The following is a 144179-nucleotide window of genomic DNA, read 5'->3' on the forward strand; positions in this document are numbered from 1 at the left end:
CATCCTCACCCTCGATGTGCGTTTGCACGTTTGCGCAAGAGCACGTGAGCAGCAAGTCAGAGGAGCAAAGACACAGCGTTCCGTGGTGGCCCCGGAGGGGCCGCCGGGCAGGGGGCTGAGTGAGGAAAGGGAGCAGCAAAAGTAAGAACAGGTGCAGAGGACAAGGTCACATACGTGATGCAATATTGTTTCTGTAAAATTAAACACATCCACACACGCCCCTAAGAAGATGTACGGGAACATATTTGCCAAATAGTACTGTATCGAATTCAAGGTGCAAATACTCGTGATGTTTCTTTCTTTTTGTACTTTTCTATATTTTCAAAATGAGTATACATTATGTATTAAAAAACAGGTTTATTTCATAGTGATAAAAGTAATCAGTATAATAAATATTCTTTTTAGCAAAACTCTGCTGAGTGGGCATCTTTATAAATGCAATAATGCATGATCAAATATGTAAAAATTTTAAAAAATCACCCTATAGCCAAAAACTCCACATTTTTAGTACGAATATGCAGAAGTCTTCAAAATGTTATAGCGCAGGGGCTTTCCCGAGAAATGTACCTGAAGTATATGCTTAATGTCTGATTATTTTGGTCATTAAGAGACGGTCAAACTGCTGTTTATAACAAAACCAGTATATGTAAGATGACACAGGCGTTTGTGCCTGTACCTGGTTTTCTGTAAAGGAAGCTGTAAAATGCACGCAGGCACAGATATGCACCCACACGTGTATTACTACAAACAGGCACGCATGCGTACCCGGAGACATGCGTGTACATTTATGGGCACACCTGTGCGTGTGCATAGGCAGACACACGTGCACACACATGCACAGAGACAGCCATGCAGGCATCTATTCCTGCACTCGTATGAGGAAAGTCACATACATACACACACACCTGCAGGCATATGTGTGGTCCAGGAAAAGCTGGTCCAGAGACCAGGCCCACAGGACTCTAAATCCTCACTTCTTGGATGTGTTTCTGAGCTTTCACAGACCTCAGTTTCCTTACGTGTAAACCACAGGTAGGAAAGAGGTCAGTGATTTTCAAACCCAGGCTTTTCATACAAGTGCTTAAGGGGTTTTACAAAGATGGCATCTTAACAAAGTCACTGTTTTCAAAAATGAAAAAATAAAAATAATATATACAAAAAAGTTCTGTTTCTTATCATTTGACACAATGAAGGCCACCAATACAGCACCTTGCGTTGGCCAATTAACTCAGTTTTTATAGAGATCGGGAATACAGTTTTTCCAAATATTTACCTGTAAATATATTTGAAGTTCTTGTAATTGTGTAACTGTTAGGAAGCCTATAGCCCCACACTCATTCTTTTTTTCCTCTTTGCTATTTCAGTCTTCAAACAGAAATGCAGGGAAAGGCACCGCGTCTCCCACGGGTGCCAGGCACTGTTGATGGTGGGCTCTGGTCCACACTCACCAAGATGCACCAAGGAAATGGTAAAACTAGCAAACAGAATACATGTACCACGTTCAAAATTTTCAAACTTAGAGTAAATGTGGATGCTTCAAACATGAGTTTTAATAAACTAAATAGCAGACATTCAACTTATGAAATTATTAGCACACTTGACAATTCAGCTCAAGAGTTAGTAATGAGCCTACAACTTAAGTTGCATAACAAACCACATAAACGTGAATGATTTCAACTTTCAATGCATATTGAAACATAGACATCTGTGACTTAAAAAACAAGATCACTAAGCATCTCAAAATGTGGTAGCTTCCTTGAAGGCTCTTTTCTACCAAGTACCGGAATGTGTTAACTGGTGAAAGAATGTGGCTTTTGACTTTCTCCAACTTGAACACTTTCCAGTGAAGGAATGCAAACAGTTTTCAGATGCATTTCATCATCTACGATACACTTTCCTTTTTCATGGTGAAGACTGCCGCCCCCAGGGTGGGTTGCACCCCGGATGGCATTGCCCCACAGCAGTCGACCTGACATGGGTCGCGAGGGCTTCCACTGCCTGGACGTACCCCGTCCCGCTGCTGGGACTTCACAGGTGCTCACCTCTGGCTCTAGCTGTCCTTGCTTCCCTGGACACATGGAACAATTCAACGTAACCATTCCTTTGAAAGCAGGGGTGGCTATGAGACTTACTTCATCCAGGGGGATGTGAAGAGAAGGATGACATGCCGGCTTCAGCTAGAAGCACATTTTCATGCTTTTTTTTAACACAAACTTCATTTGCTCAGTAGCTAGCATCACCTATGCAGAGGAGATGCACTGTGTCTGAGCAACTTTTGAAGAGAGAATGACTTCATGTGATAACCAAATCCTAGAATTCACTCTCTGTAAAGCTTCTGGGTTAACCCACTGGGCATATAGTTTCAGAACTAGTTAATTTTACTGCCTTATTAAAGTCAATAATCAGACAAATATGGCTGTCTTGGAAGGAGAGGAAAAGGAAAAGAAAAAAGGGATAATGGAAAAAACCTCAGTCTTCCAGAGCAAACTTAAGTATTGAAGCCATGGCATACTATTTCCCCGGAGTTTCAGCTTTAACAAATGCCATCTCACATTCAACGGGTATTTGTTAAGTTCCCTCTGTGTGTTAGGCATTGGATGGGTTCTAGGACTATGGTGGTGAGAAAAATAGACACAGTGGGTTTCCTTACAGAGCAGAGAGCTTATCAGGAAAGATGTGGAGAATCACACATGGACCCACCTGCTGGGAAGGGGGTTCCGTAAGATGAGTTCTAGGGGAGGAAAAAATTAGGCAGAGACCTGGAGCAAGAGTGCTTGGATATTAAAGGGGAATAGAGAGATTATTTTCATCAGTAGGAACTAGACATATGAATGCCCAGGAAAAGAACATGGCACATTTAGCCACCAGGCTGCTGGTAGGAAGACACAGGAGGATGCTAAGTGGCTCAGCTGTGCGGAGAGAAATCTGGTTTAGATGCAAATGACTCAGGTGCATTTACGTTACACTTTTTAAAACTACCTTGAGTTCCAGATTTCAGAGGGAAAAGTTTGTGAACCACATCTTAAAAGGAGAAAAATGTATCACTCTAGGGAATTTCTCAAAGACTAGTGAGAAAGTAAGTTTTAAAGTTTCCTGTAATCTACGAAAAATGAAAGCATAGAGCTTCCAAAGCTGAAGATGGTAGGGTTTCTTAGTAACTCGCAATCAAAGGTATGTCAGGCTGAAGCAGCATCCTTCTACCCACCTTCATGCCAATTAGCTTAGATTTCAGAAACACTTGGGTGCAATAATTCTAGGAAACTTTTTAAAAATAAGATATAGTAACTGTGTAACAGAACCACAGTTTCTAAGACTGATTAAGACACGTAGCAACTGCTGCATGGTCGGAAATACGCCCTGGATAGTTGTGAGTTAATTACTGCAAATGCATACCTCCTGTATATTAATAAATGAATATTCCAGAATCTGTACTGCATCACTTAAAGAATAAGAACTGTAAGTTCTGCTCTATATCTTCTGTGTCACTGTCAGAATTTTCTTAAAGTCGTACACTTCTAGAAAGTGTGAACCCACTCTGCCTAATTCTTCGTATAAATTTTGACATGATATTAAACACTTAATGATTACTTTTTGAGAGCAGACGATGAAATTAAGTGCTGAAATCATAACAAATGTGAGTCACAGCTACTCAAAATGAGCCGCCTTCAGCAAATAATAGTAAGTGTGAAAGGGCTCAGTAGATCAGCAGGAAGCTGGCTCACGACGTAATTAACAACTAATATAGACCATTGTCAGTTTTAAACTTTAGCCAGAAGTATTTCTGCACATATTCCACAAAGTGGACATCAGCTCAACAAACATTCAGAGTAACCCTAACTTCTTTATTTATTTTTTCATATACTTACATTTTAAAAGAGATCATATCTGTCCTTTAATGCAGTCAAATAGATTAACAGGTCTCAAAACCAGAAGTCCATCCGAACACTTGAAAAATTCATTTCAAGTGAGACTTCTGGGATTTCAATTCAAAATGGCACTTACGTCTCTTTTTCATATGTTTTCCTGATAGAATATGCACAGATTGTCAAAAAAGGGAAATATTAAAATCCTTCTAAGAGTGAAGTATGCCAATCTTGACCAGAAACTTGGGGTACTTTCAGGATTGTTCATGAAGAAACTCTATCCCCTTCTATACCCTCCCTTCCTGTGTAAACTGAATAGTTGATTTCAGCAGATTTTGACATAAGCACCAAAAGCTACTGTATAAAGAAAGCTGTCTCTGTTGTGGGGAGGCGGTGGCCCCAAGGCCTGAGAGAGACAAAGAGCAGAGTTTGAGATAGAGCAGAGTTTGAGATAGAGCAATGCTGCGCCAGAGCCTCCTCGCACTGGAGAGTTTGGGGTTCGTTGGATGGAATTCCACCCAGAGGAGCGGAACTTGGAAGCCAAAATTCGAGTTCTTGCAACCACTCTAAAGGAAAGACAAGAAAGCAAACACCAGGCACCACATTGCGAATTTAAAATAAAATTATAAATATCCCCGAAGGCATAAAGGAAAACAGGTGTATTATAAAGCAGAAACAATAGACCACATGGGACAATAATTGGTATGAAAAAGTATAACAATTTAGATAAAGAACACATTCATGGGGGAGGTTGTAGATGGATAGAACCAAGGATGAAATAGCTGGAAATTCAGATGGAGAACTATTCCAGGATGCAGAAGGACAGAACAGAATAGACACCACAGAGCAAAGCTAAGACGCGTGGAGGGTGAATAGATTTGCCAAATCGAGATCATAGGGGCTTGAGGAGGAGAAAAAATAAAGGAAAGAAATAGATGAGGGAATAATGATAAAAGCTTCTCCCAGAATTAAAAATAAAATTTCAGATTTCAAGTCTTCTCAAGTTGCAAACAGGATAGATAAGGAAGGCTCACATTTGGATATCACAGTCAAATTTAGGAGCAACAAAGTTTTAAAACTCTGAGCGTATCCAGAGGAAAAGTAGATAGATAGATAGATAGATGGATAGATACATACATACACACATACATGCGTATACACACACACACATATACACACACGTATACACACATGTATACATACATACACACATGCATACTATACACACATGCATGTGTATACGTATACACACTTACAAAAGAACTGAAGCCTGTTTGACACCAAACTGCCCTCAGCCACACTAGATGCAAGACGACCATGCAACAGTATTTTTTTTAATTTCAAGAGAAAAAAAGATGGAAACTACTTTGAACATCATGAAGACACATCCTGTCCGTCAAGGTCTTACACTGTCCTTCACCCCCACATCCAATCCCATGTCAAATCTCCTGATTCTGCCTCCAGGCATACCTCAGATGCATTCCCCTCTTCTATTTCCAGTGCTGGGACCCTATTCACAGCCCGATAAGGAATCCTCTGACCAATGGGTTGCAAAGACTCCAGCTGATTTTCTTGAGTCCAGACTCTCCAGGTCAATGCTGAGCAAAGTTGACCTTGTCATACCTGATTCCCAACTAGATTGCAGACCCCGAGTGAGCAAAATTACACTTAATTAATTTTTTTGATGTGTTAAAATGAATGGAAATGCTTTTGAATAGCAATGCCTTCAAGACAGATGCCCAGAATCTCCCCACTGAGGCACCCATCTCCATTAAGTCCTCAGCAAAGATAAGCGCATTTCTGTAATACGCGCGGCCCAGCACAGTGGAAACAGGGAGATCTGCTGGGTGGTCACTCATCTGCATGCAGGGGACAAGAGAGCGTGGCAAAGGAGACGTTGTAAATCACCCGAGAGCTCTGTGACCGCGCCTCTCGGAAGGCCTGGCTCAGAATTATTAATTAAAGCTTCCTCAAGGCCGGTTTGTTTGCACATCAGTTGCGCTAAGCCACACTGGTATCCCTGTAAATAATAAGACAGCCCGATTAGGCCTAGTCATTAATTAAGTGTCTTTGCTGTGAATAAACAGTGAAATCTTTCAGTCTGCGCGGGCCTATGGCATGCTGATAAATGTGCAGCTGTTGACACGCAGAGCACGGCTTGACATCTTCATCCGTAAACCGGAGCTGCCTCCCCAGGAACGGGCGGCTCCTGTCACAGGGAAGATGCCACTTCTGCTGCACTTGGCCTCCAAACTTACATCATATGCAAGTTTACAAACAATCTGCATTGGGAATAAACAACGGGGATAATGGCCCAAACCCTTAAGTGTGACCCACCACTGTCACATTTAATTGTCTGAGGCACTGGCAGTGCTTGCGGTACACAGATTTGGACAAAAAAATAAAATCTAGTGCATTTTATGAAAATCATTTTATGAAAATGTCCAAGTCTGTTATTTAAAAAAAAAAAAAAATCATTTGGGGCCCAATTGCAGACTCTTTCAAAACTGTTAGCTGCTTTTTAACTTTTTTTTAAATAGTTGCTGTTAATGCCCTTAAACTAATGAAGGAAACTAAGAAGCATCGTGTTTATAGCGTTTGAAAAATAGTCCTCTCTACAGCAAACACACATAAATTTTCTCTTACTCTTCTGCCTCTGGAAATGCCTCGTAAACGATAAAATACTTGTATAACACAGGAGGAATTGATTCTTTTTCATTGTAATTTTTCTCCATGAAGCAGTAGTTGCTAATAGGGGTTAGGTTACAGTGCAGGTGAACCTAGCCAGCCTTCTAGAACTGAGAAATCTCAAATTCTCCCAATAATCACCTCTCCTAAGATGGCCAAGGAAGTTGTGAGGCAGCGCAATGGGGGAGAAGCACCACTGTGTTAGTAGGTGCTCAAGGCCGGTTGCTGCAGGCGGGTCCGCTGACAGCATCAACTAGCAGGGTGACCAGCACAGCATGGTCTTCCTCTCCCCAGGACCCAGAGCCTAAATCTCGCCATCTCTGGACTGCAGTGTAGAGAAAGTGAGTGAGGAAGATGGGAGGTGCAAAGACCACCCACCCCATTACTTAGGAGGAAGTAGATGGAGAGAAGAGGAGGGGAGGTCCAGCCATCCAGGCTTCTGAGGGTTTGTCCAGCAGAAGGGCCAGCGTAGGAAGTCCAAGCACAGAAGATCTGACCCTCTCTGAGTCTCCCGCCCTTGGACTTGGTACCACCTGCATCAAAGGGTCTGCCTGACCAGATGAGCAGTGATTCCTCCCTTGGTGAAGAGACCATTATGAGGGGTAAGCTGGGCCTGATGCAGCCGACTCAGCTGGGAGTTACCACCTTCGTCTTTTCTCGCCCCCACCAAACGGGATGATCCCCGAGAGTCGACCCCACATCGCATTCATCCTGCACCCACTGTAGACTGTGGCATGAGCTTCACCCTTTCTGGTGGTCAGTGCTTGCAGCCTGAGTGGATGCAGCCAGAACGGGCCAATAGCATCCTTTGTGTGTGGGAACACTGAGCAGTTAGCTGGCCACAGGGACAGCTGAAGGGAATTTTCTCCGGATCACCAAAAACTACCTTCTAGGGTCACCTAACGTGGCATTACGAGAATCCTTGGTTCTAATCTGAAGCACCTAGTAAGTAAGAGTAAAGTGCATTGGACTCCTGAGGGCCAGGAGACTATTTAGTACTAAACAGTTGTATAAACGTGGGAGAGGATTTTGCTGTCCTGGAGAAGAGCTCGGGGCAGTGAACAAGGCCCCGTCACAAGTCAGAAACTCAGCCAGTTCCTGATGAAAATGCAGCCACAGAGCACACTTCTGCTCTCCAGGGGCTCAGGGTTTAGACAGGAGACGCTTCTACAATACGACAACCCAAAAGTTCATTGCAGAGCACGTCCAGGGACAGTTAGAGCAGGGCCAGCACTTTTTTGGGGACTGAAGTGGCCTGCGATGTTTATGGTGTTACTAGTTGGATATTTAAGGATTCTGTCACATTGAGAAGGGACGGGGTGAAATTCTAATTGGGATGAGAAGCAATACAAATAGTGAATAGACTTTGAATGTCACGTGAGAGCAAGAGAAAGGAAAAAAAAAAAAAAAAAACAGCCTGGATTAGTGCAGAATAAAGGACCAGATAAAGGTGTAAAAAGTCAAAACTGAGGTCAATTGAAGATGCCCTTGGATGCCAGGCCAAGCATGTGGGTTTATAATGTAGTAATAAAAAGCCACCATTGAAGGGTTTGATATGAAGGCATTGATTTGAGTCAAGTTGGCCAGAGTGCCTAAGCTGAGCCAGAGGGAGAGAGTGGAGCTAAGGAGATGGTACAAAGTCGTTACAATAATCCAAAGGTGGGTTGGTTACAGCAAATACCAAGTTCATTGTCATAAGGCTTAAAGGAAATTGTGATCTCGGAGATGTTCAGAGGAAAGGTGCCACCACACCTGGGAGACTGAGGCACAAAGCCTGGACAGACAGGGCTCACATCAGCTGGTTCAGGAAGGCAAGCTCCCCTGAGCTAAGGTCAGATGTGCTCACAGTTTGCACTTCTGAAGCATCCTCTGGGGAGCCCACTAAGACGCCTGTTCCTGGGACTATTCCCTGCAGATACACATTTGGGGGATTTGGGATGGAGCCCAAAAATATGCATTTTAACAAATCTTTCTGAGTGGCACTCGGACTACGCTTGGAGAAATGTTAGCGTAAATTGTAAGAAGTAAAAAAAATAAATCATATCCTCAAGAGCCTTAACACTGCCTCTGCCTGACACAGAGTCTCCAGGCTGGGACTTGAACGTCAGACGTTTCTGTCTTCCCCATCCGAATCAAACGTCGGTGCATCTTGATCGGGGCCAGCCTTTCTGTGGTTTCAGAGCGGCCACCCAGGGCTAGTCTCTCCTCACAAGCTTTTGTGTTTTCACCCGCATAAAGAATCACGCTTTGTTTTTCCTGCCAGATGTCCTTATCTTACGGGCAAGGAAACTGAGGACTAGAGAAGGATTTTGACTTCAAATCCCTTACACTTTCCACTAGAATGGGTTGGCTAAAAGAGTACCAATTTTGACGGGGCCTTTCTAAAGAAAATAGCCCTGTTTCCTGGCCCATGGGTGCTCCACCCACGATACCAGATACCAGGGGTTGTGGAGCCTGTGACATTCTTTATACTTTGCTGGGCACCCACAAGGCCATCACATCTGACCTGTTAGCTGCAAACAATGGTTCACCGCAACTATCTAAAGCAAAGACAGCAGCTGGGAGAGTTCAATTTTCAAAGGGTCCACATTAACTGAATTTTTAAGAGAAGAAGTATGAAACAAATAAACAAAAACGGATGAAGAAATACCAGCCAACAGCAGTGGACCAAAGACGTTTGTGGGGTGGAGGGCATGACCTGTCAGCCTCTCTCATCTCTTCTCTCAAGGACTCACTTTAAAACCTGACCTTTACCCCACCTTGCAGCCTAATCCTGCAGGACGTTGGCGGGAGCCTACCCCAGCTTCAGTGAGACTCAAGGTGTTCACTGGTGACCACATTATCCTAATGATAATAAAAACAACAGAGATACTAGCTCTTATTTATTGAGCATTTAATATTGTCCAGGCCATTTGTGAAGCACTTGTAATCCTTAGGGGGGGAACCAAAAGTGAAAAAAGGCAAGGTTGGTAGTTTATCCTTTTTATAAGTGAATAAACTCAGAGAGGTTACAAATGCCTTAATTTCAAGAGCAGAATTTGAGTCCAGGCCTGTCTGACTTCAAAGCCTGCCTACTTACCCTTTACCTGGAAACAGGCATGAAGTGGGCAAGTGGAATACCTTTATTTTTATTTTAATGGACGATAGAGGTGAATTAGAAGCATGCCTGCTTTACATGAATTTTGTACTTGACCAAAAAAAAGGCAATTCAATTGTGTATGGAAACTTTACTCATACTTTATTTTTGTCAAGAACTCTTTATAATAACCCAATATTTTACTACCACTTTAGTGTAATTAAGCACGGAAAGTGCCATTTTATATGCTGTATCTCATTCTGCTGCAATGACAGTTGCCCCTTGACCCTGGGCTGCCAGTATGAGCCCTTGCCTACCCCCGCCCCGCCCCCCAGGTACAGGGGGAGCCTCAGGAAGGATGTAGCACCCCCACCTTGCTAACCAGGTAAAATTTCCTTTGCTAAATACTTTAGGACAGCCGTGCTATATTTTTCCATAAGACCTCCTCACTGGTAGGATCAAGGAAGGTAAGACCAAAATTTCCATGACCATCCAAGACATCAGAGTATATCCCATCTGCAAATTCTTCTTGGCGCACCTCCTTCTAGGCGACTTCAGCTGTACTCCACTCTTTTGCATTTTGCCCATTTTGTGGTTAGGTAACAGCCTCTCAGCAGTCTTCTATAATGACAAGAATCTGAAAAAGTACTTTTCACCGTGCTAAACCCATACGAGAGGGTGACATTCCTTTTCCTTAAAGCTGAACTTCTCCACTGTAGAGGTGCCTGAAGTCTCTGTCTGAAGATGCGACCTGAGATTTCAAGCACCATGTGATGTTAGCAGAAAAAAAAAAATATATCACCATCACCAGCTTTTTTTAAAAATTTGGATTTTCCCCATTTTTTTCCCAGGCACTCATCTGTGCACTGTCCGTGTCCCACATCTGAAAGGGAAGCTCGAACCAGTAGAATCCTCACAGGGGAAGGCCACACACTTTCAGAGAAAACAAAGACTGACCCCAAGATGCTCTCATTTGTTTGCACTAATAGGTTTCTCCTTCACGCTTCCCTCTAATGGCCAGTAGTCCCAGACACTAACGATATCTACCCTTCCTGAACACCGAGAGTCCCAGATTTTCTTCTTCACGCAGCATCACGGCATGTAACCAGCAGTCTGTTACAGCCGACAGTACTTAATCTGCAGAGTTTTCCATTCACAGGATGGATATTGGAAGGAATTGAATATCACAGCAAAGTCAGACAGTTTATGAACTCTTCTTTTTGAGAGACAAAATTTCTTCCCAAGGAACATATAGAGCATAGAATAAGAGGTAGGCTTCCTTTACCTTTTAGTTTGGGTTCACATTTCACATCTCAAAACGCAGGAAGAAAGGGGTTCCAATGTTATTTGACCCAATCCTTACTTCAATTCTCCTGGCATTTATCTCTCTTGTGTATGAAAAGCTTCTTTTGAAGTCAGAACTCCAGGCGTGGAGGAAAGGAATTCGTCAAGAGAATTGAATTCGCAAAGATTAAAATGTAGAGTTTTAATATAGCTGTAGCTGACACATGTCAAGAAGATAAAAGGAAGCTTTTGGATTCCAAGAACAGTGCCAGAACTATGAAATGCCACTTTAAAAATAATATTTTTTGATTGAAATTTGTAGAGAAAAGAATCAATATAATCAATCACTCCAGTAAATGGATGCATTGAGAGAATGTACTTGGCCCTACAGTGTTCATTTTTTAAATCGAAAACCAACGACAACAATCACAACAAGTTTTTCTGCACACATTTCTGATATGTTTTCTAACAGGCAATATTTCTAAGTGTACTTAACCTAGAGAGAATCTTCTCTCTCCAATTTTATCTGAAGCTGTTCTCACACAAACAATTTTATTAACTCTAAATGAAAGTTGGTAAGTTACACCCATTTACCAACACAGTTACCATAAGATACCAGAATCGAAGAGGTTTGAATGAATAACAATTTGGAAATGATCAGTTAATGTCTCTCCAAAAAAGAACAATTATATTAAAAATTCATCCTTTTGTAAGGGACTTCCAGTGGTCCAGTGGTTGAGACTTCGCCTTCCAATGCAGCAGGTCCTGGCTCAATCCCTGGTCGTGGAGCTAAGATCCCACATGCCTAGTGGCCAAAAAACCAAAAGAGTAAACAAACAAACAAACAAACAAAAAGCAATATTGTAACAAATCCAATACAGACTTTTAAAATTGTCCACATCAAAAAAATCTTTTAAAAAACACTCACCCTTATGGAGAAAAGAAAGATGAAATTCTGAGAGATTCATTTCAACACTTAAACCTTCTCATTAGCATCACCTCTCACACGCTGGTCTCTAAACAACAGGAAGCATTTGTGAGGGTGTTGCCATTAAACAAAAGTTCTTTTATATACATTCCAGAAAACCATAGCCGACACCACCAGCTTGTGTTTCCCAAATCGAAGGTAATCCTGAGATGTTTTCAGGACAGGTTTTCCCTGAATTTTCTGATTTGTGTAATTATAAGGAAAGTTCAAATTCTAGAAAGAAAAATTTCAGAATTGCAAGTAATATATTTATTATTATTATTATTACTATTAACCATGAAATAGTCATCGGAAGAATGAACTTCTAGCTCAATAAATATTTTTGTTACTTCAATTTGCTGCTTCATAAATTATGATTGCCAGATTGAAAACCTAATGTTGATATTCTCCTTGATTTATCTCAGGATAAAAAAGAAAAAGAGAGATTAAGTCACTCTCTCCCTTGCTCTTTATATATGTATATAAAGGACAACAGCAGAGAAATATTTTTAGGGGAAGGTGATGGGTTCTATTTTGCCTGGCAAAGTTTGGGATGCCTCTGAGAAATTCAGGTACACTCAGGCACTTGCAATCTGCTGGTCAAGGTGGAAGCTCGGAAGAGCAGTGCAGGGTAGATACGTCAGCTCCTGATTCCTGGGCAGTGATGGTGACTGAATCCGTAAGAGTAGATGGGATCACCCAGCCAACAAGTATAAACAGGAAAGACATGAGGATCTGAATACATTCAGAGATGGTCAGAGGGGAGAAGTCAGGGAAGGAGAGAGAGGAAGAAACAGCTGTGTCATGGTGCTGAGGAAGAGGAGGGTATCAGGAAGGACTGTCCCATTGTGTCTAAAGCTTCTGGGAAGTCAAATTAGATGAACAGTGAAGACCATTGAACTAAAGATTGACCACTGCAATTTATAAAAAGACCATTTGTGGCAAGTGACTTGGTGAAAGCAAAACCACAGTCTCTGGCTTAGGTAGAGATTAGGAAGGGAAGAAATGGAAACAGGAAGTTTTAACTGCTTTTTTGAGATTCTTGGCTGTGAAGGGGAAGAGAGAGAGAGAGCAGATGTTTGAGGGGATGTGGTGACCAAGGTAGGTTCAACGCTGTTTGTTATGAAGGTCAAGGAACCTAAGGCTGATCCAGAGACTGAGATCCTTTAAGAAGAAACAAGAGGTGGGGATTCAGAGGTGGAATGTCTGGCCATGCACTTTGCAAAATGGGAGCACAGTTATCATCCCTGCTTTACAGGAAAGCAAACAAAGAACGAAAGAATCTATTGCTCTAGAGAGAGTCAAATATGCGTTCAATTCCTAGTTCCACCTCCCACTAGCTGTGTCCCTGGGCAAACTTCTTTCTTAGGGTGGAGATACTTCTGTCTACTGTAAGGAGATGGGATGGCATGTGTCTGGGGCAAGTATGAAGTGCCGCAGCACAGTGCCTGGCACACAGTGAACACGCTAGATGTTGTCGTGCTGCCAGTGGGACAGTGGTTTGGGTTGTGTGGTTGTCATGGTTGTGGTTGTGGAGGGGGCTACAGAGTTAGCAAGTCACAGAGCCAACATTGACACCTACCTCATGACTCCAGATTCAGCATTTAACACCACGCTGCATGCAAGAGAAATTGAAAGCTATTTTGAAATAAATTAAAATGAAAATGCATCATTTCAATATTTGCAAGATGCAACAATAACAGTGCTTAGAGAGACATTAAGAGCATTGAATGCATATATTAGAAAAGAAAAAACATCTAAAATCAGTAATGTGCATGTCCACCTTAGGAAACCAAAAAAAAGGAGAGTAAATTAAATTCAAAATAAGCAAAATAAAGTAAATAATGAAATTTTATTATGGAAATGGAAATCAATGAAATTGAAAACAGGAAAACAGTAGAGAAAATTAATGAAAACAAAAATTGTTATTTTGAAAAGATCAATAAAATTATAAACTTCTCTACCCAGGCTAACAATGGAAAGAAAAGAAGACACAAATTACCAGTAGCAGAAGTGGAAGATGGGCCATCACTACAGACCCAATGGACATAAACTAGATGATAAAAGGATATTAAGAACAACTCTATACCCACAGATTTGATAACTTATATGAATTTGACCAACATCTTGAAAAATACCACACTTCACCTGTTACAGTGATACCATAGTTGTGTCTGTTCCTCTCTGGTTTTTCTCTAACTTCTGTGCTTCTTCTTCTTCCTTACCCTCCATTTAGAAAGGTATATTTTTCTGATGCTTGGTTTAGTACCAACCAGTTAGTGAGGTATGTTTTCATGTTTCTCCAATGAATGAGTTTCTTCAAGTTTCCATCCTCAGACCTTTCTTTTTGTCTGTAAAATCAGGCCTCACTTATCTCACTAACAGAATTATAGCTCTCAGCTCTAAGGAGAGAATGTGTCTTCATATATCTATGTCTCCAGTAACCAAAGCTCCAGGTTCAGATTTCCAACTGTCTGAAGGATACATCTACCAAAATGACCCACCACTGTCTCAACTTAAGACTCTATAAATTAAACTCATCTTTCTTCTATTCAGTTCCCAAGGACACTCTCGGGATGCCCAAATTCTGTTTAATGGGCTGTTATTCACCAACATGAAAGCCTAAAATTTCAAATAAAATCATTCTTCCTTTCAAAACTCTCCTTAGTTTTAAAGTCCTGGACGTTGTTTCTTTTTTTTTTTTTTTCTTATGATTTTGGACTCTATCTCATTTTGATTCAATTGCTTCTGGCTCAGGATTTCATCTTTATTGGACTAATGCAACAGTATCCTAAAATGTCTTCCTGCTTTCTGGTTCTCCTTGCACAAATTCACCCAGCACCCAAGTCCCAGAGCTAGAGAGGAGACGTTTTCAGAAGCTGAAGTTAGTTTGGCGTGGCCAGGTTGTATCATCCAGCCTTCTTTTTCTCTAGGTCATGCTCATATCCTAGCATCTGGTTTCTGCATTCTCATTTTTGTTAACATGGAATGAGCTTCAGAGTTTACTTTCAATACCCAATTTTCTACGGTTCTCCTATATAACGGAAGTCAGTAATAGGTATAGTAAGAGAAATCAGTTCTCTCCAATAAATTGATCTGGGTAGGAAGAATTTGTCACAATTCTAGTGACAAATCCACTGTCAGTAATATCCACTGAATTGAATGCACCAATGCCTTTCACTCTAGTGATCCAGCAGGCAGCTAATTTTATCTTTACTTTGAGTCTTTGTTTTTTCTTCACACATGAGGGCACCTGCCAGAGACTTTTATGTGTGCCCAGTGAATTTCACTGATCTCCTCTTCCTCCATCACAGCTCTGAAGGGCCAGATCTTTTTCATTTCCTTAAAAGTCATAAGGAGAACTTAAAATTTTATTTTTTTCAACTGAATCCCAAATAATATCTGTACCCTTGGCTTTCATTGAGCATTATCAGTTAGAGATCTGCTGGAGGGAGGAGAAAGCAGTAATGGTTTTATTCCTCCAGGTCCTTACAGGGTGACAGGGCTGCCCATGATCTGGTTACATCCCTCTTCTGAATGGATGCTCCTCTCCTGGTGTCACATTCCCTCAGCATCTCCATCCCCTCGGATTCCAGTAACGACTTCCTCTCTTTGCTCTTCTGACCTGGGGCAATCAAAAGTGGTTCTGCCCACTGTTACTGGTCCTGGGGAACTACACCACTCCTTCTGATCTTACAACACTCTATAGCTTTGAAAATACTCCCTTTATTACACGCCCCTCAAATAGCAAATTTGACTGTGTCATATGCTTCCTTTGGGGACCCAGATGGATTTAAGCACTTATTGCATGACCTCGTGCCGTTTACCTAACTTCTATCAACCTCAGGTTCATCATTAGTAGCATAGGAGTCATATTAACCTAACTTTCAGAATTTTTGTGAAAAACAAAAGGGATAACAATCCGATCTAAAAGCAGGAAAATCAAACTCCTTATAATTAAAGTATAAGTGTAGTATCATAAAAGTAAATACCTGCCTAGACAAAATGGAAAATATGAAAGGCAACCTGAAGAACATGTTTGCCATATAAATAATAAACAAAATTTTAAATATATAAAGAGCTCTTATAAGTCAATGTAAAAAACTAGAAAATGAATCCAATAGAAAAATGGCTAAATGTAGTTGATAAGGGAGAAGAAAATACAAATGGATTTAAAATTATTAAAAGATGCTCCACTACACATCAAGTAAAAAGAAATGCAAATTAAAATCACACTGAGAATTTTTTAACCCATCGAAATGAAAAAGATGAAAAAGTAGGATAATACATTCCACTGATGAGGGTGTTGGGAAATCTGAACTCTCATAACATCATTGACAGGAATGTAAATTGGTACAACCTCTTTGGAGTGAAATTTAACGATATCTAATAAAATTAAAAAGTGCACACATCCTCTGGGCCAACAATTCCACTTTCAGAAATTAATTTTCTAGGTGTGCTTGCACAAATGAACAAAGATGCAAGTATAGAGCTACTCATTACAACATCACTTACTCAAAAGATGAGAAACACCCTCAGTTGCCATTAATGTGGGGCTAGTGTAGAGCTTTGACTCCAGAGCCCAGCTAAGCAGGGACTAGTTTTGCCAACCCCTTCCTTGCCTGGTTTCTGGGTCAGGGCCCACCAAGAGAAATGTGTGAGGTGAGCAGAGCAGAAGAGCAGCCCGTGCCGAGTTTGAGGGTACCCCACGCCCCCTGCGCACGCTGTTCACTTACAGCCTCCGCAGCCGTCCCGGGGCAGCTCCTGCGCATCCCTTCGCTTTGCCCCAGGCAGGTTCTGGCGTCCTGGCCAGGCGTGAGTTTGGCTCCGTGGTAAAGGGCAGCAGCTTAGCCTGCAGTTCCCCCTGAATGGTCATTGATAGAGGTGGTGAGAGAAAGGCATGGCTTTGCTCTATCTTCATCGCTTCTAGATTGTTCCCGGGCACCCTTGAAACTTTATGTCCAACTGCCAACCCTCCCAACCTCAGAGCAAGTACCACTGATGGCGTCCACAGACTTCATAGGCTGCCTAACTGGCCCCCAGGTCTCATTCTTCCGGATCACTTAGAATGACCCTGCTTCTCTCTTCAGCCCCAACTGAGGCAATTTGTTAAGTAGATCATGTGGATTCTGTAACCATCAGAAATAATGAGGTGGTTCTATATTTGAACATAAAACAATGTCCAAGATATTATTAAATAAAAAGAATGAGGCTCAGAAAAATGTTTATTGTGTGTTACTTTTTAGGTTTTTAAAATGAGAAAATACACACACACTCAACACTAATACACACATATGCTTGCCAAGCATGGACTGTCACAGGAAAGACATAAAAAAATAGCAACTCTCCTCTGGGGAAAATAACTGACAGTGACAGGGAGGGTGAGATTTCACTGTATATCTTTTGTTTGATTTTTTTTCCCATGAACTTGTGTTAATTCTTTAAATAATAATAATGACATTCAAAATATGAAATAACTTACTGAAATCTCACTGCATAAATCCCCTGAGCATAAGAGGTGCTCAGTAAACATCGACTTCCTGCCCTCCTCTGGGCATATCTCTCACCTCACCAACTTTGGAGACTCATCCCGTGTTTCTTTCCTCAGTAAGACAAGGTGATGCTGTGAGCAGTGTTACGGACATAATGAACAGATGGGAAAATGAGCAGCTGTCCATGTACGTTAGTCAATCTGAGAGCCAATGGCACAGCTAAAAATAAGGGCATTGCTGCACGTGAGTTTAATTATTGGGACAGACAGGAAAGAGAGACTCAATAGCTTATTCTTGGAGAAGGAAAGAAAGGGAGGACCTCATTAAGTATAACAAGGCTGCAGGGTGGAGAGAAATATTCCCTCTGGCTGTCAGCTTTCTGTATTTTACTTCTGTTTCCCTGAAAAGAGGAAGCATGGACACACTATGTGAAAATTTGAAATGCCTCTAATGGAATAAAAATCTCAAATGCTGAACTGTGCTTTCTTCATAGCTAAAACGTTTAAGAAATATCAATATGTATATGTAGTGTGTGTGTATGTTTTGTGTGTGTTTTGTATACACTAGAGCCTTAGGAATACATTTTTAAAAATAAAAATAAAAAGGGTTTCCTCCGAAGTCACAGTGAGGAGGATAGGCAATCTGGTTTAAAGTATACTGGCAAAAAATATTTACGGCAGATTATAAATTATGTGAAATATTCACACACAAATATATAACACTCTGGTAAAAATATAACTTAGAAAACTCATTACTTTGAACAAGGCATATTTTTGGCTAACTGGGTGTAGGAATAAAAGTCATATATTATGGGCTACAGGCAGAGAAAACTAAACTGTCCTCCTACACTCTTACAGCCTCGGAAACTCGCCCTATCTTTCCAAATCACTCCCTCTGAGTTATTCCAATGAGATTTCAGCAACACGATCCTAGTTCACCAGAGCCGTTCCTCCTCCTCCCTCCACTGTGATGTTCTCACCCCTACAAACAGAGCGGGATTACGTTTGAGGGGAAATAGTAGAGTAGATGGACTCCGGAAATTGCGCTGGGAAGAAGTAAGGACAAATATACGAGAGGAAGACTTTAGCCACAGAAGCAGATTAACCATTAGCAAAATTACCAGCGATCAGAAAAAGCCACTGCATTGCCTTTCTACCTGCTGCCAAGGCTTCTGCTCCACCCTGGTCTTGACTCACAGCTGCAAAGTGAGTAACAGAAGAGTGACGTTTTAGAAACGAAGCAAAATCCTTTAAACTGCCTATAATACCGTAATTGTTCTCTGTAAGAGCAAAGTGCACGGTGGTCTTTCGCTCCAGAGCACCTAAATAGAACAGGATGGCATATTTAGGATGGAATCAGGATATGCCAAACACATCCATAGACACTGAAACAACTACTACTTTAAAGCAAACAAGCACACCAATACGTAACGGTAATGCCTTTTAGACCAATGTTTTTCCTACGCTGCTGACTCCTGGCAAATTAGACATAGAGCTTTCTAGGGGGAGTTTTCCTTTTTAAATGTCAATTGGTCAGAGAGCATTTGAGAAAACAACAAAAGCATTTGTCCTGCTGGGATGCCTCCTTCTCTCTCATCACTCATGGCATCACACTCATTACTATTGCCAGGCATCTACAGACCGCCTCTCCTCCCCAGTCAGCGTATAAATGCCTTTACAAATGGATTAGAAACAGCATATATAAGGATCACTTCACACAGCACCAAAGTACAGTCACCTCAAGGGGAAACGCGGGAACATCTATATAAATCAGGATAACATTAGGCGAAGGTTTAAGATCAACCATGAAGAATGGCTTATTTGCTTGAAGCCATAGGGAATATTAGGCAAGCAGAGGACGTTTCCTTCCTTTGGCTACAAGGTCAATGTGGCCTCATTGGTTGAGGTCCGAGGTTAATGCATCTCTCTTGCAGATGGCAGTGCTGCCGTAGAACTAACACACAGCGTTTTACCTTCCGGGGAGAGCCTAATCAAGTCAGGGCAGGGGTTTCCCAGCATCTCTGCATCTGGCCAGCCATGAAGCACAGACCAGGGAGAGGGATCCTGGGCTCGGATGACACGACTAAAGGACCTTCTGATGCTCACAGAGTCATCAGAACCCAGACATCTGCATTCTGGTTTCCTCTTCTGCAAAGGCAACATGGGTATTTTCCTACAGGATCCAAAAACATGAACTGCTTTGTTCTTGTACAGAACCCTGTCGGGCTCAATAGCCAGGGATGCCTCACATGGGCACCACCAGTGTAACTTGGAAAGTATTTGCTGTTCAAATGAAAATTGCCTCTTGAGATGCTGTCAAGAGATGCTCTAGGGCTTCCTAGGTGGCGCAGTGGTTGAGAATCCGCCTGCCAATGCAGCGGACATGGGTTCGATCCCTGCTCCGGGAAGATCCCACATGCTGCGGAGCAACTAAGCCCCTGCGCCACAACTACTGAGCCTGCACTCTAGAGCCTGTGAGCCACAACTATTGAGCCCATGTGCTGCAACTACTGAAGCCCATGCGCCTAGAGCCCGTGCTTCGCAACAAGAGAAGCCATGGCAACAAGGAGCCCGCACACCACAACAAAGAGTAGCCCCCACTCACCACAACTAAAGAAAGCCCGCGCACAACAACAAAAAAAAAGACCCAAAACAGCCAATAAAATTAATTAATTAATTAATTATTTTTTAAAAAAAGATGTTCTACTGAGTTTCCCCATCTCCTGCTAGTCCCACCAATGCCCTGAAAGCAGTGTTTGAGAACTAAGAATCTCCTGTCAGTCTTGCTTTGCAGAGACAGAGAATCAATCTACTTTACCTTGTTCGTGGCTATTAGAAGTGAATTTCCTCAGGGCAGTTATGAGAGATGCCAATTTTTAATGAGACTTCTACTTGGTACTATATTTAGATGTAGACCATCCTCGCTGGGATTTTTGCTGGCAAATCTCAGTGTTTCTCAGCACATTTATGATGATGGTAAGGACTAGTAGCACACACACAGAGTAAACATGTATTTTAGAAAATATTCTGGAAGTTCTAAAGGAAGCTGTGTCTGTACCCAGCTACTAGTGAAAGGTAGCTCAATGCTTGTCAAATTCAACGTGCATACATTCTTGTTAACACTCGGATTCTGATGCAGTCTGTCCAGGATAAGGCCCAAGGTTCTGCGTTTCTAATACGTCAAGGGGAGTCCTGCAGCAGGTTGGTGAATCACTCTTGCAATAGGAAAAAACTAGGTTACCTGTACCTTGCAGTCCCTGAATCCAAAGGACTTTTCCCAGCCAACACACTTGCATGGAAATTCTCCTGACAAGAATTCCCCATGGTTCGTGATCGGAAGTAATTAGAGCAGAGCTACTGCATGACAGCTCCACCGCTCAGGCAGCACCTGGGGTAAAAGTTTTGCACTAGAGAAGTGAAATTTGTGAGAACATAGGTGTCGAGCAGCAAGAGGCCCACGTAGCCTTTCCTCCACACCCTGCATTCTGCACTGGCCCTTCGTCCTGGCTCTAAACAGAGAGCAAAGTTGGAGTTTGTTTTAAAGCCCGAAAGCTAATTCTCCCGATTTTAGTGACTATGAAGTAGAAGCAAAGGTAGCGGGGCACCTTGCAGGGCAGAGAACGGGGATGGGCTTCACACACATCATCCTCATGAAGAGGGCACACACCGAGATGCCACACAGGGGCCAGGGCCCTGGAGCACACGCCGACACGAGGAGGTGCAGGTGTTCCGGGTCTCCGAGTCTCCGGGGAGAGGAGAGGTACACTGCAAGGAAAGGGCAGGCAAGCTCTAGTCCATCTGAGAAATGAGCGCCTCTGAAGTAGCAGTAAGTCAGGTTTCGTATTGAAAGCACAGAAGAAGAAACAGAAGCAGCCACAAACCAGAAGGACTCCGAGTCCCAGCATAGGGGTCCAGAGTTCTTTGTTTAATAGTTCGTTCACAGCTCCCAATTGCCTGACTACCTTCTATGTCAGTGGAAGAAAGAGCCCTGGATTTGAATCTGGGATAAACTACGTCAGCCCTGATCAAGTTATTCAGGCGGGATGCGGAGGTCTCCAGGGATGCACCCGAAACACGCTGTCTTGGGCTCAGCCTGGCATGTCAAAGTGAGTGACAGCCATTAATGCATTTCTTCACTTAGCATTTTACGTATCTTCCAGGAGTGGAATGCTGTGCTCCATGCTGTGGGAGAAATAAAGATATGAGCTCTTCAAAGGCGTCCACGTGACTTTTCTCTCTGTTTCTCCAGTGTGTAGTATAATCTGTAGACAGCAGCAGGATCAAAGCTCACTCACCAAATGAAGAAAAAAAAAAAAAAAAAGCAATGCACGTGAAGTGTTTACTATGTACCAGGTGCTACAATACGTGAGGTGGGGAAGAGAGGTTAGTGGAGAAGACACAGCTCTTCCTCTGGGGATTCTTCACTGATGGGTCAGTGTCCATTATGAATCTCCTACACATGTTTCTTCGGCAATCTGAGAGCATGGGAGACAGTACAGGGGAAGGAACTAGATTTCCCATTAAATCTGGTGTCTCCAGAACCCCAGAGTTGGCCCGTCTCTCAGTTCCTGCTCTGAGGATGTTGACTGGGTGTTTGATCCGAGGTGCCAGCATATCACCCCTCCGCCCCCACCCCCAGAAGCCAGGTAAATGAAGAGCTGTAGTGTGGGTTCTGGAATTTGAAGACATTCTTCCTTCTGGGAATGACATGACTAAGAATTGGAAGTGACAGAATTGTACCTAACTTGCATTTCTGATAAAGCCTATGTATTTTGAGAAGTTACCATGACTTCCTCTCCATAAAAATGCCCGTATGTTCAAGCATGGATGTTAAGAACACTTAAATCAGAGGCTGAGTCTTGCAAATGGAATCCAGAAATAACGGCTGAGATTCATTTCATCTGAAGCTGAAGTTTTAGAGTACGGCTGGTTAAGCTCTTCTTCCTCGGCTCTCCAGTCTCATTGCAAGAGCTTTTTATTGATGTGCACCATCAAGAACAGTCAGAAACAGTCTTGTTTACTGCCTCAGAAGCTCCTAACACGGCTTTCATCTGGGAACTCAAAGAGAGAACTAAACGGCCATGTAGTTTATGTGTAAGAATGAAATTAGCCTTCATTATTTTCTTAATGGGGAAGAAACAGGAAAGTTAAAGCCCTTTCCTGCTGTAGCAAACCAAAGTGTGGGCTGATAAACTGTCTCCCACAATTTACTTTGCTTACATTCAAAGTTGTTTTGTTATCACCCAAGATTTCCCCAGAGGAATTCTGTAGTTTTGCAGCAAATACCATTTGCATTTGCTCACTGAATCACTCTCAAGTTTCCTGCAGGAGAGCTTCAAAAGATCCTCGCGTGGTACAGGAGCTAATGACTGCACTCCCTGGGAGTCTGCTCAGAAAATATTTTCCCTACAATGACTTGCAAAAGCTCACAGCCTACCACTTGGAAAAGTCTCAAATGTGATAATTAGGGCAATAGGCATTTTTACATAACAAGGAGGTGTACCTTGGTGACGGGTGTTCAAACTTCTCGGATTTTGGTATGCAAAATACAGTGTCTTCACGGGAAAACACTTATCTGCATATCACACGGCCAAACTGGAACTTCCCGGGGAAATCAAACAGCTTTCTGGAGTAACCATACCAACTTTAGAACTTAGGTCTTTCAGTCCAAAAGCTCATGTTTTGGTAGAACAGCACAATACAACAGAATGAGTATTTTCTATTGCAGAGACCAGAGTTGAAAGTTCTTCTATGCTCTATAGTTTTCTAGCATTGTGTTCTCACAGAAGTCATCTAACCTTGCTCTGTCTCTGTAAGTTCATCTGTAAAATGGGGATAATATCTATAATAACCTATTTCACTGAGAGGATTAAATGAGATACAAAATAAAAGTTTCTTAAACAGTGTAGTCTCAGAGGAAGTTCCCTTTGCTCTCCATTCCTGGACTTCTTCATAATTATTTTAAACTCTTAGATAAAAACAGGAAAGTGAGACAGAAGTGAAGCAATGTGATTATATTAATCTAAAGGCCAATGTAAGCATGCGAGGAAAAAATAATCCACTTTTGCCTAGTGATATAAACGATGGAGAGTTCTAGAGAAACACCAGATGTGACTCTCCTGGAGAGCTTGCTGTTTGCCTATCGTGTTTTAGTTTGACCTTCTTAGAGCTGGAAATTACCGTAAGGTAATTTATATCTAGTGCAAATGTGTCATCTACCAAAGTGAAAACTTAAATTCTGCAAGATTAACCCTAAGCAGTCAGACACCTTAATAGTAGCAGAACATGGAATAGAGTCCAGTTTTTCTGATCCACATGTAGTGTTATTTCTATTAAAACTTTTCGTGCTCACTGACTCCCCCAGGATATGGCTTTGGGAATACACGATCCTATCAGTCCCATGAAGCTCTGGACAGATTTTTGTCCTTACTTTTTACTGCTAACTTAGATGACATTTTGCAAAAAAAATTGTAATGTTTCTGGATCGCATCACTTTCCTCTTTAGATCATCCAGTCCCATAAATGAATCCAAAATAAAAGACCTTGGATTAGATGACAGACATTGCTAACTCTTCACGGCGCGATACTGTTGCAATCAGACCTGACATCAGGATCCCTTTCTAGCACAGAAGTCAACAGACCTGATCAGTGAGTAGTTGTACAAAATGAAACCTAGTTGCCATTCGTAGATTAAGTGAGCTGGAAGTCTCCATTCCTATGGCTGATACTGGAGAATTAACTACTGTTGCTTTTCCATTCCCTGTTACCTGTTTCTAATCACAGTTTCCTTATAGGGCTAGCCCTACACTGATGGTCATGACTGGATTAATATGGTAAGCAAACCTGAGCCAAGTTCTCCTAAGTCTGTGTTTTCATCTGTGATACATTTGTTCCCACATTAAAAAACCCTTTCCTGTTGATATAGTCCCAAGACTTACATAATCTTCTTTTGGGTAGATATATGATTTCCATCAAGATTTTTGAATGTTGTTAGTGGCTTGAAGTTCTTCCAGTAGGTTGTCATAATTTCTCAAGGATCTTGTCACCCAGGTTTGGAATATGCATCCTTAGAAAGGGCTCTAGAAAAGTGCCACATGGAAGACTTTCAGGAAAGGAGAGCTCTCTCTGGATCTGGTGACAGAAATGAGTGTAGAATTAGGAAGTAAAATCAGAGATGGCCACAGTGCGGATCAGTATGTGAAACAGAGTCAAGTCCTACTGAGGAGAGTCCTACAAAACGGTTGTGTCCCAAGAGGCCTGCAAACCCAAGTAAACAGCGTCTCTTTGTAGCTGAGTTGCACTTTACCAGATAAATGCTGCAAGGGAGATGCACCAAAAGATAAAGAAGGTGACTTCTGATCCCCAGATTCCAGCTTTGGATCTCGTGTCATCACCCACTTCTGTGGCAGCATCTATCATACCCCAGGGACTCTCTCCTCTTGCTTAAAAGCTCCTGACTCTTCATTCCCTGAGCATCCGTTCAGCCTTGATTCTTGGTGACTTTCATATCCACCTGGAAGATCCTTTCAATAGCCCAGCATCTTAGTTCTATGACCTCTTCTCCGACGATCTTCGTTACTGCACTACAGCCAACTCACTCCCGTTGCCAAATCCCAGATATTGTCATGACAGCAACAGCAATCATTCTACCCTCTAAATACCAAGCATCGTGCTCCCCAGCATCCCCCCATTTTAAAAATCAGTCTCTGCTCTAGAGGGCGCACTAGCTGGTATGTTCATTTTTTCCAACCAGGACCCACAATACACCCTTTCCATCTTTCCTCTGCCTCTCAGCCCCTTTGCATCCTTTCTTTCTTACACAGCTTTAATTCCATGAGCAATTATTATAACCACTTGTTGAATTCACCCCCAATCCGCTTCTCCTCTAGGTTAAAGCAAACCATGGTTAAGCCCAACTTGTGCCCTATTGTACCAGCACATCTGAATTCGAACACAGTTGGAGGAAAATACATTTCTATGCTAATATTTTAAAACGATAATCACTGACCTCAGGTGGGCTCCTAATAAAAGCTGGCTACAACATTCTATTTCTTATCTATTCCCTCTTCCAAATTAATATTTCATATCTTATTGCCTCTCCTCAAACTTCACTCACCTGCTCTCACACCCTCTGTCTTATCCAATTGATCTTAATTCTTATTTCAGTGAAAAAATTGACTACAGGAAGACTTCCACCGGCTCCACTATCACATGGACACACTTCTTTTTTCTTCCCAGTACTTATTTATTTATTTATTTTGAGAAATTTTATTGAGATACAGTTGACATACAATAAACTGAATATATTTAAAGTGCACAATTTGATATTTTTTTCTTATTAGTAACGTATGTATGGCAATCCCAATCTCCCAATTCATTCCCCTCAACCCCCTCCCACTTTCCCTACTTGGTGCCCATATGTTTGTTCTCTACATCTGTGTCTCTATTTCTGCCTTGCAAACCAGTTGATTTGTACCATTTTTCCATATTCCACGTATATGTGTTAATATACGATATTTGTTTTTCTCTTTCTGACTCACTTCACTCTGTATGACAGTCTCTAGGTCCATCTATGTCTCTACAAATGTCCCAGTTTTGTTCCTTTTTACAGCTGAGTAATATTCCATTGTATATATGTGCCACATCTTCTTTATCCATTCATCTCTTGATGGACATTTAGGTTGCTTCCATGTCCTGGCTATTGTAAATAGTGCTACAATGAACACTGGACTGCATGTGTCTTTTTGAATGTTGGTGTTCTCTGGGTATATGCCCAGCAGTGGGATTGCTGGGTCATATGGTAGTTCTATTTTTAGTTTTGCAAGGAACCTCCATACTGTTCTCCATAGTGGCTGTATCAATTTACATTCCCACCAACAGTGCAAGAGCGTTCCCTTTTCTCCACACCCTCTCCAGCATTTACTGTTTGTAGATTTTCTGATGAAGCCCATTCTAATTGGTGTGAGGGGATACCTCATTGTAGTTTTGATTTGCCTTTCTCTAATAATTAGTGATGTTGAGCAGCTTTTCATGTGCCTCTTGGCCACCCGTATGTCTTCTTTGGAGAAATGTCTATTTAGGTCTTCTGTCCATTTTTTGATTGGGTTGTTTTTTTTATTTTTTGATATTGAGCTGGATGAAACTTTTATGTATTTTGGAGATTAATCCTTTGTCTGTTGGTTTGTTTGCAAATATTTTCTCCCATTCTGAGAGTTGTCTTTTCATCTTGCTTATAGTTTCCTTTGCTGTGCAAAAGCTTTGAAGTTTCACTAGGTCCCACTTTTTATTTTTCGGACACACCTCTCTCCACAGGTGTCATGCTATGTTGGTTTAGGGGTCTAGACTCAAGCTAAACTGCCTACTTCAATCCTGCCCACTAGATGGGGGATTCTTGCTCTTTACCTAACCACTCTGTGCCTAACTTCTCATTTGTAAAATAGGGATAATAGTATCATCTATTTTGGGGTAGATGTTGAGAATTACAGGAGTTAATATATGTAACGCACATAAATAGTGCTTGGCACAGAGCACACACCATGTGTATTTGCTGTGGGTCTATTTCCTGCCCAGATATACTCTGTCTCTGCCCCTGTTCTTGTGGATGAGCATTCGCCTTGCTCTTGGCAAAAGGTAACCCCTCCCACTACACACTGGCTTTTCTCCCCTCTCACCTACCAAGGACATTGTTCCAACAGTTCACCTCTTCCCACTGAGTCTTCCCCCTAAATGTGTAAAATGCTGTTATTTTCGTACCTCCAAAAACCTCTCTTGACCCTTACAGCTCCAGCTGCTCTATTGTTTTCTCCTTCCACTTACAGCCAGACTATTGTTTAAAGAGGTGTCTATCTCTTGTCTTTGATTTCTCCTCCTAGCAATACCCCCCTCAAGTAGACTTTAGCCATTAACACTGCACCAAACTGCTTTGTCAAGGGCATCAGAGTCCCTTGAAATACTTTCTTCCCTTGGCTTTCGGGACACCACAGCCTCCTGCATCCTCCCTACCATTCTGGCTACTCTTTCTCGGACCTCTTTGCTAGTTCATCTCATTTCCTTGAACTGGAAATATGGGGCCTCGGGGATCACCTCCTGGTGCTCTTGTATATATACTCACTCCCTGGCTGATCTCTGCCAGTCTTGTGCCTTCAAGTATCTACACGATGTTCCCCTGTGTTGATGTCTCCAGTCTGGACTTCCTTCCAGTCCCCTCAATTCCAACCCTCTCCTACCACCCATCCCCACTCCACCCTAACCAGCCCGGAACAGAGCTCCTCACTGTCCCCTGCAAACCCACTTCTCCATCCCATTCCTTGGGATCAGCACATGGAAATCCTTTCTTCCAGCTTCTCAAGCTGCAAATATTGGAGCTAACTTTGATTTCTCTCTTTCTCTCATATCCCCCCATCTTATCCATCAGAAAATCGTGTCAGTTTTACATTCGATGTACATTCGGAATCTGGCCGATTTTCGCCCCCTCCACTTCGTCCTCTTGTCTGCAATGTCCTGCTGGGTTCACCAGGGCTCCCTGTCACTTTATTTTCAACAGAGTGCCAAAGGGGTCATGATGCCTTGTAGTTTGGAGTGTGTTCCTTTTTTTTTTTTTTTCCTTTTTTATATTGGAGTACATTCAATTTATAATGTTGTGTTAGTTTCAGTTGTGCAACAGTGATTCAGTTATACATATACATACATCTATTCTTTTTCAGATTTGTTTCCCATATAGGCCATTACAGAGTATTGAGTAGAGTTCCCTGTGCTGTACAATAGGTCTTTATTTACTACCTATTTTATGTATAGTAGTGTGTATGTGTGAATCCCAAACTCCTCATTTATCCCTCCCCACCACCTTTCCCCTTTAGTAACCACAAACCCCATTAGTTTGTGTTCTAAGTCTGTGAGTCAGCTTCTGTTTTGTAAATAAGTTTATTTGTATCATTTTTTCAGATTCCACATATAAGTGATAACCTATGATATTCGTCTTTCTCTGTCTGGCTTACTTCACTTACTGTGATCAGCTCTAAGTCCATCCACGTCTCTACAAATGTCCCAGTTTCATTCCTTTTTACAGCTGAGTAATATTCCATTGTATATATGTGTCACATCTTCTTTATCCATTCCTCTGTTGGTGGACATCTAGGTTGCTTCCATGTCCTTGCTGTTGTAAATAGTGCTGCAATGAACATTGGGGTGCATGTGTCTTGGAATGTGTCACTTGTTAAAGCCCTCTGGTGGTTTCCTACATCACTTGGACCAAAAGACAAATGACCGTGGCACATGAGACCCCACAAAGTCTGTTTCCACAGTCTGACACCGTTTCCTAGACCTTCCTCCTCGCTCACCCCGTTTCTGGAACACAGCAGGCACCTTTCTGACTCAGTGCCTTTGCACGCTGTCCTTTGCCTGGAGTGTCCTTCCCCTGGTGTCTGATGTCCACCTGGCTCCTCCCTCACCCCCTTCAGGTATGTGTTTAGATGTCACCTTCTCACTGAGGCCTGCCTTGGATCTAAAATGTCACCACTCACCACCTCAATATTCTCTACCTCCTCTCCCTTCTCTATTTCCCCTTTACCCACTAATACACCCAGAGGTACAATACATTTTTCCTCTTTGATTTACTCATCATGTGTCTCCAGGCCAGAGCAGGCACCCCACGTGGGCTGGGACTTTCACTGTTTACTGCTGTCTCTCCAGCTGTGTGGGAAGGACGTTGGCCCAAAGAAAGGCCAGGTCTCACTACCTAGTGCCTTGGAAATAACCTCTAATCCTTTCTAATTTCTTGAGTGTTAGAAGTGTCTTAGTCATTCACGGGGTCCTCTTGGCCCACATCTGACATTTTATGCTAATGTGGTGGCTATTGCTGGCCCCTCAGACCACCTCCAAGGAGGAAAGATGCTGGAGACTGAGTGTAACCATATAGGCCATCAATCAGTCTATCAGTCAATCATGCCCACATGAGGAAGCCCCACTAAAAATCCTGGACTCCAAAACTCAGGGGGTCTTCCTGGTTGGCAATACTCCATGCATATCATCACGAGTCCATGCAAGGACAGTCATGTGTCCTGAGGACAATGGAAGCGTTGCATTTGGAGCCTCGGTGACGCTGCACCATATAGCCCTTCCTTGGGCCGATTTGAACATATCTAACCCTATGAGACACGTAGCCACGAGTACCACATATTCCAGTGGGTTCTGTGAGTCTTTTAGCAAATTATTGAATGTGAAGGTGTTTTGGGGACACCCCCAACCTTGCTGTTGTTGTCAGAAGTGAGGGTGACTTTCTGTCTAACTTTGCAGTTGAACCCTAACTTCTTGCAGTGGGGCCAGACGTTCTGGGCAGTCTTGGCCATCCAAGGCTGGCCCTTAACCTTGCATGTTGGCTAATTCTGGGTACCAGCACTGAGACCCGGTCTTGGCACCCCACAGGCATCCATAAACAGGTGTGGGATGAAGAAGTGAACAGAAGAATGAAAAGATGAGCTATAACCAAGGTTCAAATTTGGAACACTCAAAAAATAAATTATTAAGCTTATCCCACATTCAGCACATTTTTCTTCCTGGTTTCATTTGCTTCTCACCCCCCATGGACTTGCAGGACCTGTAAGGCAAAGGCCTAATCTTTACTCTTGTATGAGCCATTTCAGAATTTAGCCTAAAAGGTCATTTGCTAAAATGTGATATATAAAATTAAAAAACTACAACCTTTTTATTCAAAATTGTCATGTGGTTAATGGCAACTTACACAGTAAGCAGTTTCAGGTATAAAAGCATTAATGTGTGCTGAGTGTGGAATAGAATAGACCCAAGAATTTTAGTAGTGTTTTATTGCATAACAGATATACGAGGGTGAGTCAAAAATGATCCGCACTCTAGTTATATTAAAACTTCTGGCTTCTTGGCTTGCATGCTTAGGTGAAGCAAGCTGTCATGTTAGAGAGGTTTGAGTGGAAAGGAACTTAGGATGGTCTCCAGCCAACAGCCAATGAAGAATTTCACCTTTCAACTCTTCAGCTCATGAAGAACTCAGAACTTCAATCTTACAACCCATGAGGAAGTAAAGGCTACCAAAATTCATCAAAATCCCTGAGAGCCAACATAAGACTACTATTTTATTGATTCTTCCTTGACTGCAGATTCCGTGGACGAGGATTTGGTTGTGGTTAAGCTGTATGAGTTTAGTATAAATCCCCAGTTCACTGATGTTTGTATGAATCAGAATCTTAATACCACATTGAGAGCCAGGGTCTGCAGAGAACCATCCTTCTCACTACGGCCATTGTGAAGAAAACAATCTTGAATTTCCCCAGGAAAATCAGAGTTTGTGCCCAACACATGCTAGGCCTCTCAAATCTCAGAATTCAGTAAATTGGAGAAAAAGATGGCGGCGAAGTAGAGAGACGTGGAGTGCATCCCTCTCCACAGATGCATTGGGAATGCACGGAAGGATGCAGTCATTCCCACAGAGAACCAGCTGAACACCAGCAGACGGCCTCGGACACCGGAAAGGGCTGCGGAGAACCTGACATAGCCGACTGAATATTCGTCTAATCCAATACTTGGACATTAGTCTGAGGCTTGGACAGTCTTCTATAAACACCTCTATCACCAGGACAAGCAACCCCAAAAGCTTGGACAACCATGAGGAAACAAAGAAACCCCATGCAGGCAAAGGAGCAGGAAAAAACCCCACAAGACCAAATAAATGAGGAGGAAATAGGAAAAATGCCTGAAAAAGAATTTAGAGTCATGATAGTAAAAATGATACAAAATCTCGATAACAAATTAGAGAAAGTACAAGAAACAGTTCATAAGAACTCAGAAAAACAAACAGCAATGGATAACAAAATAACTGAAATTAAAAATACTCTAGATGCTCTAACCAGCAGAATGACTGAGGCAGAAGAACGAATAAGTGAGTTGGAAGATAGAATGGGAGAAATAAATGCCACAGAGCAGGAAAAAGATAAAAAAATAAAAAGACTAGAAGACAGCCTCAGAGACCTCAGTGATAACCTTAAACGTACCAACATTCGAATTATAGGCATCCCAGAAGAAGAAGAAAACAAGAAAGGGTCTGTGAAAATATTTGAAGAGGTTCTAGTGGAAAACTTCCCCAACATGGGAAAGGAAATAATGAACCAAGTCCAAGAAGCACAGAGAGTCCCATACAGAATAAACCCAAGGAGAAATACACCAAGACACATATTAATCAAACTAACGACAATTCAACACAAAGAAAAAATATTAAAAGCAGCAAGAGAAAAGCAACAAACAACATATAAGGGAAAACCCATCAGGATAACAGCTGACCTTTCTACAGAAACTCTGCAGGCCAGAAGGGAATGGCAGGATATACTGAAAGTCCTGAAAGAGAGAAACCTACAGCCAAGAATACTTTACCCAGCAAGAATCTCATTCAGATTTGAGGGAGAAATCAAAAGCTTTCCAGACAAGCAAAAGTTCAGAGAATTCAGCACCACCAAACCAGCCTTACAACAAGTGCTAAAGGAACTTCTCTAAGTAGGAAACACAAGAAAAGGAAAACACCTACAAATACAAACCCAAAACAATTAAGAAAATGGTAATTGGAACACACATGTCAATAATCACTTTAAATGTAAATGGATTAAATGATCCAACCAAAAGACACAGACTGGCTGAATGGATACAAAAACAAGACCCTTCTATATGCTGCCTACAAGAAACCCACTTCAGACCAAGGGATACATATAGACTGAAAGTGAAGGGATGGAAAAAGATATTCCATGCAAATGGAAGTCAAAAGAAAGCTGGAGTAGCAATACTCATATCAGACAAATTAGACTTGAAAGTAAAGTCTATTAAAAGAGACAAGGAAGGGCACTACATAATGATCAAGGGATCCATCCAAGAAGAACATATCACAATGGTAAATATCTATGCCCCCAATATAGGAGCACCTCAATACATAAGGCAAATGCTAACAGCTATAAAAGGGGACATCGACAGTAACACAATTATAGTGGGAGACTTGAACACCCCACTTACATCAATGGACAGATCATCCAAACAGAAAATAAATAAAGACACACAAGCTTTAAATGACACATTAGACCATCTTGACTTCATTGATATTTATAGGACATTCCATCCAAAAACGACAGACTACACTTTCTTCTCAAGTGCACACGGAACATTTTCCAGGATAGATCACATCTTGGGTCACAAATCAAACCTCAGCAAATTCAAGAAAATTGAAATCATATCAAGCATCTTCTCAGACCACAACGCCATGAGACTAGATATCAATTACAGGAAAAAAACTGCAAAAAATACAAACACATGGAGGCTAAACAATTCACTATTAAACAACCAAGGAATCACTACAGAAATCAAAGAGGAAATCAAAAAGTATCTAGAAACAAATGACAACGAAAACACAACAACCCAAAACCTATGGGACGCAGCAAAAGCAGTTCTAAGAGGGAAGTTTATAGCAATACAGTCCTACCTTAAGAAACAAGAAAATGATCGAATAAACAACCTAACCTTACACCTCAAACAACTAGAGAAAGAAGAACAAAGAAACCCCAAAGTGAGCAGAAGGAAAGAAATCATAAAGATCAGAGCAGAAATAAATGAAAAAGAAAGGAAGGAAAGCATAAGAAAAATAAATAAAACTAAAAGCTGGTTCTTTGAGAAGATTAACAAAATTGATAAACCATTAGCCAGACTCATCAAGAAAAAGAGGGAGAAGATGCAAATCAACAGAATTAGAAATGAAAAAGGAGAAGTCACAACGGACACCTCAGAAATACAAAACATCATGAGAGACTACTACAAGCAACTATATGCCAATCAATTGGATAACCTGGAAGAAATGGATACATTCTTAGAAAAATACAATCTTCCAAGACTGAACCAGGAAGAAATAGAAACCATGAACAGACCAATCACAAGTACAGAAATTGAGGCAGTGATTAAAAATCTCCCAACACACAAAAGCCCAGGACCAGATGGATTCACAGGCGAATTCTATCAAACATTTCGAGAAGAGTTAACACCTATCCTTCTCAAACTCTTCCAAAATATTGCAGAAGGCGGAGCACTCCCAAACTCATTCTATGAGGCTACCATCACCCTGGTACCAAAACCAGGCAAAGATGTCACAAAAAAAGAAAACTACAGACCAATATCACTGATGAATATAGATGCAAAAATCCTCAACAAAATACTAGCTAACAGACTGCAACAGCACATTAAAAAAATCATACACCACGATCAAGTGGGGTTTATCCCTGGGATGCAAGGATTCTTCAATATACGCAAATCAATCAACGTGATACATCATATCAACAAATTGAAGGATAAAAACCATATGATCATTTCAATAGATGCAGAAAAAGCTTTTGACAAAGTTCAACATCCATTTATGATAAAAGCTCTCCAGAAAATGAGCATAGAAGGAAATTACCTCAACATCATAAAAGCCATATATGACAAACCAAAAGCCAACATTGTTCTCAATGGAGAAAAACTGGAAGAATTCCCTCTAAGAACAGGAACAAGACAAGGGTGTCCACTCTCACCACTGTTATTCAACATAGTTTTGGAAGTGTTAGCCACAGCAATCAGAGAAGAAAAAGAAATCAAAGGAATCCAAATTGGAAAAGAAGAAGTCAAATTGTCACTCTTTGCAGATGACATGATACTATATATAGAAAACCCTAAAGACTCTACCAGAAAACTGCTAGCACTCATTGATGAGTTTAGTAAAGTAGCAGGATACAAAATTAATGCACAGAAATCTCTTGCATTCCTATACACTAACAACGGAAGAGCAGAAAGAGAAATTAAGGAAACTCTCCCATTCACCATTGCAACCAAAAGAATAAAATACCTAGGAATAAACCTGCCTAAGGAGGCAAAAGATCTGTATGCAGAAAACTTTAAGACATTGATGAAAGAAATCAAAGATGACATAAACAGATGGAGGGATATTCCATGTTCCTGGATTGGAAGAATCAACATCGTGAAAATGACTGTACTACCCAAAGCAATTTACAGATTTAATGCAATCCCGATCAGATTACCAATGGCATTTTTCACAGAACTAGAGCAAGAAATCTTACGATTTGTATGGAAACGCAAAAGACCCCGAATAGCCAAAGCAATCTTGAGAAGGAAAAATGGAGTTGGTGGAATCAGGCTTCTTGACTTCAAACTATACTACAAGGCCATAGTGATCAAGACAGTATGGTACTGGCACAAAAATAGAAAGGAAGATCAATGGAACAGAATAGAGAACTCAGAAGTAAGCCCAAACACATATGGGCACCTTATCTTTGACAAAGGAGGCACGAGTATACAATGGAAAAAAGACAGCCTCTTCAATAAGTGGTGCTGGGAAAATTGGACAGCAACATGTAAAAGAATGAAATTAGAACACTTCCTAACACCATACACAAAAATAAACTCCAAATGGATTAAAGACCTACATATAAGGCCAGACACTATCAAACTCCTAGAGGAAAACATAGGCAGAACACTCTTTGACATACATCAAAGCAACATCCTTTTTGACCCACCTCCTAGAATCATGGAAATAAAATCAAGAATAAACAAATGGGACCTCATGAAACTTAAAAGCTTTTGCACAGCAAAAGAAACCATAAACAAGACTAAAAGGCAACCCTCAGAGTGGGAAAAAATAATTGCCTATGAAACAATGGACAAAGGATTAACCTCCAAAATATACAAGCAGCTCATGCAGCTTCATACCAAAAAAGCAAATAACCCAATCCACAAATGGGCAGAAGACCTAAATAGACACTTCTCCAAAGAAGACATACAGATGGCCAACAAACACATGAAAAGATGCTCAACATCACTCATCATCAGAGAAATGCAAGTCAAAGCCACAATGAGGTATCACCTCACACCAATCAGAATGGCCATCATCACAAAGTCTGGAAACCACAAATGTTGGAGAGCGTGTGGAGAAAAGGGAACTCTCCTGCACTGTTGGTGGGACTGTAAGTTGCTACAGCCACTATGGAAAACAATTTGGAGGTTCCTTAAAAAACTACAAATAGAACTACCATATGATCCAGTAATCCCACTCCTGGGCATATACCCAAAGAAAACCATAATCCCAAAAGAAACTTGTACCATAATGTTTATTGCAGCACTCTTTACAATAGCCAGGACATGGAAGCAACCGAAATGCCCATCAACAAATGAATGGATACAGAAGATGTGGCATATATATACAATGGAATATTACTCAGCTATAAAAAGGGATGAGATGGAGCTATATGTAATGAGGTGGATAGAACTACAATCTGTCATACAGAGTGAAGTAAGTCAGAAAGAGAAAGACAAATATTGTATGCTAACTCACATATACGGAATCTAAAAATGATACTGATGAACTCAGTGACAAGAACAGGGAAGCAGATACAGGGAATGGACTGGAGAACTCGAGGCATGGGAGGGGGCGGGGGGTGAAGGGGAAACTGAGAAGAAGCGGGAGAGTAGTACAGACATATATATACTACCAACTGTAAAATAGTCAGTGGGAAGTTGTTGTATAACAAAGGGAGTCCAACTCGAGGATGGAAGATGGCTTAGAGGACTGGGGCAGGGAGGGTGGGGGGGAATCGAGGGGGGGGCGTCAAGGAAGGGAGGGAATATGGGGATATGTGTATAAAAACAGTTGATTGAACCTGGTGTACCCCCCAAAAAAATAAAATAAAATAAAAAAAAATAAATAAAAAAAAAAAAAAAACAAAAACAAAAAAAAACTTCTGTAAATTCTACAGTCAGAGTGAGGTTCATTTTTAACTCACCGCCATACGTAATGAAACAGATGTACGTGTAGCTTAAGACACTACTAACGCTAATATTAAAATATCAGTTCTAATTTTTAACTTTCTTTTTAAACCCAAATTATTGTTATCCCTTTGGACTAAAATTTAAACTTATTTTTAAAAATACCACCCTTCATTTTTATCTGCTAGACCATTTTTATTCTTAGAGAATGTAAACCTTAACCTCATACAGAGAGGAACATAAGAGGCTGACAATTAACGCACTCATAATAAACCCTCTGTTCAAGCATGGAGGGCCTGTAAGAATTGCATGAGACCTTCCAGTGAGAAGATAGCCTTTGCATTTTTAAAAGGGCTGCAAAATGCTTATCTGCTGATGAAAAAAGTGGAGTGGACTTCCTTTCAAATTAATGGCAAATAAAGGCTTCCTACTTCCATACAGATCTGACTTCTCCTTGACAGTCCACAGCCAACCAGCAAGCAGAAAAGGGGAGGGAATTACGGACCACCCAATTGGAGATGCAGTGCAAGTCAAGATTTGCAGGAATTTCTGGCAGAACCTTGAAACACCATTTATACCCTGTGGGACACAAGCACCAGTTTCACTGAAACTGGAATGCCAGTAATCAACAGTGAAATAGTAAATTATGGCTTGGGCTGAACAGAGACTCTTTATCAGTTTTATTACTTTGGGAAATGTACACACACATTCATATATTTTTCACGTCCTTTTCCAAAACTGCCCAGCAATGAGAAATACATAAGATCAAAAATAGCTTTGACACAGGATATTTTTGGGTGACAGAACCAACAGGATCTTTTTTAATTTGCCATTCAGCATGGGTCATTTGTCTACACTAGAAATATGAGTTGGGATAATGAGATATTCCCACAATGATATGTGAACTGAGTAAATCGCATTCAAGATGTAATCTGAATTTAATGCCTGGTTCGTATAATAAACAAAGCATCGTAAAAAGTTCAACGGTACACAGTGAATCAAGCAAATGCAAAAAAAGGCCGAAAAACCATGTAAAGCCAACAAGAGCCTTCCTCTATCTAGTGCAGCGTGGTATCAGCGGAGCTGAGCTCACCACGGTATCTCCGTGTATCATCACAGCATGGACTTTCTCTGAACTTGCTGCGCTGCTTCAGATTGCTTTTTCTTGTCAGTTTTTAAATCATTTTACCAAGTATCCGTGCTTCGAAGTTGACACTTCCATGTTTAAAAGGGATCTATCCACTGGGGACCAAAGTCTGGGATTTCAAAAGAAGGAGCTTTCTTACTGAAAGAGATTCCTGAAGAACAGTTCTTGTGCCACCATTTGGAGAGAAAAAAACCCCTCATTCCTCCCTGTTTGCTTAGGTGAACTGCATGGCCTGTTGGATTCCTTAATCATGGTGCAGGAATTGCGCTCTTGAACCAAGCTAGAGATGCATCGTTTTTTGTTGCAGGAAAGAAACAAAATATATTATGGGCTTTTAAAATTGTGCCTACCTTCATGGTAGGCAAGCCATGCAAACACTGGATACAAATGAGGTAGAGGGATTTTCACTGTGCCCACCGAATCACGAGCAAGGGGGCAAGCTCTGGATTCTGAGAATTCAACCACACACCCACTACATACTATAAGGACATGAGTAGGGTATAAAAATTTTAGGGCTTCAATTTTCTTACCTGTAAAATGAGGATTATAATACCTGCCTCCTAGGAAGGCTATAGAGACGAAAGAACATGATATTTAAAGGAGCTAGTACTGTGCCTAAAATATAATTCTCAATAAGCGGTGAACAACTATTAGTATTAAAAGACACACAGGACAAATTTACATATATTCAGTCATAACTTGGAAGCCAATCGTGTGTGTGTATCAACCCATCTTTTAGAATTCAGAGATCGTAAGACATTTTGACAGATATTTCTAGCTTTGCAAGTAGGAAGTGTTTGCCAGATAGAAAACCTGAAGCTCAAAGAAGTGACTTTTCCAATATCACAAAAGAAAGCTTTCTTTTAAAGGTTTTCCTCATACAATGAGGTCTGAGGTTGACGCTGGCGAAACTGTAACTTCTATCACAACAGAGCAGACGCCCTGGGGTTGCTGCTTCCTTCTGTAGGGTCGGTGGGTCTCCTCTTTGGATGACAAGTCATCCTGATTTGCCGAGATCCAGAACCTGTCAAGCTCCTTCCTGAAAGAAAATACGGCAGTCGGCAGATTGTGAAGATGGGAAGAAAAGTCACGGGGAGCCAGCCTAAGTGGATGGTACTATAAATGCACAATCCTTAGCTGTTAGTTGAGAAAATGGGGTTTCTCCTCACAGATGAATTAACATGCCTGTTCAATTGCGGTCTATTTTTCTATAAATACAAGAAGCTGTGGAGGATGTCTTCGGTGCTGGCAGCAGGGCCTTCTGTGCGTCCCTGTTCTCTCCCTGGCTTCCTCCCTGGCTGGGCGCCCAGGGCGCTGGGAGGGGTGTCCTGGCCGCCTCCCACTTCCCCTCCCCCCTGACGCTTCAGTATTTCTGCTGAAATCCCTCTATTTAAAGGTAAGATAATCAGCTTTTGTTCCATTGGCTTGGATCAAAGACAATCTCTGAGGGAAAAAAACAAAGCCTCGCTACGCTGGGGGCGGCCAGCCTCTGCGCTGGCTGGCAAAGAAAAGGACTGGGGTTTATTCCTTTTCCAGGACTGGAAATTCTCATGCCCTGGAAACCCCAGCAGCAGAACGTAAAGTGTTTCCCAAAGACAAACATCCCTATTATGCAGGGGACAGGGCCTTGGCAGGCACCTCCGAACCGCGGCGGGCAGTTTGGCACCGGCCCCTCCGAGGGGGAGCAGACAGTCCCCTCGTCCCATCCGTGGGGCCGGACTGGGCGCCGCATCAGGAAGTGCTCCTTCAGCCCCGGCCCCTCCGTCAAAGCCTTCTTTCTCAATTTAGAGCTTTCCTCATTGTATCATCTGACTGGTCTAGAGACACGGCCTGCCTGCCTGGTCCACGGCACTGCGGAGCGCCAAGCTGGGCTCTGTCGGCCTCGTGCAGAAGGGGCGGACGCAGGGCATCACCCCTGATGGTGCGTGGGTGCAGGAGGCGCCTTGGCTGAAAGCAGCACTAGGAGGTGCACGTACAGGTAGTGAGACTAGCAAAAGTGGAGTTAACGTTACACGAAGCCACTGCAAATGCGTGCTCAGAATATCTCCGTAGATTTTACGTATTCCCTAAAAATATAAAATGAGAAAGCTGGTGAGATGACTTGGAGGCCTCAAGCTTTCCAGACCAGCTCTGGTTTGTCAACTCCGTCCTTCAAAGAGAACTGAGTTACATCCCTCCCTTTTGAGTTAAAAGGAACGTGACAGCCCCACCCCCCAACCCCTTTAGCTCCCAGAGACACCTGGTAGCCACGCCCACTAGTCAGGTACCCTGCGCTTCCCCTGGAAAGATGGCCTGCAAATGTGCAGGGCCGGGTTCCGTGACTTCCCTTCTCCTCGGTCAAAGGGAAAGAGGCAGAAAGGTCTACAAAATTTCTTGAGAAAAGGAGCTTCTAAATATTTTCATGTCTAAACGGTTTTCCCCAAATCCACTCACTGCTGATTAGCGCTGGAGGTGAGACTTTCTAAAATCGTTTCTGGCACCAAATCTTCCTTATGGGGGAAGCCTGATCACCAAACACGCTAAAGACCCTCATTAAGATCCTCCGCAATCACCAGCTCCCCTGGAGCTCCCCATCCTTACTGGCCCTCCCCTGCCACTGCAGGCTCTGATTTTCTTAGAGAAAACAAGTGCCCCATTCTGTGCTGTGCCTCATTTAAAAATAAGATTTAAAGGCTTCCTCTTCCGTTCAGCCCTGTGCGCCTCATTCAGCCCCTGGCATCTGCTCCTTAGTTCAAGCTGGGAACACAAAGATTCTCCTTTGCTTCTGAGAATCCTTTCACATTTTTCCAATTCCATTGAAAACATCCAAACATATACCACAGACAGACAGACAGAGACAGAGACAGTGAGAGCCCACTGACACGGTATCCAATTCTATACAAAATAACGATCCTATTTCTAATAGCTTAACCTTCTTGCTTTACCAAATGCTCATTGTATTTACCAAATGATCATAAATGTTATATCTAATTATACCTAAGCAACAGCCCACAGGCTGTAAGAATCCTATGGCTTTAGTGTTTTTTAATAAACATAAATCAATTTATTAAAATGTCACTCTAAAGCCGTATAAAGTAGACTCATTAGAATTGTATACACTCTCAATGAGTACTATGTTCTAAACTTCATAGAGAAATTTCTGCACTTTCTCCTCAGTAATTTCTGCTTGATTTTTAGTCAAACCAAGCAGATGCAAGCAGTACCTTCACCAGGGTCATTAAGATGAACATTTTGGAGGAAATTTTTAACAGTCTGTAAAAAACTTTCATGGACTCTTAGAGTGCCCCGAAAGATATACGGTTAGGAAATCAACTCAGATCTTTTGATTTCACTGCCTTCTTTTTCCCCCTGCAGCAAACACAGGACCTAGCTGTTCTGTTTTTGACTTCCCTGCTGTAATCAAGGTTGAAATACATTTGCTAAAATTTAACCAGAGCATGTGTTCTTTTGGTCACTGCTACCCATCAGTTAGATGAATGAGAACATCTAAGTACCTGAGGCTATGAGAAGAAGTCGATGTAATCTGAGGACAAGTTATACTCATCACCCAAGCAATACCAGTTATCTTCCCAAAATAAATGTGCAGACAGACAAACAGATACACCCCTCTGTCCTGGCTCTTTTTTGTCAGTTATGACCTTGTCATCAGATTCTCTGGAGGTAAAATTAGGAACATTCCTCAAAACTGAAATATTACCATTTTCTCAGAATAGTCAAAGTACCTCCAATAGACCTCAAATTCAATTCCATTTCTTCTCATTTACAGAAAATTCCTCTCTCTCCACAACCTTGTATTTGTGCAATGAATGGAGCAACAACAAAAAGAAATTCATTTTTCATTTAGAAAGTTCAGGATAGACAAATTGACCAAGGAAACAGACCATGCACAGGTGCCTGATTTAAAACAAAGGCACTTCTGTAGTGCAGTGAGGTGAGGGAAGGTCTCTCCAGCAAACAGCGCTGGGTCCACGAGCTACTTGTGCAGGAGACGAAATGGATTTGAACACCATCCACAAAACTCAATTCCTGATAGATTTCAGATCTAATTGGGAGCAGCAAATAATAAACCTTCTAGGGGAAAATACAAAAGGAGATTTTTGTGACATTGAACTAGGAAAAGATTCTTTAAACAGTACACAAGTAATGACAATAGAAGAAAAGTTGATAAATTCTTTCATGTTAAAATTAAGAAGCTCTGTTCTTCAAAAGACATGATTATGAGAGGGAAAAGGCAAGGCACATTCACAATACAAATGTCTCACGAAGGATTTGCATCTAAAATACATAAAGAGCTCCTGCGAATCAATTTAAAAAAAAAATACTGGCAGCCCAATAGAAGAAAATGAGTAAAAGAAGTGAACACATTCTTCACAAAAGAGAACATCCAAATGGCCAATAAGCAAGTGAAAAGGTGGGCAAATTTATGTGTCCACAAAAAAAATTAATCAATCGTCAACCTAAGAAAGAATCGGAAATTTTTATTTTTGCCAACCTGAGGATTATAATAATATTATAACAATGTTATTAATTATTTTACATTATACATTATACTATATATAATTATATAATCCTGAGATTATATAATATTATAATTGCAGAACTCTAACCCTGAGAGAGCTCTGCCACTGTTCCAAAGAGGTTAGGAGAGGCCAGTATAGATGTGATTTTGGTGAAGGGGGTACATACGTGCAACCTAGCACACGTCTCAGCAGAAGGCTCTGCTGCTCACAAGGAACAGACATCTTAGTGAATGGTTTCAGTGCTTTTGTAACTATAGAAAGATGCAAGAATCCAGGTTCATAAAAACTTTCTCCTGAAAATATCTAACGCTCTGATGGCCAGTTCTGCCAGTTTTCCCAGAGCACAGAGCGCCTCATCCTGATCTTCATCTTGAATTCCTTTCGGGGTGTCCCGTGGGACAGCGACTGCAGTGGCCAAAGACTTGATTCTCGTAGAACTTGATGGTGGGCAACAGTCTTTATTTTACTATCTCCTCCCGTTTGGTTTTCATTTTGACCAAGGTTTGGGAGACATTTGTGACCAATTTGCCCCAAGGCGCTAGGTGTGCTCCTCCCCAGGTCAGGGGAGGATTGTGGGGAGAGGTCACTCCACGTGCTGTTACTAGAATAGGCCCTGTTAACAGCGGCCAAAAGCCCGTGGATCACTTGTCTGACTAGTCTGTTACGGTCCAGGAAACGGTTCCCTCTTGCTGCTTCTTCCCAAATCTAGAGTTACACTAGTACAATCCTTGATTTTACAGGACTATATATTTGGTCAATCCCTTTCAAGAAACCTAATTATCATTAATTTTGTCTGAGTCTCAGTCACACATTTGGTAATGCAACAAGCGATAATCTTGTAAAAGAGGCAGAATACAAGTAATATAGCTAGTAACACTAATAAGTAAGTATTTAGTAATAAGTCATAAGTAAGTATTTAAGCTGAGAACTTCCGTTAGGTGCAACCCAGTGTCTCCCTAGGTTGTCTGACCAGTCTGCTCTGCACCAGCCACTCTCTTTAAAGGAAGCGATGTATTGGCATTGGACATAACGTCCACCAGAGATGTCTGCACGTGCAAGGCTAGGGGTGGGTGATTGTGACCCCTTACAGGACTGAGAAAGGAGTGTTATCTTCTAAGGAGCGATATGGTTGGTGCCAGAAAGACAAAAACTGATCCCTGTGGCTGAGCAGGTATTTCTGCAATGGGGAAGTCTGGTTAATGCAAAATGCAGATGCACAAGGCAAACTAGAGGGGAAGGAGGAGGCTTAAGTGAGCAAAGAAAAAATTTATGTTTACATTTTTCTTGTCTTTCCTTAATAGGTGAATTTTTATTTCATCATCGGGCAGCATGGAAATGTAAATTAAAGCCACAATGCCATAGGGCTGCATACCCAACAGAATGGCTAAAATAAACAGGTGTCAATACCAGTCCTGGCAAAGATGTGGAGTGACTGGAACTCTCATATACCGCCCACATGAGGGTGAAGTGACACAACCACTTTGGAAAAGTCTAGCAGTTTTATGTAAACTAAACTTACAACCACTCTAATCCAGCAATTGTACTCTTAGGTCTTTGTATCCAACAGAAATGCACAAATACCTTCACAAAAGCCATGAAGTTGAATTTTCACAGCAGAATTTCTCATAATAGGTCAAAACTGGCAATTATCCAGGTAGTCGTCAACCATAGAACAGGTCAAGAAATTGTGCTACATACACTTATTGGAACATTATGCAGGACTGGAAACAAACAAGATTCAACTACATGCAACTCTATGAATAAAACATAACATTACAGAAAGAAGCCAGACACTAAAGACTACACACTGTGTTACTATTTGTATAAAGTAATAAATCAATCCCACTCCTCTATGTTGACAGGAGTAAGAATGAGGCTAGTTGCCCTTGGAAGGAGGTCAGGTAGAGTCTGGAAGGGAGGACAGGGAAGTTTCTGGAATGAAGTTGACAGTTGGTTTTCTTATCTGGATGCTAGTTACTGAGGTGTGTCTAATTTATGGACGTTCTCTGGAATGTATACTTTATACATGATGCTTTTTCTTTTTTAAACTGTTTTTAACTTTTCATTTTATATTGGAGTATAGTCAACTAGCAATGTTGTGATAGTTTCAGGTGTACAGCAAAGTGATTCAGTTATACATATACGTGTATCCATTCTTTTTCAAATTTTTCCCCATTTGGGTTGTTACATAATACTGAGCTAAGTTCCCTGTGTGATGTTTTTTAAAAGTAGAACACGTCCATTTGCAGTAAAGTAAAAGGAAAGAGTCAGTCACAAAACCAGCAATGAACCCCATTATCACGCAAGTTTAAAAAATAGCTATAACCCCATTTCACTGTACTTTTTTTAATGTTTTTTTATTGTGGTAAAAATCACGTAATATAAAACATATTATTTTAACCCTATTTAATTGCACAGTTCAGTGGCACTAAGTACCTTTACACTGTCGTGCAACTCGCACCATCATCCATCTCCCTAATTTTTCACCTTCTTAAACCGAAACTCTGTCCCCATTATACACTAACTCCCCATTGAAATTTCATAATAGACTTAATTGAAGGGGAGGCGTTTCCGGAGGAATCTCCTGCGACCCAGCTGGCGAGGTTTCCTTCTTATGACGGTTGCAACAGATCCTCGTCCCCCAGCCTTACCATTTCAGTGCACGCTGGCCCCACCTCTACAGCAGCACGGGCATCCCTCCTGCCCCGGCCTCGGCCTGATGTTGAAGGAGCGTTGGCCACCCCTGCCACAGACCTAAGTGCCAGGGTACTAGCTAGCTGTCCTCTAGATGGCGCACCCAGCTCCCTCGTCCCTCAGGTGAGCTCAGGGGTAGCTGCCCACAAGGCTGCCTGCCTTTGCACATCTCACCCCCCACACTCCCCGCCCCTGCCACGTCCCTCCCAGGTAGGCATCACCTCACCGGTCTCATTCCTGTACGCCAGTCCTTGCCAGAGGGTCTTCTTCTGACAGCAGCTCAAATTAGTACAATGCGATTGAAAACTAAGACTTAATTTGTTTACACTCAAAGACTAACCAGATGTGAACACAGTAGGAAGCGATACCCAAGATGAAGAGGGAAATGGGTAGGATAAGAAACGAAAATGTGAATTACAGGCCAAACGAAAGGCAGTTAGGAGCAAAATAGACTTTGGAAAATGCAGCTGATGTTATGAGAGAATTTGTAAAGCTCTCTCACAGTTCAGAAAAAAAGAGCAGGGAAATCCCATTTACAGATAGGAGGTGTTCCCAAGGAATTCAGAGCAACTTGGACGAGAGCAAGAATCATATAAATTACTAAAGAAAATGCTTCAGAGACGAAAAAAGGCGAGAGAAATGGAGATAAGTTTTAACTTTTATCTGAATTGAAAAGGAAGCTGTGTTTCCTCCCTTTCTGCCACGTTTTATGGTTTATAAGGATGAACAAAAAGAAAACTGTTACGAACACCCAAGAAAAAGCAAACAAGCTTCTCTCCAAATGGAAAAGGAAGAGACTTTTTTATGAGATGAAATGCAAGAAGAGATCTTAAGGCATGCCGGCCAGAGGTTTGTCAGTAAAAGTTCATGAAATAGGAATGTTTTTAATTCAGTTATTATTCAAGTGAAAAGGCAACAGAAAGCTTTTCCTCAAAAATGCGTGGGGTCAGAAATAGTCAACCAATATGCCAATCCTGGGCAATCTATTGAAGATAAACTCCAGTAATCAAGCAAAAAATACAAAAATCGAAAACACGAAAATGGAGATGTCATTGAATGAAAGCAGCGACCGACCTTCCTGCTGATGTTTCGGTGCGTAATGAGCATCCCCTCACACACGGCCAAAGTGAAAATCTCAGTAAACGAGCAAACGCTGCAGGACAGTGCAAGAATCCTTCTGGTTTGGGCATCTGGATAGAGGTTGAGCGTAAATTCTCCTTCTGAAGAAAGGAGGTCCGTCTACCTCACAGAGCTGCCCCCCTGAACACAACCGGAGGACAGTAACAGAGAGCTGAAACCAGCACGGCACCCACGGTTAAAAGGTTAGTCCAACCACCCCATCCCCAGCCCCCACCCAGTCCCCAGTTTCTGAGACCTTGGAAAGTCGCTTAACCATGCTAAGCCTCAGCTTATTTTATCCGCAAAATGGAAATAAATATTTACACCTCTTTGGAAGCATTGTTATAAGCAACCCTGAGATGAGTCACTTAAAAGCCCTAGGGTCAACGACAGTTGGCATTCAGCATGGGCATTTGCTCCCTCCACAAAGATTAAGTCCTGTGCTGCTGTAGCTGTGACTGCCAACGCCCCCTCGAAAGGTGTTCAGGGTGGAGACCCACCATGAGGCCCTCTGCACTCTGTGAAACACTGGCAGAACAGCTCTCAGCTAGTCAGATATTTTCAGAAGTCGACTTGATGAGCCCAATTCTTGTATCTCCTCTTATCTAGAAAAACACTGACATCCTTCATGGTGACGACTGCTCCTCGTGACCAGCAGTGACCATCTGTAAACAATATGTGCTTGATGGCATGTTTTGCCCTTTCACCAAAACCACATACATACTGAGCTTCCCCCCGCCTCTTTGGAAGCATTTCTCAGAGCTCTCTGGGATGCTGTCTCCCGGGCTGCAGTCCTCATTTTGCCCCAAGTAAAACTAAACTCATAACTCTCATGTTGTGCAATTATTTTAAGTCGACGCTAGTTAGCTAATCTTTGTACATCGGCTATTTAGTTTGCTGGTGGTGCGAACGGGTGTCTTCTGCTGGATGAATGTATTGAGGAAAGACTACGGTCTCGGGTTCAGCTCTAAACAGGGGTGCACGGCTGGGGGTGCCGTCCTTCAGTGAGGGGCCATCAGCCCTAAAGGGGGAGGAAATCCTCCCAGATTCTGTCACCACACCATGTGTTGCAGTTTCAGTACCATCATGAGTCCCCCCACCCTGCATGTATTCATGGATATTTTCATAGGCAGGTCACAGGCTGTGTAACAATTTGCTGGCAGATACCATTTTCAACTATTCAAAGCAGAAATCTTCAACAAAAATAGGAAACCAGAAGCAAAGTAGAATTAGGAGAAAAGGGAACTAAGTAGGAAGGAGATTACTAAGGCATCCACCAATTCTGGAAATTGTTTTGTCAAAGGAAAATTAATCAACAGTCTACCTAAGAAAGAAATGGAAATTTTTACTTGAGCCAAACTGAGGATTAAAACCCTAGCGACCGTCTCTCCCAGAGCTCTGAGGACTGTTCCAGCGAGGCTGGGGGAGGCCAGTACAGATGTGCAGCCAAGGTGCTGCTGGTCACAGGGAACACACAACTTAGTGAATGGGTTCAGTGCTTTTCTAAGTGTGGGAAGATGCAAGAATCCAGGTTTATAAAAACGTTGTCCTGAAAATATCTGACGCTCGGATGGCCGGTCCTGCCAGTTTTCCCAGAGCACAGAGCACCTTGTCCTGATCTTCATCCTGAATTCCCTTCAAGGGTGAACTGTAGCTCAGCAACGGCAGCGGCCAAAGACTTGATTCTTGTAGAACTGGATGGCGGGAAATGTTATTTTACAATCCCTTCGCTTTTAGTTTTGACCAAAGCATTGGGAGGCATTTTGTGACCAATTTGTCCCCAAGGCGCTAGGCGCTCTCCTCCCCGGGTCAGGGAAGGATTGTGTCGAGAGGTCACTCCATGTGCTGTTCCTGGACTAAGTTCTGTTAACAGCGGCCAAAAGCCTGCGGACCACCTGTCTGACTAGTCTGTTGTGGTGCAGGAAACAGTTCCCTCTTGCTGCTTCTTCCCGTATCTGGAGTTACACTATTACAATCATTGATTTATATATTTGGTCAATCCTTTCAAGTCGCCCAATCCTCAATTATTTTATCTAAAGCTCAATCACACATTTGATAATGCAAGAACCAATACTCTTATAGAATAGGCAGAACACAAGTAATGTAACTAGTAATGTTAATAAGGTCATAAGTAAGTATTTAAGCAAAGAACTTTCATTAGGCATGGCTAGTATCTCTCCAGGTTGTCTGACCAGTCCGCTCTACACTAATCACTATCTTTAAAGGAAGCGATGTATTGGCATTGGACATAAAGTCCATCAGAGATGTCTGTACGTACAAGGCTCATGGTAGCTGACCCCTTACAGGGTTGAGAAGGGAATGTGATCTTCTAAAGAGCTATATGATTGACACCAGAGGAAACAAATTGATCTCGATGGCTGAGCTGGTATTTCTACCAGTGGAGAGGTCTGGTTAAGGCAAAATGCAGATGCACAATGCAAACTTGAGGGGAGGTAGGAGCCCCAAACAGGCAGAGAAAAATTTTACACCTTCTTTTGCCTTAACGTGTGAGTTTTTATTTCATCAGCTTTCAAGTGATACTTAACACAAGGAAAATCAAAATGTTACTGTTTGATGTGGAATCCATGAGGTTATTCCATGCTGACATTTTGTAAAACTTAGAAGAAGGAGGATGAAATCTCATTTTTTTAGAAGCAAGTGCCAAACAGCGCATCATGTAAATTAAAATACATTACTAAAAAACAAACAATGGAAAATAAAATGATAAAATGCACACCAGAAAAGGATGTTCCCATTTAAATAGAATTACATGAATCAATTCCAAACAAGCACATTTTAGACATTCCAAAAACTTCCACAAGTCTATTACCCACACTAGAATTCTCACTCATCAAGCATATTATAAATTTGGACAATTTTACTGTGAAATATATAATAAGCCATATCGAATACACATAAAATGTTCAATAATATCACGACATTAGTGACTTTTATGAGACCCTGTATTTTAATGTTAAATTTTATACGTTATAACTTCATTTCTCCTCTATACATTAATTTTTGAGGTCATATTATATGCCCTTGGAACAAGTTATTTTAAAATGTTTCTTTTTTAATGTTTTGTGGTCCTTTAGAAATATGATTCAACTCATAATTGAATAAAATTATTCATTCCCTATTTTTAAGAATTATTATGTTGAAAAAAATCACCAACTAGGTTTGAGTGTTTACTCATATTGTTTTACAGTTATTCTGAGAATGTGGGTGTAAAATATAAATGTTTCATTTTCATTTTTCTAAGTGCCCTCTGAAGAACTTACCGGTTAAGAATGACCCATGAAGGTCGCTGAGTTTAAGGGCACCATGGATAATTCTGCACTGTCTAAGGTCTCAGAGCTTAGAGGTTTCCAAGTGAAATCTGCTTTGTAAAATCCTTCTCAATTAGGGATCTTGGTGTAAAGGTAGTAGCTCTTCTGAGCACCTATATTCACATTTCACGATTGGAGATAAGAAAAATTCATTTATTGTATTTCATTTTCCAGTTTTCCTTATGTTCAATGTTATTATATTGATATATATATATATATGTATCTTTACACAATACTGTGTTAGAAACAGCTACAAAACGTGTTAGAAAATTTGGAGAGGCTGAGAGATACAAACGATAAAAATTTGGGGATCACTGAAATGGGGTCTAAAGTCAATCTTGAAATGCTTCCAAGAGAAAGTAAATTCTGTTTCTCTTGTTTGTTTGCTTAATTAACTCATTTCTGCAATAGCAAAGAATCCAGACTTGGTTGAAAGACCTTACATGAAATGCAAATCTAATGAGAGAAAAGGTGCTTTTTCCCAGGCCCTGAGCCCAGCATCTCAGGGCGAGCTTGCTCTTCCCCTTCACTTCCCCATCTAATTACCGCTAGACGGTCCTTGGAAAAACCAAAGGAACTGCTTTGTCTTCAGTGCACCCCTACTTTCCCTTCCGGTGTTTCTTGTTTTCTTGTTTTTAAGCCAGGGTAGACTAATACAAACACTCTCTTGGAGCGTTAAAACACAGTGGGCCAGGAACCGTGCAAAATATTTCAGGCACTATCTCACTTATTCTTACAATGTCCCTGTGAGGCAATGTCATTGTTACTGGCAATGATTTTTGCGTCAAATCAAGTTTTGCTCACTCTGATATCTGCGGATTTACACGTGGAGCCTTGGAGAAACACCGGGGTAATTATTTCTTCACTCTGGTGTCATGAGCCTACACCTCCTCTAACTCACCACCAGATGACGAATTTTGACCCTTGATGGCGTAAACCGGTGCCCACCTTCCCATCTGAATCTGTGAATCTAAAGTAAATTAATTCTTTAAATTGGACTCTTAAGACTCATGTTCAATCATTACCAAGACTTAAAATTCAGAGGCATTTTTCAAAATGTCTTTAACTACCAATCTGAAATAAGAGCAGTTGGTTTTAGAACACTTTAATATGTACACTTTCTGAGCCTCTGTCAGAGAATAGCTTTGACTTAAAATAAAATTGCTTTTCTCATCTGAAGCCTCTGTGAAGCTTGAACGTAGTATGTCAGTGTGTGCTTCTACCCCGATGAAGACGTGTAAGTGTCAAATCACCCACATATCAAACACCTAGCCTTCCTTGTCATGGGATTCTTCAGATCCAGGGTATCTCAATGAAGCTACTGCTGTCTGTTACAATTAGGGATCCAAGCTAGACCCCCTGCTTCTGATCTTTAACTAAACAACTCACTTGCTAGCTGGGGTACTTATCGTCTTCCCACTCCATGATACTATTTACCTTATCCAGCTCGGAGAAGAATTAAGTAAGTAATACACGTGAAGCTCTTAACCTGCATGTAGCATGCCCTCAATAACCTCACTGCTCTCGATATCATTATTAGTGTCTCGTGACTACCGTGTGTATGATATGATCCCACGCCGAGACATAGAGGATTCTCTTTTTATTAATCTCATGAGGACACAAAATGAAGTGGAATTTGGGCAAAGATAAGCTTTGTAGGTTGATTCGAACACCAAAAAGTAAAGTACCAATTTTTACCTGGCTTTTAAACTTCTACAAAACCTTTCCTTTCCTTCTATTTTTGAGACTGGAAAATGAAAATGTGAAAGCTTAAATAGCCTAATGAACTCCCATTTTAACATTTGATAGATACTCAATGAATGGAAAATAATTGTTTCACTTTTCAGAAGCTGGACATTTTTCCTTTGGCCTTCAGAGTACACACGAGCTCTGCCTGGACTTTGCTGCAGTGACCCCTCATCCCATCCTCCTCCTGTGCTTCTGCCACACCCAGACTGCCGTTCCTCTTCTCTAACACGAGGAAGAAACAAAATACACCCGAGACAGTGTCAGATTCTTTCTAGATCCAATATTGTTTTTTAATCACTTTAAGTATTAGCCAAGATGTCTTCACAGACTGAAAAGAAGTGAAAAGACCGAGGCTACGGGGCTAAGCTTTAAGGCTGGACACCCATTGAAGCTGCGTCTCATCCCAGGCTCTGGTTGTATCAAACTGAACACTCTTTGGCAGAACAAAGTCTAGATTCAAATGTCATGATGAAAGGCTGTGTCTTTGTCTCTTTTGCATTGAACTTAAGTTTGAATAATTTCATTCAACTCGGGTTGATTTTATGCCTGTCTATCCTCCTTAACAAATTAAAAGTTAAGATTCTGCTTCTGTCAGAGACATGGTTTTTATAATCATGGAATGTAGGGGGCTTTGAGTACTCATCCAGCTGATGAGACACTTACTATCAAGCAGACTCCTTAAGCCAATGTGCTAAGACAAAATCCTTGACTATAGAAACGCCTTTTTGTTTTTGTTTAAAGTAGAGGATGTTAAAAATTCCCATCAAGAAGGAGAACAGGGCATAGTGGTTAGGAATACAGAAGATGGCACCAAGATGCCAAGATGACCAGTAAGTGCACCTCTCTGTGCCTCTGCTTCCTGCCCAATGAAGTGGCAATGGTATTGTCCCGTACCTCACAGATTTGGAGAAGGGTTAAAGAGGTGATTTATTAAAGGTGTTTAGAATAGTGCCTGATGTGTAATAAGTACTATAGTAAATGGTAGCCATTATTATTACTTAAAAGAGCCTTTACTGTGCCACAAACTGATGTTGACATGAAAAGGATCTTACCTTTGAGTTTATCAAGGTGAGTGGGCAAGCATGAAAACACCCCAATCAGGAGGCAACAGTTTCAAATTCAGAAAGTTGGTAACAGTGCTTTGGCTTCTTCTCATGTGTTTCATGACACAGAACTCTGATACTTGTACAGACATTTCAGTAGAAGCCAATTGATTTTCTGGAGAAAATGTTGGCCCTCTCCCAGGCTACCTGGTGGCCCACTTACAGGTGAAGGTGGGATTGACTTCCATCTGAGCTGCACACTTTTTTTAAGAGAAAGCTAGGGACTTCCCTGGTGGCATAGTGGTTAAGAATCCACCTGCCAATGCAGGGGACACGGGTTCAATTCCTGGTCTCGGGAGATCCCACATGTCGCGGAGCAACTAAGGCCAGGCGCCAAAACTACTGAGCCTGAACTCTAGAGCCCATGAGCCACAACTTCTGAGCCCATGTTCTAGAGTTTGTGACCCAAAACTACTGAGCCCCTGTGCCACAGCTACTGAAGCCCACACACCTAGAGCCCATGCTGCACAACAAAAGAAGCCAAGGCACTGAGAAGCCCATGCACTGCAATGAGGAGTAGCCCCCAATCTCTGCAACTAGAGAAAGCCGGCGTGCAGCAACAAAGACCCAATGCAGCCAATAGTAATTAATTAATTAACCAATTAATTAATTAAAAAAAGAGAGAAAGCCAAAATATACAGACCTATCTATAGAACTGACAATGATATTGGATCTTCAAACACAGGAATGTGGCAGAGTCCTTCATTCTTCTAGATTCCTTAATTCCTTCTTAATTCCTCACAATATTTTTAATTTTCAGTGTAGAGCTCTTGCATACCTTTCATTACATATAATTCTAATTTGATTTTCTGAATGGCATTTTAAATAGCATCATTTAAAATGTTTAAGTGTTGCTGGTATATACACAGAATTGAATTTTGTATAGTGATGTAGTATCCAGCAGCTGTACTGAGTTCATTTTTTTAATTCTAATGATTTACCTGTCTCATTTTTATGAATTTTTCTTTTCTTACCTTATTCCAATGTCTATGACCTCCAGTGCAATTTTAAAGAAGCCTGAAGACTTCTTTCTGGGAAGTTTTAAATCACATATTCAAGTTAATTAGTACATGCAGAATTATTGAATAAAAATTTTTATTTGTTCCTGTTTTAGCCTTAGTAATTTGTGTCTCCTAGGAATTTGTTCATTTCATCTAAATTTTCAAGTTTACTGACGTAAACTTTGTTGATTACATCCTCTTAGAATTTTTAGAAATCTGAAGTATTTATAGCGTTATACCACGTTTTACTCCTGACACTGATATATTGTATATTTATTAGTGGTTTTTGTTTTGTTTTGTTTTTTCTAATAAAGGCCAGTACATTGTTTTGGTCTTTGGTCTGTTTGTTTTCTCTATTGTAGATATATTTTTAATTTTGTTAACATTTGTTCTTTAATTATTATTTTCTTCTTTCTATCTTGGGTGTAATTTGCTGTTCTTTTTCTAATTTTGGAAGATGGATACTTAACGGCATAAGTATCCAGACCTTTTTTTTTTTTTTTAATTTTTTGGGGGTACACCAGGTTCAATCATCTGTTTTTATACACATATCCCCGTATTCCCTCCCTTCCTTGACGCCCCCCCCTCGAGTCTCCCCCACCCTCCCTGCCCCAGTCCTCTAAGGCATCTTCCATCCTCGAGTTGGACTCCCTTTGTTATACAACAACTTCCCACTGACTATTTTACAGTTGGTAGTATATATATGTCTGTGCTACTCTCTCACTTCGTCTCAGTTTCCCCTTCACCCCCCACCCCCTCCCATACCTCGAGTTCTCCAGTCCATTCTCTGTATCTGCATCCTTATTCTTGGCACTGAGTTCATCAGTACCATTTTTAGATTCCATATATGTGAGTTAGCATACAATATTTGTCCTTCTCTTTCTGACTTACTTCACTCTGTATGACAGATTGTAGTTCTATCCACCTCATTACATATAGCTCCATCTCATCCCTTTTTATAGCTGAGTAATATTCCATTGTATATATATGCCACATCTTCTGTATCCATTCATTTGTTGATGGGCATTTCGGTTGCTTCCATGTCCTGGCTATTGTAAAGAGTGCTGCAATAAACATGATGGTACAAGTTTCTTTTGGGATTATGGTTTTCTTTGGGTATATGCCCAGGAGTGGGATTACTGGATCATATGGTAGTTCTATTTGTAGTTTTTTAAGGAACCTCCAAATTGTTTTCCATAGTGGCTGTACCAACTTACAGTCCCACCAACAGTGCAGGAGAGTTCCCTTTTCTCCACACCCTCTCCAACATTTGTGGTTTCCAGACTTTGTGATGATGGCCATTCTGATTGGTGTGAGGTGATACCTCATTGTGGCTTTGACTTGCATTTCTCTGATGATGAGTGATGTTGAGCATCTTTTCATGTGTTTTTTAGCCATCTGTATGTCTTCTTTGGAGAAATGTCTATTTAGGTCTTCTGCCCATTTGTGGATTGGGTTATTTGCTTTTTTGGTATGAAGCTGCATGAGCTGCTTGTATATTTTGGAGGTTAATCCTTTGTCCGTTGTTTCATAGGCAATTATTTTTTTCCCATTCTGAGGGTTGCCTTTTAGTCTTGTTTATGGTTTCTTTTGCTGTGCAAAAGCTTTTAAGTTTCATGAGGTCCCATTCGTTTATTCTTGATTTTATTTCCATGATTCTAGGAGGTGGGTCAAAAAGGATGTTGCTTTGATGTATGTCAAAGAGTGTTCTGCCTATGTTTTCCTCTAGGAGTTTGATAGTATCTGGCCTTACATGTAGGTCTTTAATCCATTTGGAGTTTATTTTTGTGTATGGTGTTAGGAAGTGTTCTAATTTCATTCTTTTACATGTCGCTGTCCAATTTTCCCAGCACCACTTATTGAAGAGGCTGTCTTTTTTCCATTGTATACTCGTGCCTCCTTTGTCAAAGATAAGGTGCCCATATGTGTTTGGGCTTACTTCTGAGTTCTCTATTCTATTCCATTGATTTTGCTACATATTTTAAGAATATAAAAATTTTCTTAAGTACACTTATTTGCATCCTACAAGTTATCACATATATTATTTTCTTCAGCATTCCTCTCAAAATACTTTCAAATGTTCATGGAGTATTTTGTCTATCACTTATCTAGCAATTTATTGTCTAACTTCAGGATTTTAATTTGGGGTTTTATTATTTTTATACTATTGATTTATAGCTTAATTCCTCTATTCTGAGTGATTTTAATACTCTGAAGTGTTAAACCATGCTTTATGACCCAATAACAGGTCAGTTTTGATAATTGTCCTTTCTTGAAATTTTTGTCATTTGAAGGCTTAGTGTTATATATATGTTAATTTGTACTTTATTATGTTGAGCAGAACTTCTGCATCCATGCTGATCTTTTGTCAGGTGTATAACCTGCTTTGAAAGGGATGTGATAACCTTTCTAAATACTATGATTGTGACTATGTCTATCTTGATTCTTAGTTCTATCAGTTTTTGCCCTAGGTATTTTGAAGCTATATTTTGAGGAGCATAGAAATTTAAAATGCACATACTTTCGTGATGGGTTGACACCACTGTGACCTGCAATCGTGCTCCTTGCCTCAAATGTTCCTCTCTGGTGGGTCTTTATCTTCTGGTGACTGAAAGCCTGTGGAAAACTCTGTTCCAGGTTTTAGAGATGTTGTCCTAAAATTTTTAGTCCTTCCTAGGTGTGGCGTTGGTCCAGGGGAGAACAGCTCTAGTGTCAGTCTCTCTGATCCTTTAGTCACAGTAGGATTCTGGAACCTTACATCTCTATTATTTATTTTTCTCTCAAACATCATATAATTGTCGATATCTCCACTAATTTCTTTGTTTCCCATTTGCCACCGTCTGCCTGGATTCTCAGAAACATCCCTGACTCTACAGTTGGCAAATACCTCAAGGAAAACTCTGGTTGTAAAATGCTGGCTTACATCCTGGTAGTAACCACTTAAGCCCTGGTTGCTGCAGAAACTCTAAAATACCTTAGTTGGAGGATTTTTATTTGATTTGATCTTTCTACTTGTCAGTGAAAATTGTGGTCTACTACAAGCCTCGCATCTGAGTCAGAGGTAAAAGTCCTAAGTCCCAAACTTTTTCGAAAATCTGGAACTTACATGATGAAACTGGGCCACAAAAAGAGAACAGTATCATCTCTACAAGAGAATATCAGAAATTGCACATTCATTTTAGTAAAATGAAATCCTTTTGTGTTTAGCCACTCTTTTATCTTTTTTAAAGTTTCTGTTCAATGCTAGAATACAACTAAAGACATAAAAGGTATGAGTGTTACTACAGGGCTTGTCTCTTGTAGTTGATCTTTTCTCTGCATAAATAGTATATGTAGTTTTGCATTTATTAGGCTGGTTGAATTTTAAATTTTTAAACTCATTTTACCAAGTGTATTGCTTTCAGGAAAGGAACACACATGACACTGAACAAAGCTCCCAAAAGGTTGTTAAATGAGCATAAAACTTCAAAGAAAAGTCGCAGGAATTCATGGGTGTTAAATAAATCGAGGGCACAGAATTGGACCTATGTTATGCAATATTTACAATGGAGCTAATTTGAAAAATGTGTATTTGAAACAGCATATCAAAGAGTCAAAACTAAAGACTGAGTGGGTTTAACATTGAAGAAGATTATCTATACACAAGGTTCAGCTTTTTCCCTAAGATGCTACTCAGACTCAAAGAAACTGCCTATAAGAGGATGTCTCTTTATAAGAGCACCTTTAAAGATGATCCTTAGTAAATATAATCTACAGCAATACGTGACTGATTTCCACTGTGCTGTAATTAGAAACAATAGTTGCACCCTGCACCATCCATTAGTCAGCAGAACTTTCTTCTGTCCCTGCACAGGCATTTTCTCGTGACCAGGAGGCCTACACACCAGTGCTGGAGACTTTTCATTAAAACTATAGATTTTAATAATTGCAAAATGCAATATTAGTGGAATTAAACCCCATGCATTCCCTGAACGTGCCCACTTTTCACAAATGTAAACAACCCTTCATCGCAAGCCCAGTATGAAGTTATACAGGGTGATTTCTCAGTCAGTATTATTCACCCTGGCCACGGCTGCCAGTCACAGATGGGACCGTTTCCAGGAGGAAGTGATGGCGGGAGGCTGTCCAGCCTTGGAAGCTCCATCAGCATCACGGAATACCTGCATTCACAGCACGGTGATAACCAATCATCTGCGCAAGGGACGTGCACCCGGGTGAAGAGAAAGCTCACGGTCCACTGGGAGGAAGGCAGAGGAGGAGAAAGGGCTTAAGTTCCTAGGAGTGTCTTAAGGTGTTGTGCCCAACTGAAATCTGAATCACGAATGTAATTTTGAAATTTTAGTAGCCGTATTAGAAAGTTTAAAAAAGTAAAATTAACTTCAATATTTTATTTAATCCAATCTGTCAAAAATGTTTTTATTTCAACATGTAGTCAATAAAAGTTATTGATATGTTTTACGTTATTTCTTTATACTAAATTGTTGAAATCAGGGTGTATTTTACACTAACAGAGCATCTCAGTTTGGATTAGGCACATTTCAGGTGCTCTATGGCCACAGGTGGTTAACAGCTACCATATTGGACAGCATACATCTAAAGCCGCAGAATTCCTTTTAAGAATTACAGATGTCAATAGATTGCAGCCTTTGGAAAAATAGGTAATGGCTATAGCCAGGAAACACAACAAATTAGAAATTATCCAATTTTTTATAGTTTCAACAAGCATGTTTATTTCCTGATTGTTAATACCTTTAATACATGAAGTATTGTAAATATTTAAATATGCAAAATAACACTATGTATTGTTGATAGCTGAACATAATTAAAGCATGAAAATATGGATGTGAAGAATACATACAAATTTCAAAATAGAGTTAGTTCAAGAAAGAAAGGGAAACATATATTAGGTGAGGAGCATAAAAAGCTTTTCATTTGTTACTGTAAAACTTTTAAAAGATCTTTTTTTCAAAAGAAACTATGTTGTATTTCACATTTCTTAATGTCATGAGTCTTTCATTTGAGTCGAGGTAACAAAGTTTATTTTTTCCCCCATGGCAAAAATATCTCTTATTGAGGCATAAGGTAAAATACCAGAAAATTGACGTTTAGTTGAGTGCCTTAAAATATGAAAATCAGAAAAGTTTCAGAAAAAAAAAGAATTCACACTTTCCATTCTTTCGGAGAGCTGAATATATGAATTCTCAACAGAAACTGTAGAAAGTTCAAATATGCCAAGTTGGAGGAGAAAAGCAAGTGTGCCCAAGCCCTGCCACACGCTTGCAACATGACACCACCAACCCATGAGCTCCAGAGATCTGATAGGGCTGGGCCACCTGGCCTCCTCTCCGCACAAGTCCTGAGTCGTTTGCTTCATCATGACCCAAACATACCCTTGGGGACCCTGGGAAGTGTTCATAGTCTGAGCTAATTCTAATTAGGCTTATTTCCATATCTGTTGGTGTTCCCCTCATGCAAAATTTATTCTCTGGGCGAAGTACACCCAAAGAAGGCAGAGGTGTTTCTCAGCATCAGCACCTGTTACCAGTTTGTGGCTAAGTGGCTGGAAAACTCCAGGTAATAAAAGATGAAGAGAGGATCACAGCATTCCTCAAAGAGGGAGAAAACACTTTTAATATCCACTGCCTTTGCTCTTATTCACAGGCACAGAATTGCACGTATTTTACTTGCCTCTGCAAATACTTCTGCTGGTAAGCGTCTTTTTGTTGGTTGGTTTATTTTTGTTTTTGTTTTCTTTCGGCCACCACGTGACTTGTGGGATCTTAGTTCCCGGACCAGGGATCGAACCCGGCCTCCGGCAGTGAAAGCGTGGAACCCTAACCACGGGACCACCAGTGAATTCCTGGTAGGCATCATTTCAGTATTGTCAGGGATACGTGAGTACACATTAGTCGTGTTTCCTTTAAAAAAAATGAGTGCTGAATGCTCTCTGTTCTCTCACCTCCTCTTAGACACAGGGTAACTTCAACACGTTTAATACTGAAAAAGCATATAAAAATAGTTTTCAAAGTCAAGAAATAGATGGGGAAAAGCTGTTGGCATTAACTTTAAGGATTAAAACCTTTAGTAATGTGGGCATTTATTTCTTTATTTTCAAATACAATGCACAGTTATTCTGCCAAATGATTCAATCACAGTAATCAACATTTTCATAAACCAAGTGAATAATTTCCTGCATTTTAGGTCTTTTAGCATCATAACCAATCTTTCCCAGTAACAATTTATGAGCTAAAGTATCCCTATTATCACTCCTTATTATGACCATTCATCGGGGGGCGACAGGCTGAGTAAACAGAAAAGAAAAGGTAAAGACAGAGAGTACAAAAGGCTCACACGTTCAAATGGAGGGCGAAAGGCCATGTGCAGGTGAGGTGCAGGTGAGTTGCGGGATATTGACGTGATGGCCTCCTCTCATCTCTTACCTGGAATTTGCAAATTTACAATTTGTTCTGTGGCACAAAGTCAGATTACTGTGTGTAACTTCTGCTCAAGGGAAAGAAAGCTCTCCTATTTTCTTACTTCTGTATCACCTGAGTCCCCTTCAGGAGGCAGAAATAAAAATATCTACATTAACCACACAAAAGGGGTCCCTTGTCTCTCTTAGCAGAAGCCCCTACTTGCCCAAAGAAATACTAATTCTAAACTCATTCCAAAGATGAAGAAAGAAAGAAAGAAAGAAAATGATGCATCACCTCAAAGCAACCTTTCTCTTGTGGCATCTTGGAAACCTAAGAAGAAGGATTAAGCGAAACTAAGCATGCCTGGAGTAGACCAAGCAATGTCAGACGGGGCTCTAAATGTCCCCCCAGGGACATCGAAACAAGAACATCTGAGATTAATATTAGAAGCATTTAATTGTCAGTTGTCAGTGAGATAGCATCCATCCAGATGCAGTTTTCCAGGGAATAAATCAATCAGGCTTCTCTTCTCTTCGTGGACCAGAAATTCCCTTCGTGGCATCAGTAATTCCAAAACTAGACAGCAGTGGGGATAGATAAGGACTCATCCTTTTCCCCCTCTCATCTTGCCCCCGTGAATCTGCAGGTAAGACTGAAAAAAAAAAAAAAAAAAAACCACCTTTCAATATTTTATAACCACTAGCTAAATGTCCCCACTCTCCCTTGTTGGTTTTCATATGAGAGTTTCTTTCTCTTTGTTTTCTCAGCACTCACCACGAGAATGGCAGATGTACAAATGACCTCCCATTGGGTGTTATGTTCTTTTTATCCACTTCATGTTTGCCTAAATGAAGAGGAAACAGTGTTTCTTTCATTTCTTTTATTGCATTCAAATGTACTTTTCAATTAAGATGGGACATGGAGGAAGGTTTCTTTTCAATTGGAGGTCAGTTAATGTTCCTATTTCAGAAGATCATACAGTATTTTAGAAGAAAGCAAAGCCAGTATGATTAGTAATGAGATAGAAAACAATTAACCGGTGCTCTAACAAACCAATAGTCACAGTAAGCTGCTTTTGTAGACGAATCATGGAAATAATTGATTTAAGGAAATGCAAATGTCAAAAAGTAAAACTGTGATTATTTTGTCTGGACTTCCAGCTGAGGACCAATTTACATCAGCAAACTAATTTTTTTTCTTGATTTTTTAACAAATTTATCTATTAATTTATGGGTGTGCTAAAAACCATTAAATGGAAATGTGTGTAAAGCATAAATATTGATCTCTGTTTCGAAGTCAGCAAGTACACTCTGGGAATTGAGAATGAAAACAATTCAGAGGCAATTGGACAGGACCCTCCCAGGGTCAAGACTAAGAGTGCAGCTCAGGGCCATACTGGCTGGGAGAGCTTTTCCACTTAGGTGCTGTTAGGATTCCCGCATCTCTCAAAACTGCAGCGTGTAGAGAAATCCATCTCCCTCTCTGAAGATTAGACCTCTTGAAAGAAGACACAAGAGTTCTGTTTGGGATGCATCTGTCATGAGACAAGATGACCGAAGCATTGCTAATGTCTGAGGCATGGGGTGTGTGTGTGTGTGTGTGTGTGTGTGTGTGTGTGTTAGAGACTTCTGACATAACGATTTACATACTCAGTGAGTAAAACAAAATAATTGGATATAATCTCTGCCCCATCCGCCACCAACATTTCAGAAAGGCAGTGATGGATAAGGGAAATGAGATATTCCACATGGGAGGAGTTTGGGTAGCAATCTGGTTCTAGGGATAAAGAAGAGAACTTTGGTGACAGCACCATTTGCATGGTGTGTATACTACATTTACCCAGATTTTCTGTTTGTTTACAGTGGTTTGGGAGTGAAGGGGTACTTTACCGATGTTTCATGTGTCAGCCACTCACAGAAATCTAAAATTGACTATCTTAGAACTGACAGTGACCTTCATAATCTAATCTCATTTTATGTATGGGAAAATTCCCCAAGAGCAAGATGAAGGTCCCAAGACTCAAGCCAACTAGAAGCAGAATAGGTCTTAACTTTGGGCATCCTGCCCTACCTCAGGGTCCTCTTCACGTAGCACTGCTGGGCTTTGCCTCCACCATCTGTCTAATGGCTGCACCCTCTCTAGGTGTTTAGAGCAAGGTTACAGCCTTGCAGTACATTTGGTCCTGTCCAAAAGCCCATGAGCATATCTGGCCCATGACAAATGGTTTGGGACAAATATGACGACCTGTGGCATGGACCAGATAGCTTATGGACCAAATGTCTACTGACCAGGTGACAGAGGGAGTGAATGCGGACATAAGATGTGGCTGACTCTGTATGAATCTGTTTTGCTTCCCAGGGAGCAGTCAGTATTTTCCCAGGACAGGCTATAGAATTAGTGATGAGACTGAATGCAAAGTGGAAATGAGGAACCGCTGGTTCAAAAGGCTGGAAAAAATTATGTGAAAAGTATGAAAACATAAACTTCTGTCCTTTCCTCAGTGACCTCTCTGGAATAGCCATGATGCTTATTTTGCTTGATTTTAATGACATTTTAAGTAAACTTATATATGTTTTAATTATTAACACAGACTTTACCACTTATCTTTATATCGCACAATGGCAGTTCTAATTGAAAGTATAAACTCATTTAAGCTTTAGACAGAATCATCAAAATTGCACATTCATATTTCATAGCTTGTCCCTACATAGGTACTTTGTTATTCTTACCAGAACAGAGGAAATGCTACACAAAATGAACTCAGCTGTATTTAATTCACTTCTTACTATGTGCACAGTCTCCCCACACTCTCTACATCTGGTGAGTAAGGAAGGATGAAAAGGAAAAGGAACTCGGATTCATGGCTGCATTTTGTCATTATTGCAGCGGAAGTGTTTGGTTAACACAGGAAACTAACACTACTAGGAAGGCATGTGTCAGGTTTCCTTGGCTGTTCTTTCTCTTAAAATGCCATTGCTTTCTTTTTGTTTTCAAAACAAGTCCTGGCTCAGAAGGAAAGCCTGGTCTCTGGGGGCTGCCATGCCCCTTACACATTCAGACGTCAGAGGCTGACCTTGTCCTTGTTCTGGGTCTCTCTGAACCCCCACACGCAGTGGAGCCACAGTAATTCTTACAGCACGTTACAAATGCAATATGTGAAAGTAGCAGTAAGATATGGAGGACACACATTGCATGTACCTCCCCTGTTCATGCGCAAAGCACAAGTTCAAAGACAAAACCGCTAAGACTTTCTGACAGCAACAGCAGAGCATCACACCAGCTGTGGTGTCCTTCTGGATAATGGGGGCAGGGAAGGGGAGGGGTGGTGTGTCCTACCCACCTCGCTGTGTGCTTCGTGGTGTGCCTTTTATGTTCCAGATCCTATAAGTAATAAAATTCTTTTCTTCAAAGTTTCCTGATGCTTCTGGCTGAAGTGTATCTTGCAATCATGGTAAGAAGAAGGGTTGGTCCAGTTGTCACGCTGGTTTGGAAAGGGGAGACACCTGTGCGAAGCTCACAGGGCCCAGGGCTTTTCTAGCCACCATGTTACTCTGCATAGGCTGAGACGTGCACGAAGCCATGATGTTTGAGATGAGTGGTCAGGAAGGCATCTCTGAGAAGGTGACACGTGTGTAGAGACCAGATGAGCTGAGGGCACGTGTGGTGTGCTGTCTGGGAGGCCCTTCCAGGCAGAGGGGAAGGCCTGGAGACCAAAGTATGATCCGAGGACATGAGGGAAGTGTGGAAGCTGTGTGGCCAGTGTGAGATGAGGAGCTGGGAGAGGGCAGAAGATGAGGTCCTGCAGGAGCCCACAGAGAGCATCTTCCTCTACGTGTCTAGTCGCCCAGCTAACAATGATGGCATTTCTGATAGGTGCAAGTGTATTTCTCTCATAAACACCACTAGGGACGTGCAGGAATAGATATTTAAGCATACATAAGCTTTGCAGATGGAGTAAGAAAGTTCTACATTAGAGCTTTTATTTGGGGTGATGAAAGAGTTTTGGAAACAGAATGGTGATGGTTGCCCAACACTGAATGCAGTCAGTACCACAGAGGGCGCACTGAAATATTGGGAACCTGTGGTACAGCACAGGGAGCTCAGCTCGGTGGTCTGTGGTGACCTAGATGGGTGGGACTGGGGTGGGGGTGGGAGGGAGGTCCGAGAAGGTGGGGATATATGTATACATGTAGCTGATCCATTTCGTTGTACAGCAGAAACTAACACAATGTTGTAAAGCAACTGTACCCCAATAAAAAAGGGTTAAAATGTAAAATGTGTTTATATATCAATATTTATATATCCATGTATTATGTATATATGACTACCATAAAAGAAAAGAAAGCTACATATTAGTTATATTTATGTTGAACTTAGACAAATGTTTTCCAATAGAGAAGGCCAATAAAATGACACCAGATCAAGTCTGCATTAGAGCCTCGAGCTGCTGTAACACGTACCACTGACCAGGCGGCTTAAACAGTAGAAACTTATTGTCTTGCACATCTGGAGGCCCGAACCAAAATCAAGGTTTCCACTGGGTCGTTCCTTCTGAGGCTGTGAGCAAGGATGTGTTCTAGGCCACTCCCCTTGGCTGGTACAAGGGTGGGTCAAAAATTATCCACACTCTGGTTATATTAAAACTTCTATAAATGCTGCAGCCAGAGTGCGGATAATTTTTGACTCACCCTCATAGATGGCCATCTTCATGTTCACATGGCTTTCTGCAAATTTCTTCTTCGTACGACACCAGTCATATCGGATGGGGGCCCATGCTCATGAATGACCTCCTTCTAACTTGCTTATCCCTACAGAGGCCCTGTCTCCAAATCAGATCACATTCCGAGGTATCTGGGGTTAGACTTCAACTTACAAATCTGGAGGGAAGCAATTCCACCCATAACAACCATGAAAGCACACCCCCACACACATCCCCCAAGCACACATGTGCATGCACACATATGTGCACACACACGCGCACACACACACACCAGCATGTGGTGGTGTGCACGCAGAGACGGAGTGTGCAGTTCAGATTGGAGCTCGCCCACGTCACAGCTGCAGGGCCCTGGTCACGTGACTCTACCTCGCTGACCTGCATTCCTGTGCATTTAAATGGGGTCAGATCCACCTTACGGGTGGGCTAGGAGGATGAATCACTGCAGCCCCGGGCCCTGTCGGCAGCTGGAGCCCCCTGGAGCCTGTCGTTCCTGGAGCCCCCTCCTGCCCTCCCCACCAGGGCTCCTCTGCCTTTCTGTGCTACACTGTCCGTATATCCACGCATCTCTCTCTATTCAGCTCCATCTCACACACGTATAGCACACAGATGTTTGGAAGGCTTGGATTCACTTCCCATTTTACCCGCTGACTTCAGGATGGGGGCAGCGGCCTTACTGACAGATGTGGACAAGTCTTTGCAAGAAGAGTAAAGAGACTCAGACGTGAGCCCTGCCTCCAGCTCCAACTCACTGAGGACTCTGAGCCACCTTCGGTTTCCTAAGAAAAGTGGACAAAATATTCTGCAAACTCCCTCCTGTCGTTAGCATCCCATGATCCTAAAAATTTAGAAAGTTTGCAATAATTCTTGTTCCCAGAAACAGCCAGTAGGAGGGGGTCTGGGGGAGGAGAAAGGCTTATTTTTGATGTAGCAGTCAGCACACAATTCTAAATCTGAGCAGACAACTTCGTATATATCTGCTTGTTCTAATTACATATTTTCCCACTTTGCAAACCAAACTACTTTCTCCACATTGATCATTCAAGGCACATGAAGAGAAATTGCTCACTTTTCAAAAATGATACTCCAGTTTCTGACACCCTTAGCAGCCCTAACAACATCTGCCAGATTCTCTCCTCTGCCTTCAATCCCACCCCAGGACCCCATAATCCAGGACTTCAATTACCATGTCACGTGACGTGGAGTGACTTGCTCTGGAAATCACAGCTCTTTAAGGAAATACGTCCTGCACCCTCCTCATTCCATGCAACCCACTATGCTATTTGCACCCGAAGTTTCTCTGCCAACTCAAATTCTACATTGTTTGGCCCAGGTCACTGTTCACATCCTCCCCAAATCTTTTCCACTGCTATTTGCTCCCATTCTTCATTCTTTCAAGCCTTCCACAGACATCTCTATTTTATTTGAAATCCTCTCCACACTTAACTGTATAGGATGAATTCTGAGGACAGAATTACACAATCTTTGAAGTGAAAATGCCCTTTAGTCTGCAACCCAACTTTGGCCCGGTGTATGTCAATTTACAAAATCCAGGTTACATTCTTTCATTCATCCACTCACTCATTAATTCATTTATTTAGATCCTGCTTGAATATTGACCAACTATTTATTTATTTATTTATTTATTTATTTATTTATTTATTGGCTGTGTTGGGTCTTCGTTGCTGCACACGGGCTTTCTCTAATTGCAGAGAGCAGCGGCTACTATTCATTGTGGTGCAGGGGCACCTCATCGCAGTGGCTTCTCTTGCTGTGGAGCATGGGCTCTAGGCACGTGGGCTTCAGTAGTTGTGGCACTTGGGCTCAATAGTTGTGGCTCATGGGCTCCAGAGCACAGGTTCAGTAGTCATGGTTCACAAGCTTAGTTGCTCTGCGTCATGCAGGATCATCCCGGGCCAGGGATCGAACCTGTGTCCCCTGCATTGGCAGGTGTATTCTTAACCACTGCGCCACCTGGGAAGTCCCTATTCATTTATTAAAAAAAAAAAAAAACTTAACTGAATGATTACCATGACCCAATGTGAGAGAATATAAAGGACAAGACAAAACCACTATCTTCAAGAAACTTGCAGTCTACAGATAGAAACATATAAGTCAACAATCTCAGGACAGTAGGCTAAGTATCCTTAGAAAGTTTGCATCATTTCCAATCTTGATATCGAATTTGTCAACAGAAAGAAGCACTTAGCAGTGACTCCATTTTTCCCCAGATGTAAAGTCACCTAAATGTCAGTGTGTCTCCATGGTAAACACCCAACACGATCATGCATAAATCAACAAAACCAACTTGCTGATGTTTAGGAAAAAAAAATAACACACAGGTAACATAAAATACGATCATACAGCATAAGATATTATCATATAGTAATATATTGGGCAACATAGTTCAAGATCTTTTTTTAATTTCTTAAAAGGAGATGACAAATAAAATTGAGCACTTGAACACTTCCTGGTAATTAAATTTTCTCAGGCAGGCCATGGTCTCATTACCACTGCATGAGGCGGCCCATTCAGTCATGGACGGCATCAATTGTGAGAACATCCTTCTTCCCTGTAATGACTTGAAATCAATTCTCTATAACTTTCCCCACTGACACCAGTCCCACCCTCTGGAACTCTCAGAATGATTCTAATCCGTCTTCCACGTGGTGGTCCTTACGTATTTCAGGACAGCGCCCATCTCCCCACTTAGCCTTCTGGAAGTCCCGTTATCACAACTGGCCCTGTGCATCGTCCTCTTCAGTTCCCTGAGCAGAAAGAAACTCGGCTCTGAATAGTCTCAGCCCTATAATGTCCTGGGAGACACTGTTCTTCACTCTCTGCATCTATAAACGCAAGCGAACACAGCATCCCTCCGCTAGGCAGCCCCACCCTCATGGGTGGTCTGCAACATGGTCAGGGCAGGCGAAAGCTTTACCGCATTTTTACTCACCCTGCTGTTTAGCTAGGTCTCTTCTCGTATGTGTGTGTGCGTGTGTGTGTGTTTGCAACTGGATTTTTTTAAATTAACGATACAATTTTACATTTATCCTACTAAACCCATCTTTTCAGATTCAGTACAAATTCTAAAGGTGTAGTCCTGATTCTGATAGTTACGCTGGACTCACAGTAACTATGTTTTTGATAAGCACTTATTCTAAGTCTTCATCCAAGTACTTGAACATTTTAAACCAGGTCTGAAGTTATACCAGAAACCCCTCTCAGTGCCTCTACGGTCCAGAGTAGAAACACCTGCCTGGATCATCCCTCCTCTGCTGTGGTCAGAGCTCTTCTGGACCCGTTCGCAGGCCCCCCTTCTTTCCCGTGGTTCTTCCCCTCTGCATTCCCCCACCCCACTCACCCTCCCGCACACCCCCCAACACACACACGTGGATGACGTCATCTGCTCTCTGTTACACAGGTTGCGAGCATGTATATTGAGCGCAGGAAGCTTTGGAGCTAGAAAGATCTTGGCTCAAGTTTCAGCCCAGCAACTTATTAGCAGGGAATATCACCCAACTTCCTGAGTGTTTCGACTTCTGTAAAATGAGGATAATACTGTCTTGCAGGGTCACTGTGAGAGTCAGGAATAATTTTATAAAGCGTCCACGTTTAGGTAGCTAGTAAATTCAAATGGTGATGATGGTGGTGTGGTAGTAGTAATAGTTGTCACAGTGGTGATAGTATTAGTAGTAATAGCAGCAGTATTAGTAGTAGTAGCAGTGGTAGTAGTAGCAGTAGAGTGGTGATAATAGCAATACTGATAGAAGTATTAGGAAGAGTAGTAGTAGTAGTAGAGGAGGAGGAGGAGTGGTTGTAGTAATAGCCACAGCTGTTATTACCTTATTAAACACCATGTTCCAAAGACCAGCACATTTTGGTTCTTCAGTTCTGAGCTTCCTACAAGCACTTTACACCCGTGACTCGTCCAGCTTTCTCTCCCACCCAGTTCCAGGTCTGAACTATGAGACAGAACTACTCTTTTACCTTTAATTGTCCGACATATGCTAGATGTTTCCTGAGTTCACCCCCTGGACTGCATGTTTACATCCCCCCCAAATTCATCTGTCAGAATCTTAACCCCAAGGTGATGGTAGCAGGAGGGGGGGACTTTGGGAGGGGCTTGGGTCATGAGGATGGAGCCGCCATACATGGAACTAGTGCCCTTGACAAAGCTCTCTTTTCACCACACGCGGACACAAGGAGACGATAGCCATCTGCAGCCTGGGAGAGGGTCCTCACCAGAACCCACCAGGCAGCTCCCTGATCTTGGACTTCCAGGTTCCAGAATCATGAGAATCAATTTCTGCTGTTTGTAAGCCATGCAGTCTATGGTGCTTTGTTATAAGAGCCTAAACGGCTGAACTAAGAACTCGGATTCAGATCTAGCTCTTTGACACCAAAAGCAGAAACAAAATAGAATGGTCGGTAATAATGTCTGCACATTAACTTGAGATCTTTTTAAAAAATGTGTTTCCCCGTTATTTAGTCTGACTGCTTCAGCTCATGTTAACCTTGCTTCTGTCATAACCTATTTTGGCCATTTTTAATTAGTCATAGAAGGAGGGCAGTTCTGAAGACAAAAACAGGGGAATCTGACAAAAAACTTAAAGAATCAATTAAAAATGCATACTCCCCCATTTGGATGAGGGCTTTGGGATTATGGGTCTCTCAACTCAAATAAAATAAATGGATCCATGATCAGTGAGCAACTTGCAGTTTCCAGGATGGAAAAGGCATGGAATTTCTGAGAAAAGTCGTTCTAACTGGATGTACAAAAGAATGATGCGGGGAAATGGACTTGGGCCTTTTCTACACTTGAGATTTTCTTATAATGGGAGAATGAGACACAGTGACCTGAGGTGTGAAAGAACCCAGAAGAGGGCCAATTCTCAACAGAGAAATGGAAAACTAAGAGAGAAAGAGAAAGGATTTAGAAGAGAGGAGGTTGAATAGGAAGGAAAGAAAAGCACCATGTGGTCTTTGGGCTGAGCAGACCTTTCATGTCCTGAGTCCAGACTGCTAAAGCAGACGTGGGTGGGAGAGGCCCCTGGGGACTGTTTTCCCCAAGTGTGTCTTTCTTTGATACCATAAATTGTGAGTAAGGAGAGCAACACACCTTAACCAGCAATTTTTCGAGGTAAAAAACCAAGAATATCTGACCATTTGGTTTGTTTTCTGGCCTGTAGGGGGAAAAAAGTAACATTCTCACAAGTTATAATGTAGGCAAATATCTCTCCAGACACCAATGCAAGCAAGAAAATAACAGAAAAGCTCCAAGCCTAAGAACCAGACTTCACGGAAAAACTAAAGAATGTATAAAATGAATGTGATATTTTTTTCACCCATGTCACCTTAATTTTAAGAGACTCTGTAGCATAATATCTTAACTTTGGCAAGAATCAAAGACATGAAATAGGCTGTTAATGGGCCTCTTGGGGACTTTACATGAGTTTAAATCCTCCTTTCAACTTCCAACCCAACACAAAGTAGCTTGTCACAGACTCTTCTTTTTCTAAATAGTATCCATCCCTACAATGTTATGTTTTCAACAAATTTTCTTTAACAATTCATCTTTTGCTGACACACAGACCACTGTAACTTTCAATTCATCAGTAATGAGGGTTTTCAATTGGTAGTTAAGAAAATATTGCAGACAAACATATGGACACCAAGAGGGGAAAGCGGGGAGGGTTGGGGGGGAATGCACTGGGAGATGGGGAATGCATTGGGAGATTGGAATTGCCATATATACATTACTAATTAGAAAAAAAATACCAAATTGTACACTCTTAAAAAAAAAGAAAAAAAGAAAATATTGCATGTATTTGGAAAGACACACGCACCCTAATGTTCATAGCAACACTACTTTACAACAGCCAAGACGTGGAAGCAACCTAAATGTCCATCGACAGATGAATGGATAAAGATGATGTGTTGTATATATACAATGGAATATTACTCAGTCATAAAAAAGAATGAAATTATGCCATTTGCAGCAACATGTATGGACCTAGAAATTATCATACTAAGTGAAGTAAGTCAGACAAAGACCAATATTATATGATATCACTTATATGTGGAGTCTAAAAAGATGAAACAAATTTATTTACAAAACAGAAACAGACTCACAGGCTTTGAAAACAAACTTATGGTTACCAAAGGGGAAAGGTGGGGGGAATAAATTAGGAGTTTGGGATTAACAGATGTATCTACTACAGATAAAATAGATAATCAACACAGACCCTACTGAACTCTACCCAATATTCTGTAACAACCTCTATGGGAAAAGAATATGAAAAAGATGGATATATGTACATGTATAACTGAATCACTTTGCTGTACACCTGAAACTAACACAACATTGTAAATCAACTATACCCCAATATAAAATAAAAATTAAATTGAAAAAAGAGAAAATACTGCACCTAAATTAGCTGTGGGATGACTCACCACATTAACCAGACATGGTCGTCAATGAGACCTCACAAAATACCAAGATTCAAAAGGCTCTCAAAATTTAAAAATGATGGTTAAAAAGGAAAATTGAGCTCTTGGACACCTCCGCATTTCCAGGTCATTACAGACCCTCACGTAGCTTTCGCACATCTTACGTGGAGGTTTAACTCTGAGCTGAGATAGGCAATTTTATTCCTGTAATGTAGCCTGATGGTTAGGAATTATCTGCTACATTCAAAGCCCCCGGGTAGGTCCTGGAGGAGGTGAGATTCGGCCCTCACGGGCACTGAACACTATTTCCTGGGGCCTGGATCTGGAGAGTAAGTTCAAATACAATTCACAGATGTCCACCCAGGGCTCACTATGTATAGGGTATGAAACAGGGACCTTTGGTTGGTAAGAAAAGGAATAAAGGGTAGTCCTCATCTTGGGGGATGGCTGGTTTGTGGACCGAGGTAACGCAGATACTCAAATGATGGCTGAAGTGAGGTGGGGAAATTTGACAAGGTACCCTATTACTACACCGTTAAAACATCTCTATGTATTTGGGGGAGTGGGGTACATGCGGACCATCAACATCTCAGGACTGCTTTCAGAAGGAAATTTCATCTACATATTTTTGAACGTGGAAAATTGGCTCCAAATGAGAAAAGGAAAAGGAGGGAGGCAGCAGAGGCAAAGATAAGGAAAAGCGTGAGGAGGACCCTGCTCTCTCCTCTGCATCTGGAGAAGACAGTTCCTACCCCCTCATGTTAGAGGCATACGTGAAATTAAGAAAAGTCTGCATCTTTCTACAGTTCTGAGAGCTGGGCATGTAGTTCATACTTCTCATACCCATTACCCTAGTAACAGATCCTGAATCAGTTTTTCTCATCACAAGAAGATATTTAGTTCTTAATAAGAGATAATTTAATAGAAGGAGCAGGGGGCAATCCTAGAATATAGACGGTTTCATGGTCAGGCACAAGACTGATAAAGAAAAATGACATTTTACAGTTAGAAGCTCAGACCAAGAAGGCTCAGAGAATAATTCACCTTGCAGCCTGCAAACTTCTCGACCTGCAAATAAAAGAAATATATTTCTTGTACATACATGCAATAGACTATTACTCAGCCATTAAAAAGAATGAAATAATGCCATTTGCAGCAACATGGATGGACCTAGAGACTGTCATACTGGAAAGACAAATATTGTATGATATCCCTTCTATGCAAAACCTGAAAAACAAAAGATACAAATGAACTTATTTACAAAACAGAAGCAGGCTCACAGACTTAGAGAACAAACTTATGGTTTTTGGGGGCGGGGAAGAAGGGGGAGGGATAGTTAGGGAGTTTGGGATTGACATGTGCACACTGCTGTATTTAAAATGGATAACCAACACAGACCTACTGTATAGCACAGGGAACTCTGCTCAATATTATGCAACAACCTAAACGGGAAAAGAATTTGAAAAAAATAGATCATGTATATGTATAAGTGAATCACCTTGCTGTACACCTGAAACTAACACAACATTGTTAATCAACTATACTCCAATAAAAAATAAAAAGTTTAAAAAAAGAAAAAAAATCCAAAAGCATGAAGCATACAAGAAAAAAAAAAGAAATAAAATTTTATTAAAATTAAAAAAAAGAGAAGAAAAAATATATTTCATGTGATCGTCTCCAGATGTAGACAAACGCGTGTGGTCTAATCCAGAAGCTGAAGGAATTTACACATGTAAGTGAGTGCACCGTCTACAGATTTAGCAAACGTAATTGAGAGTGATATTCTGGAGCGTTTTGATGAGAAGACAAACCCACCCAACTCATGCGGACCGCTTTAATTTTATGCTTTTCATCAACGAGCTTCTTTCCCAGAGGAGACTGGGCTGGGGGTCCTCGCTCCCCTGGAGGAGCAGCTGCGCTCAGATTCCAGAGTGGACGCTTCACACTGATGGTGTCTCAGACACACCACCCCACTCTCTGAGCAGAAGCACAGCTGGTTCTGACGGCCTTTTTTCCAATGAACGTGGACCACGTCCACAGCCTGCTTCCTGGGCCGCCTGCTCCTCCCTCCTGCAGCCGGGCCTCCCACAGAGAAGCCAGGCGTCACTGCAGGGACTGCTCAGCCTCCCGCCTCCTCTGCTCCACACACTGCAGGCCCTTCCTGCTCACTCAGGGCGGCCACCAGGTCTCTCTGCACTTGGTCCTTCCAGGCCTCCCTGGCACATGCTTCTGGAAGCTGCAGCCACAGGGTCTCCTGCTCCCCTGCGAGCAGCCGTGCTGGCTCTCACCTCCGTCTCCCTGGACTCCTGTTCCTGCTGCCTCAGGGGGTCTCTCTCCAAGAGTATTCTGAAAGCTGGCTCTTTCCACAACCTTGCTCCCTGTCACCTCAGGGAGGCCCTCAGGGACCAGACTATTAATTAGGTCAACTATTCCCCCTCACCATCCTAGCACCTCATCATCTCCTAGTGTTACAGAGAAGAACAAAATCTGTCTACATGTTGGGTATGTTTCTTTTACATTAACCTCTACTTCCTGTTGCTTTTTTTCACTAAAAGGAAACAGTCTATACACAACCGCCTGCCTCAGGGAACCCTGCCCCTCTGCCTGAATGTTAAACCAAAGGGCCTTTGTTCAGGGAAGCATCCTGACCCATCCACCCGTGGATGGCTGCAAAAAAGGAGAAATTAACACATCCTCTCCCTGGCAGCTGGCCATTCCAGGGGACACCTGCAAATCTTATGGCCTTTTTACTTTACTTCCTCATCTCCTCCCCTTCTCTGTTCTATAAAAGGAACTGGCAACCAGACCCCAATAAGATGGCCTTTTTGGGACACTAGTCTGCCATCTTCTTGATCTTCCAGCATCCTGAATAAAGTCATATTTTTTGCCTCAACACCTCGTCTCCCAATTTATTGGCCTCTCGTGTGGCGAGCAGACCGAACTTGCACTCGGTAAACTAGCACCTATCACCATCTGGTGTACTAGTTTTTTATTTGTTTACTCTCTCTCCCCCGCCCAGTGTAAGCACCATGAAGGCAGGGATTTCCTTTTTCTGCTGTGTTTTAGGTTCTCTGGTGCCTGGCACATCAGAGCTCAATAAATCTTTGTTGACTGAAGAATCATTCCTTCGTTTCTAAAGAAGGTGACCAAATACCCTTCATAGAAGTGTAAACTGAATTCAACTTAGAGGTATAACCAATGTGTTTAAATTCTTCCATGAGAAATTCTTTTGTAATTGAAATCATTTCAACTCCTCTTCCACCATGGGAGGGAGCGATGATATTGGGATGAGAAAAACAAGAAAGGCTTTTTCTCTCTGTGCCGAAAAGACCCTTCCAGTTTCTCATTCTAGCCTTGGGTGGAAATAACCAGGGACCCTGGTGTTTACACATCTGCTACTGCACAAGCATGCCCAGCTGGGGGATGAGAGGGGAGAAACCCAGGCCACCTGCCAGGAAGAAGCAACGCCACCCTGGAGGAGAGGGCCTTTTGCGTGTTTCTCTGCCTGTAAGAGAGCGCTTAAAATTCACAGAAGGTGCAGATTTAGTTACGGGTACTGAATCTAAAGACAAAACAATAGTCAACATGGATTGAATAATGTATTTAACACACAAAGTGTATTAAGTGGTGGTAGATGCCAAACACAGGACCAGGCAGTGAAATAGAAACTAACAAAAGGCTGGTGATTTGGGTGGCAGAGGTGTAGGAGAAAACACCCCAAATGATCACTTATTCCCGCAACTGTGGTTTATTATGTCACGTCTGCTGTGAGACAGTCACTGTCCCAGGTAATATGTGTGACTGCCTCTGAAACTGCCATCGAGCACTAGGAAAGCGGTAGGAAGGGCTCCCGTTACAGAGGAGAACACCTGTCCGTGGGCTTCCCTAGGGCAAGGAGGCCTGAGGTCACGCCGTCCGTCTGGTCGGGAAGCTGCAGGTGCTCCCCTGCTGCTTGAGAAGAGGCAAAGGGATCTGCTCTTGACATTCACTCCTTCCTGCCCTCCTCCCCTCCACACTTCCGCCCCCCAGTACGGAAGGAAGTCATGAGTGTTCACCACCAAACTTCATCTCACTTCATTCAACACACGATTAGTAAAAGTCTCCTCAACATAAGGCCAGCCAGGGACATAGTCGAAAGGATAAGAGTCAGGCCACTAAGAGAACATCATTTGAGAGGACAAGACATATCCACATGGAAGGGTTAACAGAAAAGCTGGCATGGGAAGAAGAGCTGTGGGAAACGTGGTGTTAGACGGTGGGTTGCTGCCTGAGCTACACCACCCACATTTCTAGCAGGAGCCACTGCGGACCCTCTGTGTTTATCCTCTCTCGGCTTCAACGCTGCTCATATATGAGTGAAACTTATTTCTTAGCTCACACAACCAGATGTCTTTCTAAATCCTTGCCATGCACGTAGACAGTACTGAGAACTTTACGAGCATGGCCACATATAAGGTGTGTGGTAACTCTAGGAGGTGGTGTTCTGAGCTGAACTGTGGTCCCTCAAGTCCATGTTGAAGCCCTAACCCCCGATGTGATTGTGTTTGAAAACGGTGTCTTTAAAGAGGTCATGAAGGTTAAGTGAGATCATTGGGTGGACCCTAATCCAATCTGAGAAGATCATGATACAGACACTTGCAGAGGAAAGACACGTGAGGACACAGGGAGAGGACAGTCATATGCAAGCAAAGGAGACAGGCTTCGCAAGGACCAACCCCGCCCACGCCTCCATCTCCCACTGCCAGGCTCCAAAACTCTGAAAGTAAATTCCCGTTGTGTAAGCCTCCATCCATGGTACCTTGTTAAGGCAGCCCTGGCAAACCAACACCAAGCAGGAACCGCTGTCACCACCCTTACAAATGGCGCACCTGAGACTCAGAGAGCTCGTGATCAAACAGCGGTAAACTGCAGAGGTGGGATCGGAACCTGGGACGAGGGGGTGGAAACTCATACCCCTTCCTAGTACTTACTGCCTTCCTGCTGCTTCATTCAACAGAATGTGTGGAGGGCCCAGGCCATGGCAGACACCTTCTGCAGACGCCCCCACACACATAGACAGCCCCTGGAACCCTGGACCTCACTTTCTCTGGGAGAAAAACACACCATAGCTCAGCTCTGGTTGCAGGTGGAAGCCCTAGCAATGGGGGAGCAAAAAGGCACAGAGAGGTCTTCCCGGGCAGAGGCTCCAGCAAAGCAGCCTCGCTGGGGGGAGAGGAAGTCCTGAACTGTGGCACGACTCACAGGCTCTTTGCTGCTTTGGACCACAGCGTGGGAGGGTGCGAGAGGCTGGAACTGAAGTGTATCGATGTCCACACAGGATCACATGGGAGAGGGTAGGGAGGACATACTTTGATAGAGTTGAAGTCTCCTGATGTGGAAATATTTTAGGGTATTTTCAGATTTTAAAATACACACAGCTGTGTAATATTGTATTTCACATAAGCTTAGTGTAATAAATAGTACAGGTATGCAAAGTCCGTGCATATTCCAAGATATAATGTATATTTGAATAAATATAGTCCCATGTACATAAACATGTATTTGGTGGTCTGTACAAAGATGCTTGGCTATGTTTGTTTTAACCTGGCTCATCTTTTTCCTGGGTAACTGGAAGAACCTCTTAACTATGATCTCCTTTCTTCCTACCTGGACACCAGAGTGAACTTCTTGGAGCAAAAATCCATTCAGGCATGTCTTTTCTTAACAGGTGTCTTCAGGGACTTCCATGGTGGTCCAGTGGTAAAGAATCTGTCCTGTGATGCAGGGGATTCAGGTTAGATCCCTGGTCAGGGGACTAATATCCCATATGCCACAGGGCTACCAAGCCCACATGCCACAACTACAGAGCCCACACATCCTGGAGGCTGTGCCACAACTGGAGAGGAGAAAACCCACATGCCACAACTAGAGAGACGCCCACGCACCGCAACGAAGATCCCGCATGCCGCGGTAAAGACCCGATGCAGCCAAAAATTAAAAATTAAATAAAATAAGCATAAAAAAACCCTCTTCATTGGCAGAAGCTAAAATCCACACATGTGAGATCATGAATCTTGGAAGGTCATCTGCAGAGAAGTGGCCCCAACAGCCTACACCATCCATGTACCTGTGTCTTCATCCTGCCCTTTGACCTTACTTTGTGCAACTTTCCCCTAAAGCTGCCTCTTTGTGTTGTGTCTTTGAAAAGCCAGGCTGCTAATCCCACCAGGACCATTGCCAGAATGTTCTATCCCAGCTCTCACCAGAATCCAATCCAAATGTCACCTCCTCAGTGAAGCCTTCCTGATGACCCTACGCAAAGCAGTTCCCTGCCCAGGGCTGGGGTCACGGGTGTGGGACTGGCCCAGGTGCAGGCGCCCCAGGCTCTGAAGGGCCCTGTGCTCAGCTTAGTGCTCTATCTGGTTGTTTGAAATCAATCATAGCTTATGAACAAGGGCCCTGCGTTGCTTTTTTAGGACAGCAGGCCCTGCAAACTGTGTTGCCAGTTCTTCCTTTGCTCCAGATTGCATCATCCCATTTGGTTTTCTATGTGGCGCTTCCGTTATTCAAAGTGATCCCTTCTGTTAATCTGTTTACTGACCTTTCCCCTCTCGAAGACGTGAGCTCCAGCAGAGCAGGAACCCAGCCAGCCTGGCTCCCCACCACATCTCCGGCCTCTGGAACAGGGCCAGATGGAGGGTGAGTCTCAGTAAGCACATGGTGAATTAATGACTAAGGCAGAGCACTAAAATACAGCTGGGAGTCCAAAAAAATACAAAAAAGAGTTGATGTTAGCTGGGCTTTCTGCCATGGCATCAGACTCATTTCCCCAACACCAGTCATCCTACTGCTGTGAGATACTGATTAATAAAAAGTGCACATGTCATCCAAGAGTAAATTCATCCCTACAGGTGAAGAACCAAATGAAACTTGAACACTGAGCCTAGCATGTCCTGACAGGAGGCTCATCCCAGGACTGCACCCTCCCCTCCTCCTTCCTTGTGGAGTCCCAGTGATGTTCTGGAACCTTCCTCCTACCATCTGTGTTCCTCCGGGAAGTGACCTCAGCCCCACTCCAGCAGTGGACCAGACTGGCTTGGCTGCTGCAGGGTTCACAGGTGGAATGTTGAGACAAAGGCAACTGGGGAATCCTGAGAATGTTCTTGCCAGCGGTTCTGGAAAAGCTCCTGCAATCAACTCTCTCTTCCTCTGAACATTGTCTGCCCCAAAGTGGGTCTCAGAACTGCTAAATCTTAGCTCTTCACCAGCCCAAGAATAAAACCATCCGTGGAAGGAGGGCAAGCCCAAGAGTTACATGCTGAGCAAACCTGAAACCTGCCAAGTGCAGGTGGCCAATCATCTTCCTGTTGAAGCTGGTTTGGCCAGGTTCTCTGTGACCTGGAGGCAGCAGAATCCAACCGATGTGAAATTATCACTTTCCTAAAGAAAGAGAACAACAGTGAGATAGATCTTAATTTGCATTTCCCATACATCTTTTCCTATGTTCAATAATAGGCAGTATTTAAAAATAAAATAAACTTTACTTTTCTGAATACTTCACTACATTCCTGTTTGAAAACAGAGACTTGAGCCTTTTATGGTATGTTTGTGGATACGACCATTAAGACGGAACTTACATCAGGGTCTTTGTTGAGACAGTGGGACTGACTGGCTGCAGTGAGAAAACAATGTGTGTCTAGGATCACAGTCCTGGCTCCATCCTGTCCTCACTTGGGGCCGAGACAAAGGTCCTAAGCTCTCGGAGCCTCCGTGACTCCTGTTGTGTGATAAGGACCGTTGAAATGACACTGACCTTGGGAGGTTATTGTGAGGGTGCGGTAAGCTGATGGGGCTAAGAAGCATGGCTCCTCCCTGGCAAGTAGTGAGAGGTCCACACTGATCCATGGTGACAGTGGTTGCCACTGCGGCATTAACTAAGGAGGAAAAGGCACATGCTTGGTCGCATAATTTCCTTGGGGAGATGGATAGGCGTTGTTTACAAAAATACGCAAGGTTCAAATTAGTGCACGTTGTAGGCAGCAATGGATGGAAGAAGAGGAAGTGCCCACCAGAGCTAAGGCAGGAAGACCTTCTGATGAAGATGGACAGAGGTGGGCAGGGGAGAGAAGCACCGGACCCGAGATAGGGGGCCTGACATCTCCCACAGAAGCAGAACAGGAGGGAAGGAGGATGGGAGAGGAGGCCTCAGCACCGAAGGGCTTAGTAAAGCAGAGTGAGATGCCCCCAAAGGGAGGCAGGAACGTGTAGTTCATGAAGGGCTCAGCCTTCCAACTACATCCAGAGGGCAGCTCTTAACATTCTCCGAACAGAGCAGGAATTAAAAAACAAACAAAACGTTTTAAAGAAAATTTAGTTTATTTTTAAGACAGATAAATAAATAAGGATGAGGGGGTAGAATCCTGAAGGCAAAGAGACCACTAAACAGATGTTTTTTTCAAAGTCCAGGTTTGGGAGGATGAATGTGGCCTGTTTGAGGCTTCAATGCAAGGATGAGGGTGATGAAACCACCTCTAACTTCTCTCTCTCCACCCCACTCATCTTCAAACTGACAGCGAAGAGTTAGTGGAAAAGGCCAAAACAGAGGAAATGCTAATCCTGTAGCTCTTTAAGAGAAAAAAAAAAAAAAAAGGAAAAGAAAAGAGTCCGTCCAGAGCTCTTCCCACCACAAGAGGGTGCTCCTGGACCCAGGAGCAGAGCAAGGACAGAGCCCAGAGGGTTCAGGGAGCTTGCCGGAGGGCTGCCCAGCGGGCCTGTCTGAAAGGGGCCACGTGGGCAGCTACAGGGTGGGACAGCCTCTGGTGTCCTCCTGTGCCCTGTGGCACCCATATGATCCCGAGACCAAGGACGGCCTGGAGCCCTTTACAAACCTGAGTTCTCGCAGACCCATGCAGAGCAAGGCACAACTGGGACTTTGTGAAGTGGACCATCACCCTGCAGGCCAAGCAGGAAGGCCCTGACCCCAAAACTGGGCCATGGGATGCTTTCCTCCTGCGAGCTCCACTCAGCGAAGGCTTTAGGGCCCCACAGCTCCCAGTGACACAAGTCCAGCTAACCTCCATTTCCTGACCCGGCCGACCAACTAGGAGCGCGCCAGGGGACCTGAGATTAAAAATAGGATGTTGGCCCGGAGTGTCTGACCCGCTGGCAGATGACACAGGACCTTGGGAGAGGCTGGGCCCTGCCAGGTGGCCGGGCTCGCCTTCTGCCGACCCCCACCCCCACCCCAGGGGGAGGGGAGAGGAGGGGAGGGGAGAGGAGGGGAGGGGAGAGGAGGGGAGAGGAGGGGAGGTGGAGGTTTACCGGGAGTCCTGCCAGGAAAGGGCCCGGAGGCAGGGGAAGGGTGGAGAAATTGCTTTCCTGTGAGTCAAGGGACAACAGCTGTCACCACGGAGGGAGAAGAGGTGGAAAACTGGGTCCAACCCTTCACTGGAGCAGCGGCAGCTGAGTCAAAACAAGCAGTCAGAAACATGAGGCCCTTAAAAATACAGTAATTCAGGCTACATCAAAGCGGTGATTAGCACAGCTTCCTGGCTGTCTCTCTCTGTTTATTTATGGTACATTACCCGTTCTAATGCTATTTTCATAAGGTGTTTCAGCTGCCTCGGTTGCCGTATTTGGGAGACAGAAGTGCCTGAGAAGTGCTACCATTATCGGGTACCCCACGCCCGGCCCTACAGGAACCCGGTGTCAGCCCCAGTGACAACAGCCTCCCAAAAGGAGAAATAGAAGAGGGAGTGTCCTCAAGGCCTCCCCTGCATGAGGACAGGATGGAAGGGGACAGGGACTCAGGGGCAAGGGGAGAAGAGGAGGGCGCAGAGGCCAAGTTCATCTCCATTAGTCACGTGTGGGGAGAGAGGTCAACTTGGAAGTCTTTGTTGAAAGCCTTCTTTTATTGTCACAGAACCCAGTCATTTGTGGGTGGGGGTTGTTCATGGAAGGCTGGAGTCCAACATCCCACCCCACCCCACCCCACCTCCAAAAAAAAGCTAGCTTTATTTTAAATGCATTTGAGTTCATATTGATGTCAGGGATGGGAGGAGGAAAAAGGGAAAAGTTGCTGGAAATTTTCTCATTCTTCCTCATGACTTTCTTTCTTTTACAAAAGGTGGCTCACTTAGGAAACAGTACTGTTCCATCTCCTATCAAAAAGACAAGATACATTTTTCCTGCCAGTAAATTTAGTAACAATTTCCTCCAAGTCTGACTCCTCTTTACGATTCGTTCCCTTGAAAAATGCAAGTGGGTGTACCTGTGCCGTGGGAAAAACGTAATCTCCGCGTTCAGAGATAAAGCAGGTGGGAGAAAAGAAGAGGAGGTCGGGACAGCAAAAGAAGACGCGGCCCTCGCTGGCCCCGGGGCGGGTGACTCAGGAAGGCGGTAAGCATGTGTCACTGACCATCACGCCCCGGCCACGTGGGCGCCCACGATTCAAGAGGCTGGGTTCAGACGGATGAATGTTCACCACCATGCCATCACAGCACCGAACCCAGTGTCTCGGCTTTTACTGAAAGCATCGATTCCTTTGTCGGTGTGTTTAATGTGTATGAAACGTCGGAGATTGGCAAGCTTCCGAAACCATCAATGTCTGTTTTTCCCACCCAATAATTCACAGTTGGTTTCCTTTGCTTTTATGTCTGAGACCACTGCCCAGTGGTCCTTCCCTGGGCTGGAACATCTTTAGGGCTCTTGGATTTATCTGAGGACTGGTCTCCCCACAAAAGTTTCCAAGACTGATGCCAACATTCTCGGGTGGACACCTGTCCTCTAGGAACTGGGCTTGAGCCCGAAATGCATCTCACACAGGCCAGTTAAAAGCCATCCCAAGATAACTCGGGTCAGAATTTAACCAGCCACCTACAAATAAAGTACATCCCATGACTCCACTCTGAAGGCATCCGATTCTCCAAAGCCTCTGATTTCCAACAGTTGCATCAGCTGAAAACATACACCACAAGCTGATGCTTGGTGAGTAAGATCTCAGCAGATAGCAATGTCTTTTTCTATATTTCCAAAACTAAATTAGTTTGACTTTGGCACAATCTTGAAGCGTAAATTTGCCAAAACAAAAGCCCAGGGAAGTGTACGTTTTTCGGTGCTCTCCTAATCCTAGTAATAACAGCTAATGTTTAATGAATGTCAAGCACTGACTGTTCCAAGCCGTTTCCAAGTATTATTTCAGTTAATCCTCAGAGATGCTCTCAGGTAGGTACATTGGGCAGATGAAGGCACCGAGGGGCAGTGGTCCAGTAGCCTGCTGAGCCCAGGCACACCACATGAGAGCAAACATTATCCATCCTGTGCTCCTTCCCGCCTCCTAGTCCTCTTAACCTAGCGTAGGTCCCATACATCATGTCTTCATGACTGAGGGCACATCCCCGTTTCTTTGATAAGAGCGATCGAATTCAAGAGAAAATGTGAAAATAAGTCATTTCTAATTCTCAGCGAAAGTAAGGTAGGTCAGGAGCCAGGACATTCCTTGTTCAGTTTAGGGGTTATTATTGTTGTTGCTGCTCTCATGTTGGTCTGTTTCAGCAGCGTGGTGTTTCTTACAGTCACTGGAGAACTGTGTGGGTTAAGATGTGTTCCCTGACATTGATGCAAGATTCAAACCAAGACCTCAAAGACCAGAACTGGGGAGGGTATAGGTGCTGCTCTCAGTCCTGATGTGTGAGGCGTCTGCTCTTCACCTTCTGTGTCCAGACATCCCGCAGGCCAAGAAACACCAACTACAGTCCAGAAAGCAAGAGACCAAGGCGAGTTCCCAGGCAGGAAATTTCACCTAGGCAGAGAAGTAGAAGGTATTTTCTCCAAAGCACCAGAGCTCCCAGGAAGCACGGATGTTTCGTGCCATTGGGGTAAAGGCTGCCAGTGTGTGTAGGGCATTCCCAGGACCCCTGGACTTTGGGGATTCTGGAGAAAAGAGGTTGGTTAGAGATCTTCTCACACACCCCGTCATCAAGTTAGGAAACAGAATTCTGGATGGGGTCCCACCGGCCACTAGGGGGAGCCAGGGCCACGGGTGTGCGTATGTTCGGAAGGTCACCAGACCCAGAAGAAGTTAACTGCCACACAGCTGTTGTCACACCTTCACGCCTTCACACACAGCAGAGCCAGCTCCGTATCATCTTTGTGTGTGGTGGAGAGATGCACCCGGGAAGCATGCAGGCTCCACCTTGAACAGGGAGCCTCAGCACGGGAGCCAAGGGCCTCAGGAGGCCAAGCCCAGGGAGTGCATGTGGGCGGCTCCAGGGAGGGTGGAGGTGTTTCTAGGTGACAGGCCAGAGTGATGCTCACACAGCAGGGGGCGACACTGAGCTCAATAGCGTCCCTGCAACCGGGTCACCCTGGGCCCTGAGCTCTGAATCTCTGGGCTCCCCCAAGAGGCAGGCAGCACTGGACACAGGGCGTCTTTAAAATCGCACTCATTCCAAATTTCAGTGCATCTGGTCAGAGCAGAAGTCCAGTCTGGAGGCACAACGTCATGGAATGTTAGCGGGAGAAGGGACCTCAGCAGTCACAAGGATCAGCCCCTCCGGCTACTGGCCCCGGCTCACACTTTCTCTAAGCGCTGACGCCACTTCCTAAGCCTTAATTATACATTACACCCATCCCTTTAGTTAAAGAAAAGCAGAGTGTAAACTCAAAGCCATATTGACAATATTGACCCATTATGGCCCCAAATGAGTTATACTTTTGCCCGCCACTGTGACAGAAGCCCCCCAAGAGAAAGACACAAATTCTCTGTGTCCTTGACAGACAGCATCAATTTCCGGGGGTTGGCAATGTCTTCCCGAGCAGATTTAGGCCACCAGAGAAAACGAGAGCCCCGGATAATACCCCTGGGGAGGGGGCAGGGAAACACTCGTGCCCTTCCCGGTGTTTTCATAACGACATGTAGGTGCATATGCTACTCTGAACGCAGACATCCAACAGGCCTGTCGTAAACGTGGATCTGAGTGTATGGAGGGATCAGTCCAAGTGCACAACAGAAGAACAAGCTGGTTGTCCGCCCTTCCCCGCCCTCTGCAGGAATTTGGCTTGAGATGAAGGTTTGATCTTTTAGTAATAACATTCTCAGTGTCCAGCTGAGTGCAGCCGAGGGAAATAAACACGTCGCCTCCTGAACCTGGTTTTGCCGTAGAGGGACGTGGCCACTGACAAAGGATTAACCTCTTGTTGCCTCAGGGCCATGCCCTACAAAGGGTGACCCACATTTTCAACCCAAACCACTTCAGTACATTAATACTTAATGGCCACAGAGCATAGGATAATGATGGAAGTGTCTCACCAAGGTTACGCTCTTTCACAATCGGTGCTATTTTGGGCCTAGGCATGCTTCTAGCCTGCACAGTTGCGTGGAAATTGAATACGCTTTCAAGGGGAAGTAAAAGAATGATGTGTGCACAGAAGAAACCCAGTGTCCCAGACCTGGCTTTGGGGGCCTTGGCACGTCTGAAAAGGCAAATATTCTGAGTTGTCGTTCAAATGAGCTGTTTCTGGCTTCTGGCTAAGGTACCAGAAGAGCAATTACCATCTTAGTTCTACTTAGGGTCACTTCTGGTTCCTGTGGCCTCCATCTTTCACCATCAGAAATAATTTGGGACTGAGTATCTCCAGCACGGCCCATGGACTCTATGCTACCCTGAAAAATGACCCTAAGGCAAATAGAAAGAAATTATTCACCTGCTCAGTTACATCTTTCCTCTGATGGCTGGAGAGAGTCTGGCTGAAACTGCTCAGGGCAGGGACTCTCAACTAGGGTTGCAAGGAAACCGATTCACAGCCACTTGTCCTAGGAGAAATCATGATTTGAAAAAAGGGATTTCTAGAAGTCCTGTGTAGTCTATACCTTCCAGAAATAACCCATATTGACTTAGACTCAATCAACTCTTTACATTTGGAACAAAACTTAGTGGATAGATTAGGTAGGGACAGACCAGCTGTTGTAAGGAAAAAATATATGGCCCCAAATTTTGATGGCTTAACGCTGGCTTGTGTATCAGTTCAGCAGGTGATTTGTTAGTCTGTGGGCAGCTCTCAAGGTCCCAGCCTCCTTCCCTTAACACGAATCCTTCACTAGAGCCTTGGAGTCTTTAGCCTCCACACAGCAGATGGAGAAAGAGTTGAAGATGAATTGCTGGCTTCCTAACTATTGTGGCATAGGAATGATAAACATCACTTCTGCTCACATTCCAATGGTCGGTCAAAACTAGTCGCAAGACCCCAACTATATACAAAGGAGGCTGAGAATTGTAGTCCCCAGTTGGGCAGCTATTTCTCAGTGATAACTGTTCCCTGTGGACGGGGTGGGGCTGGATTGTGGTGGCTGGGTAGCAGTCTCTGACATGTGGCCATCTAATATTGGGCTTGACCTCATGCCAGGACGTTTGCAGTAGCATATAAGACAAGGCCATCAATGTCTTGAGAGACCTGCCAGGGACCAAGAGCTCCCTACTTGGAAAGGAAATCTATTTAATTTTTTCGATAGAACTAACCAAAGATAAGAAAGCTCTTATTTTGAGCTATGAAATTTCATCATGCAATTTCCTTCTGTTGATCTTAGTTCTGCCCTTCTAGAATCTCACAGAATAAGTCTGCTTCTTTTCCCACTTGACCGCCCATCAAAAGGATGAAGATCCACCATGTCTCCCTGGAGTGATTAAATTTCTAAGCATCCCCCAGTTTATTGATTTTTCACTTCATTTATGATGCTGGTCACCCTTCTTGGGTTGGTCACACGAATGTTCTTGGCCTTCTTAAAATGTTTAGCTCAGAATGGAAAACAGTTCATCAGGTGAGCAGAAGGGAGCAGAAGGGGCCTCTGTGAGAAAGACTCAGTGCATCTTATTCTGAAAGCTGTAACTATGGGAAAACTTTCCTGGGCTACTCTCCCTACTTTCTCATCAGCCGGATGGTGGACCAGGAACGACAGCAGGTCTGGCTCCTGGATATGAGTGTCAGGGGGACAGAAGCCCTGCTGGGTCGCGGCGTTCCCTGTCGTGTTCTTACGCAGAGAGAGAGTTTCACTGCGAGGGCTCGTTTCAGATCAATGCTTTTTAAAGCTTAAGAAGAAAAATATGGCTGAACTCAAATGATAATAAAGAAAGCTCTAGATAATTCAGCCTTTTATGGGGGTCTTATATCACATAAGCTACGCTTCAGAGCATTCCTAGAGGTGAGCATACATTAGACACAGAAACTTTTATTTTTTAAAAAAATTAATAAAGTTTAGATTAAATATTAAAGAGAAAAGCTGTAGTCCATTCTTCCTGGATGAAGGCTTAGAAAAATGAGGTTTGTACCTCTTCCTCCCTTGAGGCTGGCCTGGTAAAAGAGTCTCTATCAAAATATCTTTAAGATTTTTAAAAGGATTTTAAAATTAATTTTTACAATTAAACTTGTATTATGGGGGAGACTATTTTACACTGATTGGGTCATTTTGTAAAAATGATCCAGAAAAGCAATTTGCCTCCGTTATATTTTATTTCGATCTATTTTGATAGGAAAAAGGAAAGGTGGAATTGTAAGCAACCTTTTAATATAGCTTAGAAACTTAATGTGGAAAGGGCACTAATATTGTAATTAGGAGTTTCCTTTTATCAGCCACAGTCCTCTTTGTTACTCCTGCTATTTAAAGTTACTGCTCACACACTGTGGCTAATTCCCTTTGTTAAATTTCACAGTGAATGCAGCTTCCTGCATATTTGTTTTTGCAATCCTATGGATGTAGGCTTCTCAGATAAAGGAACAACTGGGTGCAGCCATCTGTGGGCAAATTAAAAATGAGTTTAACCCCGTGGCTTCCGTGACCCTGTCCCCTCAGGCAAGATGTGCCCTATGCTGTGGACTCACAAGAGGTAAAGTTGAAGTGATGCAGACGTTTTATTTTCAACAGTATTTGGTAGAACATGGAAGCAACGTCTTTGATGTGACCCTGGATTTATACAAAGAGGACCTGGAGAGGGGACCCAGGGGGCAGGGGCTGGAGTCCAGGGTTATGAAGTCTTGGAGAACAAGAGAAAACGGTGAAATATTTTTGCTTTTGAAAGGAAAATAGCTATTTTTGTTATTCAAGGTATATCCCTTAACAAGTTACTAGTTTATTTGCAACTGGAGTGGAGGGCTTGAATCACAGTGATACCAGCTCCCTGAAGAGAGACTCAGGAGAGGAGGAAAGAAGGGAAGCCGCTGAGGCCGGTTGGCTGGGAGGGTTCGCAGACCACAGCGGGATACGGGCGTCTCTCTCTAGTCCCCAGCCAGAACCCTGGGAGCGCGCAAGTGGGGGCTCTCTGGGTTGTGTGACCATTATTCTCATTTCCCCCCTTTCGATAGGATTGCCAGCAACAGGAGTTGTGTCCAGAGGGGAACAGCGCTTACTCGCATCTCTCTTGTCTACCCCTCCTCTTGCAGTTTTCAATGAGAGAGCGAGAAAGAGACAGAAAATAATTGGCATTCCTTTCTGTCCCTATCAATCTAATATTGGAAAGAGAGACAAAAGAAAGGTCTAGCACACTCAGGAATAGATTTTGCTTTGTCACTGGGGATTATAACACGCATTTATTCATTCCACAAGTATTTGTGGAATGCCTGCCATGCACCAGGCTCTATTCTAGGCCTGGGGCAGAGGAGTGAACACATCAGAGAAGGTCTCAGTTTTCAAGAAGCTACCGTCTGGCGAATGTAAGAAACAAGAAAACAAGTAAAAGTGGTGCCCAGGAAGGAGATGAAGGGTGGCGATGAGGGCCATTGTGAGAGCACATCTGCGTGGCTGGCAGGGAAAGGACAGGGGTGTTTGACTGGAGACACCCAGCCACGTGCAGAGCTGGAGAACCCAGGCTCCAGGCTGAGGGAAGTGCAAGTGCGAAGGCCCTGGGCTGAGAGAGGCTACACTCTCTTCTGTTGGAGAGGCTCGAGGCAGCCAGGATGGCGGGCCAGGGGGCCCTGGGAGCCTGCAGGTGGGGATGGAGAAGTCGGCAGAGCCAGGTCAAGCACATGACTTGGATTTGTACCCAATGTGCAGGGGTAAACCACGGAGGGCTTTCCTTACCTATTTTTGTTTGTTTGAAGAATATGGATGAGTTTACACCTAATTTTAAACATCCTCAAAAGTGTAGAGAAGAGCCTCACGCATCTCCGACAGGCATCACCAGCTTCAACAATGAAAAATTCATACCATCCTTCTTCCCAAGCCCCACCCAGTCTTCCCATCCGGACCAGATTTTAAAGCAACCTGCAGATACCGTTGCATTTCTCCCATAAATATGTCAGCGTGTACCATACCTGAACAAGGAAGAATAATTCCTTAAGAGTGTCAAAGAAATATTATCAACTAGTGTGTCTGTGTTTAAAAGTTTATGTGTGTATAATTTTTATCTTTGTTTGAAACAGGATCCACATAAGGTTCATATATTGAAACTGGTTGGTATGTCACTTAGATCTCTTTTAACGCATAGGTTTCCTTTCATGAGAGGGTTTAAAACTATGGAGTATCACGATTTGTCAATTTTAAAGACTTCTGTGGCTCCACGTGAAGACCAGGTAGCAGGAGGGCAAGATGGAAGAAGAGGGAGTGGTTAGGAGGCCCTTGCAGTGGTCCAGGGGAGAGGATGACGCTGGGGGTGGGCGGAGGGGCAGGTGAACAGTGAGATGGAAAGAATTTGGATGAATATAGGGTTTGTCTATTTACTAGCTCATTTTCCAGTTAGAGCTTATGGATGTAATTTTCACATACAGCCGACTGAACTTGCAGATTATGAATGCATGCGTGTATAAATGATATGCATATATTTATGAGTCAAATATGTAAACAATGCACCCATGGAAATATATGTACATAAGGTACGCAGCATGCCTGGACAGCTGGGAGAGGAACGTAAGAAAAAGGAAGTCTTGAATTCACAGAAACTACACCCTTCGTTCATATTACCCCACACTCCTTAAAATAAAGTTAATCGAATTGCTCCATTGGATTTTCTGAATTGGTGACGTCCCTCAAAATCATCACGTTATTTTAAAGTAACAGTGCAACTCAATGGATATTAAGTATCCTTCCCAGAGAGACAAGCACATGGGTTTAAAATTGAGTTCTGTGGCTGAAGAAGACCTGAGAGAGTAGCTGGGAACAAATGAAAGACCCAACACTCAGATTCCCAACGGTGCCTCCGCGGCGGGCCCCGAGGGCTGCTCTGGGCACAGGCAGCAGACGGTCCACCGCTCAGGATGCGCCCCACCTCCCCGCCTCTGCCACCGCCTCGTGGGCCCCACGAGTCACCAGGTCCTGTTCCTCTGTTCTGCACTCTTGACCGTTGTGTGCTTATTCTGGCCGGAAACTTCCTCCTGCTTCCCTTTCCCGCACGGTTTCCCAGCCTTCCCGAAGAGTCCTCAGTGTGGTGCTGAGAAACAGTACTTTCTCATTCTGTTTTGTGTTTCTTTTACCCACAGGCCACTTTGGTCATGTGTAGGGGCCATTTGATGGAGTGCTTTGCAGTGTCTGCGAGCTTCACTTACAAAGTCTCTTGGGTTATGACTCAAGCTTATCACCCTGGTGAACCCCAAGTCTTCATTTTATGTCTGACTGTGATTTCGAGCTTTAAAAATGGGGGGGAAGAGGGCAGGCAAAACAGAAAGCCGTAGGCAATCGTTAGAACTTCCATTCCTTTTATCATTATTAGCATGAAATGTCGACCAAGTGGGAAGGGCTTCCGGTTGCCTGAGTAAATGGGCCAGTGCTTGGCTGTTTTTATTCTGTATGTACAAATTGCCCTTCACCCTCCACCTCCACAGAGAGACACCAGAGTTCTTGCTTCACGTCAGCGGTCCTCGCTCCTGGGATGCTGAGGTTGTGAAGGCAGCTGAAGATACAGCTCGAGGCTGCAGCGGCTCTTGTGATGCTGGGCTCACGTGGGGAAGGTCTTGGGGCTGCGGGGGCTCCGTGCAGGATGAGGGCACACAGCTGCCTCCCTGAAGTAACTGATGCACGTGCCCTTGGGTTTGGACCTAAGATTCCTGTCAAGATCCCAGATGCTAGGGGAACGCACACACACTGCTCCCCGTTCTAAGCTGTTTACCTAGTTTTTTCACTTATTGAAGGAGCTTTGAGGCTCTGTCTGCACAAAGTCAAGCCTCCAAATGAAAGTTGAAAATGAGATTTAAAATCCCAGTGTTTGTGTTGCAAAGAAACAGTCCAATGTTTCTCATATTTGGATAAAGGCAGAGAGGGAAAAAACTTTACCTCAATTTGACCAGAATGCTTTCTTGGTCTCCATTGAAGGCTCTAAAAATAAACTGAATTGAATCACTGTTATTGATATATTCTTTGCACTCGCCAGTGTACTGGGTGCCTGGGTACCCTGCAGATCTGGAGCTTGACAAGGTCTCTATTCCCTATGGTTTTGTCTACAGTGTTGCTTCCAATAGCATGATGCTTTTATACTCGGGAGGGGCCCCTCATACTCTTGAAGCATCATTATTTTCAATAGGAAAAGTAGGATAATGAGTAATTACTACTGCAGATGATGGGCATTTTGCTGTGTGCCAGGCACCGTGCTGAACTTTTACTATGAGTTATGTCACTCAGTCCCTTCAACAACTGCCGAGATATTACCCCCCACTTACTGTAGGTGGTGTCGGCCCATCAGGAAGTTTAAATGACTTGCCCAAAGTCACTGAGCCCAGTTACAGAGGCATGGTTCAGGCACGGCCTATATTCTTGCTTCATTCTATCTTTTGGAAAATTAGACCCACTTTAGGCCAAGTAGTCCTGGCTGTTTGAGTGTGTTTGAAACCCCAAAAGTTCCCTGCATGTGTGCGTGTGTGAGCACCAGGGAATTATTGTATGCTTGGGTTCATTTTCTTTTGTTCGATTTCCAGCTATAGGCATAATAGCATTTCCTTATTCTGGAGGGAAGCAGAAGCTCTGAAAGAACCAGAGGACAGTCCCTCCACAGTGTTTCCTGTTGAGGGAAACAGGAAGTGCTGGAGAGTCATGAGGAAACCTGCCAGCAGAGATTTCTAGATTTGAAAGGGTAGGACCATGGGACCCAGCATGGAGCTTGGAGCTTGGGGCTTAGAAGTTAATAGGAAATGGATGCCTGAACTTCTGTGTTTCCCTTTCCTACAATCGTATCAAAAGAGATTCTTGGCAAATACTGAATGGCTGGGTTTTAGAGAAACCTATGCTTGCAACTGCTGAAGAGCCATCCACACCATCCCAGGGCAAAAGGCCGGCTCACGGCTGATCCAAAGAGCAGTGGAGAAGAGGTCAGGGGTGAGTCAAAGATACTCATCCCTGATCCTAGACTTCCAGAGTGGCACTGAGATATTTCTTTCTATTTTAATGAAGTCATCAAGGACCAGATGGCAGTTTGGGTTAGTAAAGCTAAATTTGGTTGGAAAAAGGTGAGAGGGAGCAGAACGATACAAAACAGCATGCAAATAAAGTGGAAAGGAACGTTTATAAAGGAGGTGGAAGAGCGAGAGATCTACACAAGAAGTTAAAATTCAACCTGCAGGAACTTGTTTTAGTGGGTGAACAATCAGCTTCAGTTGTTTTTAGAGCAGCCTGGGGAATTTCTGGCTAATGAGTACCAGATGGGAGAATAGGATCCCCTCAGGGCTCCCGTGTCCAGAACAGACCTGCGTGTTTCCATATTGACCGGGGTGTGCACCCTTGAGCCCTGATCCTTGGGATTCTTCCTCCAGCGAAGGGGCCGTGACAAGAGCACCCGTGACGCCTGATGCTTAAAAGGATCCTTTCCAGACCCTGAAGCGTTGGTTCCTCTGAAACATTCTGCACCCCCGGGGTTTCCTATATTCTTAGGATATTCCTGCCTTCTTACCTCCCTAATCTTCCTGAACACCCTGTTTTCCTGGTTTTCCTCTACTTTTATGGCTACATCTTCCTCTACTGGCTTTTCTCTTACCACCCATTTGTTACCTTGTTTTGGGGATGAGGGATAGGGTTGCATCTGAGCTTTTTCTTTGCTGGCTTTTGGAGATGCTGGCACTCCTTTGGCTTTAATTACTATTTATTTGCTCACAGCTGCTATTTTTCTGTGCAGAGTTTCAGCTCTTTATACCTAAAAGCCTTCTAGAATCCTCTGCCTAGAAATTCCACCAGCATCTCACACTTGTCACGCTTGAAGCCAAATTCTCTGATCTGCCATGGTCTATCTCTTGGCGATGGGGGGCATTATCTGGGTGGTGAGCCCAAGAGCCATCGTCAAGCCCCCCTTTCCTCTTTTCCACATCCAATAAGTTATCAAGTGTTGTCTTTTCTTCTTTTTCAATATCTTTAAACTCTGTCATCTTTTCCAAGCCTTCTATCAGGAAATGCAGTTAAGTAATCTTATTTGGTGAATTGGTGGACATGTGACTAAGATCAGATCATGACACGTCATAAACTCCAGCTCAGTGCACAAAGGGGGCCCCGAGGCCATGGCCAAATGACTCAGTTCTGGGCCCCACATGGTTTTGTGCCCTGACAATGCCACTTTCAGAACTGACAAAGATATGTTTCCTAATGTGCTAAAACTCCTCTAAGGGTCTGACTACATGAGGATCATAAAAAAAGCAAATATTTTGGGTCTGCATTCATGTGAATTTATGCCAATCAGAATAATGTGTGGCTTTCCTCTATTTCTGTAGTTCATACCTTCTGTATTCTGTAACCCCACTTTATGGACTCCCGCAGACCAGATTTCCATCTTATGACACCCCAGTCTCCTGGACAATCGTTTGGCCATTTTACTACTAATGCCCATTTTCATCTGAAATAGACCAAGAAAATGAACATGCATTTGAAAGAAAGGTAGGTAGATGGATTAGATAGATCAATAGATAGATAGATGATAGATAATAGATAAATAGATGATGATAGATGATAGATAGATAGATAGATAGATAGATAGATAGATAGATAGATAGATAGATATAAATAGAAAAAGATTTTCTCAGGAAGACAGAATTGAATACGCTGAATCTGTTTATGACTAGCAGGAATATTATGAAGAACTCAGTTTCTATGACTAAATTCAAAGTCAGAAAGATAAATAACAAAGAGAATAATCATTTAAGCTATTTAAAAAAATAGAACTAGAAAGATATGAAGTCTTGAAAACAGATGGAGAAAGAAAGTAAAAAGGAGCAGTGGTAACAGGAGGCAAAGCTCTAGGATACTGGGGGGTGGAGGGGGTCGAGCAGTGGGCACGGGGGAGAAATGGACAAAGCAGCCAGACAGCAGGGGCTAATATAATATTACCTTTTGGACACAAACCACCACATTTTACCGTTTTTTCTCTTAATATGTCCTCCCACAAGAAACACAAAAGAAGATACAATTCTCAGTAGTTTGTAAACTTTCATTTTTTTTCCATTCTATTCTGAAGACCCACCCCCCTTGCTGTGGAGTTAATGAACATGAACACGTTCACACTGGTGTGAGGGTCTCCAAAACAAGGCGGATATGGGATCATCTTCATTATCCTCACAGCAAAACTTAACAATAATAGAAATACTGGGGAATTACAAGATCCATACTGGTGCGATTGCATGGCATGAAATGTGTGAAACTTCTCATATGTTATGCTATACGCACTGCTGGGATTTCAAAATTAAAGATCATTTAGATCTGCTAGGTGTCCGGTTTAGAAACAGAAATTCTGAAGAAAAAGTCAACAGAGTTTTGCTATGGTTGCCAATGCTTTGGCTGCCACGTCTTGTCGCCGAATCCCTGACCACATGCCGTGAGCACCCATGTGCCATTTTCAAATACTCACCCGTTAAAGGCTGAACACCTGGTGGGCAGCGGGAGCATTACAGGGTAATTGATGGAGGGGAAAATAAAAAGATTTCCTCTAGTTTGGTCATTATTCATTGCTTTTCTATTTTTACAAGAGAAATGAGTCAGTTAATTCTTTCCATTCTGAAGGGATGTCAAAGTTTAACACATCTTTAGTTTCATACAGCGACAGTCTTCTTTGAAATTCTTCAGGGAGTTTGAAGAGCTGCTGTGCTAATCGTTCCTCAATTATATGGATTTCTGAAGTTGATTTAGCTTTTAAAGAAGATACTTCTTGATCAGTTCACGGTCATCCTGAAAGAGCTTTTTCCTGCTGTACAGACCTGTAGTCCTGCACCCAAAGGGAAGAAGGCTTGGCTAGAATCTCCCTACCCTTCAGCATCACAGGGGATTCTCTAAAGAGACACTTCTCCATGTCCTCTAGTGACTTTCCAGGTACATGGAGACATGAAGCTCAGTTAATATTAAGTTTTCAGGAACAGATAATCTGTTCTAATATCTTAGAAAAAAGAAGATGAGAAATTTCACTTCCAGAATTCCAAGATCCTAAAACATAAATCAGCTAATCAAGGCTTTCATTTCAAAAGCGAATCAGGATCCGTCAGTTATGGGATCAGTGTCCTTCTTAAGGCAGCAGGTAGAAAGGCTGGCAGAGCTGATCTGCTCCAGGGAAATAAACTTAACTCAGTACTTTCAGGTCATTTTCGCCCCTCAAAGAATTTCTAAATGTGGATTCCTCTGGTAGCAAGGCCATTACACAATGCAAGAGGGCCAGTGTCCAGACAGGGGTGTGTTCTGTTCCTGTTTGCAGACAGAAAGGAAATAAAACGTCCAAGCTCATCCCAAACACTTAGTGTGAGTGAAGAGGTAATTATACATCTACACACACACACACACACACACACACACACACAGAGGCATGCACACAGTCCCTGCTCTTTCTCTTCCCAGGACTCAGTGTGGCAGGAGATTTGCCAGGAGACATGTGATCTCCTTGCAAATCTGCTGCCACAGGGAGTCAACATGCTTCAGGTGATGGTTGCCAAACGTGAATTTGGAGGAAATACCTCATTTAACACTTTGTGTTTCAATCAGTAAGTCCTAAGAAGTAAATGAAGAGGGATTCCAAATACCTAATAAAGTTGCATGATAAAATATGAAAACAATATATTCACACATGTTTCCATCCTACTATTAACATTTCAATGGTTCTCGTAGACTTTGGAGTCGCTTTCAGGCTCTTACAAATTAGATGGTGAGCAGTCTTGCATCAGTGTAACCTCTCCAAGCCTCCAGGCCTGAAATGTGAAGATAATAATCTCCATCTTTTAGTGCTGGTTGGGAAGCTCAATAAGATGTAACATGCAAAATCACTGTGTACAGTGAATGTCCCATGCACACTTTGGGGATTTTTATTCAATTGAAATTCTCAGATAGTTCTAAACTACTGTTTCCTAAACAAAGCAAATCAAGGTAGGATGTGCCTCTGCCCCTCCAGTAGCAGCAAGATATCCAAACAAACTTCGTCCCTGGGCTGCCTTGTCTTCATCTTCTGGAAGCCCTAGAAAAATTCTGTGAGATCATTTATTTACTTATCTGTCTATTATCAACGTAGGCATGTGGAGTCCTAATTTTTTCAGTGTTTATAATTCAATACACTCCTCAATTATTTTGGTGCTCAAATTGTGCAGATTGATCCGAGAAAGTCCCTACAAACTGATTTCTGTGTCCTTTCAACAAGTTGTCCATCACGTTTTGAATCTTTATTTTCTGAGCTAACAAAGCATTTCAGGCTCATCTTGCACCTTCCTTGACCTGGCATTGCAATCAGCCATTTCTCTGGGAAGCCTTGGTGCCCTTCAAAGGGGAATGGAACTAGACACCAAGATCTGCATTCCAAGCGTGCTCATTGCTTCTGGGGTGTGTACGCTTCTACAGCTTTTCAGCAGACAGCCATATGAGGGGATGTATAAGAACACACACAATACACACATATATGTGCATATACATACATAATGCATGCATGCATTTACACATTCTTATCTTAGAAATCTTGAGTGTAGACCAGTTTTTCAAATTGCAACCACATTCACACCAACTGAATCCAAATTAATTCATATGTATATACAAGTATTATATGTAATACATTGCATGTGTATTTTGTGTATTATGTGTATATAATACATACACGTGCTCATATATATATTTTATTATATAAACATGTAATATTGTTATAACAAATTATAATATTAATATGTAATATATGATTATACATATACCATATATACACATTATATATTATATACTTATATTCATTCTTTTACAATAAGAACCCTGGTTTCCAACGTCTTTCCATTTATTTATTTGCTCAGTCCTAAAATAGATCTAAAACAGCTTCAGAATTGACTCACCCATGCCACAACTAGATGCAAACTACTGAATGAAGAGTTGAGTATTTGTTGACGGTTATTTCCCTGCCCCACCCCCACCCATGCCCCAAGACTGAGGATGTATAGTCAACATTGTTCATTAGTTGTGTGGAAGTCCCCTCCTTCCCCCTCAATGTGGTTTTGCTATGCATTTTAAATACAGTTGTATTCATTTGTTTCAATTTGCTTTCAGTTCTATTTCCTCCCCTTTCTTGTTTCAATTTTATTTTTTATTTTTGATATTTACAGTATTAAGATGCTTTCAAATCTCAAAATTATACACAAAGGTAATCTCAGAAATGTTTTTTTGCGATGTGTTATTGGAGATACATCTTTAGGGTAAATTTCTAGAAGTGGGACTGCTGGGTTGAGGAATAAATGCATATGGAGTTGTGTCAGGCACTGCCAAATCCCCTTCCATAGGAGCCATTGAATCCTCACTAGTGACAAATGTTTTGACACAGCCTTGCCAACAGAGTAAATTGTCAAGCTCTTACATTTTGTCCAAATAGATGGGTGAGAAATGATATCTCAGTGTAGTTTTAATTTATGTTTTTCTTATTATGAGTAAATTGAATATCTTTTGCATATTATGAGTAAATTGAATATCTTTTGCATATCTTGTGTCAATACTTCTATTCTTAAATGACTCGTATCCACAGTTCTATAAGATTTTTTGTCCTTTTCCTCCAATATACATAGGTTCTTGCATATTAGATATATAACTCCTCACCTGTATTTTCCCCAGTTTGTCTTTTGACCTTATAAATGTTGTTTTCTACCATGGAAAGAGGGTTTTTATTTTTTTTGGGGGGAGGGGTTAATGTAGGAAATTAGTCTTTTCATTTATTACAACTGGATTTTGTTTTGTTAGAATATTTTTTCATACTCAAGCTATAGAAGAATTCACCCTTTTTTTAAGATCTCACAATTTCATTTTTATATTTATATGTCTAACTCATTTAGAGTTTGTTTTTGTGTCTGTGCAGGGAATGGATCTAAACTTGTCTCTTTCACAATGATTATTCAGTTATTCACCACCTGTCTATTATACTAGATTTCTAATATATAGTCGTGTCCTGGGGAGAACTGTCATGCTAATAATATTGAAACACGTCCATTTCCTATTGGGTCTTTCTGGGGTATTTTTTTTTTTTCAGATGGGTTTTTTTTTAAAACATATAATTCTTATCTTTATTTTTTTATTCATTCATTCATTCATTTATTTTATTGGCTGTATCGAGTCTTCGTTACTGTGTGAGGGCTTGTTCTAGTTGCGGCAAGCAGGGGCTACTCTTTGTTGAGGTGCATGGGCTTCTCATTGCAGTGGCTTGTCTTGTTGCAGAGCATGGGCTCTAGACACTTGGGCTTCAGTAGTTGTGGCACATGGGCTCAATAGTTGTGGCACACAGGCTTAGTTGCTCCGCGGTATGTGGGATCTTCCTGGAGCAGGATCAAACCTGTTTCCCCTGCGTTGGCAGGCAAATTCTTAACCACTGCACCACCTAGGAAGTCCCTCAGATGGATTTTAATAAATCATGTTAAAGTTTACTCCTATGTGTTTTATCTCTTGTTGCTATTGTACCTGAGATTTTCTCACTTATTATATGTTCTAACTGGTTATTATCCATGTATATAAAGGCTATTGATTTTTCTATGTTAATTTTGTCTCCTGATAATTGATTCATTTTTGATTAAGTTAGTTTTGTTAATTCTCTTGAACTTTTCAGCTATACTATCATGTCACCTGCAAAGAGATTTATTTCTTTTTTCCCAATTCTTTTGCCTTCAAATATTTTTTCTAGTTTCTAGTTTAATTACATTGGCCAAACTTCCAGAACAAGTGAAAATAGTTGGAATTCTTGCCTTATTCCTGAACTTAATAGGAATAGCTCTAGTGTTTCTCAGTTAAGAAAGAATCTAGAATTAAGATGGAGTTTACTATATTTGTTTTTTCCCATCAAATTAAGGATCGCTATTTCCACTTACATTTCTACAAGAGATGTTTTTTAAAATGAAGTTGAATTTTTTCAAAGCCTATGTTTTTTCATCTCTGGAGATAGTCACAGGATTTGTCTCTTTAGACCTAGTTGTATGGTGAATTATATTAATAAAGTTCCCTAATATTGAATCATCTCTAAATTCCGGAATAAAATAACACATCGTCATAATGAATTGTTTTCTAAGTGTGGTGCTGGAATCTGTTCAATAACATTTTAATGTTGATTAGTATTAGTAAGTGAAATTGGTTTCTAATTTTCTTTGTTGTGCTGTTTTTCTTAAGTTTAGCTACCAGTGTTACCATCCTTCATAAAAAGAGTTTGGAAGTCCCTTTCATCTTCTAAGTTCTGAAACCATTTAAGTTGCATTGGGACTATTTGCTTGGTTCCATGTATATATAAAAAAGCACTTATTCTATGGAAATTGTTTACGCTTTCTATGTATACCAGGGTCAATTTTAGTAAAATTGTCAGCATCAACTTCTTCCATATATATGTATTTATACACTCCTTCGGAGAAATGGAATCAATCTAATATATACATATAGATTTATTTTATGAATTTGGCTCATGCCATTGTGGGATTGGAAAGTCCGAAATCTGTAGGACCCACCAACAAGGTAGAAACTCAGGTAGAATTAGATGCTGCAATCTTGAGGCAGAATTTCCTCTTTTCTGGGAATCCCCAGTTTTTGCTCTGAAGGCCTTCAACTGATGGGGCGAGACCTGCCCACATTACCCAAAATAACCTCCTTTTACTTAAAGTTGCTTGACAGTATTTTTTATAAAAATTCTAAACGTTACTTTCCATTCACAGTTATTACAAATTATTGGCTATATTCCTTGTGTTGTACAACAACAAACAGATTTTAAATAAAGTTAATCGACTGTGGATGTTAACCACTTCTACAAAACATTTTCACAGCAACACCTGGGTTAGTGTTTGATTAAGTAACCAGGCACCATAGGTCTGGCAAATTAAAAATTAAACTAAACAACACACATGCTTGCATCTTCTTTCTCTAAAATTTCAACCATTTTCTCTCTTATCTTTTTATTTCCTTCTGAATCTTAATTTTATTCTCTTGGTCGTCTTACTTAATATTCTTTTTACTGACCTTTATTACATTTTTAGTTGAATCTACTCATCTTTGAGCACATTATAATTGAGCCTCTGTTTCTTCATATGTCATTTTCTTCTATTCCTTCCCTGAGTTCCATTAACTCTTGTTTTATTTCTTTTTGTTGTGTTCCCCAGTTTTATTTTTCATCTTTAAGTTTTTGATCTAAGATGCTTTCTTCATATCTTCAAACACTTGTTTGAGTATAGTTAATTCAATTTCAATTGCTATGTTACAATGTTCTGCTTCGTGGTTAATTTTCTTGGAGAATTTTCTTCTGCTTATATGTTTTGATTCGTATTTTCTATTTTCTCACAATGATTTTGTGTGAATGTGGTCCAGGTTTTCTATTCCTCTTGGTCTCATGAAAAAGATTTCAAATTTGAGAGTGCACTTTTTTGTGCGCCTGTCTTCTTCTGTATGGTGGATGATGTTGCCAAGGTGGTGTGGAGAGCGGCAGTTCCTCCCAAGAAGAAGATAAGATTGTAAGAAACCTGAGTGTGGATTTAGTAATGGAAGAAATGGAGCTCTGCTACAAAGGTAGCCATGCATTAGCAACTATTCATTTGTACACATTCAAAATGGTGTAATACTACTTATCCTAGGGTAGTAATGGAAATTAACCAAGGCAAGAAGCATGAAAGCATCTGGCACAGGGTTAAGTTCTTTAAAGTATCTGTCATCACTGTAACCAGGCACTAGAAAATGTCCTTCTAGGGTCTCCCAGCTGATGAATGACCGTGACCTCCTCTGCTGGCACTTTTGGGGGTGTGTTTTCAGAATACACAAAGCAGGGAGTTAACAATTTCAAGTTTCCCCTGAGCTAAGAAGCATTCTTTAAAGAAAGTACAGTCATGTTCCTTTTTCCACAGGGAATCTGTTCCAAGCCCGCCAGTGGATGCCTAAAACCATGGACCGTTCCAAACCTACATGTGCTAGTTTTTTTTTCTTGTACATACATATCCGTGATAAAGTTTAATTTATAAATTAGGCACATTAAGAGATTAACACAATAACTAACAATAAAATAGAATGATTAGAACACTACACTGTAATAAAAGTTATGTAAATGTGGTCTCTCTGTCTCAAAATATCGTCTTTTCCATCTTAACTAAACACTTGACACACACTGTGACCTAAATGTTTTGCAGTTTGAGGTGTGACAGCAAAACTAGCGCAGATTTCTTTTTCCTTCTTCACAATTTCACAGATAGAGGATTCACTCTTACTGTAGATTTTAGCAAGCTCAGCATATGATTTTTTTCCCTTTCCTTATTAATTGGAGAACTTTTACCTTTTCATTGAAAGGAAACACTTTAAGGCAGCAGTCCCCAACCTTTTTTGGCACCAAGGACTGGTTTCATGGAACACGATTTTTCCATGGATGGTGGGGGGTGGGTGGTTTAGGCGGTGCGAGCGATGGGGACAATGGGGGGTGGCAGATGAAGCTTCGATCGCTCACCTGCCCTCATCTCCTGCTGTGCTGTTCCTAACAGGCCGGGGACCAGTACTGGTCAGAGACCTGGGGGTTGGGGACCCTTGCTTTAAGGTGTTGGTAGATCCCAATGGCCCGCATCACTCCTCTTTGCTTTGGGAACATAATTAAGCAAAACTAAGGTCACTTGAACACCAGCACGGTGACACTTCGACGGTTGACCTGACGACCCAGCTACGAACCACGTGACTAGCAGGCAGAAGACACTGGACAAAAGGACGATTCACATCCCTGGTGGACCAAGCAGACAGCACGAGGTTTCATCCCGCTTCTCAGAACAGTGGTGCACAATTTAAAACCGTCTATTTCTGTAATTTTCCATTTAATATTTTTGGACTGTGGTTAACAGCAGATACCTGCAAGCTTAGAAAGCGAAATCACAGATGAGGGGGCCCTGCTGTATTGGAATATCCAGAACACGAAATTCCTTAACAATAGACATAGTCATTTGCCGGCAAACATGAAAGTGAAGAAACCTAACAGCCTCACCCCAACTCTGAGCACATGGCCAGCTTCAGCTGCTGACGATTCTGCTGCAAAGGAGACAAGAGGAACAGCACTGGAAACATGAAAAATTCCCCCAAATAATCTCCCAGGTTCAGGGCTTTAGGGGTCAGAGTGAAATTTGTATCTTCTCTCCTCTAAGTCAGTGCAGTCTCATATTAAGCAGCAAAGCCATCAAGCTCATCAGGAAGCTCTTTTCTTCCTTCCTTCCTCTTATTTTTATCCCTCTCCCCTCTCCCCTCCAACACACCTCACTCCTCGGGACTGGCCTCTGGTTCTCAACAACAGCCGTGATGGTGCCTTAATGGAAAAAGATGGATGAAATATTACCATAACCTCAGAGGCAGGAGCGAAGCCCTTATTAGAATTCGGACCTACAGCTGGAACTTGCAGCACGGGGCGGGAGATAAAGTTCCCCATTGTTAGCTCACAAGTGCCTCAGACTTCCTGGCAACTGCAGAGAATTACTCAGTCATTTATGCAGGCCTTCAGAAACAGGCCACTGTTTCCCAACAAAAAAGGCATTCAGGAAGAGAGCGATGGCTCCCGGGCCCTGGAGAGCCGGCTTTGGGACGGTGAATGGACGCCGGGCAGCCCAAGTCAATGGCCTCTGTGGGAAAGGCAGTGATGTCACCGAGAATGCATTTTCAGGGTTTTTGCACTGCTTTTCCCTGCTCTCTCCCCTTCTTAGGCCAATGCCCTGTTTTATTTTTCTCCTCTTTCTCTCTCTTGCTGTCTCCCTCCGGCTTCTTTGAGGCCATTCTATTTTTTCAAAGTTTAGAACTCAAACCCAGCAAAGGCCCACAACAACACGACTGCCATGGCAACACCGGGGCTTTCTGCACTTCAGTTTTGGCATAAAAAGTAGAAATGTTTGAAAGGGAGGGCAAGGATGAAAGAGGGAAGGAAGCCGTTTGTCCCCCGTGGGGGTGGGGGGTGGTGTCGGCTGGGAAAGGACGGAGAAAATAGGAGGAAACCCTGGAGGGGCCTTTGTGAAACAAATTTACCATCCTTCACATTCAAAATTTTAGAAGAAAAACAAAAAAAGGTCCATGCCTCTGATGGACATGTAGAAATGTAGAGGAAGAAGAACAGAGTTTCCACAAGAAATAAGGTCCTGCTTTTGAAAACATATCCAATCACATGGTTTAGAGGAAGTTTTCAAAACTTTGTCTCGACTTCTCGAAAAGCGAGACAGGAGAGGAAAAGTCTTGCACGACGATGTGTGACCCGGGGGAGAGGGACCAGAAAACGAGCTGACACATTTCCAAGGATACCCAAAGCTCTGGAGACTCCAGGGGTCAAAGGGCTGCAGACACAAACTCTAAGGAGTAGCCGTGTCAGCTCAGCTAGGAATAGTCGACGGTGAGTAGAAAGAGGCTTTCGTGACTGTGGTTTCTTCTCCTGGAGAATACCTTGGATGCCCATGGGAGAATGAATACATCATTTCTCTGATACGCTTTGTGTCCATGCTATCAGAAAGCAGCAATTAAGCGATCTGATAAAAGCAGCTCCTGGAAAACCCTGACACCTGCTCCCATGAAGCCCAGGCCAGCAGGCTGGACTGTTTTTCTGCGCAGCCCAGTCCGCCTCTCCCCTCTGCCACCCAGGGCTCCTCTTTGGTACCTGCCACCTCCTCTGTGTGAGCCTGCAGCCAATTCTGGGGTCCTTAGTCACTGCTTCTAATTCTCTCTTCTACCTACTTCCCAAATATTTCATCAGGTGTGGTTTAAACACTACGTCCTCCATATGTAGAAGACACAATCTATTGGACACAGAGTCCTAAAAAACGGACAGGCTGGTCAAGGAAGACAGAGTTCTCAAGGAGGGGTGGATTATTTGGGGGTGCCTGCTAACAATGGAGCATGACGTCTGCTCATGGACACCCCCACCCCCCGCCCCAAGGCCTGGCCTAGATGTCCTCTCAATCGCCTGGCCGTCTAAGCTCTTTCTACCAACCCTCCTCTTTCCCTGTGTCCTAGAGACTCTGGGACCTTCACCACCGTCTGAAGACACCCCTTGGCTATTCTCACCATACGTGCCTCTGTACCCTTCACAGGAATTTCTCCAATAACTTCTTGTATGTTGTTATTGGCTGAATTCTTTCCTCCAATCCATGCATTGACATTCAACCCCCAGGACCTCAACAGAGGTAATCGAGTTAAAATGAGGTCATTAGGGTGGCCCTAACCTAGTATGACTGGTTTCCTTATGAAGGTGGGAAATTTGGAGAGACATGCACAGAGGGACATTCAAAGAAAGAGACACAGAGAGGAGGTGGCCATCTACAAGCCAAGGATGTAGGACTGGAACAGATCCTCAGAAGGAGCCAACTCTGCTGACAGCTTGATCTTGGACTTCTGGCCTCCGCAGATGTAAAATGATACATTTCTATTGTTTAAGCCACCTGCTGTAGTTCTCTGTTATGGCAGCCCTAGGTAACTACCGTGCATGTCCTGTTCTGTTCTGAAATCTGCTTCTTGAAAGTCCTGAACTCCCACATATGGTATCAAGAGTGACTAGAAGAACAGGTGGTACGTGGAGGTTTGGAGTCCTGCTGATCTTGGCTTCTGGCCTCCACAACCCGTGGGCATTTCTGTTGTTTCAGTCCACCCAGTTTGCAGTGCTTTGTTACAGCAGCCACAGGAAACTCATACAGCCTCCAAGACCACAGAACCGGCAGCTTGGGGTGGGGGACATGAGGATGGACAGTGGAGAGGCCTTGAGGACAAGGAGCCACCCCAAGACCAAGGGCACTTTGCCACCTGAAACCCCCTCTTCCAAGTGCCCCTTCAGGAAGAGCAGCTCACGGGGCAGTGAGAGGTGCTCCCCAGACACGCACGAGAAGTGGATCTGTGCACAGGTTGGGGGTTGTCCCCCTACACGAGTGCTGATGGAACACGGGAAACACAGCTGACAGCTACCTCCAGCTGCTGCACCTTCACATCTGCCGTGGTGCCTGAGCCAAGGCCATGTGTCCTGGGCCAGCCCAACCATGACGGAGCCTGGCTGGGCACCAGGGCGAGGGCATTTCTGCCACCACTGGCTTCCTCTGCTCTAGTGCTCAGGGACCCACAGTGGCCTCTGAGCCTTCCTCAGACTGTGCTGTGTCTGAAGCTCTTCCATCCACCCTTCTTCCTCCGTCTCCTCTGATAGATGTCAGAGCTGCACCATCATCTGAAGCGCTCCTCACCTCCTGCGGCCCCTCCCCCTGCCCTTACAGACTCTCCTGCGTAAATCTCCTGCAGATGTGATGTTCTCCTGGCATTTGCTTCTCAGAGGACCTGAATTAATCCAGGGAAGAGTTTCTATAATACTGTCACTCACAAAAAGATCTCATTGTAAATCAAACTCCTTGTAGGCTTCAGAAAAGCTGATCTCCTCACCTCTCTTCATTTACTCACCCAAAAATACACAAAAATAGCTAACACTCCAGGGCTCAGAACATGACGTGAACCCACCCAGATTAACGAGCTGTGCCCACCTTCTGAGTTCTCTTGATTAGATCTGACTGTTAACCAGATTCCAAAACATAATCGGGCAGCTTCCCACTAGGGCTGAAACCAGAGATTCCTCGGGGACTGTGGTCACTCACTGCCTCCTAGGATTCCTTATTGCCCTCGTCTAATGTGTATCAGCTCAAGAAGGCAAAAGCAAAAGAGAGACAGCAAGCAACAGCCCGCAGTTTGCATTTTTTTAATTATCTGACATTGTCGAGTAGCACCAAGCGCCATGCCTCCTGCCATAGGCCAGCTTAACTCACACACACGTGTCCGCAGCCGGCTTTCTGGTTTATTGCTTTCTGATGACATGTTCCTCTGTGTGATAAAAATTATGCTAAAGCAGCATTCCTTTTCCCCGCTCTGGTCTTCTAAACCTCACAGAGGGAAGATTATCGTGTGCTTAAGAAAGGCGTGTGCTACGTTTTTACTCCAAACTTGGGAACCATGATGCTAAAAACACCATTTGCAACCCCGTGAACACTCTTTTGGGGCTTGAGGGGCCAGAAAACAACAACCATGAAAGACAGTGAAGAGCAGGCTGATTAGCATAATCACTGTCTCTGCACTGAAGAGCACATGCTGACTAAGCGCTTTGCCACGAAACACATGGGGTCTTATGGCTGCCAGGAAAGGTGTGGGGCCCTCCATGGGCTTCTCCTCCTGTCGGGGCACGCGACACAGCAGATCCAAGTAGAACTACCATCAGAATTCCAAAGAGGAAGAGAGCTGTGTGCCAAACAGATTTTTGATCTAGGCCTGGGAAAACTGTAGGAGTTTGATAGTAAAATAAGAACGAAGAGCATTCCTGAATCCAGATGGAACTCTCCGTAATGCCGACGGGAAAAGAGAAAGCATGCTTTAGGACAGGAAGCCTGTTGGTTACAGGGGCTCATGTCAAAGGATATTGACATATCAAACTAGAGAAAGAAGCAGAAGCAGACCAAGAGTCCTGTAAATTCTAGACTTTATTTAAATAAAGTGTCTTTCTAAAGGAAATGGTGTGGTCAAAATAGAACGTGGCACTTTAGGATGCTCTCTTTCTAATATGTACACATTTGATTATTTATTTATGTTTTTATTTATTTGCATGTTTGTTTGTATTTTTGTGCTGATGTGTTCAAAAGATATTGGGGAAACTTGCCCAGCCACCTACACAGAAGCTGCCAGTTCCCAGCTAGAGCTTCTCTCAACCAACCCACTTCAGCAAGTACTCACAGCCAGGAATGGTGAAAGGTTTTGGTTTGTTTTTCCTTTTTATAGATTTAGAAAGGGACACTACACACATAGTCTTCATTTCACTAAATGCCTTTGTTTTATGAGACCTACATCTACCTTTATTTTCCATTTTTTCCCCATCATAATTTTTATCACTTTACAATCTTGATTCACTTTGATCTTACTGTTCTTAATTTAATTGGTTTTGTGTGTATGTGTGTATTTATATATATACACAAACATTTTCACATATTTCCTCTTTGGGGTCACTACCAAGTATGCAATTAATAAGTTACAAGGACATGTAGTACAACACAGGGAATAGAGCCAATATTTTATAATAACTAGTATTTATATTATATAATATATAATATTTACAATAACTATAAATGGAATATAACCTTTAAAAACTGTGAATCACTATGTTGTATGCCTGAAACATATAATATTGTACATCAACTATACCTCAATTAAAAAATAAATAAATAAACAAATAAATAAAGGAAAGGCAAAGGCAAATTGCAAAAGAAATGTGGGAGGAATCAATCTACCCAATTTTAAGACTTAGTAAACAGCTACAGCAATCAAGATGGGAGGTAGACACAGGGATCAATGAAATAGAATAAAGAAGCCAGAAATAGATCCAGAGAAATACACCCAACTGATTTTCTACAAGAGCACAAAAGCAGCAGAGGAAGGTTAGTCTTGTCAATAACTGGTACAGGAACAACTGGACCTCCAGAGGGAAAAATAATAGTAAACTTCAACTTAAACCTCACATTTATACAAAAATGAGCTCAAATGGATCATGAACTGAAATGGAAAATGGAAAACTATAAAACTTTCAAAAGAGCGAAAAAAATCTTTAGGACCCAGGGCTACACGAAGAATTATTAGCCTTGACACCTAAAGCACGTGCTGTAAAAGAAAAAAATTAAGTTGTACCTGATCAAAATGAAAACTTTTGCTCTCGTAAACAATCTTGTTAAGAGTATTAAAAGACATGCTACTGACTAGTAAAATTTTTTTTAAACCACAAATCCGACAAAGAGCCCCTCTCTAGAATATATAAAGGACTCTCAAAACTCAAGAGTAAACAAACACTCTAATTAGAACATGGGCACAAAACATGAACAGACATTTCACAGAAGAAGGAATGCAGTTGACAAGCACGTGAAAAGATGTTCAGTGTCGTTAGCCGATCGGGGCATGCAAGTTACAGCCAAAATGAGATTTCACTACACACCTATCAAAATGGCTGAAATAGAATAATAATAACAGTAAAAATAATAATTCATAAAAACACGAAATGTTCATAGCAGTTTTATTTATAGCAGCCCCAAACTGGAAACTCAGATGTCCTTCAGCAGGTGAATGGTTAAACAAAGAGCTGTCCATCCACACCATGGAATCCTACTGAGCAATGAAAAGGAATGAAATGTCCACGTATGCAATGACTTAGATGAACCTCCAGAAGATTATGCTGAGTGAAAAAAGGAGATCCCAAAAGATTACACAGTGTATGATTCCATTCGCAGAATATTCATGAAACAACAAAATTATAGAGCTGGGGAGCAGGTTGGTGATGGCAGGGTTTAGGGACATGGTAGGTGGGGAGAGGTGAATGTAGCAGGAGAGAGCCTTGTGGTGATGGTCGTCACACAGATCTGCACGGGTGATGAAATTGCATAGGACCAATTGCACACACATACACAATGCGTGCATATGACCTGATTGTGATATCGTACTGTAACTATGCAAGATGTTACCGCTGGGGGAAGCAGGGTGAAGGGTATACAGGACCACCCTGTACTAATTCTTGGAACTTTATGTGAATTTACAGTCATCTCCAAAGAAAAAGTCTTAAAAACACAGTTTCACTGGCCTCTTCCTTGGCTATTTGGATGCAATAGGTCTGGAGTAGGGTCCAGTTATATGTATTTCTGACAAGCACTCTAGATGATTCCAGCTACCAGGCACATCCTGGAAGCATTGCTCTAGGCTCTCCTAGTTCTTCACTTTGGACTTTCTGGCAGGACTGTCAAATGTGACTAGGACGCTGAGTCTGCGGGGTATGATACAAGAATTCTTCACAGGGTCATTTTTACCCATAAATAAGTATGTCAGCTTCATCATAATGAAAAGAGCAAAAGAGTATGTCAGGGTCGTGCCTTATGTAACATCCCAGGTTCAGGCAAAGAGTAAAGTAGTCCCTTTAAGTAGCTGAAAGTTTCTCCCCATTAGAACCTTAGAAACAATTTTACAGACTTCTTGTTGTGGTGTTTTATGGTACACGGTCAAGAGTTTTCAATAAACTTTCTTGAGTTCTATTCCTGGCTGAAATTACCAATCACCTCTAGGATATCTGTATTCTGGAGTTGAGGAGAAAAGCCTGTCTTACTTTCTTTTTTTTTTTTTTGGAGTGTAGTTGACTTACAGTGTTGTGTTAGTTTCAGGTGTACAGCAAAATGAGTCAGTTATAAGAAACGGAAGTACAGTTACAGATGTAGAAAACAAATTTATGGTTGTCAGGGAATAAGGGGGTGTATCAATTGGAAGATTGGGATTGACATGTACACACTACAATAAGAACCTGCTGTATAGCACAGGGAACTCTACTCAATAGTCTGCAATGGCCTATATGGAAAAGAAACTTAAAAAAAAAAAGTCTGTCCCTTGAAACAGTCTATGGGATTTAAATTTTAGGAACTATTCTTCTACTCATCTACCAAAATTCGCAAAGCAAAGGAGCTGTTGTAACAATATTTAAGGCTTTCACATGCTATGTTTCATCAGGATTAGAAGCTTGTGGGACAGGTCAACTCACTGGTAAAGCACAAGGCTAAAGAGGCAGGGATGTGAGTAGAGGACTCAGAAACAGGAAGGGCTTTTCCCAGCAACAGGGCACAGACAGGCATCCTGCCCACCCAGCGGCTTCAGGTTCCCGGTGCAGGTTTCGCCATTTGATGGTCATCTCTCCTTGCCCACGGATTGGGAGCCCCTTGAAGGCAGGGGCAGGTGGCATTCCTATCTCTATCCCAGTACCTAGCAGGGCATGTAGCATAGGATAGACGCTCCACATTAAATAATTTTCTTGGCGTATAGTTGCTTTACAATGTTGTGTGAGCCTCCACTATACCACAAAATGAATCAGCCGCACACATACAGATACTCCCTCCCTTTTGAACTTCCCTCCCATTTAGGTCACCGCAGTGCAGAAGGTAGAGTTCCCTGTGCCTACAGTATGTTCCCATCAGTTGCCTATTTTATACATAGTATCTATAATATATATGTGTCAATCCCAGTCTCCCAATTCCTCCCACCCCACCGCTTTCCCCCTTGGTATTCATACATTTGTTCTCTATGTCTATACTCTGCTTTGCAGATAAGATCATCTCCACCATTTTTCTAGATTCCACATGTGAGCGTTACTATATGATATTTGCTTTTCTCTTCCCTGCTTACTTCACTCTGTATGACACGCTCTAGGTCCCACATTGCTTTTAAATGAGTATAAGTGAAGAGAACAAGAAAGAGTGTGTATGGAAAAACATTTCCAAGGATAAACCCAGAGAGAGACTCAGGAAGTCTATGTGATCAAACCCTCAGCCACGTCAAAAGCAGAAGCACACTTAGCCTTATAACCTCACCTACTACGCTAGAGCTGAAACGCTCCTTCAGATTCTCCCGCATAAAAGATACTCAGATTTCATTCTCAAAAGATTTCTCATTTGTGGTTTTGTTCTGTGCTTTAAAGTCACATAAAAACAGTCATATTCACATGCTTAAATATTGCTTATTATTTTGTTTCTCACATCTGATTGTAAAGCAAGAGTAGAGAGGTCATTAAATAAATATGGTCTCAAGAACTGATTTGAAATTGTATCAACACAAATTTTAGGAGAAAAAATGACAACAGACTGGACACTGTACAGCCCCACCTGCATACAGTGAAGAGTCAAAATTCAGCTGAGAGTCACCACATGTGCATTTTAACGAGTACACCTACATTTACAAAAGGCAGCAAGAAAGGGAAATTAAAGCCCATTAAGAACTAAGAGGTATGTTTCTAGTTCTAAGACATGCGTTCTCAGGATCTCACATAAGAAAACACTCTCCCTCAATACCTCTTTTAAATTGATAAATTCACCAAATCTAGATTAAAAATTTATTCTAGGAAAAAACTTAGTTTTAGCACCTGAGTTTCTAAATTTTTTTAATTGATACAAGTTTCTAAAGACATATATTAAGACAATTTGTCATCTGTACACAAATAAAATTTTAGATATATTCCTCTAAAATGTTTCCTTCTTGCTTTCTACCTTGGTCTTTTGTACTTTAGCCAACAAAGAAGAAAAGACAGAAGAGTTTTTCCAAAACCACTTGTCTTTCCACTACAACTAGATAAGCCCCCACGATGTCACTTTTAAAAATACCAGCTCACTGGTGGTAAGTGCTGAGATGTGCAGTGTTGCTTTGATGCTGCGTCTTCTGCAAAATTAAGCTAATTCTTTAAAAATTAGGTATCAAGTTGTTCATAACAGGGCGCAATGATTACAACAAGTCAGTTTGTCTTGTGCTTTCTTCCTGCCTCCAGAAAAGAATCAAAGTATCTTAAATAGAGAGCCCTAATCCTCAGGGTCCTTATGTAAAAAGCCCCTGCAGCCAGGAAAGGCTTACTGACCCAGAACAAATAAATTCATAAGCTTTAATAATGACATTTGGGTCATTTTATTTTAAAGCATGAAATCAAAAGCTCTGTCCACAATAACGCATATCACTGTGGCCAGCCGCGGGGACCTCCTTGGCATCCCAGTCACCTGTGGATGTTCTCAGAAATTTTTCATCTTAGACAGAAGAGTTTCATCTGTCTCTTTTGAAACCCAGTTGTCATCTTCTTCCATCTCCAGTGTTTCAGCCCAACAAAGCCTCTCAGCATTCCTTTTGCAGATGACTGGGAGATTTCACGCGGATGAGCAACGAGGAAAGGACCTTCTGATGCGCTGGCATCCACCGACTTTCAGTTAAACTACTCAGGAAGAAGGCGCTTTAGAAATCCAAGGCCCAGGTCCATCCGTGTGCAGTGAAACGGCGGGTGCTCAGCCGGACACCACAGAGCGCTGGGTCATAGATGCCAGGGCATGACATCATTTAATTGGGTTTGCATGATTATAGAAGGCCAGAGTTACACACACTGGATGAAGTCACCAGAAGGCTCGGGAACAGAGAAAGCTGGAGGTCAGAGAAAGGAACCCTTGGTAAGGGCGCAGGATGGAAGGCTGAATAGAGCAGCAGAGGCGGGTCTGCGTTTAGTGTCAGGGCTCTGGCATTCCAGATGTGAAGATAAAATCCCTTCACACACTGTGTTCTCCTGACCCACCATTGGTCTGAGACGTGGACATCCTCACGGGGAGAAATTTCAGGTCCCCATAGTGCCCTGGGTGCTGGCAGGGACAGCTTCTGTGCTCCACACCACAACATGAGAAAACTAAAATGGAGAAAGGGAGCGAAATACAGAGATGTTGTAAAAATCTGTATATGTTAAAATATTTGTACAGCCCTAGCAGCAGCACTTTTTAGGAAAAGGAAGTGAGGAAATTCTATTTTTTTCCACAGCCCTTTACATGGGAATATTTTCTCCATTTCTCAAGAGGCAAGAGGTTTTGTAAACTGGAAATAGAATGTGTAATAGTGAAGAAACTGAATTAAATATAGTAATTTTTATACATGAAAGGATACAGAAAATGGATGAAATGAATTTTGCAAAGAGTATTATTTTTACCCTTAAATCCTGACGTGTGTATTAATAAGAGGGAACTCTTCCATCACCACAGCAGCTATCCATGTTAGGAAATTGACACTGATACAACACTTTAATCTACTCTGATTTTTTGAAACTGACCCAATTTCAAAATGGGTCACTGATGGACATCACACAATGATGTCCTTTAAACTGTCCCCTCCAGGACAGGATGCCGTCAAGAGTCAGGTGCTGAGTTTACCTGTCTTCAGTCCTTTTCCATCTGGAGCATTTCCTCAGCCATTTTTTTAATGACCTTGAATTTGTTTTTAATGCCCCTCCCCCTTTTAAACAGAACATTCCTCGTGTCGTGTGTGATGTGTCCTCAGGACTGGATTCGGGATGTGGGTTCTCAGCCAGGGCCGTACGGAGGTGCTGGTGACCTTCTCAGGGCATCACCCTGGAGGCACGTGGCTCCATCTGTCCCTCACTGGTGGTGACAGCTGTGGCCACTCAGCCGGCGGCGTCCCGTGTCTCCACTGCAGCACTCGCTCGTTTGGAAACGAAGGAGAATGCTGCAGGGAGACACTCGATGCTCCTCATCAAAATGTCCCCTGGATGTGCCATCCTTTGATGGTTCTCGCCTGGTCCGAATTTTATGTTGATGTTTGAAAAATGTTAACTTTCCAGCTCTGCCACAGTCTCCACATTTACCAGTCGGCACATGACGTTCTACTGTAGGGAAGAACAAGCCCTTCTTCCTTATTAGTTTGTTTCCTTACTTGCTTAGTTATTTAGTACTCACGTGCACTCCTGAGTTTGGTGCTCAAGGCCTTGCAGCATTCTGAAATAAGTTCATAACATCTTTGCGTTTTAGATTTCATAAAATAACTAAATTACATACACACAGATATAAAGTGTGTGTGTGCACATGTGTACGTGTGTATCAACTCAAGGACCGCAAAGGAACACAAAAGGAGTATGGGTCATGTTGGCAGCATTATAAAGAAATTGCTAAGAGCCCATCGAGTCTCATGAATGTCACTCCACCAATTTTAAAAATATATGTCGGCATTAAGGAAAGCACATTTAGATTATTACAGCCTAGACAGTTTCTAGGCTGCTCAGAATGCACGGAACTGCTGTAAAATGAAACGGTTGCTAGAGCATCTCCCACAGTGACCCACGGAGGATGCTTCCGAGGAAGATATTAAAATCCCCATAATTATTATGTAACGTTTATTTGGCACCATAAACATACCCAGAGCAGTGTGATAAATAAATCCATGCTAGCTCATAACACTCTGTCCCGAGGAGCTCGGAGCCATGAAGGAATAGGCTGACTGGGCAGTGCCATGTGCACCATGGGGGAAGTTTCTTGACTGCGTATGTTGTTTTCATGACATACTTAGGAGACTACAGATGAGGTTAGCCTTTTATAAATTACTCTTTGGCATCATTGTTGAATTAACATAAACATAAAAAGGGATTTAGCAGCAGCCTAGTGAGAAAGGTAGCATGTGCTATGAAGTTACCCTCAGAAGTTTGCACCTCTGCCACACTGATGCCCCATTCCGCTCCTGGGCACCCACGGGCGGGCTGAGCGAAAGGATGCTGTTGACTTGATGCGTCTTGGAGAAGTGAGTCAGAAATCAGGGACCAAAACACACCAATAACTGAGCTAACGGTAACCATGTGAGCCCCCGACCCGCTGCCTGCATCACTTCCAATAGCTCTTCCCCATCCCTGTGTCCAAACGTGCCGTCTGTGAAGTTCTCCAGCCAGCCTTTGCTATTTCACATGAAGAGCACACATACTTCATCACGTTTCTGGCATCTCACCCTGAACTGCATCCCCAAACTTTCCAGTCAAGCACTAAGCACTATGCATTTCCACGATGCTCAGCTTTAATCCTGTGTAGTTCCATGTGAGGTGAAAAGCTGCTGCCTGACAGCACCCACATTATCTCTTCTTCCTGAGAAAACAAAACAAAACACAGAGAAAAGCTATCATTCACACACACATATATAATACTCTACACATATACCTACCTCCCATTTTTCTCATTTAGTTAACGATTTAAGATAAGGGTGAACCCACAGGCTAGAAGACCTGGGGATACCTGAGCACCCTGGATTTGGGGTGTTCTCCAAGACGCCAAGCCTTATAAGTCTACCCTATCTTGAATATGCACACATTGTCTTCAGATGCTTCCCAGCCCTAGGAATTTCTCACTGCCCGGGACCCTCCTTCTCAGACCAGACCCCTTCCCTCCAGACGCACGTCTCCAAATTCCTGCTGAAGTCAGGACAGAGAAGTTTGGCTCTTTCCTTCCCCCTCCCAAAATTCCAAGTCTTTCTTCTAAGGAAGGGCCTTTCTACTGCAGGTGTTCAGTCTTTACACTGCAACCCACCCTCAGACACCACAAAATTACAATAGTTCCTTCAGTGTAAACAGCTGTTTGGGGTGGCCACTGACCTTCAATTTGTCTTTTTCAAAGGGAAGGAAAATAATTTTTAAAAAATATTGTGCTGCTGTAGGTAAACACACAGCGGCTCTGGGTTTCTTTTCCTTTTCCTTTTAAATTCTCCCTTATTTTAACTTTATTCTTACATACGGGATGTTCTATTGGAAGTGTTTTGGGGGGAATTCAGAGAGGTTCCTTGGCACTCACCAAGCTGAAAGAACAGTTCAATACATTTAGTTATTCCATAAATTACATTTGCCTCCTAAATATCCTTACTTTAAAAAAAAAAAAGGATTAAAAACCCTCTCTTTATTGTGTCATCCACTGAGAAGGCTGTTTCTTGTATAAAATGGATCAAATTTCTACACCTTATTTTTCCAATGTTTCTATTGTTTTTAGAATCTTCTCTTTTCTCCTCAAGTAGTAGCATCAAGTGCTTCACAGATACTGTAAGAAAAATGCTAGTGCTTAAAATTACATGTCTGTGTGGATGCTTAAAAGGCATAATCTATATACAATTATAGAACAAAATCCAAAGAGAACGAATATAAAAAAGAAAATAAAAGCCGTTTTCATCCCCTCCCACCTACAATTCTACCTCTAAGTGCTATTATTATAGAATGACTTTTCTTGATTCTCTGGTTCAAGGTTCTGAAAATCATTTTAAAAGGAAGTCAGATGTATATCAGAGATACAAAATATAATAACAAAGGATAGAGACAGTTCTTAGTCCTTAAGGAGTGAAAATACACTTTTCAATACAAATTTCAGACCAACATTCAAAATATATTATTTATTATGTTTTTTAATATTAAAATGCCTTATATTCTAAAATTATTTTCTTAAAAGGTTTAAATGGGACTTCCATCTCTAGCAGATTATATACCATGGGTGACCTTCAACTTTTTGTTAAAACAAAATACTGGGAGACAGATGATGAGAGATGGTAGATAGATGATAATATTGCATCACACTGGTGAGTTGGCATAGAGAAGGACTTGGCAAGGGTCTAAACGAAAATGAAAGCAGAGACCTGGGGAATAGACGAGAACAAAGTTGGCTTTGCCTGGGATTTCATGGGAAACTTGGGGGCCTTGAGCTTCTGCTTTGATGTGAAAGAAGAGAGAAAATGTAGACCTGCCCAACAAGAAGTCTCACAGGATGCTTTTCCTCATAAAGCTGAGATCCTCAAGGAATAGAGCCACAGTCCAGAAGCGAAATTGCTTAATTGCAATTTGGGGGCTGTCTGGATGGAGGGAAAACCTCCCTGAAGCATTTGTAATGCTTCACAACTTATAGCCCAAAGTCACAGTATCGGTGTGGAAGAAGGAAGGAAGGAAGGAAGGAAGGAAGGAAGGAAGGAAGGAAGGAAGGAAGGGAGGGAGGGAGGAAGGAAGGGAGGGAGAGAGAGAGGGGAAGGAAGGAAGGAAAGAAGGAAGGGAGGAAGAAAGAATTTAATTTAAAGTTGTTTCAGGTTCGCAGGGTACCAGGCCACTGGCAGAAGTCGATCCAAATCCTAGCTGAGTGCAACCAGGTAGGAAATATTTCCACATGTAAATCCAGGGAAAAGAGCTTACATTTACACAAACACAACACTCAGGAGGAAACAAGGCTTGTTTCACCATAAGCCAGCTGAAACAGTAGACAGCAAAAGGGAATCCACAAGGGTACAAAATGGGAATTATCAGAATATAAATTACGTTTCATATGTTTAAAGAAATAAGAGCTTGAAAATATAAACAAGCAGCAATGGTTTATTTAAAAGCATGAACATTTTCAAAAGAACGACAACATAATTTTACTTCCACAAATGAAGTTAAAATTAAATTAATGGAGTAGATAGCAGTTTGGATAAAGTTAAAAAAAAAAAAAAAAAGAATTAGTGAACTGGCAGGTGGAGCTGAAGAAATGGTCCAGAATGCAGCCCAGAGAAAACTAGATGAGGACTGTGATGGAGAGGTTGAGCCACAGAAAAGCAAGTCAAAAGTTTTAATTTCATCTAAGGAGAGTTCCAGAAGAAGAAAATAAAGGGACTTCCCTGGTGGTGCAGTGGTTAAGAATCCGCCTGCCAATGCAGGGGACACGGATTCAATCCCTGGTCTTGGAAGATCCCACATGCTGCGGAGCAACTAAGCCTGTGCGCCATAACTACTAAGCCTACACTCTAGAGCCCTCAAGCCACAACTATTGAGATCACCTGCCACAACTACTGAAGCCCGCATGCGTAGAGCCCATGCTCCGCAACAAGAGAAACACACCACAATGAAGAGTAGCCCTGCTCGCCGAAACTAGAGAAAGCCCGTGTGCAGCCCATGTGCAGCATCAAAGACCCAATGCAGCCAATAAATAAATAAATTTATTAAATGAAAAAAAGGGTGCAGATCACTACCTAAAAGATGATAACAATGGCTGAAATTTTTCCAGAATTGCTGTGATGTAGCAAGTCTTACATCCAGGAAGCCTATTGAGTTGCCATCAACACAAATAAAATTCATAAAATTCACTTATTGTGAAACTACAGAACAGCCAAGGAGGGAAGACAAAAAACTAGCATCTAGGCTGATGAATGATTTCTCAACATTAAGAACAGAAGCCATAAGGCAGAGTAATTAACATCTCCAAACTGCTGATAGAAAATAATTGTCCATCTAAATTTCCATGTCTTTCAAGAAGGAGGGAAAAATAAAGATATATTCAGACAAGTCAAAACTGAGTTTGTCACCAGCAGACTGTCACTAAAGAACTTTCTCAAGGATGTACATGAAGCAGAAGGGAAGAGACTTCAGTTGGGAAGTCTGAGATGTGTTAGTAAATGATGCCATGATAGGATGTAAGGACTTGCTGGCCAGGATCTAAAGTGCCCCCATGGACAGCTAAGCTGCTGAGAGTTGTTCTGGGTATTAAATGACTGAAGAGCTTGAAGAGTTTAACCATCTGTGGCACCTGGAATGCCCTATCTGTGTATTAGTAGGAGGAAGAGAACTTAAAGAGCCTACACTAGGCGTTATAAATGATGTCTAGTAGGCATCTCAAAGGGATGCTCCGAAACGACTCTCCTGATACTTCTTTCAAACCTGAGACCTGCTCCCATCTTCACCATTTGGCAACTTTATTCTAGTTGTTCAGTGAACTCTTCCTGTGGCTCTTGTATCTGATATTCTATCAGGAAATCTCATTAACTGAGACTCCAAAAAATATCAAAAGCTGGACCACTTACGACCACCTTTTCACAGCTATGGCCATCTCTTACCTGGAGTGTTGGGGTTGTTTCTGTGGCCTGCCTGCATCCTCATTCCACCCACGTCATCTATTCCAAATGTAGCAGCAAATATATTTGTGGTCTTTGTAAAGCTTAAGACGGGCCATGGTACTCCTCTATCAGACCTTCTAGCCATAGAAGCCCAAGTCCCCAAATTCCCCCGGGGCCCTGAATCACCCAGCCTCTATCACCTCCCTGACCTCCTCTCCCACGGCTCTGGCCTCACTCATTCCACACAAGATGCCTTGTTTCTGTGATGTTTCTGAACATCATGTTGGCATATTCCCAAGTAAAGAACTAGCTATTGCCTCTTCCTGGAACCTTCTTCCCCAGATATCAACTTGACTCCAGATATCTACCTGACTGATCACCTAACTCAAAGTTGCAACACCTCCCTGGACTTTACCCACCTTTCTTTGTACCATTCCCCCCATGATACCTATCACTATTACAATACCACATAATTTAGTTATTTATCATGTGTTTAGCTATTTTCTGTCCTTACCTTTGCTGAATATAGCTCCATAAACTCTGGGGTTTTCTTGGTTTTGTTTGCTGGCATATGCTAGGCTATGGCTGAAAATTTGTTGACTGAATGAAAAGTTACAACCATTTTATGTAAGATCAAGACAAAAATAAGTAAATATAGCAAAATAGATAAAGAAATTAAAGATAAAACAAAAGAAACCAAATTGTTATTTTTAGAAAATATGGTTATCTACAGATGTCTCAAGAAATCTAAAGGTAAATTATTACAGTTAATAAGAGAACTTGGCAATATTGCTGTGCACAAAATCAATATACAAAGGTGTAATTGCATTTCTATTCTACAGCAACAGTTATTTAAATAATTAAAAAGATACCATTTTACATAGAAAAGAAAAACATATAAGACCTTAGAATAAACTCAAAATAAAAGAAATTTAACATTCTATTTAAATACAATCTCACCAAAGATGTATAAGAAATTTAAAAACAAATATTAAGGAAAATCTAAATAAAAGAAAGATGTCGCAATTTTAAAATAAAAACTCAATATTGAATGTATATCAGTGCTACACAGATGGATGTATAAGTTCATTGTAATTCTAACAAATTTCCCAAAAGAGTTTTTCACAAACTTCATAAGCTATTTCTAAAATTTAGAAGGAAGACAAATGGCCAAGGATCACCAAGGGCATTTTGAAGCAGGACAAGGTGGAAATAATTGCTCAAAGATATCATCTTGTTATAGAGTAATAATACTTAAGTTACAAATATTTAATAAAATCACAGCAATCAAGATTTATTGTTAAATAAGAGTAATCAAAACAGAGGTACACCCTAAAGCAGAGGTAAAATAAAGAGCAAGACTGATCATTTTGACTATATTAGAATAAAAAGCTCTATATGTCTAAAAAATAGCAAGCTGCAAACTGAGAGAGAATACTTTGAGCACTTAAAATGAATAAAGGACTGGTATGCATTGTATTGAAGCTGTTTTCACTAATCAATAAGAAAAAGATATATAATCCAATGGAAAAATAAGCCAGAAAAAGGGGACATGAATAGATATTTACAGAAGTGGAATGTGAATGGCCCACAATATATAAAATGAGACTCAACCACAGTATGAAACAGGAAAATGGAAATGAAATTCACAATTTAAATATCTTTCACTATCGCCATATTGGCAAAAATTAAAGTCTGAAAACACCGAGTGTTGGTGAAGATGTAAAAGAATGAGAACACATACATGCGAGAATGTAAATTGGTACAAACACTTTGGAATACTGTATGCAATTACCTTGTAAAGCAGAACATGTGTTTGACTAAACAATCACCGGAGAAACTACTGCTCACGTGAACCCAGAGGTTTGTAAGAACATTCACTGTTCATAATAATAAAAGGAGGTAAATAATTGGAATGCCTATCCGTAGCAGAACTGACAAATCAATTGCAAAATATCTTTTTTGTGTGGAATATTCCAAAGCAGTGAAAATAAATGAACTAATAAATTAACTAGAGCCATGTGTATCACTGTGGAGAAATTGCTAGAGCATAACACTGAGAAAAATGTCACACAGGAATATATGCAGTAAGATTCCATTTACATGCAGTTCAAAGCAGAAACATTCAAAGAATTTATTATTTAGGGATATATACATAGATGGGAATAGTACTGTAAACAAAACAAAGGAGTGATTAACGTGAAATTCAAGAAAATGGATACCTCTAGACAGGGTGCAAAGTCAGAGAGAGACATCAAAGGAATAGGTAAAGTATTAATAACAATTTTTTTAAAAACTGGGTCCTTAGTACAAGTTTTTTTTTAACTCTACGTAATCTATTATGCCCTCTTTTTGTGTCTCATAATATACATGTTTTTAAAAGTCAACTGTACCGAATTTATAATGCTGTCATATGTAATCTTTTAGATTACAAAACTGGCATACAATAAGCTTATTTCTTATGGGGTTTGACTTAATTCTGTGCCTTTCCTTAGAAATCCAAAATAACATACTCATCTCAGCATACATCCACAAATTAAATACAAATGGAAGTATCTACTCAGAGGCCCACTTTTGGGTTTTTGTATTCTTTTTGGAGCATTTACTGAAACACAGTTCCATGTGAGAATAGATCCTGGATTCTAACTGTAAAAATCCCCATCAGAAGCAAACCAGACAACTAGAGATAAACGTGTACATGTGCAGTTCTCCAAGGCATGTGTCAGTCTTCTAATCCCAATTACAGGAAGCCTGTGTTACTGTGTAAACCTGGCTCATGTAAACTGGATGACTGTTAAAATTGCACTTTTGCAAATTCAAGACATTTATTCTCAAATGCCAACATAAAAAGGTCAAAAAGATAAAAACATGAACAAAACATGGGCAAGCATATATAAAATATATAAAATGAAGATCTATTCTAATATTTTTACATTATGCAAGAATGCTCTTGCTAAAAGTTATACATGCTCTCCCTAGAAATTAAAAATTAAATTTTAAGACACCATCATTAACAAGTTTAGACTTCTTCAGCTCATTGCCACAATTCTTCTTTGTCATTAACTGACAAGATATACGAGTAATTTTAACACTCAAGAGTGGTCTGCGAAACAACACAGGAATTTTACAAGTCAACATAAAATGGCACTAATATTAATTCTATTAAATATTTTACTTGCAAATCAATTTGCCCCTGTTGCTTAGAGCAAGTGGCATAATGCACTTGAAAATTGTATTACAAGTGGATTTTCTTCAAATAATCACTCTCAGTTCCATGCCTCCAACTAAATAATCCTGAGATGTTTGCATTCGATTATTTGGAAAATAACAATTATAACAATTATAATATTTCCTGAGGGACCAATAATCTAGCAAATTAAAACCAGTGAAATATAAATATGTCACCATTATCTTTTAATATTGGTGCATTGGCTCAGGGAAAACAGAAGCTATTATTTAATAAATTATAAGTATGGTCTTATTGTTAGCACTCAACAATAATCACATAGATGTGTCCAGGGCTGTTTAACAAGGTTTCTTTTAATTCCAAAGCAAAGAATTAATGAGGAGATTTGTGTTAAACAGGATCTGACCCTGAATAAAACAATCTTGTTTTCAGCTTCAACATAACAACATAGTGTTGTTTAAATATGCTTGTGGATTTACTAAACAGTTATCCTGGCTCAGACAAAAGCGAAAGCAGAGGGAAGTGGTGTGATTTTTAAAACCATGAAAACAAAGTAAAATGGTTTCTCATCTCAGGAGTCTATGCTTCAGGCATCTTCTCTCCAGCTCTATGGCAAATTAAATTGAAAAGTAAGTAGCTTATGTGGCCCCAAACCAAATACTATCCCAAATCTCTGCAGTGCAGCAAATCTAGATGATCTGGGGACTCTCATAAGACCATGGTCAACATAACCCAACCTCAATGTCACCAGGTTGATGCAGATAATGGATAACCTGACGGTCAGGCATCCTGGGGCATGGTTGATTCCAGAGCAGGATGTGAGCAGGCAGACTAGAGAGAGGGGTGTGCTCCTCTTCATGCAGGCAGCTAGGGACGGGGCTTGAACCAGGACCTGAGGCAGGAGGAGCCTGAAGTGGTTCTGATGGTGCAGGCAAGTTTTTCTTGACTGTGGCACAGAAGGCTACAAGTCAGCAGCAAAATAAAATTTCAGCCTCTTATTGAACAAGAATGAAAGCATTAATAGGCCAGGGTTGGGGCAGTTTCTGGAGCAGCCAGCATTCAGTGCTTACCAGCTCTGATTTGGAAGCATCACCAGGGTTCACCAGCCAAGTCCGCCACGTCCACCCAGCAAAGTAACCAGCATAAGCAGCAAAGGAAACAACTCCACACCAAGACAAGATGGCTGAGGTTGATGTGAGTAAAAATGCAGAAAACTAGACTGGGAATACTGCTCACTCCCTGGGAATCTCTGAAATATCTTAAGGACACTTTCTGATGAAGAGCTTATAAAACGAGCATCTGAAAAGGATGCTAAAGCCAGTGGGACTTTAAACATCAGTAAGCTGGATCTAAAAAATAAAAGAAAAGAAAGGAAATGTAATCTCTGCTTCCCGCTTACAGTAGGTGAAAGGCTTAAGGCTACACACGGAAAGTACTATTTCCCCTACAGGCTTCAGGCAAGGATTATATAAGACCATCTTTAAGGCAGCTGGTGTCTCCTAAGTTTTCAAAGATTGGTTGTCACTTCTGGCCCTTACCCCATTCCTCCCTTTAGGCAATTAGACATTTTTCATAAATTTCTAGAAAGGAAGGTGTGAATATTCTTATTTTGTTCCAGAGAATACTTTGATTAGGATCTGGGTCCTTAAGCTGCCTAGGAAAACTGTCCTCTCCAAGACTCAAAGATGCTTGAAGCACCTTGAGTAGAATCTGAAACCTTGTCATTTCACACCATAAGTACCTAACCTGTGTTCCTCTTTTTATTGGCTCTCTCTGTTATCTTTATATGTAAATTATATTAGCTCCTTGAATGTCCTGTAAGAGGCAATATTTTCCATGAATTCAAATGAATTCACGTACATTATCCTAAGGCCAAACCTAAGATGTACATCTTGTAAAAATTAAGGCATCGGCTAACAAAAAGAATAGAGTTTCCAGGATGGTTATTGTTGAAATTTTTTTGGTAGGGGAAGGGAAGGGACTGAGATGCCCTTAAATAAACCATTTGCGTGTGGAGCTATTCATACTGTGAATAAGGTCACTCAAGTTTTAGTCTTGTCCCTCAAGCTCGTTCCAGTGCAAATCAAGGAAGAAATGGAAAGCACCCCCCTCCTAAGAGCTGTGGCTTTTGTTGCCTCTTCTCCTGTTAGCTGAGAGATTTTAATGACGGTAGACACTTGTGAGCATGTGTGACCTAACTTACCTGGCTGTGCTTCCTTATAAGGTAAGCACATTGTCACATATTCTTTTTCTATTTCCCACCGAATAGGTTGCCATTTGGCTTTTCTTAATTGAACTTTCAGTTGATATTTAATTGTCTACATACCTGCAGTTGTAAGAAATAACACAGGGTAATCCCATGTACTCTTTACCTGGTTTCCACCAATGGTAACATGTTACAGATATTGACATTGAAACAGTTAAGATACGGGAACATTTCCATCACCAAAAGGATCCCTCATGTGGATACACTTCCCTCCCTTTCTCCTCTGTTCTTAGCTTCTGGAAACCACAAAGGTACTTTCTGTTTCTGTAATATTATTGTTTCAAGAATGTCACATAAACAGAATTGTATAGTATGTAACTTTTTGAGATGGACTTTATTTCCTTAACATAATTCTCTGGAGAGTCATTAAAGCTGTTCATGGATCTATATATTGGTACCTATGAATTAATAGTTAATTCTTTTTCATTGCTTCATAGTGTTCCATGTTTTGGATATAGCAAAGTTTGTTTACACATTAATCCTTTGACAACCATCTCAATTGTTTCCAGTCTGAGGCTGTTCTGAGTAAAGCTATGATGAAGACTTGTAGATGAGGTGTGACGTGAACCTAAGTCTTTATTTCTCTGGGAAATAAAATATTCCCCAAATATTCTCTCCCAGCTTTAGCCATGTTACCTCTAAACTAATGGGACCCTCTTCCTTCCCCTTTAACAGGCTAGCTTTTCCTGATCACTCAGGACTGATTTGAATCACTTCTTCATGAAACATATGTGAACACAAAGCTTCCTGAAATGTACCACAACACTGCATAAATCCCTAACCGCCAAGGTAAGGTTAGGTCCCTCCCTGTGTGCTCAGTGTCGCCTCACTACCCCAGACTTGCATTTTTATGCTCTCAATTACCTAGTTACTGGACATTCTGTCTCTTACCTTAAGGTCATCAATACAGGTACTCCCGTGGTTCACCTTTGTGTGTCAGTTTCTAACACTCACATGGGCTGAAGGAATGAATGAATAAATGCATAAAATGTACTGAATTCAAAGAGAACTGAGCCCATCTGCACATAGAAGCAGGGATTAGGTATGACAACCACTGAATCCTTACCCTCAGATCCCAAGACATTAGAGCCAGAACTATCCTGACCCCTTAGCTCTTAGGACACACTGTTATCCTTTCAATAGATAATACCCCTCATTTTCCCCTTAAACTAGCTCCAGCTGGATTTTAGAAATACTTCTCTTTGGTAGTATGGAGAATGGACTAGAATGTTCTCTTTTCTCCAGGTGGACTGTCTCCTCAGAAAAGGGAATACGGCCTCCAGTAACTCGGAGCTGATAAACCACAGTTTAGGAAACCATGAGAAAAGGGGAAATTCAAGTTCCAGCTCCATTAGGAAAATCTCAGAGAAGCGGCTGATTAGGGTCAGCTTGGGTCACATCACAATTCCTGAACTAATTACTGTGATAAAAGTCAAGGCAGTGGGGGGACTAGGACTGGAACAGAAGCACACGGATGGGGCAGTTCCCACTAAGGAAGGGGAAGGCTCCGCTCAGAGGAGAAGTCAAAGCGGCCAGAGGAAGCCCAGAGAGACCCACAAGGAACTGTTTATTACATTGGCTTCACGTTCTCTCATCCCCCCTCAATTCTTAGCAACTTAGGACTCCTGTGTTGATGGGGTAAGGAGGGCAACTTGAAAACATACAGTATTTGATACAACTTTCTTTGTGTTTATGGGGGTCATTGGGTTGAGAAAAATATTTCATTTCCCCTAATGCTGCAGGAAGAAATCTTACCTAGAATTTTGACTTCTTGCTATTGTACATCAACCAACACAAATGCTTAGTCTTGTCATTGTCTAGGTAATCTAGTGCAAACTGCACCTCATGTAATTATCACTTATAGCTTTTCTGCAATACTTTCCGTGATGAGAAACCCATTGTTTTACAAACAAACAGAAAACAAAAACTGTCTATTGTAAGACAGCTATAATTATTAGGGATAAACTGCTTATGATAAATCTAAACATTCCTTACCACTATTAACTATCTATGTTGCTCTCCATTTTACCACCTGCAGTATTATAGAATAAATCTGTTTCATCTTCCACATGACAACACCTTGACAATTTGAAGACAGATATCTTGTGCCCTCATCTTCCTCTCTTTTTCAGGTTAAATACCCCCATGTCTTGTTACCATGGAATCATATAAAAAGCTTATGATTAGAAAAGCAGCTTTGTAGTCTTGACATCCCCACACAAATTTTATAAATACATTGGTTAGCCTTTGTGATTTTCATTGTTCATGAGTTACTTTGAAAGTCATGCCATGCACTGATTTACAATTTTTAGAGAATGGCTTTGAGTTGCAAAAGCATATCCTTTGACCAATAAGTGCCCCTAGCTCCTGGCTGTCACATGCATAGAAGGATAAATGTATCTGTCATATTGTATTTGGGGATTTGAAGAGTAGGATATTTCCACAAGCATCCCTGGAAACTGTTAAGTGCCTATTCTACATACAGCAAATGTGCCACAGTTTAATTTTGTTTGAGAAAAAGATTGGTCATTGTTCATGTCTGCTGCTTGTATTGGTTCACACATCACATCAACCCTGGAGAAGTAATTACCCTTCCTTAGGCCAACAAAACTTGATCAATTGTAAAAGCCTTCCAGTGGAAGTCTTCCCATCACCTAGTGGCAGTCATAAATCAACGAGGCAATCCCATCTAGAAGTCACTTCATTACTGAGTGTGTACTGAGAAAATGACTTTCTATATTAGCATTGCTTACTTAGGAGGTAATGGATATTACAGTCACATGAAAAATCTGACCTTAAAGTATTGTTGCCTCCCTTGAGGTGTAATTGGCATTTACAAAATAATAATTTTGAACAGTATATTTGGATCTTTTTTTTACTTCAATATGGATGCCGATAAAAGGATTTTTTCTAGCCCCTATGATTACAAAGCTAAAGCATGACCTCTTACCTGGACTCTGTGGCTGTACGGAGTCCTCCTTGCATGTGGCCACCCACTGCAGTTTCCCCCTGTTCTCTCTTGCTCATGGCTTCTGTGCCCCAAAACACCTGGCTCCCTGACCTCCCTCTCTGCTTCCTGTGCTCCCGCAAAAATCTCAACTCGTTTTTTCCTGAATGGCTTTCTGTTGATTTTTAAACAAAACTCAGAATTATTACTGTGTCCTCGAAGACCCTGCATGACCTAACTCTACCTGTATCTGTGAGGTAAGTCTCTCAGTAGAGTTCCATCGAAGTGAAATGTCCATCTCATTGCAACGCTACCACTTAGCACTGCTCAGTAAACTTCGTCAGGTGGTTTCTCCACTTCGCAGTTACTGTTTTCCCTTGGCACAAAGTCTCTGTTCTCTGGAGGTGAGTAACTGGGTCCACTCCACACTAGGGGAAGAGGAATTAAGTCCAGCCTCCTGGAGGGGGAGGAGAGATGCATATTGTTTATAATTCTCTTGTGAGAAATATTTGTCCCTTTCCATTTGTTTTTTATATAATCATTTCTTTATAAAGTGTGGACTCATGGGTATTTATTTTATTATTTGGATATTATCTGACTTGAAAAATTTTTTTATTGTTCAGATCATATCAGCTTTGGCCATTAGAAACTCTTTCAAGTTGTTTCTGCCCATTTTAGTTACATTATCTGTCTTTTCTTTAAGCCCTTTCTCAGATGTGTATATTGTACATACATGCTCCCTCTCTATGGCTTTTTGTACACTCTTACATTTGATCAGCAAACGTTCTTAATTTTAAGTAATCCCAACTTATACATTTAAGACTTTAAGTCAGAAAACTAGGAATAGAAACTTCCATGATCTACTAAAGGGTATCTACAAAGAAAATCATACAGCTTTCACACCTGATGGTTAATCATTGAAAACCTTCTGCCAGGGTCAGGAACAAGAAAGGGATGCCCACCACCACCGCTTACACTGAATGTTGTACTGCATCCTGGCCAGCAGAGAAAGAAGGAAAAGGCATCACTGTTAGAAAAGGAAAAAAAGGCATTATTCTCAGGTGACATGTTTATGCATGTAGAAAGCTAAAAGAATCTACCAAAAAATAATAAAAATAGTAGTCTATACAACAATAGAAGGCCAATATATAAAAATCAACTTTATATAGTAATGAAAAACAAGTGGAAAATAAAATTTTAAACACAACTTGCAACAGAAAATAATTAAATAACTTAAAAATTGTTCATGATATCAAAATATAACTGAGAGATGAAAGATTAGCTAAGTAAATGGAAAGACATACCATGTATATGCATTGGATACCTCAATATTGTTAAAAAATCAATTCTCCCATTAATTCAAAGATTCCATGCAATCCCAATCAAAATCCCAGAAGGTTTGTTTGTAGAAATTGACAAGTGACTTTTAAAATTTATATACAAGTAAGAAGGAAATATGCCAAGCCAATGCTTATAAAGAATGAAGCTGGAGAACATCTAACCCTGATATCGGTACAGGGTGGTGCTGGGTGAGGACAGATACATAGACCACCATAACAGCCTAGAGAGCGCAGGAGTCCCAAACACACAATCACCAGATTTATGACAAAGGCTCCGCTGCAATTCATTCAGCAAGGGGTGATCTTTTCAATTAAGAGTAACCCCTTAATTACATGTGAAAAAAGAATTCTTGATCCCCCATCTAATACCACACACAATTAATTTGAGAAAAAAGGATAATCTAAACAGAAAAGCTGAAACAAAAATGTTTCTAAAGGAAATGAAAACAGAACAGCATCGTGATTTGAGGAAAGAAAAATTTGTATTAAACAGCACTCCAAAAGGACTAACCATGAAATTAAAATTTTTTTTTCTGAAAATTTTATTTCTAAATATTTTCGTGAATGTCCTCAGTTGTGTATTGTGCACTCATTTTCAGCAATTCTTTTTCCATTAGCTTAGAACTGAACCTTTTACTTAAAATTATAAAATGAGGTTTACTCATTTATTACTTAATAAAGTAATGTAACAATCTTTCTCCTCTAGTACACTATCATTCCAATATACTGAAGAAGATTGTTTTCCTCCAGGCATTTAATTTTTAAAATACAAGATTACAAAATGATATTTAAATAACAGTTTCAGTTATAAAATCATGCATGATTTTGAGTGACTGAAAGCCCTTCTGCATACTAGCCATACGTGTCAAATGCCAGCAAATTTCCTAGTTATCAGGCAAAGAACCATTTTTGTTGCATATTCCTGCTCCAAGTGAGATGTCCCCAATATCAAGAAAGTAGAGCAGCCACTAAAATGCCCAACTGTATCCCAATAATGGAACAAAACAGTGCTAAGATATGTTTAGTACAGAGCCTAAGTACAGAATACTATGGGTGTGCAGTCATCACCATTTGAAGAGTTAAAGCACTTTACCTAAATAGCTTCTCTCTTTTATCCCCATATGTAATTGATTTAGAATAACTAGAAAAAATACTTTTAATATTTAGTGAGGTGACTGTACAAAAAGCAATCCTAAAAATTGTACTATATATATAATTATATAAATTACATATATAATTTGCACAATGCACATATATTTTCGGCAGCTTATACCTTTATAAAACTATATATAAAAAAACAGATGTAGAAGGGATGGAAAACAAATTTATTTAACTTTGCTCCTTGGTATTTGAATATAGGCAATGAAATAGGCACTGAACTGAATGATTCTGATGTGATATGATTTCCAGCATCACATGGAAGCTGATACCTATGCACACATACACGTAAAGCACAAAACTCTAAAGACTTAATTTTTTATATGTGTGTTTTCAATGAGGGTGTGTATGTGTGTTAAAGGAAGCAGGCAGCTTAACAGATTTGAAAAAGATATTGGTGGAGTATCCTTATTTAGATAAAAATTTAAATAGTATTCATTGATTAGTTCAGATTATAAAAGTAACACATGTTCAATGAAGACAATTTAAAAAATATAGGGACTTCCTTCATTGCTCAGTGGTTAAGAATCCACTTGCCAATGCAGGGACACAGGTTCCCTCCCAGGTCCGGGAAGATCCCACATGCCAAGGAGCAACTAAGCCCGTGCACCACAACTACTGAGCCTGCGCTCCAGAGCCCGCGAGCCACAACCACTGAGTCCACAAGCCACAACTACTGAAGCCCAACCGCCTAGAGCCTGTGCTCCGCAACAAGAGAAGCCGCTGCACTAAGAAGCCTGTGCACCTCAACAAAGAGTAGCCCCCACTCACCACAAATAGAGAAAGGCCGCACACAGCAATGAAGACCCAACGCAGCCAAATAAATAAATAAATAAATAAATAAATAAACAAATAAACCATTAAAAAAAAGAAACTCCAAAGTTGACTTTAAAAAAATATATATAGAAGGGGAGGAGACTTGAGGTGGGGGAGGGGGAGAAAAGGGAGGCTAAAAAAAAATATATATATATATATAGAAGAATGAAGAAGAAACCATTGTTCTACCCTCCAGAGATAATCACTACCGGTATATTATACATCCTCCAAGTTTTTTTTCTTTAGGTGTGATTTTAAGTTAAAAGATAAAAATTATTACAGTATGAAATTTGGTGGGTAAAAAATAGGTATGTTATGTCTCTGAGGAAAAAAAAAGAAAAATTAGAATTAGGGGCAATCTGTAAGATTCCATTCAGGGATAAACTGAATAGCATTATAAACCACCTTCATTTTCCATAAAAGAAAACACCTCATTCATTACATGCAGTTTGGAACTCATTTGCATTTAAAATTGCAAAATGATGGAAACTGCATTATTCAAACTTGTTTTCTTTTAAGAATCATTTCAAGATGATGATGTCAAACCTTTTCAACAGAAAAATAAAGTGATCCCTTGTGTTGGTGACTCAGCACATCTGCTCTTTGTCTTCCAGCATCTTTGTGACCCAGTCATTGCTCCTCTGCTCCTTCTAAGGGTTCCTCCTGTGTGAGACCCCAACTCCTGTTCTGGGTCTCCAGCCATGAGACCCCGGAACCCACCTAGAGGCTCCTTAAGGTCTTACTTTCTGAGCTATGAACACACTTACATTCTTACGCCATGGGGGCTCCAGAGTTATTCCACTCTACTCTCAGGTCCTGCCCACCACATGTTCATGGAAGCCATCTGGATGTATCAGGAGGTTGAGTTCAAGTTCATCACCTTCTGTCCCTACCTTGCAAGCTCTAACTTGAAAACGAGAAGCTCATAGTCCTTAATTGTCCCAGGAACCTCCCAAAACCAGCATCTATACAACAACCACGACACAACCCTTCAGGCTCAATTTTTCCAATTCTCATAGCCCCAGGTTCCACACATCAATGAAGGACTGCAGTTTTGAATAAATGAGTCATGAGACCTTTCTCGTTTCAGTGATAATTTCACACGATAATTTCAAAAGGTTGCCTTCTCATTGAAGAAGTCAAACAACCACAACTCTTTCTGATCCTTCAGCTTCATCCTCCTCTGAGCTCATATCTCATTCTTTTTTTTTTTCATTTTTACCTTTAATAACAACAGCCTCACTGTTGCCTATAATGTAATCATTGAGGTAACCATCAACAAATGGTCTGCAGCAAATGCTCTGTTAAACAGGATTCACTTCTCCACTTTATTCAGTGTTTTATTTACGAGTTTTGTTAAGACATCAGGCAGAAATACCTAATTGGGGTGTTCAGAATATCAACAGTTTTAACTCATCTCCCCCCTCCCCAACACATGTCATTTCCATTGGCCCAAACTTCTGCTCTCTTGGGAATCTGCCTGGTATTGTCCATCAGTTTCTCTTCTTTTGGAGGAAAGTTCCCCTATTTCAAGTGTCAGTTCCCATCTGCCACTGTTGGCCACCTTTATGATTTTGCAACTGCTGGGAAACAGAGCATAACAGCCAGGCAGGCTATGTTAAAATGGAAAGCCCTTGGGCTCACCCCTCAGCTGGACCTCTAATAGCTGATGATCCAAAAAGTTTTCTTCACAAAATATTCACCACGACACGCCGAGGACACTTCGTGTGACACACGGAATATAGCGAGGATGCCTGCAGATTGCAAACAGGAACCTTGTCAGAACTTCTGAACTCTATCAAGAGACGTGACCAAAATGTGCAGGACCTAACCGTGGCTTGAGGCCTGGATCCCTGCCACAGTAACACCGGGAGCAGATGAACTAGAAGGGGAAACATTGTCGGACGCACTTAATTTCCCCCGGGATAACCGATGGCTTATGGTGGCACCAGGCCAGCCTGCGGACCTCAGAGTCTTGTAGGCTGTGCAGCATTTGACGACACCAATACCTTGGGCTCTGTGGACTGAAACTATGACTTTCTCAACAAATGTTCCTTTCCTCCCTCTCAGCTACCTGAGAAGAACGCTTGAAAGGCCATGTTTTAAGGCGCATACCACCTGGATGGATGTAAGAACACCTAGTTGCCAACACCAGGGAGACAGGGCCCTCTCCTCGGGAACACCTGATAATAATAAAGGTGAAAGTGAGAAGACACAAGAATTCAGGAGTTCTTAATAGCACACGTGCTTATTTTAATTCCAGTCCATGACAAAATTGATTTGAAGTGATTTACATCAATATGTAAATAAATCATAGCAAGTTCTTAAAAATATAGAGTAAGATAAAGAAAAAAACACAAGTGGGGGAAAAGTGCAGCTGATGAACACATGTCCTAATTCCCTTGCACTAATTAGCAGAGGGTAGAAGGTGTGACTCCAAGTGCCCAATCATACAAAAAACAAAGGAAGTGTCTTGAAATAAGCACAGCTTTCTGCTGATACTAGGATAGTAAAGATATTTACATCTTAGTCTGTCATAAAGAAGGCTTACTGAATTTATTGAACCATGTCCTCAAAAATATGTCTGTAAGAAATGGAAAAATTGTTTGTCAGTATTTCTTCTAAGACCCACCAATTCATGTCAATGGCATGACGTGAAAGCACCATTTGACAAGAACCAGTCAACTACGAGCTGACACAGTGCATTTAGATGCTGATGTGCTTGTTTCATCTAAGAAAAAAATTTAGACTATTCAGAAGATTAAAGAGTGACTCAGCTTAAACAATAACTAGGTAATGTCATCACCTAACTAGTGCCTTTTATAATAAAGTCCTCAGAGCAGTCAGACCCACAAATGCATACTCACATGTTGGATGATGCTATAGGCTTAGGAGAGCATTCTTCAGACAAGAAAGCAATTATTCATGTGTGTTGGCTGTCCCATAGGCTACGTTCTAAGGTTCAAGAAGTTTACAAAGAAGAATCAGAAAAAATAAAAAAGGAAAGATGCATGAATCATTACAAGACTAGAGAAGCACTTAAACGCAATAGTTTCATCTTTTAAGTAAAATAAAAATAATTGTGAATGTTATTGAGCACAGACCTCTGTAAAAATACATTTGGAGATGAATATTTGTGTCCCACATTATATACAGTAGAGCTAAACTGCTACAGTAGAACCATTCTTAATCAACTTCCGTTTAACTGGCTCACCAGAAACCCATGTTCTCAATTTCACTGTAAAAACATCTGATTGATGTCTGCGGTATATTTCAATGCTCATGGCTCTGTTCTCTTCTCTCCAGTCAAATTGTTTACTCTAAAGGGTTCATTGTGTGTGCTCTCAAATCTGATTACACTAGTTGAACTTGTAATTGCAATCACTTGAATAAATATTACAAAAATCAATATTATATGAGAGAAAAAAGTTTGTATGAAAAATTGAATTGAATACTCTAGAAAGTACTACAAAGTTGAGTTGCTAAAAATAGCTGTTCTCAAGTAAAGTAGAAAGGCAACTGAAGTATCCAGGGGAGAAAAAAATCACAAAGGCTTCTATGCTTGGATTAGATCATTAATGTCTTAAATTTTCAACTCTTTAAGGAACTGAGAAGTGGAAATTGTTAACAACACACGATGATTATAAGTCGTGTTAAAAAAAAAATGACACCAATCAATGGCTCCTAGGCCATGTACATATCTAAACAAAATCTCTTAATTTGAGCCGTTCTTCATGTTCTTTTCATAATTTCCCACTTCTGGTCCCTCCACAGTTGTCTCACATTTTTACCTGTCCCACGTGCTTCTTAAGGAACACGTTTCTCAAAAAATTGAGATCTCTACATACTTCCAGGTAATTTTGCCCACAGACAGGGCTGGCTTCCTGGGTGTCCATCCACGCAATTGTACACGATCATGTGCTGAAGGGCCCTATGATTGGTCTGATGCTCTGTTGCCTTGTCTGGAAATATCCCTGTTTTTGAACTTGAATTTTGCCAGCGAAGTCAAATTGTAACGCGGAACTGCGACGGAGGGCCAGCAGCAGCCTGCGCATGCGCGGGATCAAGCCCACAGACGCATCCCACTGCGCCTGCGCAGGTGGTTGACTAAGCGCACAGGTACCTATCCCGGAGCGGTCAGGGATGCTGCGGAGCCTCGAGGAGGTGGCCAGGTCAGGACTTCGGATCAGCTTGGTGGCAGCAATGGCAGCAGCAGCTGTGGGAGAGGGAGGTGCTGCACTTGGGGGCAGCCCGGAGACAATTGGTGGGGGCCGCGTGCCCGTGTCTCACTGCAGCGGGTCCCTGCGACAGCTGCACAGCACCAGGCAGCAAAATTTGTGAGTAAATTATTACAAAATACAGCTGTGCACGTGGACATCACCATAATGTATATCAGGAAGTTATCAGAATTCTTTAGAGTTTAGAATCTCTGATCTGGAAAGCGACTACGTTACAAAGCAAGCATCCGCAAACTTAGAAACAGAAATTAACCTTAAAGAGCATCACATTCTATGGAAAAGAACACTATTTTCATATGAAACGTCAGATAAATGTTATTAATAAGGAAGACAAACCTTTCTTCCTTGTAATTGAAGCTATGGTAATAAAATGCATAAAGAGGCATTTTTAATTAGATACAAATAATGAAGTCACTCTCAGTTTCTTCTGCAACTCCCACAAATTTCAGAAAATGTCAGAGGAAACATTAAAATGGCATTTTATAAATTAATGCTTAGATTCAGATTTGCACAAAACTGACTTGTGTGAAGAGTTCAATCTTTTTAGAAAATTTGTTCAGTGAGACTCAATTCTAAATAGACTAAAATTTATATTTTGGAGTGATAACAGTTGCATCAGCAAAAATATCCCTCTCAAGTTTAAAAAAATGTCAAAAATTTCTTGTGATCCAGCACTTGCCATGAGCAACTAATGTCACTTTCAATTACAGGTATACCTTAGAGGTATTTCGAGCTTGGTGAATTTGGTTCCAGACCACCACAATAAAGTGAGGGTCTCAATAAAGCAATAATAAACACAGATTATTTTTTATTTCCCAGTGCATGTAAAATTTTGGTTTACACTACACTGTAGACTAATAAGTGTGTGATATCATTATATATTTAAAAAAGTACCTACCGTAATTAAAAATACTTTATTGCTAAAAAATGCTAACCATTACCTCAGCCTTCAGGGAGCTGTAGTCTTTTTGCTGGTGGAGGGAGTTACCTGATGTCGATGGCTTCTGACTGATTAGGGTGGTGGTGGCCGTGGCGATTTGTTAAAATAAGACCACAGTGACGTGTGTGGCATCAGTTGACTCTTGCTTTCACTTGAACACTTTGAGGCCATTGTAGGGTTCTTACTTGACCTACTTTCAATACTCTTGTGTTTCAGGGACCTGGTAGGCCCAAGGAGAGGCAGAGAAATGAGGGCATGGCTGGTCAGTGGAACATTTATTGATTAAGTTCACTGTCTTTTATGGGTGCAGTTCATGGTGCCCCAAAACAATCCCAGTAGTGACGTGGGAGATCTCTGATCAGAGATCACTGTAACACGTAGAGCAATGAAAGAATCTGAAATACTGTGAGAATTCGCAAAACGTGACACGGAGACACAAAGTGAGCAAATGCTCTTCGGAAAATGGTGCCGATGGACATGCCTGACCCAGAGTTGCCACAAGCCTTCAATCTGTACAAATGCATTACCCAAAAAGTACAGTAAAATAAAGTATACCTTCATATCAATTAAAATGAAGTTACCCTGATCTAATAAATAATTTTCCAGCAAAGTGAGTTAGAAAATCATATGCTCAATTAATATGTCACAATAATAGAGTATTATTTGCTATATGATGTCAAATTATAACACCAAAGGTATTATTTTTAAAATTTGTAAGTCCATGCTGTTATTCATGTGTCACGGTTACCCCTATTATAAGTACTAAAATATTTTAAGCAGAACAATTTATATTTTAGCATTTTCCCCCTGCTTTATTTTGGCATTTTTACCCTGCCTTTTGAACAAGGGGCTTAAACATCTTTATTTTTTATTGGGCTTCATAATTTATGCACCTGGACCTACCAATAAAATTTGCTTTTTAAATGTCTTAATACTATTTGAGCTCTTCTGGCCACAATTTCTCTCCAAAAAAAAAAAGTAGCTTATTAGTAATATTTTACCAGTTTTATGAGAAAGGAGTTTTGGTGCTTCAAGTATGTCTCTTCAGAAATGGAGGAATTTCTGTTTTAAATAATGGACTTTTTTTCCAAAAGTTCCTCATTTCTTAAAGATTATGGACCTCCTCTTTGGAGGTTTTGCATCTTTAATGGTCATTGACAATAACTTCCTGAAAAGTGTGCATTGTTTCTGGTGAGGAGAGGAGCTATGTATTATTGATATAAAGACCCTTGGGAAGAAAGCTTTTAAAAACTGTTTGTATCCTGAAAGAATTCTTCAGATTCCTGTGGGAAAAAGAAAATTAGTCAAAGTGCCTCACTGAGTCCACAAGAATTTTCCCAAGTGTTGAGCCTTTTGTCTACATCTTAACCTGTGAGAAGTACTGCTTTGTTAGGGCCAAAAAGAAGAGTGTTAATCCGATAAAGGACCTAAAAATACTAAACCCTGTCAGCTTCCCCAGGGCCTCTAAAAAAATGGTGATTGACAGGGTGAACAGCTAATTTCATATGGAAAAAATGTGAAACGTAAAGTCAGCATGCTCTTTCTTAGGGTCCCAGGCCACAGGCAGCAAGAAGCAACAGCACCTCTCCGGACTGCCTCCAGTTCCAAGCTGCCCAGCTCAGAACCAGATGTACCTTCTTCCTGCATCTCCAGGGCCAGAGCTGTCTCAGGAGTGGCGGCCTGATGGGGACACCCTTCCCAAGTGATGAATAGTCAGGTGCTTCCGTGACCTATTTATGCTCCCCAAAGGTTTTTATTCTCCAGCCTAATCAAAAAATAATAACTAACAAATAAATAAATAAAATTCCAGACCTTTCACTTCTACCAAAGTCATTACAGGAAAACAAGAGCTCAAAAAAAAAAAAAAAAAAAATCCCTGGTTTACCTGGAAGACCTCATCGCTTTTCCTATAGCAGATCAACTTCATTCTTAATCTAGATTTTTGCACCTAAGGAAATAAAACCTTTTACCGGAGTCTAATGGAGAGGTTTGAACTACATACTCGTTTCTGAGACTTAACTACAACAGCTGTCAGACGAAGCTGTTAATTTCACATATTTAGCAAATGTACATTCTCTTCAGATCAGCTGTAGAATCTTCTCACTCCATCGCATGTTGAAGTAACTTCCAAATTTCCTATCTCAACTATTTTTTGTTATTAAATATTGTTGTTTTAGAGCTTATTACATAAAATGTATGATGTTTTGGGTATTAAAAAGAGAATCCTGTTCTTTGGAACTTTAAATCTTAAAGCAATATTTTAGCACAAAAAGTTCATTATCTGAATTATTGTCCTTTGTGAGTTCATATCTTAAAGCATTTTTAGAAGCAAACCCCAGGAGCTGAGTCCTTGGGGAACGTCTTACACCTCTCCCCAACCTCAGTCCTGCCAGGACACAATTTTGTGAGTAATACAAGTAAACGGAATTCTTCCACAGAAATGGTTTCAGGCTTTTACCAGGAAAGAAAAAAAAAAACCTGATATTTACAATAATATAATAATTTAATTTCATAATATCATTAAATGAGTATTTGTAACCCTATATTAAGGTAAGCAAATTGAGGCAAGGAGAACTCATGTAACTTGTTTCAAATCACAAAGTGCAAGAGTCAGAATTTGAAATGCAGGTGTGCCCCTATATCACCGCAGCTACACTCTCTTTCTGAATAATAATAAACATATTACATAATAATACAGCATGATTCACAGCGACGACTAATCTTCACATGGAAAACTATAATAATAGATTAATGTAAATAGAAGCTCTTTCTGTTTATATTCTGTAAGGGGGTTAATTAACAAATAGGATTGGGGACATGGGTTCTAAGCCCTTCTTTAGGTCTTTTAAGTCCTATATGCTATTTTCTATACTTGAAAGAAAGTGGAATATTTGATACAAGAACATGAGATGACTTGAAATACATAAAATACTTGAAGTAAACAATGGCTGGTTGAAACTTCCAGTGTTTCTCAAACTTCAGAATTACCCATAAAGCTTTTCAAGAATCTACATTTCCTATCCCCACTGTTGAGGTAAGTCTGCATTCTTGAAAAGCCCTGCAAGATGATCCTAATGGAGGTGGCCCATGGGACATACTTTGAGAAATACCAAGTCAGAAACTGAGTCAGGGAGGCTGAACAGAAATGAGCATGAAAACATGGCAGCAAGGCTCTCCCAACTTTCAGAACCCGAACAGAAACTAGGCTCGTGTTCCCACCGGAGGCCACAAGTAATAAAAGCTGCATTATTGCAAGCTGCCTTTGAATAACAAGTAAGCCAGGAAAAACAAATAAGCCTGCTCTTAAGGTTTTGAATGTCTGTTCATAACTGGAATGAGGTAATCCTCACAGAACTAATACCATACATGTCAGATTATTTACCTTGATGAGTTTCTCCCCAATTAAAATTCTTTTTTATTCTAAGACAGCAGAAAATAATCCCAGTTACGGCCGCCCCTTGTCTTTTACCAGCTACACCCGTATCATTTATTGAACACTATTGGGTGGTTAGCACATTCTCTTACTTAATCTTCCCAATCACCCGCTAAGTTTGGGAGTGTTATTGTTCCCAAGCTGTGGGTGAAGAACACTGCAGTCAAGTTTAATGGTGTCATGTCTGGGTGTTTACCTACCCGACCTCAAAAGAGAACCCAGCTATTTTTGCCCATCGTTTTATCACAGGTCGCCAGGGTGTCTCTGGAACAAGGCCCCTAGGGTATCACTGGAACAGGATTTCTGTTCAGGAAGGAACGGCTTTGCTCGTTCCAGACTTCACGTTGTGCCGTTCTAGCAACTTTAGCCCCTTTCAGCCCTGATGTCTACTTTCTAGCATCGAAGTTTGTTCAGTTTCCCCACAGATGTACGACCCAGCCTTCCAGCTGGTCTCTTTTACTCCTGCTCTGCGTAGACTTTTCCTGGCGTGGTGGCCAGAGAGACCTAGTGAAATAAATTGAATCATATTATGTCTTTGCTGTCAATCTTCTAGTGACTTCCTGTCACTGTTGGAATAACTCCAAATCCAAGTCCTTCCCATGACCTGCAAGACCCACCATGACTTGACCCCTGGTGACCGCTCTGACATAACGTCCTACTCCTTCCCCCGGATCCACTGGCTTCCATCGCTTTGTTGGTGGAACATGCCAGCACCTTCCTCCCCGGGATGTGCACACTCGCTGTTCCCTCCTGGGAAGGATTTTTCCTCACGTACTTGCAGGACTTGTTCTTTCACTCCGTTCACGTCTCTGTTCAGCACCACTTCCTCAGAGCCACTTCCTGAGCATCTCCCAGTAACTCTGCATCTCCCATCCTGTTTTATGTTTCTACCTACAATTTACCTAAGGTCTTTTTATATTATTTTTGGTAAGTTATTATCTGTCTCCCCAGTTGGACTATAAGCTTCATCACAGCAGCATTCCAATTTTGAGACTTTGAAAGGTGTTTCAAATGCACAGTCAAGTTTGAGAACCATTTCTCTAAAAGGAGGTAGGGGATTCATTCTTGCTTTGAGCAGTTTTTCTTATCAAAACTTATTGACAGGAAATGGAAACCAGAGATTCCAAGCAGCAGGTGGTCCTCATAGTTAAGAAGCTGTTAGCACTGAGATTTGGGGTGATCAGTCCACTTAGAATTGGACCCAAATCAACAAAGAGATACAGGAAGTAAGGTCCAGGCTTCCAAGAGGAGGGAAGGCAAGATCAAGGCGTAATGCCCAGGCTGACACGAAAGGAACCAAGAATGCAAAGTGGGCCAGTGAGGCAGGAATAAGGGGAAGTTAGCATCTGAGTGACAAATGGGTACACGGGGCAGACGAATGGATTCTGGAAATGCAGCCAGTTTCTGCCCTCACCTGCTGATAAAGCAAGACTTGTAAGGCAATGGCTCTCTAAGGAATTGCAAAATCAGTCATCATGGATCTTTCTTATAAGCTCAGATTCTGGAGTTCCAACCACAGAAATTCTGATTCAGTGACTCTGGAATGGGACCAGGACTCTGCAGCTTTGTAAGTGCCCAGGTGAGTCTGAGGTGCATGGTTTGCAGGACATACTTAGAGCACTCCCACCCCAAGGACGTCTCACGCATGGGGCTGAGAAGGAAGCCAGGCACCATCGCTACATGCAGCTGAAGAGGAGCTTGTTGGATCTGGTCGTGTGCAGCTGAAGGTGACTCCAGACCACAGCTGGAAAGGTACCCAGAGATTTCTCACGAGCCTCAGCCACGTGCCTCTTCCCGCCCTGGACTTCTGCAAGCTGACACCATCACCAATCTCAAGCTCCAGTTCCATGCTTGGCATGGACAAGTGGACTCAGATCTTCCCCAAGAAGACAGAGAACATCCTATTGAGATAGCTCCACCTTCATGAGTGAGTGGCCTCACTCCCTCCTAATAGGCTCAAAAGAGTATGAGCTGCATTGCATTCTCCACTCAACTCTCATCACTCCCTGACCCCATGTCTACCAGCTAATCCCAGAAATGCTCAAATACAAGTAACAACTTGCAGGCATAGGGCCAACCAGAGTGTACCTGGTCCTGGCAGGTCAGCACTTGGAGAACGGTGATAGAGGACAGGGCGCCAAGGAACTGCTCTCTGCAAATAAGGAGTAAACTTTACATTAATGAGTGAGAAACATAGTCTGTGAGGCTGTGCCCACGTAGACGGTAGCACCTGGAGGCGGATCTGTTCTGATCAGCTAATAGGACCACGAGGGACGCACCCCGGCATCTCAAACATCCCTTCTGGGGGACCAGCACAGCCCAGACATCATTTGTGTTGACCTTCCACTCCCCAGTGATCTCTGCCTGCACATGGGTGCCAGCAGAACCGTTCAGGTTGTCCTTCTGGTGTTTTCTCCACTCCCTCCTTAGCCTGGAGTTAGAAGAGCTCACCTCAGACGTTTAGGTCCATCCTATCCACCCGCTCACAGGCCCACACTCCCCGATAGGACCTCCCTCACCTCACCAGTGCCCTAAGAGCAGCTGAGCAGCCAGCACCGCTGAAGACCTGGCACGTGGGCGCAGAAAGAGGTGGGACCCCGTTACCCTTTGGCTCTGCCCAGAGCCACGCAGCATAACCCTCGCTCAGGACAAGTTCCTCTAGGAAGACAGGCTAATTTGTTTCATTCAAAAAATGTTTTTCTTCACAGGGTCAAGGAAGCCTGGCTCTGTGTTCATCGGTTGGGGGCAGGCTGATCCCCTCGTGTGTGAGGGGCTCACATTCAGGTCCTGTCCACCCCACCAACCATGCCTCGAAATCTAGTTCCCAGCTCTTTAAACGTCTCTAAGTCTTTTCTGGGACATAAAAGATAAACCCCTCGGAGTCTTTTACAGCCTCTACTTTTCCATTATTTCCTTGTTATCTAGGGATTGCAGTCTTTGGATTGTCATGACTAAATTCAGCCCAGGCTTTCCCCTGATCTTCATCTTAAACTCCTCAAACAGCTTTATCTGTACAGAGAGATTGTATGAAAATGATATGAAAGATGTCAAGATCATTTGCTGATCAAGGAGCTAATTTGCTAAAAGTAGACTTCTGTGAAACCTTTCTATCTGTTTGTGGTTTAAGAAAACCCCTCGGCGTTTCTTTCTGAGCAAAAACTACCAACCCTCATCAGAAGCCAATTCATCTTTAGAGTGTGATCATTCGGAACCATAATGACAATAGTTTCCTTCCTGCAAATGGTGCTTCTGCTTAACCTGGAGTCATGTCCCATGTACAGTGGCCTCAAAGGAGGTAGACCAGAAGGCTATGCAGTATTTTGCCAGATACATGGTGAATTTGACCTAATTCTTGGAAGAACACGTGTTGTATTCAACTGTCTCGCTCATAGCCACATAGGTAAAAGCACATTTCCTTGTTGAAAGTTCACCTTTATAACTTAATTATTAAAATTAGTAAATAGATATATACATTAGCACAGGTAAAACTTCTGTCTGGGGCCTAGCACACAGTACGTGCTTGGGTAATATGCGTTCCCCTTCCCTTTTCTTATAATTTGCATCAATTCTATTTGACATACATATTTGGTATGTTCCTGCTGTAGAGGAACTCAGCTTCCTGCTTTGTGGTTTCGATAATTACATCATGAGGAAAGCAAGAATATACACAAATCAGCTAGCTATTATTAGTAGTGCTATCAGCATCATCACCATCATTTTCCTGTTAATTATATCTCTTGAAACATTTCTCAGTGGAAACTGGAAAATTTCCCCCAGAACTTCCTTTCCTTTTTATAAAGCCTTGGGTAGAGTTTTTAATCAATACCGAAAATGAAATCTCAGCTTTCTGCAGGCCTTGATATTTTAGGACTCTTTGACAAATCCGCAACATTGTTCTCTTTCCCAACATTATTCAGAAATGCCAATTAGTTTCCTCTGAAATCCAGCTGTCTGATAGGAACTTGTGAATATCTTAGTTGCCCTGGTGATGCCTATGGATTTCTTTGCATCACACAAGGAGATTAAATAAGGCCTCCTGAGAATTCGTGCTACCTCTAGCTTTTGGTCAACCAACAAGATGTTCTCCTGGGAACCCATTAAAAAACCAGAGTGTTGAAGTCCAGAGCTCAACTGCCTGATAAGGAATGGCAGGTACTTCCTGGCACAGGCGTGCTTGCCCTGTAATCTGAATTCTGTCCTACATGGAACAGCATTTGTCCTGCAGCCTCAACTCATCACACCGCTGCAACTCCCAGAAGAGGATGTGTTTGCCTTCAGCCTCTCTTTGCACCAATTTGAAAGCTGACATCATGACTCTTCCTTTTGTCTGTCCAAGTAATGATGTTCAAAGCCACTTATTCTGTTTCGCATTTGACATGAAAGGAAAAGCAAGTGCTATTTAAAATACTTGTTGAACAGGTGATAAAATCTGTAACTCATTAAATCCCTATGTGATTCCCAAGGCTTTCCCAAGTCTGAACAGTTACATGCAGTGAAATGACTTGACTGTCTTTAACTACCCTTGATTGTTGTCTACTTGTGCAAGGCACTCCTCAGTTTCCCTGATTACATTATGCAGAAAGATTGCATCAAATGCATCCTGTATTTTTGGGTAGCTGGTAACCTCTTAAATGGCGGCACCTTTGATCATGTGACAAAAACTTGCATCTGGTGCATCTCCCACAAAATAGTCTCGGCAATTACAAAGTGCTGATCACAGGCAGGTGGGGGCAGCAGATTTCTTCCCTGGCCACTGTGGGTGTGGAAATCCAGCTCTACTTTCCCCTCAACCCTTGTCCTTAATCTCTGCTGACAGTTTTCATGACTGCTAGTAAGTCATCACAGCCCAGCTTCACACCATGATGAAATGAATATTCTTCTTGTCTTTGCCACTGCTTCACTGCAGACAGGAATATGCATGCTACAGTTTCAAAAACTAGACGTATGTAAAGTCTGGAATGCCAACCTTTCAGGAGTCCTTACTCATTCCGCCACCTCTTTGGAGTGGATCTCTGAAGGAACTGGCTTATTTCTTAGTCCAGAGTCATTTCTTCTGGCTCCCCCGAATTGTTGAGTTCACCCTTCCCTAGTTTGAATTCGTATTTCTTCAGTTGCCCAAGAAATCTATGCTCACATTTGAAACTGGTTTCCTCTCCTGGGTCCTCCCTCTTCATATCATTTTAGAAACCCCATACCATGTGGCTTCTGGCGGAAGCTCAGTAAACATTTGTTGAATGAGCAATGACCTGTAAGCTCCATCACAGAGCAGGTGTGAACAAAGTAACAGCTGGGTTGGTCATATACCCTGAGGAAGCTAAAATTCTCCTTTTCATGCAAGACACAAACATACAGAGACTACTATAGCATACAGCAATGATTCTCAATGATACAAGATGTCGGACAAGGGAAAGATCAAAGGGAGCTTAGGACCTCTAGAAAGGTTTATAAAAAGGAATAGATTTAAATCAAATTTAATATTTTGATGGGGGGGGGAGAGGAGATAAGAATTCAAGGAAAGAACAATTCAAGAACCATAGAGAAGCAGAAAATAGTTTGAAAACTAGTTATTTAACGTACCAGGTGTCTGACTTTGGAAACAAGCTCCCTTATCCTCATTTTGCTCACCTCTTAAATAAAAACAACAGTGCTTACTTACATCGTGGGTACTTATGAGTTGTTAATAAGGTAATTTATGTAAGATTTAACACAATGGCTGGTAATGATAATAAATAGTAACTATTATTGTTGTCACTGCTGTGGTTTTTATTAACAGTGATAGTTTTCAGACAAGGAACACAGCCAGCCTGATGGCTTAAATGTTTCAAACGGACCACAGAGGGAAATAAGACCAGTGTAGTAACATGAATGTGAAGGTACTTGAATGTGATTGAGAAAATGGATTCTGTAAGCAAGAACTTATTATATATTCCTGAAAAAGAAGTGATACTGTTTTCACCTTGCTTTTTTTTTAGGTAGTGAACTCTATGACTGAGTATAGGGAAAGAGTCTTACGCTATCGGAATATCTGCTAAGTGACTGGTGCTTTGACACATTATCATATTTATTTTCTTGTGAGATGGTAGCTAGAATAAGTGCTAGAATTAAAACCCAAGCCTGCATGATCCCAAATCCAATTTCATCCTAAAATTCAATGCTGCCTTCTTAACTGAAGGTCACTTATCAGATTAAAATGTGTGCCAGGTCATAATAGTCCAGAACAGGGCTCAGTAAACTTTTACTGGGGCCCAGCCACACCCACTTGTCCCCCACCCTCTACGACTGCTTTTGCACTTCAGCACCAGACTCTCACAGCTGCAGCAGTCATAGCCTGGCAAGGCTTAAATGTTACCAGCTGACCTTTTACAACAAAAAGTGTGCCTGCTCCTGGACCAGAGGGTGGTCATACCCTCTGAAGCCATCTCGCCTCGTCTATACCTTCTCTTAATCCAAGCACATTTTCTAATTTGATTCATATTGTAAAAATCCTTGAAAGCTCCACCTTGATCTCAACATAAAGCCCAGCCTTTCTTGGGTAATATTCAGAGGTTGTCATAATGTCTGCACTCACTTTTCTAGCCTTCTTCCATATTTCCTCCTCCACATGACCTTCCCACCTGCAGGCTTAGATCTTAGTTCCCATCTACCCGTGATGTTCTCATTCCATTTCTGCCTGCTACCATTCTATCTATACTTCACGGGGCCCATCAAATGTCAACTCCTCCAAGCAACTCTCCTGCACCACCTCTTCTCCAGTCAGTCCCGATCAAACATCTTTGTTTTGTAGTTATTTTCACATGCCTCATTTCCCCTGCTAGACTGTAAGCTCCCTGAGGGCAGGTCATCTTACCACCCATGCTAGTAAGCACATTACAGGTACATTATACATCTTTAAATGCATCACTGTATTGATT

The sequence above is a fragment of the Hippopotamus amphibius genome, chromosome 6 (assembly GCF_030028045.1).
Source record: "Hippopotamus amphibius kiboko isolate mHipAmp2 chromosome 6, mHipAmp2.hap2, whole genome shotgun sequence".
NCBI classification, from domain to species: domain Eukaryota; kingdom Metazoa; phylum Chordata; class Mammalia; order Artiodactyla; family Hippopotamidae; genus Hippopotamus; species Hippopotamus amphibius.